We start from the raw sequence: 144,179 nt of genomic DNA, 5'->3' as shown, positions 1-144,179 counted from the left end.
ACACTAAACCTATCCTTATCCGTATCACTAAAACTAACACTAGCAGAAACCCTAATCCTAATCCTAACACTAACCCTAACCCTATTACTAACTCTAATCCTAATCCTAAACCTAACACTAACCCTAAGCATAACTGTTTACACTAACCCTAATTCTAAAACTAACCCTAATCCTAAACCTAAAAATAAACCTAACTCTAACACTAATAATAAGCCTAACAGTAACCCTGTCTCTAAACCAAAACCTAACCTTAAATCTGAAACAAACAATAAACCTACGCTAACTCTAACAATACACCTAAACCTAATGCTAACCCTAACAATAAACCTAGACCTAACTCTAACCCTAACACTAACCCTAACACAAACACTAACCACAACCTTAACCATTACCCTAAAGTAATCCTAACCCTAACTAAACCTAATCTGAACCATTACTCTATCACTAATACTAAACCTAACAATAATCCTAAACCTAACAATAATCCTAAACATAACACTAATGATAATCCTAATCCTAACCCTTACTGTAACACTAAATGAAAAAGTAAGTGCTGCAGTCTGGCTGGGCACAATCAGGAGCCACTTGTCAAAAGAAACTAACTTTATTTTTAGAACCACACATGCCAAACAAAACAGCCTCTCAGGAAAAACCCTCAGAGCCTCAAATGCCATCACCGGCTTTCCACAAGCCTCTCTCTCCCACACAAGCTTCTCTCCACCTCCCACAATCCTCCTGCTCTTGAGGCCGATTGGCTGGGTCACGTGGGCGGAGCCAAAAAAGTCCCCCAATGAGCAGCTCCGTGGTCTGAAAGGGCAGGGAAACAGCCCAATGAGCATCACCACAGAGGAGCCAATCAGCTATATGTTGCTGGGGCCGCTGTGAGCCAATCATCAGCCAGCAGCTGGAAGTTTGCTGGCATCTGGAAGTTTGCTGGGGCCCCTTCGGCTGTGGCTCTCAACAGTAAGCCTAACCCAAACGTAACACTAAATCAAACCCTAACCCTATCATGAAACTAACCCTAATCTGAACTGAAATCATAACTCTAATCCTGACCCTAACACAAATCTTAACTCTAACCCTAGCCATACCCTGACCCTAACCCTAACTAACCCTAAACTTAATCCAAAACCTAACATTAACCCCAATCCTAACCCTAACACTAACACTAATACTAAACCTAAACCAAAAGCTAACACTTTCACTTACCTTAACATAACCCTAATTCTAACCCTAACACTAACCTAACACTATTTCTAACCCTAAAATTTACCAGAACCCTAAACCTAATCCTAACATTAACACTATCCCTAACCATACCCCTAACAGTGACCCTAACCCTAATGCTAACACTAACTCTAGCCCTAATCCTAAACTTTACCCTAAACCTATCCCAAACCCTAACCAAAAACACAACCCTAACCGTAACAGTAACCCTAACCGTAACCCTAACATTAACCCTAATCCTAAACTTCACCCCATTCCTAATACTAAACCTAACCTTAAGAGAAACACTCATGGAAACCAATACACTAACCCTAACCTAACCCTAACCCTAAACCTAAACTAAACCATACTTTAACCCTAACACTAAACATGAAACTAACCTTAACCTAAATCTAACAAAATACTAACAATAAACTTTACTATAAACCTAAAACTAAATCTAATCCAAACAAAAACCTTAACACTGACACTAACACAAACCTAATTGTACCCCAACACTAACCCTAAACTGAATCCTAAACGTAACCAGAACTATAACCCTAAACCAAACCCTCTCCCTAACACAAACCCTACCACTAACCCTAACCCTAACCTTAACCATAACCCTGATACTAAACCCTAAAACTAACACTAAAACTAACTCTATCTGTAACCTTAATCTTAACCTTAATACATAGCCTAGCACTAACCTTAATCCTATCCCTAACACAAACTCTAAAGCTAACACTAATACTAACACTAAACTGAACATTAATCCTAATCCCAATCCTAACCCTATCACTAACTCTAATCCTAAATATAAGCCTAACACTAACCTTCAAACTATCTGTAACCCTAACACTATCTGTAACCCTAAACATAACACAAACCAAAACATTAAATCTATCCCAACCCTATCTAACCCTAAACCTAACCCTAACAATAACCCTAATGCTAAACCTAATGCTAAACCTAATTCTGTGCCTAACCCTAACACTTACATTAACCCTAACCCTAAACATAATACGAACTCTAACTTGTACCCTACCAAAAAACCTAACACTAAGCCCAAAACTAACCCTAAACTAACTATAAAACTAACCCTAGCACTAACCCTACCTAAACCCTAACACTAAACATAACCTTAAACATAACCTTAACCCTAAACATAAACCTTACCCTAACCCTAACCCTAAACCAAGCACTAACCATAACCCTAACACTAACCCTAACCGTAACACCAAACCTAAACCTAACCCTAAACCTAACACTAACCCTAATCCTAATCCTATCTTTTACCTTAACACTATCCCTAACCCTACACCTAACACTAACCCTGACCCTAAATTCAACCCTAAACCTAACTTTAACATGAACCCTAAACCTTATCTTACCACTCACCCTAACCCTAACCCAAATTCTAACCCTAACTCTAAAACTAAATTTAACAATAATCCTAAACAGTTCCCTAATACTAACCCTAAGTACTACCCTAAACCTAAGCCTAATCTTAACTCTAACACTAACCATAACCATAACCTTAACTTTAACCCTAAATCTAACCCTAAACCTAACCCTAACCCTAAACTTAACCCTAACCCAAACTCTAATACTAACCTAAACCTCACCCTATCTCTAACCCTAATCCTAACACTAAAACTAAACATAACACTAACCCTAATCAAAAGCATTAATCCTAATCCTGAAACTGATCCTAACCCTAAACTAAACATAACAGTAAACCTAAACATATCCCTAACATAAACCTGAACAATAAACTTAACCATAACTTTAACATGAACCCTAACTCTAACCCTAAACTTAACTCTAATCTGAATCCTAACTGTAACCATAACCATAACCCTAAACCTAACCCTCAACACAAATCTTAACACTAACAATAACAATAAACCTATCCCTAACACTACCTGTATCCATAACCATAACCCTAACTGTCACACTTAACCTAAACCTAACACTCACTCTAACCCTAACCCTAACATTAACCCTATCATTATCCTTAACCCTATCCCTAACACCAACACTAACCCTAACACAAATAGTAAGCCTAACCCAAACACTGATTCTAAACCCAACATTAACCCTTTAACTAACACTAACTTTAAACATAAACTTAAACCTATCACTAACCCTAACCTTAACCTAATATTAACACTAACCCTAACCCTAACCCTAACCTAAAAGTAACAGTAACCCTAACCATAAAACTAAATGTAAACTTAACACTAACCCTAAAACTAACTCCCATCCTAACACTAACCCTATCCCTAAACCTAACCCTAACACTAACCCTAAAATTAACATTAACCCTAACCATAATATTAACCCTGAAACTCAGCTTAACACTAACCCTACATCTATCCCTAACCCTAACACTATTGATTACCATAACCCTAACTTTAACACAAACACTAAAACTAAACCTAACCCTAAACCAACCCTAACCCTAAACCTAAGACTCACCCTAACTCTAACCCTAAAATGAGCCCTAACCATAACTCTAACTCTAAACCTAACACTAACACTAATCCTAAAACTAACACTAACCCTAACCATAATATTTACCCAAACACTAAACATAACCCTAATCTGAATTCTAACCTTACCTCTAATACTAACCATTACCATAACACAAACCCTAACACTAAGCCTAAAATACTCATAATTAACCCTCAACCTAACCCTATCCCAAACCCTAAAAATAAAACTAAACTTAAACCTAAACCAAACCCTAAACCTCAACTTCAACTTAACTTTAACCATAACCCATGAACTAACCCTAACTCTAATCCTAACCCTAACACTAACCTAAAATTAACCCTAACACTAACAATAACAGTAACCATAAAACTTACCCTAACCCTAACAATAACACTAATTCTAAACCTTACCCTAACTGAAACTCTAACACTCACCCTTACTCTAAACCTAATCCTAAACCTAACCTTAACCATAACCATAATCCTAATCTTAACACAAACCCTAACCCAAACCATAATGTTAAACTAACCCAAACATAACCCTAACCCTTAACTAACCCTAAACCTAACCTAACACTAAACCTAACCCTAAATTTATTCATAACACTAAATGTAACCCTAACCCTAACACTAATCCTAAACCTATCCCTAAACCTAACACTATACCTAAACCTTACCATAATCCTAACACTAACCCTAACACTAAAACTAAACCTAACACTAAACCTAACCCTAACACTAATCCTAACACTAACCTAATCCTAACACTAACTGTAAGCATAATCCTAACCCTAAACCAATCACTAAACCTAAACGTAACCCTAACAGGAAACCAAACCAAGTCCCTGACCCTAATTCTCTCACTGACCTAACCCTAATTCTAACCCTACATTAACTCTAACCCTAAGACTAATACTAGCCATAAAACTAAACATAACCCTAACACTAACATTAATAGTAAACTTAACACTAACATTGTCACTAAACCTAACCCTAAACCTAAACCTAATACCAACCCTAACCCTAACCCTAACCCTACCCTAACCCTAACCCTAACACTAACATTAAACCTAACCCTAACACTAAATGAAACACTAGCTCTAACCCTAACCATAACAGTAACCCAAACCCTAGTCCTAATATTAAACTCACCCTAATCTTCACTGAAACACTAAACCTAACCCTGATCATAACAGCAACCCTAACCCTAACCCTAACACCTACCCTAACCTTAAACCTAACCCTAACTCTAAAACTAAAACTAAGCATAACCTGAAACCTAACCCTAATTCTAACCTTACCCTAACAATAAAACTAACCCAACAATAACCCTATCACCAAACTTAAACCTAACCCTAACCCTAACCATAACAGCAAACATTAACCTAACATTAACCTAACACTAACCCTAAACCTAAAACCATCTCTAAACTTAACAGTATCCCTAACTCTAACACTAACCATATTCTAAATGTAAACATTACCTTACCACGAACCCTAAACCTGTCCCTTCCAAAAACCCTAAACGTAATCCAAATTCTAACCCTAAACCTAACACTAAACCTAAAGCTAACCCTAACAATTACCCTAATACTAACCCAAATACCAACTCTAACCCTAATCCAAACTGTAAACCCAACCCTAAATCTAACCATTACAAAAACCCTAACCCTAATCTTATCACTAAAACTAACCCTAATCGTAACTCTAACTTTAACCCTAACACTAACCCTATCCATAACCTTAAACCTAACACTAACCCTTACCATAACCCTAACCCTCAACTTAATCCCAATCTGAATGCCTATATTAAACCTAAACCTCAGTCTATGTGTAAACCTAACCCTGAAGCTAACACTAGACCTAACACTAACCCTAACCAAAATATTAAATTTAAGCCTAACCCTAACAGTAACAGTAACCCTAACCCTAAACCTAAACCTAACACTAACACTAAACTTATCCCTAACACTAACCCTAAACCTAACACTAACCATACCACTAACACAAACTCTAATAATAACCCTAAACCTAATAGTAACCATAAACCTAACCCTAAGCCTAACACCCTAAACCTAATCCTAAGTTTAACACAAAACCTAATTCTAACCATAGCCCTAACACTAACAATAACGCTAACAATAACCCTAACTCTAACCCTAAACTTTCATAATCCTAAACCTAACCCTAACCCTAACCCTAGTCGTAACACTAAGACTAACTCTAACACTAACACTAACCCTAAAACCATAACCTTAAATCTAACTCTAAATCTAACCCTAACATAAACACTAACCCTAACACTAAACCTAACTTAAACTTAATCCTAACACTATACCTAACCCTATCCTGAGTCCTAACCATAACCATAACCACAACCCTAAACCTCATCCTAACACCAACTGCAACACTAACCGTAACATCAACCCTAAATTTAACCTTAATCCTAAACCTAACCCTAATACTAACACTAAAACTAACTCTATCTGTAACCATAACCCTAACCCTAATAATTACCTTAACCCTAATTTTAACCCTAACCCTAACACGAACCCTAACCCTAACTCTAACACTAACCCTAACAATAACATTAACACTATGTCTAACACTACCATGAATCCTGACACAAATCTTAACCCTAAGCTGAACAGTAATTCTAACTGCAACATTAACTCTATATTTAACAATAACAATAAACATAAACTTAAACGTATCATTAACTCTAACCTTAACCCCAACCCTAAATTTAATCTTAAACCTAAACCTAACACTAACCATAAACCTAACCCTGAAACTAACATTAACTCTATCCATAACTGTATCGCTAAACCTAACAGTTAACCTAACCCTAACCCTAACAGAAACCCTAACCCTAACACTAACCTTAACCCTATCCCGAATACTACCACTACCACTAACACAAATCTTAACCCTAACCCAAACACTAACCCTAACCACAACCCTAAACCTATCATTAACACAAACACAAAACATAACCTTAAACATATCACTAACCATAAACCTAACCCCAACTTTAACCCTATCACCAACACTAACTTTATACATAACCCAACCATTCACTAACACTAACCCTAACCGTAACCTGAACACTAACACTAACCCTACTCCTAACCTAACCTAACAGTATCACTGATTTTAACCCTAAATCTAAACTTAAACTTAACACTAACATTAACACTAACACTTATCCTAACACTAACCATATTTCTAACCCTACTAACACTAACCCTAAACCTAATCCTATCCCTACATGTAATACTAACCCTAAACCTAAGCATAACATTAACTCTAAACCTATCTTTCACCCTAACACTATCCGTAACCCTAACACTAATCCTATCCCAAACACTAAAATTAACCTTAACCCTAACTCTAAAACTATCACTCACCTTAATCCTATTTCTAACACTAAATCAAACTTAAACCTATGCCTAACCCTAAACCTATCCCTTACCCTAACCCTAAAACTAACCTGAGCACTTACCCAAATATTAACGCTAACACTAACCCTCACACTAAACCTAACACTAACCATAGAAATTACCCTAAACCTAAACCTAACACTGACTCTAGCTCTAACCCTAACCCTACACCTAACTGTAATCCTAACCCTACACCTAACAATAATCCTAACCCTAACCCTAACCCTAACACAAACAATAACCCAAACCATAACTATAAACCTAACCCAACACTAACCCTATCCCTTACCTAACCCTAACACTAACCCTAACACTAAACATAAAACTGAAGCTAAAACTAAACCTAAACATAACTCTACCCACAACCCTAAGCCTGACACAAACCCTAACACTAAAACTAACCCTAACCCTAACCCTAACCGTAACACTCACCATAAGCCTAACCATAACATGAATTCTAACCGTAACACTAACACTTACTTTAACCCTATCCCTAACCATAACAATAAACCTAAACCTAACCCTTTCCATAACTCTAAACCTACCATAAAAGTAACACTATTTTAACCCAAACTCTAACCCTAACACTAACATTAACCCTAACCCTTAACCTAAATGTAATCTGAACTGTAACCCTCAGCTTAATACTAACCCTAACCCTAACACAAACCTTAACACTAAGAGTAAAAGAAACCCTATCCTCTTCCTATCACTAACCCTAAATCTAACCGTATCCCAATACCTAACACTAAACCTAACCTTTAACCTAAACTTAACCCTAAACCTAAACCGTACCCACACCCGAACCCTAACCCTAAAACTAACAATAATTTTTCCCTAACCCTAACCCTAAACTTAATCTTAATGCTAACCCTAACACAAATGCTAAACCTAATCCAAATGCTAAACCTAACACTAACCCTAACCCTAACTCTACCCTCAACCATAACCCTATCCCTAACCCAAACCATAACAAAACCCTAACCAGTATCATAACCCTAAACCTAACAAAACCCTAATAATATCCCTTACATATACCTAACACTAATATTAACCATTAAACTTAAGCTAAAACTAACCCAAACCCTAACACTAAACCTAATTATAAATCTAACCCTAACCATAACACTAAACATAACTATAACCCTAACCCTACACTAACTCTAAACATATCCCTAACCATAACACTATACCTAACCCTAACCATAACTCTAACATTAACACTAACTTTAACAGTAAATCTAACCCTAAAACTAACCCTAACTTTAAACCTAACATGAACCCTAACCCAACCCAAAATGTAACCGTAAACCTAACCCTATTATTAACACTAACCTATCCACTTTAAACCTAATTCAAATCCTAACCCTAACACTAATCCTAACCCTAACCCTAACATAAAACCTAAACCAAACCCTAACCTTAATCCTTTCACTATCCTAACCCTAACTATAAACCTACACTAACCCTAACCCTAACGATAACACTAAACCTAACCATAAATCTAACACTAACACTAATCCTAAATCTAACACTAAACTTTTCACTAATCCTTAAGCTAACACTAAACCTAACATTAACCTTAACCCTAACTCTAACTCTAAACCTAACACTAAACCTAACACTAACGCTAACCCAAAGCTAACCCTAACTGTAACCCTAAACCTGACATTAAACCTAACACTAACCCTCACCTAACACTAAACCTAATACTAAACATAAACCTAACCCTAACCCTAAACCTAACCCTAAGATAGACACTTTACCAAAACAATAATACTAACCCTAAACTAAACCTAAACCTAATCCTTTCCTAATCTTAAACCTAACATTAACCCTAATCCAAACCCTAACTTTATCACTAAAACACTAACACTAAGCCTAAAACTAAACCTACCCCTAACCCTAACACTAATGTTAACTGAAATCTAAGCAAAACACGAACCCAAACCCCTAATCTCAAACCAAAACTCTAACTCTGATCCTCACCTAACAGAAACCCTAACACAAACCCTACCAATAACCCTAACCCTATTCCTAACTCTAAAACTAAACCTAAGCCTAACCAAAACCCTAAATCTAATCCTAACCATTACCCTAACACTAACACTAACCCTAACACTAACCCTATCACTAACACTAAACCTAACCCTAACTCTAACCATTACACTAAACCTAAACCTAACCCTATATCTAATCTTAACACTATTCCTAAAACTAACCCTAACACTAAACTTAACACTAACCCTAACCCTAAACATAAACCTAACACTAACACAAACACAGACCCTAACCCTTCCACAACCCTAAAGCAAACCAAATTCTAACCCTTATTATAACACTAAACCTAAGTCTAAACTTAACCATTTCCCTATTACTATCCCAAACACAAACCTTAACCCAAATCCAAACCGTAACCGTTATCTTAACACTAACCCTTACACAAATCCTAACCCTAATTTTAACCCTAACACTAACCCAAACTCTAACCCTAACTGTAACCATTACACTAACAGTAACCGTAAGCATAAAGCTAACACTAACCCTAATCCTAACCCTAACCCTAACCCTAAACCTCCCCCTAAACCTAACATTAACCTGAAAGCTAATACTAACACTAAAACTCATCCTAGCCCTAACCCTAACCCTAACACTAACAATAAACCTAACCCAAGAATTAATCCTAACCCTAACCGTAAAACTAAGCATAACACTAACCCTAAACATATCCCTAACACAAAACATAAACCTTACCCTAAATGTAACTTTAACACAAACACTAACGCTAACACTAATCCTAAAACTGAACTTAACCCTATCCCTACCCCTAACATTAACCCTAAACCTTCTGCCAACCCTAACACTAAACCTAACCCTAAACCTAACCCAAACACTAACCCTATCCCTAATCCTATACCTAAAATTAACATTATTCCTAAATCTAACCCTAAACCTATCTCTAACATTAACACAATCCCTAACCCAAACCCTAAACCTAACTCTAACACTAACTCTGACCCTAATCCTAACTGTAAACATGAACCTATCCATAAACAAAACACAAAACCTAACCCTAACCCTAACACTAACCCTTATCGAAACCCTAAACCTAACATTAATCGAACACTGACACAAACTCTAATGCTCACCATAAACCTAACACTAATCTAAACTTAACCCTAACGCTAAAACTAACCTTAACCTAAATATAATGATAACTCTAACAATAAACTTAACCCTAAACATAAAACTAAATCTAAACCTAACACAAACCTTAAGCCTTACCCTAACACAAACCGAAACCTAACTCTAAACCTAACCATAACCTGAATCCTAACCATATGCATAACCCTAACCCTAACACTTACCCTAACACAAACCTTAACACTAACCATAAAACTAACCCTTACTCTATCTGTCCTTATGCCTAACATTAACACTAATCCTAAACCTAACCCTAACACAAACACTAAGTCTCACACAAGCCCTAATCGTAGTGCAAACGCAAACATTCCAATCCTAACCATGACATGAACCCTGGACCCAACCATAATCCTAGTCCTAATTCTAACCTTAATCCTAGCCCTAGCATTAGCTCTAAACCTATCCATACCCTAAAGATAAGCCTAACCCAAATGCTAACCCAAGGCCTAACACAACACTATTGCTAAAACTAACCCTATTCAGTATTCTAAACCTAACCTGAACCTTAAACCTAACCCTATCAATTACCCAAATCTGAACCCTAAACCTATCCCTAATGCTAATTCAAGCCTTATATCTAAATCTTAACCTAAACTAAACCCTACTTAAACCCTGACCGTAATAATACACCTAGTTTTAAACCTGACCCTTAATCTAAACCTAACCCTTACACTAGACCTAGCCATAACCTAACCCTAAAACTAATCACAACCATAAACCCAGACTTTACATTAGCCCCAGCCCTAATCCTAGCCCAATCCCAAACAGAAACACTAGTCCTCATCTTTGGCCTATACCTAACCTTAATCTTAACCCAAACACTAACTCTAACCCTATCTCTAATTTTAATTCTTGCTCTGGACCTGAATTTAGGTATAACCCCATTTTTCCCCTAAACCTATCACTAACCCTAACCCTACCACTAGCCATATCTCTAGCCCTAACCATAGGCCTAACCCTAAAACTAACCTGAGCAGTAATCCTATCCCGAATTTAGCCCTAACCCAAACTCTACCCCTAACCTTGGCCTAAGACTAACTCTTCCAATAGACCTATTTCTGGTTCTAATCCTATCCATTACAATAAACCTAACAGAAGCCCTAACCTTAACCCTAACCCTAATGCTAACCATAATCAAAACCCTAAGTCTGTCACTAACCCTAAACCTAACTCTAACCCTTAACCTAACACTAACACTAATCCTAACCCTAACCCTAACACTAAGCTAACCCTATTCTTAACTGAAACCCTAACCCTAACCCTGTCCCTGACACTAAACCTAACCCTAATCATAAACGTATCCCAAGACCTAACTATAAACCTAAACCTCTCCATAGCCCTAATCCTAGTGGAAATATTAAGCCTTACACTAGACATAGCCATAACCTAACCCTAAAATTAGCCCTAATTGTAACCCTACTTTTACATTAGCCATAGCCCTAAAGCTAACAAAAAACCTAGCCTAGCTCTAACCCTAGCTTTAACAATAACACTAAACTTAACCCTAGCCCTAACCATAACCATAACCCTAGCCCTAACACTAGCACTAACTCAATCACTTAGCCTAAGCCAAACTCTAATCCTAAAGCTACCCTAGTTCTAAAACAAATTCTTAGCATTACACAAAACCTAATTTTATTATTATACCCAACCCTAATCCTCAATCTAGCTCTATCACTATCCCAAACTCTAACCCTAACCGTGACTCTTATTCTGACCCTAACACTAATCATAGGTCTACACCTGACCCTAACCCTAAACTGACCCATAATATTGGCACTACCTGTAACCCTATAACTAAACCTAACCCTAACACTAAACCTTACCCTAACACTAGACCTAGACCTACACTTAATCCTTTATCTAGTGATAACTCTAGGTCTAGCCCTAAACAAAATCTTATTCCTAGCCCTAATAATAACCCTTAACCTAACAGAAAAACTAACCCTACCCCTAGACCAAAACCTAGTCCTAATGCTGACCCTAACAATAAACCTAATCCTAAACTGAACACTGACACTTACCCTAACAAAAACCCTAGCTTTAAACCTTAACAACAACAACAACAACAAAACTAAGACTAGACTCAGCCATATTACTAACCCTGAAACTAGCCATCACCATAGGCAAAAACCTACCTATAACTCTATCCATTACCCTAACCCTAACACTAATGCTAACCCCATCCCTAACCCTCACACTGACTCTAACCATAATCCTCCTCCTAGTACAAACACTAGCTCAATTTCTAACCCTTAATCTTAACCTAACTCTAACATGAACCCATGGCCTAAACCTAAACCTAACCTTAACCCTAGCCCTAATCCCAACCTTGACCCTATCCCTAACCATAGCTCTAAGCCTACATATTATCCTAACTCTAACCCTAACCTTAAAGATAACCTTAGCCCAAACCATAGCTATAACCCTACACATTAACCTAACCCTAACCCTAACCCTGATGATAATCTTAGCCCTTACCCTAAATCTACCCTAAACATAACCCTAGACATAACTATAAATCTAACCCTTGCCATAGAGCTAACCCTTGCTCAAACCCTAACCATTACCCTGAACCTAGCCCTAAGCTTATCCCTAATCCTAAACTTAAACCAAAACATAAGCCTAACCCTAAACCTAACACATCATCAAACCCTATCCAATACCCTAAACTTGATGATAACACTAGCCATAATCTTAATACTAACCTTGACCCTAACCATAACTATAACCTAGATATAACCATAAGCCTAACCCTTGTCCTAGTGCTAACCCAAGCTAAAACTCTAAACCATATCCTAAACCTAAACCTAAGCCTTACCCAGGTCTAATCCTAATGCTAGCCCTAATACAAACCATAAACCTAGCCCTAACCATATCCATTATCCTAAGAACAACCATAACCCTGAGGTTAACCCTAGGTCTAACCCTAACCCTTTTGCTTACTCTAACTCTTTCAATTAACCTAGACCTAACATAAATGCTAAACCTAAACCTACCATTACCCTAACCACACCCTAATGGTAATTAAAACTCTAAACCTGAACCCTAACCTAAACCAAACCAGAAACCTACTTCTAGCCCTAATAATACCCCAGCTTTAAACTTGACCTTTATCTTAAACAGAACCCTTACACTACACCTAGCCATAAATCTAACCCTCAATTTATCCCTAACATAAGTCTATACCTGATAATAGCCGTAGCCCTAATTCTTGCTATAACCCTAAAACAAACCCTAGCCCTCATCCTAGCCATAAATCCAGCCTTATTACTAAACCAAGCCATAACCCTATCACTAACCGAATTCTTTCCTTTGACCTAGACCTAAAACTAGCTTTAACCCCATCCCTTACCCTAACCTAACCCCATCCCTAAACCTAAACCTAAGCCTGAAACTAGGCCTAACACTAATAAAATGCTAGGCCTAATTTTAGCCCTAATTTAGCCCTAAACCTAACCTAACCCTGGCCCTAAGACTAACACTAACTCTCGCCTAAGTCCTATTTCTATGACCTACCCTATCCCTTACTATAATCCTATCACTTGCCTTTATATAAGCCCTAACCCTAGCTCTAGCTGTAATCTTATATCAAAACCTAAATCTAAATCTAACCCAAACCCTAAGCTAAAAATCTCACTAACACCAACCATAACACTAATGTTAATCCTAAAACTATCACTACCCTAGCCCTACAAAAAAACTGAGCCATAACCCTAAGCCTAAACCTTAACATAAAATGAAACCCTAAGCCTACACCTAACCCTAAACCTAGCTATATTTGAGTCCTACCCCTAAACTTAAAAAAATCCTGACCCTGACTCTGACCCTAACACTAAATCTAGCTCTAAACATTGCTCAAAACCTAAACATAAACCTAATCCTTGATGTACCCCTAAACCTAACCCTAAAAATAGTTCCAATCATAACCCTAGTTCTTACATTGCCTGTAGCCCTAAACGTAACCCTAACCTAACCCAAAACCTATCAGTAATCAGAGCCCTAACACTACATTAACCCTAACCATAAACCTAATTCTAGCCCTATCCCTTACCCTAAACCTAACGCTAACACTAACTCTTGAAAAAATGAAGAAATGTAACCCTAAACCTAGCCTTAATCCTAAACAAAACCTAGCCCTAACCTGACCTGTAACCCTGTCCATTACCCTAATCCTAATCCTAACCCTAATGCTAACCCTAGGATAACTTTAAACCTTTTCCTAATCCTAAAATTATACATTACCCTAAACCTAACATGAACCCTAAACCTAACCCTATCCATAAACATAATCCTAACCCTAATAATCGTAATCCTAAAACTATCATTACCATAACCCTAGACCTGACATTAGCCCTAGCCGTAATGAAGCCCTAACCCTAAAACAAGCTCTATCCCTAATCCTAGCCCTAATCTTAGCCTTAATCCTAAACCTAACCCAAACCATAAATCTAACCCTAATTTTAACCCTCACCCTAGTTCTAAAGCTAGCTATAACATCATACCTAATTCTAACCATAAACATAAACCTAGCCATAAACCTAGGCTCAGCCTTAATAGTAACCCTAGCTCTAATCCTACCCCTAATTAAGCCCTAATTCTAACCCTAAATCTAACCCTAACACTAAAACTAACTCTAACTCTCACTCTAGACCTATACGTAGTTCTAACCCAATCCCTTATCATAACTCAAACCCTAGGCCTAACCCTAGCCCTAAACTTCACTTAAACCCTAAGCCTAGATCTAACCCTAACTCTAAATATAACCCTAAGACTAAGTCTAAACCACACCCAAACACTAGCTCTAACCCTAACACTAATTTGAAAACTAGCCCTAACCCTAACCCTAGCTCTAAAGACAAACCAAGCCATAGCACTGACCCTAAACCTTAACATAAACCAAAACCTAACCCTACACCTAGCCCTAACCCTAGCCCTAATTCAAGTCCTAACTCTAACCCTAGAACTAATACTAACCTTGACTCTGACCTTAACACTAACCCTAGCTCTACACATCACTCTATCCCTAAACCTAATCCTAATACTAGACCTCAACCTAAACCTAACTCTAAAACTAGCCCTAATCATAATCCAGTTCTGAAATTAGCCATAGCTCTAAACCTAACACAAAACCTAGCCCTAATCCAAAGCCTAACCCTAGCTTTAACCCTAACCCTAACCCTGGCCCTAATCTTAGCCCTATCCCTAGTCCTAATCCAAGATCTAAACCTATTTCTTACACTTAGTCAAACCCTCACTCTATTAATACCCTAGTCCTAACCCTAATTCTATATCTACCCCAAACCCTATCTCTATTGCTAGTCCTAAACCTAGCCCTCATTCTAGCTCTAAACTTAACTCAAACCCTCAATGTATCACTGACACTTATTCTGACCCTAACACTGAATCTAGGTTTAAACCTGACCCTAACTCTTATCCGAAACCTAACACTAAACCTACCAATAAACCTAACACTAAACCTAACACTAACATTAGTCCTCATCATAAACTTAATCTTAAATATAGCCATAACTCCAGCCTTAGCCTTAAAAATAACCCTTAACCTAAACCAAACACTAACCCTTCCCCTATACCTAAGCCTAATCCTCATTCTGAACCTAACCATAAACCTAATCCTAACCTGAACCCTGATAGTTACCCTAACAAAAACCATAACTTTAACCTTATCCTAACCCAAAAACTAATTCTAACACTAGATAAGCTCTAAATTTAGCCATAACCATAAGTCTAGCTCTTACATTATCCATATACCAAAAACTAACCCTATACCTCACACAAAACTTAGCCTTAATTAAAGCCCTAAACGGAACCCTAAGCATAACGCTAACTCTAAACCTAGCCCTAACCTTAACCTTAAACTTCTTTCTAGCCCTGATCCTAGCTCAAACCCAAAACCTTACCCTAAACGTAACCCTATTTGAAACCCTAAACCTCAACCTTACTCTAGCCCTAATCCTAACTGTAACCACAGCCCAAACTCTCGCTCTAACTCTATTCATTACACAAATCATAACCCTAAAACTAAAGCTTACCCTAGCCCTAAACCTAATTCTAACTTTTCTCTAGCTCAAACTCTAACCCTAACCTTCACCATAGGCCTAAATCTAGGTCAATTTCTAATGCTTACACTTAACCTAAAACTAACACTAACACAAGGCCTAATGCTAACCCTAACCCCAGCCCTAATCCTAACCTTAACACTAGCCTAACCCTAGTTCAAACCTTACCCAATACCCTAACACTAAACTTAACCCTAATGATAACACTAGACCTATTGCTAAACCTATCCTAACTCTAAAGATAAACCTAACCCTAGAACTAACAGTGAACCTAACTGTAACCCTAAATATAAGCTAGCTCAAACCCTAAGCCTAATCCTAAACCTTAACCTAAATCTAACCTACACCTAAAACTATCTTTAACCTGACATATATATATATATATATATATATATATATATATATATATATATATATATATATATATACATTACCATAATTCTAATGATAACCCTAGCCCTAATCATTACACTAACCATGACCATAACCCCAGACCAAACCCTAAATTAATCTTAGCCATTGCAAAATCTTAGCTCAAACCCTAAAATATACACCAAACTAAACCTAAGTGTAACCCTCGTACTAACCCTGAACCTAAACATAATTCTAGCCCTAATCCTTACAATAACCATAGCCCTAACCCTAGGTCTAAATCTATAAATTACCCTAACAATAAACAAACCCAATGCTAACCTAGGCCTAACTATAAACCTATCATAAACCCTAACCCTATCCATTACCTTAAACATAACCTGAACCCTAAACCTAACACTATCCATTACCCTAACCCTAATTCTAACCTTAATGCTAATTTAAGCCTTAAACCTAAACCTTAACCTAACCCAAAACTGAAGCCTGACTCTGACCCTAATATCACCCCAGCTCTTAATGTGACCCTTTCCCTAAACATAACACTTTAATTTGACCTAGCCATAAACCTGACCTTAAAAATATCACTAACTAGAAACCTAGAGCTGATATTAGTCCTAGCCCTAATTCTTTCCCTAAACCTAACACAAAACCTAGCCCTAATTCTATCCTTAAATCTAGCCTTAACCCTAAACCTAACCATAACCCTAGCCCCAACCCTAAGGCTAATCATAAAACTAGCCGTAACTCTAAACATAGCACTAAAACAAAACCGAGCAACAGGCCTAACACTAACCTTAATTTAAATCAATACCTAGCACTACACCTAGATCTAACCCATCTCTAATTCAAGTGCTAATCATAACCCTAAAAATAACCCTGAACCTGACTTATATCCTAACACTCATCCTAGCTCTAAACACCACACTAAACTTAAACTGAATTCTAACAGTAAACCTAGCCCTAATTCAAGTCCTAACTCTAACCCTAAAACTAACGCTGACCTGACTGATATCCTAACACTGACCTTAGTTATAAATATCACCCTAATCTTCAATCTAACACTAACACTCTACCTACCCCTACTCCTAACCATAATTGTAACCCTAGTTCTTATATTAGCCATTGCCCTAACCCTAGCCTTAAACCTCACAAAAAACTAGCCCTAATCTGACCCCTAAACATAGCTTTAATCCTAACCATAAACCTAACGCTAGCCCTAACCCTATGCCTTACCCTGAGCAAAACTTTAACCCTAATGGTAACCCCAGACCTATCCCTAATCAATAGGGATAGGTCTAACCCTATTAATAGTTCTAAAACTAAATCTCATTCTAGCTCTAATGCTATCCCAAACCTTAAACCTAACCATGCCTATAACATAAACCCTAGGTCTAAACCTGACCCTAACCCTAAACCAAACCTTAACACTATCCCTAATTGTAAACTTAAACCTAAACCTAACCCTACCACTACCTCTGGACCTAAACCTAATCCTAAATCTAGCCTTAACTCCAGATCTAGACCTAAACAAAATCCCAGCCCTAGCCCTAACAAAAACCTTTACTTAACCCAAACACTAACTCTACCCCTAACACAAACCTACTCCTAATTCTGGCTTTAAACCTAACTTTAACCCAAACACTGACCTTGGTTTTAACAGTAAACTTACCTCTAAACCTGAAACTAACCAAAACCTAATGTAATTCTAGACCCAGCTATAACCCTAACCCTAAAACTAGCTATAATCTTGACCCTAGATCTTACATTACACATATCCCTAACCTTAAGGCATAAACCTAATCTAAACATAGGACCAATTTTAGGCCTAAACATAGCCCTAAGCATAATCCTAATCCTAACCCTAGACCTCACCTTTGTCCTAGTATAACTCAAAGCCTAACCATTACCCTAAACAAAAGCCTAGACCTATCCCTAAATCTCACCCTAATCCTAGCCCAAATCCTAAACTTAATATAGCCCTAAACCTAGCTCTAAACCTACAATTACCCTAGTTTTAAACCTAAATTTACTGATATTCCTAGCCCGAACCCTAATGTTATTGCTAACCCTTACCCAAAAAGTAACCATAGACATAACCCTAAAATTATCGCAGCATAGCTCTAACTCTAGATCAAACCATATACCTAACCATAAACCTAAATATAACCATAGATCTAATCCTAACACAATCACTAATTTTAACACTAAATCAAATCTAAACCTAATGTAACCCTACCCATTACCTTAACTCTAACCCTAATGTTAATGAAAACCCTAGCCTTAATTCTAACCCTAACCCTAAACCTACTGTAATCCTATCCCTAGCCCTAACCATAGTTCAAAACCTAAATATTATGCTAAACATAACCCTAAACCTAACCCTAACCCTAGTTCTAACACTAACTCTAACCCTAACTCAAGGCATATTTCTAACCATAACTCTAGTTCTAACCTGGAGCTCTAACCCTATCAATTACCCTAAACATAACCCTTACCCGAATGCTAACCCTAAGCCTAACCCTAATCTTATCACTAATGCTAACAGTATCAATTACCCTAAACCAAACCTGAACCTTAAAACAAACCATAAATATACCCCTAACCCAAACCCTAATGCTAATTTGAGCCATAAACCTGAATACTTACCTAAGCCAAATCCTAATCCTAATAATTCCCCGAGCTTTAAACCTGACCCCTTACCCTAAAGCTAACCCTTACACTAGACATAGCCTAAGCCTTACCATAAACCTATTTTTAACCATAACCCTAAACAGGATATAAACCCTAGACATGATATAAGCCCCAGCACTAATCCTAGCCCTGAATCTGATACAAACACTAGCCCTCATCCTAGCCCTAAACCTAGCCATAATCATAACCCTAACCCCAACCCTATCCCTAACCCTAACTCTAACTCTCACCCTACTTCTAAACCTAGATACAACGCCATTCTTTATCCTAAACTTAAACCTAACCCTATTTCTATCACTAGGCCTAAGCTGAACACTAACCCAGCCCTAATCCTAGCCCTAATTTAACTCTATCCAAAACCCTAACTCTAATTTTAGCCCTATCCCTTACTCTAACTTTCACACTAGCCCTATCCCTTGTTCTAAACCTAACCTTTACCATAACTCTAACCCTGGCCCTAACCCTTGCCCTATCATTAATCCTATTCTAATCCTAGATATAACCTAACTATAAATGTAACCCTAATTCTAAGTCTAAGTCTAACACTAACACTAATACTAGCCTAACCCTAATACTAATTGTAAAACTAGCCCAAACTCTAACCCTAGGACACAAACAAACTCAGCAATAGACTTAACTCTAAAACTTAACTTAAACCAAACCCTAAACTACTACAAAAACTAATCCTAGCCCTAATCGAGTCCTAATCCTAACCTTAAAACTTACCCTGACCCTGACTCATATCCTAACAGTCACCCTAGCTCTAAACATGATGCTAACCTTAAACCAAACACCAACAGTAAACCTAGCCCTAATTCGAGTCCTATCTCAAACCCTAAAACTAACCCTGACCATTACTCCTATCCTAAAAATAACTCTAGCTCTAAATATCACCCTAACCTTAAATCTAACACGAACACTAGAAATACTGCTAACCCTAATCCTAAAGCTAACCCTAATTATAACCTTGTTTTTTAAATTACCTGATGCAGTAACCCTAGCCCTAACAGTAACACAAAAATAGCCCTAATCCAAGCCCTACACTTAGCTTTAACTCTAACCCTATCCCTAACAATACCCCTAACACTAGCTCTAACCCCATCCCTAACCCTAAGCAAAACCCTAACCCTAATGGTAATGCTATACCTATCCTTAATGCTCAGCCTAACCAAAACTCTCACCATAATAATAGTCCTAACCCTAGCCCTCATTATAGCTCTAACCCTATCCCAAACCTTAACCCTAACTCTGACCCTTATTCTGAACATAACACTAAACTAGGTCTAAATCTGACCCTAACACTAGACCAAATAATAACACTAGTCCTACCAGTAACCTTATAACGAAACCAGACCCTATCACTAGCCCTAGACATAAAACTAATCCTAAATCTAGACTTAACTCTAGCTCTAGGCCTGAAAAATAAATAGCCTTACCCTAACATAACCCTTAAATCATTGCAATAACTAACCCTAACCATAGAAATAAACCTAGTCCCAACTGTGGCTTTAACCTTAACTCTAACTCTAACCTGAACACTGACACTGCCTTTAACACTAAACCTATCTCTAAACCTAACTCTAACCAAAAACCTAAACCTAACACTAGACATAGCTATAACCCTAATCCAAAAACTAGCCCTAATCATAACTCTAGCCCTTACATTACCCATAGCCCTAACTCTATGCCTTATCATAACACAAAACCAAGAGCAAATTCTGGGCCTAAATCTAGCCTTAAGCATTACCCCAACACTAACCCTAGCCCTAACTGTAACCTTAAACCTAATCCTTGTCTTAGGCTTAAACCTTATTCAGTCTAACACTTATCATAAATATAAATTTAGAACTATACCTTCCTCTAAACCTTAACCCTAGCCTTGACCCTGAACTTAACCCTATCACTAAACCTAGCTCTAAACCTACACCTTACCCAATCCTACACCTAACTTTATTGATAACCCTAGTCTTAACCCTAACCATAACCCTAACCCTAAAGTGAAGAGTAACAGTAGTCCTACACCTAAATCTAACACTCACTATAGCCCTAACCCTAGCTCAGAACCTAATCTGTACCATGAAAGTAAATAAAACCATAGCCTTAACATTAACACTAAAACTAAATCTAACCCTAACCCTAAACCTAAACCTAGGTCTAATCATATCCATTACACTAACACTTATACGAACCCTAAATACCCTAACACTAAACCTACCATAATCCTGTCCCTAGACCAAAGGCTGAACCTAATCCTCAACCAAACCCTACCCTACCACTAACTAAAACCCTAGCCCTTACCCTAAACATAACAATAGCTCAAAATCTAACCCCAATCCTAGCCCTAATCCTAAGTGTATCCATAGTCCAAACCCTAGCTCTAACTTTATCCATTACCCTAACCATAACCCTAAACCTAATGCTAAACCTAGACCTAACCCTAACTCTAACAATAACTCCATAGCTAGCCCCGATTCTAACCTGAAGCCTCAACCTAGCCCTAACAATTACTCAATCCTTTACCCTTACCCTAACTGTAAAAATTAAAAAAAAAATGATAAGCCTAACCCTAACCTTAATCCGAGTCCTAATCCTAAACTTAAAACTAGATTTCACCTTAGTTCTAACCCCATGCATTACCCTAACCCTAACCATAAACATCACGATAATTCTAGCCCTAACCCTAAACCTAGTCTAACAATAACTGTAAACCTAGCTCTAGACCCAATCATAAACCTAATCTTTGCTGTAGTCTTAATTCTAGCTCAAATTTTAACAATTATGCTAAACTTAACACTAACCCTAGTCCTAAACCAAAACCTAACTCTAACCCTAACCCAACATCTTAACCTGTAAATTACATTAACCCAAATGGTAACCCTAATCCTAACCCTAGACCTAATCCTAAACCTAACCCTATCCTTAGCACTAACCCGAGCTCAAACCCTAACCCATACCCTAACTTAACCCTATCCTTAACCCTAAATCTGACCCTAACTCTAGCCCTAATCCTAAACATAACTCTAGCTCTAACCCAGCTCTAACCCTATCAATTAACCTAATGATAACCATAAACCTAATGCTAACCCTAGGACTAAACCTAACCCTATCCATTACCCTAAATCTAACCTGAGCCCTAAACCTAACCTGTATCCTAAACATAATCTTATCCATTACCCCAAACCTAACTCAAACCTAATGCTAATTTGAGCCATAACCCTAAACCTCAACCTAACCCAAACCCAAAACCTGATTCTGACTATTATAATACCCCTAGCTCTCAACTTGAACCTCACACTAAACCTAACTCTGAAACTAGACCTAGCCATAAATCTTACCTGAAAACTATTTCTAAACATAACCCTAGACCTGATATTAGCATAGCCCTAATACTTCCAATAACCCTAACACAAACACTAGCCATCATCCTAGCCCTAAACCTAGACGTGATCCTAACCTGAAACATAACTCTAGCCCTATCCCTAATTTTATCTCTCACTCTAGTTCTGAACCTTACTATAGCCCATCCCTTCCCCCAATTCTAACCCTAACTCTAACTCTAGACTTAACCCTTACACTAATCCTAGACCTGATCCCAGCCCTAATTTAACTCTAAGCCTACAACTAGAACTAAAACTAACAGTAACTCTCGCCCTAGCCCTATTCCTAGAACTAACCATATCCCTTACTGTAACTCTAACACTAGCCCAAACATTAGCCCTATCTCTACCCCTGGCCTAACCCTAGAACTACAATAACTCTAAGTCCAACTCTAACCCTAAGCCTAAACCTAACACTAAAACTAGCTCTAACACTAACACTAATCCTAAAACTAGCCATAATCTAGTTTAAGCCTTAAAACAAAATTGAGCCATAGCCCTAAACCTAACCCTTTACATAAACCAAAACCTAATCCTACACTTAGACCTAAACTTAGCCCTAATTCCAGTCCTAACCTAACCCTAAAACTAACCTTGAGCCTGACTCTTACCTTACACTAACCCTAGCTCTAACATCACCCCAAAAGTATACCTAAACCTAAAACTAGTACTAGCCCTAAATGTAACCTTAAAAGTAGCCCTAACATTAGCCATAGTTCTTACATTAGCCATAGCCTAACCTAAACAAAAATCAATCCCTAAACTGAGCCCTAAAACTCATTTTAATCCTAACCTTAACCCTAGCCCTAACCATTATCCTAAACCTAAACCTAACCCTAAATCTGGCCCCAACCCTAAAATTAACAATAGACTTAATCCTAACCATAATCCTATACCTAACTCTAGCTCTAACCCTATCCATTACCCTAAACATAGCCCTAACCCCAATGATAACCCTAGCCTTAAATTTAACCTAATCCTAAACCTAGACCTGAAATTAACCCAATCTGTCAACCTAGCCCTAACCATAGCTCAAACCCTAACAATTACCAAAAACCTAACCATTACACTAACCCTAGACTTAACACTAACCCTAACCCTAGCCCTAATCCTAACCACATAACTAGACCTTAACATATCCATTACCCTAAACATAAGCCTAACCCAAACATAGCTCTAAACATAGCTCTAACCCACTCATTACCCTAACCCTAATTATAAAGATCATTATAACACTAATCCTAATACTAAACCTACTCTAAACCTAACTGTAAACTTAACCCTAGTCCTAAACGTAAACCTACAATAACCCTAACTGTAAATATAACCCTAGACCTAACTGTAAACCTAACCCTTGCCATAGTCCTAATCCTAGCTCAAACCCTAAGAGTTATGCTAAAACTAACACTAACCTTAATCCTAAACATAAATCTGACCCTATCCATTTAGGTCAAACCCTAAACCTATCGCTAACACTAACTTTATCTTTATCTAAACCTAACCTGAACATTAAACCTAATCCTATCAATTACTCTAACCCTTATTCTATCCCTAACCAAAAGCTAATTCGAGCCATAAAACAAAACAAAATCTTACCCAAACTCGGAGCAAGACACTGACTCTAAAACATACCTAGTTTTAAACTGACCCTTACACTGAACATAGACCTTAAACTAGACATAGGCATAAACTAACCCTAAAATTATCCCTAACCATAATCCTAGACCTTACATTAGCATGATACATAATTCTTGCCTTAAACCTAAAACAAACACGAGCCCTTATCCTAGTTCTAAACCTAGCCTTAATCTTAACCTGAATCCTAACCCTACCCTAAACCCTAATTTCAACCGACACCCTAGTTCTGAACTTAGGTATAACCACATCCTTTCCCCTATCCCTAACCCTAACACTAACACTATCACTAACACTAACCCTAGCCCTAACCCAGGCCTAATCCTAACACTAACCATATTTCTAATCCTATCCCTAATTTATTGCTAACTGTAACCCTAACTCTAACCCTAGCCCTAAGACTAACCCGAACTCTAACCCTAGACCTATTCCTAGAACCAAATATATCTGTAGCCTTACCCTAACACTTGCCCTAATCTTAGCCCTAACCCTAGCCATAGTCCTAAACCTAGAACTAACACCTAAATATAAATCTGACCCTAACTCTATACCTAAACCTCACCTAACACTAGCATTAACTCTAATTCTAATTTGAAAAGTAGCCCTAACCCTAGCCATATCCCACAAACAAAATTGAGTATAGCCCTAATACTAACCCTTAACATAAACCAAATCCTAATGCTACACCTAGTCCTAATCCTAATCCTACAACTAATAATGACCCTGATTCTGACCCTAAAACTAACCCTAATCTTAACATCACCCTAACCCTAAACCTAATCCAAACACTAGACCTAGCCCTAATCCTAACCCTAAAACTATCTCTAACCATAAAGCTAGTACTTACATTAGCCATAGCCCTAACTCTAACACAAAACCTAGCACTAATCTGAGGCTCAATCCTAGCTTTAACCCTAACACTTACCCTAACAGTAACCCAAACCCTAGCTCTAAACCTATATTTTACCCTAAGCCAAAATCTCATCCTAATTCTACCCTAGTTCTAACCCTAATCCTCAGCTTACCCCAAACCCTAACTATATTACTAGTACTAACCCTAGCCCTCATTCTATCTCTAACCCTAATCAAAAGCGTAAGCCTAACCCTTACCCTTATTCTGACAGTAACACTAACTCTACCAGTAAACCTATACCATAACACTAAACCAATCCCTAACACTAGCCGTACCAGTAAAACTATACCTAAAGCTAACCATAACACTAGCCCTAGACCTAAACTTAATCCTAAATATAGCCATAATTCTAGCCCTAGTCCTAAACAAAAACCTAACCCTAGCCCTAAAACAACCATTAACCTAACGCAAAGACTAACCCTAGGCCTAGACCTAACCCTAGTTCTAATTCTAGCCCTAACCATAAACCCAATGCTAGCCCAAACACTGATGCTTACCCTAACACAAGCCCTATATCTAAAACTTATCCTAACCCAAAACTTAAACATAACACAAGACATATCTATAACACTAAACCAGAAAACTAGCCATAACCATAAACCTAGCTCTTACATTACCTATATCCCTAACACTAGCCATAAACCTCAAACAAAACCTTGTCCTAATACAAGACCTAAACCTGGACCTAAGCATAGCCTTAACCCTAACACTAGCAAAAACCCTAAACCTAATTCTTGACCTAGCCCTAACCTAGTTCAATCTCTAAACCTTACTTTAAACATAGCCCTAGCTCTAAAACTAACCCTAACCCTATCCCTATTCATAAGTGTAACCATCGCCCAAATACTAGCTCTAACGTTATCCATCACCTTAAACATAACCAAAACCCTAATGTTAACCCTAACCCTAATGTTAAACTTAGCCCTAGCCCTAACCCTAACTGTAGCCCTGATTCTAATCCTAACACTCGCCATAGCCCTAACTTTAGCTCAAACCATAAAACTTACCCTAAGCAGAACCTTAACACTAACCCTAGGAGTAACCCAAAACCTATGCCTAATCCTAACCTTAACCTAAGCCCTAACACTAACACTAAACCTATTCATTTAATTAGCCTAAACCAAATGTTAACCTTAGGTCTAACTCTAACCCTATCACTAACACTAACCCTATACATTACTCTAAACCTTACTAAAATGTAAACCTAAATCTATCCATTACTCTAACTCCAACTCTAGCCCTAATGCTAATTTGAGCCCTAACCTTATACCTTAACCCAAACCAAATCTAACCCATATTCTGACCCTAATAATAACCTAGCTCTATAACTGACCCCTACACTAAACCTAACCTTTAAAATAGACCTAGCCATAAACCTATCCCTAATAATATTCCAAACCATAACTCTAGACTTGACATTATCCCTAGGCCTAACCCTAACCCTAACCCTAACACAAACCCTAGCCCTCATCCTAGCCCTAAATCTAGACTTAATCCTAACCTGAGCACTCACCATAGTCCTATCCCTAAATATAACCATGGCCCTAGCACTGAAGTTGGCTGTATAACCCCATTCCTTCCCCTAAAACTAACCCTAACTCTAGCCGTAAACATAGACCTAACCCTAACACTAATCATAGCACTAATCATATCCCTATTTGAACCCTACATTTACCATAAACCTAATTTTATAACTAAAACTAACACTAAGTCACACCCTAGCCCTGTATCTATTTGTAACCCTATTCAATAACATAAACTCACAATAGCCCTAACCTGAGCCCTAACCCTAGCAATAGCCCTAACCTTAGATATAACCATAACTCTAAATATAACCTTAATCTTAAGCCTAAACCTCATTCTAAAACTAGTTCTAACAACATTGCTAATCCTAAAACCAGCTCTTATCCAATTCCTAGCCCTAAAACTAAACCGAGCCATTGCTCTAACCCTAAACATTAAACTAAACAAAACCCTATACCATAACTAGCCATAACCCGAGCTCTAATTTGAGTCCTAGGCCTAAAACTAACCTTCACCCTGACTCATATCCAAGCACAAACCCTAGCTCTAAATGCGGCCCTAACCTTAAAACTAATGCTAACACTAGACCTAGCCAAAACCCTAACCCTAAAACTAACCCTAATAGTAACCCTCGTTCTTACATTGGCCTTAGGCAAACCATAGCCCTAACTTTAACACAAAATTATGCCTAATCCGAGCCCTAACACAAGATTTAACCCTAACCCTAACCCTAAAACTAGCCCTAAACCTAACCCTAATCCTAGCCCTAACCCTAGCTGTCTACCTGTAATCATATCCATTACCTAAGCCAAACCCTATTCATAATGCTAACTCTAGTCCTAATCCTAATCCTTAGCCAAACCCAAACTATAACCCTATTACTATTCCTAACACTAGCCCTCTGGATCTAACCCTAACACAAATCCTCACCCTACCTGACCATAAATTTATTATAGGTCTAAACCTGACCCTAAACCAAAACTGAAACCTGAAATTAGCCCTACCAGTGAACTTATACCAAAACCTAAATCTAACACTAGCCCCAGACCTATACCTAATCCTAAATCTAGCTATTACTCTAGCCTTTGACCTAAACAAAAACTTAGTGCTAACTCTTAAAATAACCCTTAACCTAAACCAAAAACTAAACCTACCACTAGACCTAACCCTAGTCCTATTTTGGATTTCACTCTAACCCTAACTTTAACTTGAACACTGGCCCTTACACTAACATTAAACCTAGCTCTAAATCTGACCCTAAACAAAAATCTAAACCTGACACTACAGCTAGCAGTAACACTAATATTAAAACTAGCTCTAATTAGAACCCTAGATCTTACATTACACATAGCACTAACCCAAGACGAAAACCTAACACAAAACTTAAATAACCCTAACCATAATCGAGGCCTAAACCTACCCTAAGGATAACCCTCACCCTAACCCTAATCCTATTCTTAACCCTAACCCTAACACTCACCTTAGTCTTAACCCTAGTTCAAAGTATAACCCTTAGCCTAAACATAGCCATAGTACTATCTCTAACCATAACCATAACCATAGCCCTAATCTAACCTTAATGTTAGACTTAACACTAGCTCTAATCCTAGCCATTAGCCTAAATCTAACCATAACCCTAATGATAACACTATCCCTAACCCTAACTAAAACCCTAACACAAATCATAAACCTAACCCTAGATCTAAACTTAAACCTAAATCTTGCCCTAGACCTAAAGAAAAACCTTGTCCTAGCCCTAATAATAACCCTTAGTCTAAAGCCAAAAATTATCCCTTCCCTTAGTCTTGACCCTAGTCCTAATTCTGGCTTTCCAATTAACCATAACCCTAAACTGAACACTGTCCCTGACACTAACACTAACCCTAGTTCTAAACATCACCCTAAACCTAAACCTAAACCTAAAACTATACTTAGCTCTAATATTAACCCTAAAACTAGCCCTAATAATACCTAACCTATTGCAAAACCTATCCCTAACCCAAGCCCTACCCTAGCTAAAGCTAACCATAATCCTAACCTTAGCCCTAACTCTAAACCTAGGCCTAACACTAAACATTATCAACACTAGCCCTATCACTAGCTCTAACCCTATCCATTACCCTAAGGATAACCCTAAGCTTCTGCTAACACTAGGCCAAACCCTAATCCTATCTTTAACCGAATCCTATACATTACTCTACACCTAACGTGAACTCTAAACCTAGAATTATCCTTAACCTACCCCTAACCATAATGATAACTCAAGCCTTAACCCTAAACCTTAATCTAATAAAAACCCTAACCCTGACTCTGACCCTAATAATACTCAAAGCTCTAAACCTTACCCTAAAAAGAAACCTGACCCTTACAATAGACCTCACTTTAAACCTAACCCTTAAACTCTCCCTAAATGTAACCCTAGACCTGACATTAGCCCTAGCTCTAATCCTAGTCCTAATCCTGACACAAACCTTTGCCCACATTCTAGGCATAACCTCAGGTTAATCGTAACCCTATCCCTAAATCTAATCCTTACCTAGTCCTAAAAGTAGCTAACCCTAATACTAACCCTAATACTAACCCTAACACTAACCCTAGCCCTAAATCTAGGTCTTACCCTAACACTAACCCTAGTCTTAATCCCAGCCCTAATTTAGTCCTATCCCTGACCCAATCCTAACTCTAGCCATAAGACTAACTCAAACTCTCGCCCTAAATCTTGCCCTATACCTTATACATAGTTCTAATTTTATCCCTTATCATCACCCTATACCTAGCGCTAAACTTAGCCCTAATCATAGGCCTATCCATATCCCTAGATGAAAGCCTAGATCGAAACCTAAGTCTAAATCTAACCCTAAACCTAAGCCTAAACCTCATAGCAACACTAGCCCTAATCCTAAAACTAGCTCTAACTCTAACCCTAGCCCTAAAATAATACCGAATCATTACCCTACCCCAACACCTAGCCCTAATCCTCTCTCTAATTCTAGTCCTAAACCTAACCTGAAAACTAATCTGGATTCTGACTCTGACTTTAATATTAAACCTAGCTCTAAACATTATCATAACCGTAAATTAAACCCTAACACTAGACATAGCCCTATTCCTGACCCTATCAGTAGCTCTAAACATAATTCTACTTTTTATGTTAGCCATAGCCTTAAACCTAGCCCTAAACTAACCCAAAACCTAGCCTTAATCTGAGTCCTAAACCAAGTTATTTAATATTTATTTTTAATTTTTCGGTGAACACAACATCTTTATTTTACTGTTATGTGGTTCTGACGATCAAATCCATCACCCTGCTCATGCCAGATGAGCATGCTACATCTTTAGGCACATCCCCAGCTGCTAAACCTACCTTTAACCCTAAACATAAATTTAACCCTAACCCCAAACAGTCATAATCCTATATGTAACCCTACCCCTACTCTTAGGTCTACCCTATTTTTACCCTAATGATGACCCTTATGCTAACCCAAGGCCTAACCATAACCCTATCCATTACACTAAACCACACCTAAACCCTAAACCTAACCCTTTCATTACCTTAACCCAAAACCCTCATGATAATTCAAGACTTAAACCTAAACCTGAACCTAACCCAAATCCTCAACTTTATCCTGACCCTAATAATAACTCTAGCTCTAAAACTGACCCTTATTATAAACCTAACCCCTACATAGGACCAAGCCATAAACCTAACACTAAATCTGTCCCTAACTGCAACCCTAGACCTGGCATTAGGCCTAGCCCTATTACTAGCCCCAACCCTATCACAAACATTAGCTCTCATCCTAGCCCTAAACTTAGCTTTAATCCCAACCCTAAACATAACCCTAGCCCTAACCCTAATACTAACCCTTTCCCTAGCCCTCAACTAGTTATAACCCAATGCCTTACCCTAAATGTAATCCTAACTCTAACCCTAACACAAGGCCTGAACCTAACACTAACACTAGCCCTAATTTAGCCCTATCCCTAACCCTAACCCTAACCCTAACACTATCCCTAAGACTAACTCTAACTCTCATACTAGCCCTATCACTAGTTCTAACCCTATCCCTTTCCATATTCCTAAATCTAACCCAAACCTTAGTCCTAACCCTTGCTCTATCCTTAGCACTATCCCTAAACATAGATCAAAACCTAACTCTAAATCTAACCCTAACCTGAAACCTAAGCCTAACCAAATATAAATACATTTATATTTAGACTCTGTGTCTACAGATGTTGGCTTCAATTATATTTAGAACACAGTCATTAGTTTCATAAAAGGCACACCATTTCTGGTGGTGTATAGAGAACTGAGGGACAGGGGTAGGATGCTATGTTAAGGGAGAAAGGAGTGAGGGTATGTTATTAATGTAACTTAGCAACACTGGAGGAGAACTCTACTGAATACACAGTGGAATTTAAGGAAGAAATTATAAATTCAGACTCCTTATCTGTATTCATAAAAATTACCCTATGTATCAATATTAAAAGTTAGGAGGCTGAAAGTGGGATAGAGAGAGAAAGAAAAAAGAAGAAAAAATAACAATAAATAAAAGAAAGAGGTCGAGAAAGAAAATAAGATCAAATAAAGAGGTGGTGAGGTGGGGCCTATGCAATTCCTGTATATTATAAAATTCTAGTGATTCAGTTCTTAAAGTCCAATTTCATGAAAAGTTCTTGGTTTTATATATGTTGAGGTTGTGAGGACCAGAGGGGAAAGAGTAGAGGATAATGAATAAGAAGGGCAAGAAAAGTAAAAAAAAGAAAAACAAAAGTCTCTCAGAACTCTGTTTTCTTTTCTTGCCGTAGGTGGAGTTGTCTATTCCTAGCTTTAGTCTCTGTGCTCAGGGTGGTGGAAGTAGCCAGGGTGAGAGGACTTGAGCTTCTACTTGGAGCCTCCCTACTCTTAGTCTCTGAAATGGAAACCAGGTTCCTGTAGAGTTACTATTCCGCATTGATAGCTACACCCCCCAAAACCTTAAGAGAAAAATCTTGAATTATCACAGCTGGAGGTAGGGGAGTTGGAAACCGGGTACCTGATAAGCTGCAGAACCAAGCTGGTATTCACTCCCACTGATAGATGGGAAGAAAGTTATTGCAAGAAGGATTCCATCCATTACCCATGTATGGTTTTTGTTGAGGTGGGTGGTTTTGGAGTGACCTTGTGCTGTGTCCAGAGCTCAGTCTGGTGACCCGCAAGCAATGCCTCTGGGTTCTGGGCTGCCTTCCATCTGTGCAGAAAGTGCCTGTGTGGCTGATATGGCTGTCTATGCCCAGAGAAACTGCACAGCCGAGCCTTCCATCTTCACTGAGAGCACAAATGTGGCCCTAGTTTTCTTCAAATTTCTATAGTACTTGGCAGCATTCATCTTTTACTTAGTTTTACTATGCTCCACAGTTTTGGGCCTTGTTGGTTCAATGGTTTTCTGTCAGCAACAGTTTGTATTTTAAGGTTTCCCTTCATTGTGGCTTATTGATATGAATGAAAATTGAGCTGGAAATCAAACAGGGTTGGCAGGAGGTGCTTGAAACTTTACACAATCAGTTCTCAGCGGGCACTGTCTGGTTTCTTTCTTTTGAAAGTAGGCCAAAGATGAAGCATGCAAAAGAAACTGTCAAAGAGCCCTTAAAGAGACAACAGAAAAATATTTATGTACTGAAATAAGTCTCCCAACAATTTGATCAGATTTCATTAATACTACACAGTATTCTTCTTTAGCTTTCTCACTAGGCTCCCTTAGGTTGGCACTTCTAGGATGAATGATTCTCTAAGAACTTAAGGGTTAGTGTTATGGTTAGTGTTAGGGCTAGCTTTAGAGACTGTGTTAGGGTTAGAGATTGTTTTGTTCACATTTCTTTGATACTGGGAAGATTTATCTTTTACCGAGCCTTAGTATGTGCCCCAGTTTGGGGCCTTATCAGTTCAATGGTTTGCTATTGGGAATAGTTTGTTTTTAATGTCTCACTTCATTTTGACCTATATGGGTAAATGAGAATGGAGTTGAAAATCAGAGGGTTGGTGCTAGCTGGTTGAAATTTCACATACTCAATAAATGGGGAGTCTCTGGTTTCTTCCTTGTAAATGTATCACTAAGCTGAAGCATGCAAAACAAGTTTATCCAAGAGCATTTTAGGAGAAAAGAGGGCAATATGCATGTACTGAAATACCTCCCCCAATTATTTGGTCAGATTTCTTTGATACTGCGCAGGATTCATATGTAATCTTACCCCACTATTCTCCCCGAGTTTAAAACTTGTATGATCAAAGGTTCTCTTATCAGGTTAGGCTTAGGGTTATGGTTAGATTTAGGGTTATAACTAGTGTTAGGGTTAGAGTTAGTTTTTTTTTTAACATTTTGGATACTGGGCAGGATTTATCTTTTTTTCTATTCTCAGTATGCTCCCCAAGTTTGGGACTCCTAGTAAAAGGGTTTGCTCTCAAGAGTAGTTTTAAGTTTCATATTTCACTTCATTTGCCATATAGGGGTGAATGGAAAAGGAGCTGGACTCAAACAGGGTTTGTGCTAGCTGCTTGAAACTTCACACACTCAATCAGTTCTCAGGGCACATTCTCTTATTTGTTTCTTGGGGTAGTAGCCCAAAGCTAAGGACTAATTCTTTTCCTACTCTTAGTAGGATCCCCAAGTTTGGGTTTTCAGGGTTTCCAGTTCACTGTCAGGAACAGTTGTGATTTTTATGTTTCACTTTATTAAGGCCTATAGAGGTGAATGAAAATGGAGCTGGAAATCAAACAGAATTAGTACTATCTGCTTGAAACTTCACACACTCAATCAGCTCTCTGTGGGCACTCCCTGGCCGTTCCTTGTGAAAGTACCTTAAGCTGAAGCATGAAAAACAATTTATCCATGAACACTTTATGAAAAAACAGGGAAATATGAATGTACTAAAATACCTCCCCTAATTTGTAATCAAATTTCTTGATTCTGAACAGGATTCATCTGTTAAGTTGTGATGCTAGGCTCCCCAAGTTTGGGACTTCTATAATAATAGGTACTCTAAATAGGTTAGAATTAGGTTAGGGTTGGGTTATATCTAGTGTTAGAATTAGAGTGAGTTTTGTTCAAACTCATTTAATACTTGGCATAATTCGTCTTTTAAATAGCCTTACTATTTTCCCCAGGTTTGGGCTTCATCCCTTCAATGGTTTGCTGTCAGGAACAGTTTGTATTTTAAGGTTTCCTTCATTTTGACCTACATGGATAATTTGAAATTGAACTTGAAATAACTTGAAATCAAATAGGGTTGGTGGTTGCTGCTTAAATCTGCACAAACTCAATCACTTCTATGTGGCACTCTGGTTTATTCCTTGTGAAAGTTTCCAAAAGATGAAGCATGCAAAAGCATCTTTTTCTGAAAGTACTGTTGGAGACGTCAGGGGAATATACATATACTGAACTACCTCTCCAAATTATTTGGTTCAATTTCTTTGATACTGCACAAGATTCATCTGTTAGCTTTCCCAACTAGGCTCCCTTAATTTGGGCCTTCTATGATAAAAGATTCTCTAAACAGATTAGGGTTAGTTTTATGGTTAGTGCAAGGGCTAGGCTTAAACCTAGTGTTAGGGTTAGAGTCAATTTGTTCATGTATCTTTGACACAGGGCAGGATTCATCTTTTACCTAGCCCCACAACGTTTCCTGGTTTGGGCATTTTCAGTCCAATGGTTCACTGTCAGAAACACTTTGTATTTTAAGGTTTCACTTTATTTTGAACTATTTTGTTGAAGAGAAATGGAGCAAGAAATCAAACAGGGTTGGTGCTAGATGCTTGAAACTGCACACACTCAATCAGTTCTCTGTGGGCACTCTCTGGTTTGTTCCTTGTGAATGTTGCCCTCAGCTGAAACATGTAAAGCAACTTTATCCGTGAGCACTTTTGGAGAAATCAAGGAAATATGATTGTACTGAAACACTTCCCCCAATTATTTGCTCAGATTTCTTTGATACTGTGCAGGATTCATCTGTTAGCTTTCCCCATTAGGTTCTCTTAGTTTGGGACTTCTATGATAAAAGGTTCTCTAAAGAGACTAGGGTGAGATTTAGGATTAGGATTAAGGATAGATCTAGTGTTAGGTTTACATTAGTTTGTTCAAATTTCTTTGATACTAGGCAGGATTTATTTTTACCTAGCCTTACTAGGCTCCCCAGGAATGGGACTTCAATGTTCACTGGTTTGCTATCAGTATTTCAGTTTTTATTTTGAGGTTTCACTTCATTTTGACCTATATGGTTAAATGGAAATGGAGCTGGAAATCAAACAGGGTGTTTGCTAGCTGCTTGAAACTTCACACTCTCAATCAGTTCTCTGTGAGGACGCTCTGGTTTTATCCTTGTGAAAGTATCCCAAAGAAGAAGCATGCAAAAACAACACTATGCAAGAGCATTTTAAGAGAAAACAGGAATATATGCATTACTGAACTACCTCCCCCAATTATTTGATACTGGGAAGGATTCATCTCTTAACTTGCACCACTAGGCTCCTCAACTTTGAGACTTCTATGATCAAAGGTTCTCTAAACATGTTAGGTTAGAGTTAGGTCTAGTGTTAGTGTTAGAGTTTGTCTTTTTCAAATTTCATTGATACTGGGCAGGATACATTTTTACCTAGTCTTTATATGTTCCCCAGTTTTCAGCCTTCTCGGTTCAATTCTTTGCACAGGAACACTTTGTATTTTATGGAATCACTTCATTTTGTCCTACATGGGTAAATGGCCATGGAACTGGAAATCAAACAAGGTTGGTGCTAACTTCTTGAAACTTCACACACTCAATCAGTCCTCTGTGGGCACTCTCTGGTTTGTTCCTTGTGAAATTAGGAATAAGCTGAAGCATGCAATACAAATTTATCTGAGAACACTTTAGGAGAAAACAGGGAAATATGCATGTATTGTAATACCTCCCCAAATTGTTTTTTCAGATTTTTTGAAACTGCCCAAGATTCATCTCTAAGCTTGCCCCACTAGACTCCCCAATTTTGAAACTTCTATGTTCAAAGGATACTAAACAGATTAGCTTTAAGGTTAGACTTCGTGATAGGACAAGGTTTAGACCTGGTGTGGTGTTAGGGTTAGAGGTATTTTTTTTTTTAATTTCTATGATACTGGTCAGGATTCACATTTTTCCTATTTTTATTATTCCCCAATGTTTGGGCCTCTTATGTAAAAGGGTTTTTCTCTCAGGAACAGTTTCAATTTTTATGTTTCTCCTCTTTTTGCCCTATAGGGGTGAATGGAAATGAAGCTCGAAATCAAACAGTGTTTGTGCTAGCTGCTTGAAACTTCACACACTCAATCAGTTCTCAGTGAGCATTCTCTGGTTTGTTTCCTGTGAAGTATCCCTAACCTGAAGTAGAAAGAAACAACTTTATCTCTGAATGCTTTAGGAGCAAGCAAAATACACATGTACTGTGAGAACTTTGAATTTTTTTTTATCAGAATACATTGATACTGTACAGGATTCATCTTTGACCAACCTTAATAGGCTTCCCAAGTTTGAGCCTTCAAGGTTCAATGGTTCAGTGTCAGGAACAGTTTGAATTTTTAGTTTTCACTACATTATGGCCTATAGGTGTGAATGGAAATGAAGCTGAAAATCAAACAGTGTGAGTGCTAGCTGCATGAAACTTCACACACTCAATCACTTCACTGTGGGCATGCTCTGGTTTGTTCCTTGTGAAATAACCTTAAGCTGAAGCATGTGAAAACAATTTATCCAAGAGCACTTTAGGAGAAAACAGGGGAAATAGGCATATACTGAAACACCATCCCCAATTATTGGTCAGAATTTTTGATACTGGCAGGATTCATCTGTTACCTTGCCCTAATAGGCACCCCAAAATTTTGACTTTTATGATCAAGCTCTATAAACAGGAAAGGTTTAGTTTTAGGATTAGGTTTAGGGCTATTGTTAGAACTAATTTTGAGTTAGAGGTAGTTTTGTTCAAATTTCTTTGATACTGGTCAGAATTCATCTTTTACCTAGCATTACCATGGTTCCTAGGTTGGGCCTTCTCAGTTCAAGGTTCATTGTTAGGAACAGTTTGTGTTTTAAGGTTTCACTTTATCTTGACTTCTATGGGTTAGGGTTCAGGTTAGAGCTATAGCTTTGTTTATTCTTAGGGCCAGGGCTCTGGTTAGGGCTAGATTTTGAATTAGTGTTATGGTTATGGCTAGTGTTAAGTTGAGGTTTAGGCTTTGAGTTAGGGTTATATTTAGAGTTAGTTTTAGATTCAGGGTTAGAATAAGAGCTAGGGTTAGTGTTACTCTAATGGATAGGTTTAGAACTAGAAAAATGGATAGGATGAGAGTTAAATATAGGTTTAGGACTAGGCTTAGGTTTAGGGTTAGTGATAAGCTAAATTATGGCTAGGATTACGGCTAGGTCAGTGTTAGTGTTAGGCCTAGGGGTAGGGCTATTTTTAGAATTAGCGTTGGGATTAGAATTAAGTATAGGGGAATGGGTGGGGTTATAACTAGCTTTAGGGCTAGGGTGAGGGTTAGAATTAGGATAAGGACTAGTGTTAGTGTTTAGGTTAGGATGAAGGCTAGGTTAGGGCTATGGTTTCTGCTAGTTCAGGGCTAGAACTAGGGCTAGGGCTAATGTCAAATCTAGCATTATGATTAAGGATACTTTTAGGTTTAGGTTATGGTTAGGTCTAGTGTCAGAGCTATGTTTAATGTGAGGGTCAGGTTTAGAGTTAGGGGCATTATTAGGGCCATGATCATGGTTAGCATTTTGTTTAGGTCAAAGTTTAGGGTTAGGGCTTGAATTAGTGTTAGGTTTAGGCTTACAGTTAGGGTAATGGATAGGCTTAGTTTTAGGATTCAGCTAAGGTTTAGGGTAATGGATGGGTTAGGTTTAGCAATAGTGTTAAGGTTAGCATTAGGTTATTATTATGTTTAGTATAATGGATAGATTTAGAGCCCATGTTAGGGATAGGTTATGGTTTGGATTAAGTCTAAAATTAGAGTTAGGTTTATGGATATGGCTAAGTTTTGTTTATGGTAAGTTTTAGGTTTAGGGCTAGTGTTATGATTAGGTTAGGGTAAGGGTTAGTGTTTGAGCTAGGGTAATGGCTACGGTGAGGTTTAGGTTTATGTTTAGGTATAGGGGTATGGTTATGGTTAGAGTTCTGTTTAGGTTCAGGTTATGGCTAGAGATTTCATTACAGTTAGGGTTAAGTTTAGTGTAATGGATAATGATAGATTTAGGGTTAGAGTTAGGGTTAGGGTATGGATTCATGCTAGTTTTAGGATTAGATTTAGTGTAAGGCTTAATGTTTCAGCTAGATTTAGGGTGATGGTGAGGTTTAGGTTTATGTTTAGGTCTTGGGATTCATTTATGGTTAGGGTTAGGATTAAGGTTAGTGTTAGGGACAGTTTTAAAATTAGCGTTAGGGTAATTGACAGAATTAGAACTAAAGTTCAAGCTAGGATTAAGGTTAGGATAAGATCTATGGTTAGGGTTATAGTTTAGGATAGGGCTAGTGTAATGCTTAGGTGAGAGTTTGACTTTGAGGTACGGTTAGGTATAAGGCAAGGGTTAGTGTTAGGAGTAGAGTTAGGGTTAGGGTTATACTTAGGTCTAAGGGCTAGGACTATGACTAAGTTTTGTGTTAGGTTTATGGATAGGGTTAGGACTATGGTTAGGGTTAGGGCTACTGTTAGGTTTAAGACTAGAGTTCAAATAGAGATAGGGATAGGGTTAAATTCAGGGCTATAGTATTAGGACTAGGTTTTGGGTTAGGGTCAGGTTTACAGATAGGTTATGTTAGGGTCAGGGTCAGTGTTCTGAATAGGAATAGGATTAGGGTTCAATCCACAATTAGGACTAGTCATAAGTCTATGGGTAGGGTAAGTTTTTAGTTTTGGTGAAGTGTTATTTTTAGGGCTAGAGCTAGGACTTTGTTCAGGTCTAGCACTAGAATTATAGTTATTTTTAGGATTAGTTTTTGGTCTAGATCTATGTTAGGATATGTATAGGTGTAGGCTTACTTGTAGGGCTAGTGTTAGGGTATGGGTTTAGGGTTAGGGTCAGGTTTAGACCTAGGGTTGCTGAATAAGGGTCATGGATAGGGTTAGAACTAGAATGAGGGCTAGGGTTAGGACTAGTAATACTGTTAGTTTTTAAGTTAGGCTAAGGATTAGGGTGAGGACTAGGGTTAGCATTTGGTTTAGGGTTTGGTTATGGTAAAGGATAGGGTGAGAGCTAGGTTAGGGCTCGGGTTAGGGTTAGGGTTAGGGCTAGTGTTAGGGTTATGGTTAGTGTTTCAGCTAAGGTTAGGTCTAGAATTAGCGTTAGGATTTGTGTTAGGGTTAAGGCTAGGGTTATGAAAACGACTAATATAGGAACTAGGGTTAAAATTTGGGCTAGTTTTAGGTTTAGGGTTAAGGCTGGATCTGGTGTTAGGGTAAATTTAAAGTTAGGGTGATGTTTAGAGCTAGGATTAGTGTTAGGATCAATGTTGGGTCAGGGTTGTATTTAGAGTTAGGGTTAGGGCTAGGTTTAGGTTTATGGTTTGGTTTAGGTTAAGGGTTAGTGTTAGGGATATGGCTTGTTTTTGCTTTAAGTCTAGGGTGTGGGTAAGGTAAGTTATAGAATTAGCATTATTGTTAAGGATAGCATTATATTTTGGCTTAGTATTATGGTTATGGTTAATTTTAGAGTTAGGTTTAAATTTAGAGTTGGGTTTAGATTCAGGGTTGGCTAGGGCTAAGAATAGAACTAGGGATAGGGCTAGGGCAAGAGTTAGAGTTAGGCTTAAGGCTAGGTTTAGGGTTAGAATAGCACTGGATTAGGTTTAGTGCTAGGCTTAGTGTTAGGGTTAGGCCTAGGGTTAGCACAGTGGTTATGTTTAGGTTTAAGATTGTGGTTAGGTTTAGGGTTATGGTTAGATTTAGGGTAAGGGATGGGATTATAGCTATGTTTAGGGCTAGGGCGAGGGTTATAATAAGGATTAAACATCGGGTTATGGTTCGGGTTAGAATTAAGTCTAGGTTTAGGGCTAGGATCAGTGCTATGGCTAATTTCAGGTCCAGCTTTACAGTTAAAGATAGTTTAGGGTTAGATTAAATGTTAGGTTTAGGGTTAGGATCAGGTTTAGAGCTAAGAGTACTGTTTGGGCCAGGGTCGTGATTAGTGTTTGGGTTAGGTTAAGGTTTAAATGTAGGGATGAAATTAGCATAGGTTTAGCATTAGGGTAATGATATAGTTAGGTTTAGGTTTCAAGTTAGGTTTAGTGTAATGGATAGGGTTAGGAATAGGGATATGATAAGGTTTAGACCTAAGGTTAAAATTAGGGTTAGGATTATGGTTAGGTTAACGGATAGGGTTAGAGCTAGGGTTAGAGCTAAAGTTGTGGTTATTATTAGTGCTAGGTTTACAGTTTCCATTAGGGTTAGGGTTAAAGCTCAGTTTAGGGTTCATATTAGGCTAGGTTTTTCTTTAAGTTAGGGCTAGGGTTAGGGTTATAGCTAATGTAAGTACTAGGGTTACAATTAGGGTCTGTTTTAGGGTTACGGTTAGGGTTAGGGCTAGGTCTAGTGTTATGTTTAGGGTTATGTTTAGGTTGATGTTTAAAGCTACAGTTAGTGTTACCCTCAGAATAATGGTTAGGGTTAGTTTATAGGTTCTACTTAAAACCAGAATTATGGCTAGGTTTAGGGCAAGGCTTAGGGTTAGAATTTGGTTTAGGTTAAGGGATAGGGTTAGGGCTATGGCTCGGTTTTGTTTTAGGGCTAGGGCTAGAGTTAGTGCTAGTTTTGGGAGTAGAGCTACAGTTAGTTTAGGGTTAGTGTTAGGTTTAGTCTTATGCTTTGTATTTAGGGTTAGATTTAGAGCTACGTTTACATCTAGGGTTAGGACTAGGGCTAAGAAAGTGGCTATGGTTAGGCCTAGGGTTAGGGCTAGGTTTAGAGTTCCAGTAAAGGATAGGTTTAGAACTAGTTTTAATTAGGGAAAGAGACTTAGTTTTAGGGCTGGGGTTAGGGTTAGGGATAGGGTTAAGTTAAGTATAAGATTAGGGATAGGGTTTGTTTTATGTTAGGCCTAGGTTTAAAGTCAGGGTTATAATTAAGGCTATGTTTAGTGCTAATATGGGCAGCTGGGTTTGTGTTCGGGTTAGGGCTACAATTTTATATAGGGCTAATGGCAGGTCTAGGGTTATGGTAATGGATAGTTTTAGGGTTAAGTTTTGGCTAGGTCTAATATAAGGATTAGGTTTATGGTAAGGGTTAGTTTAGAGCTAGTGGAATTATTAGGTTCAGGGTCATAGTTAGGGTTTCTTTTAGGTTTGAATTTAGGGGTAGGGCTCAAATTAGCATTAGAGTTATGGTTATGGAAATGATAGTGTTTAGAATTAGGGTTCAAGTTAGGTTTAGGGTAATTTATATAGGGTTGGGTTAGTGATAGGTTTAGGGTTAGGCCTAGGGTTAGCATTAGGGAAAGGATTATGTTTAGGTTTAGACTTAAAATTAGGGTGAGGTTTATGGTTAGTATTAGGTCTTGAGGTAGAGTTAGGCCTAGAATTAGCATTAGGATTTGTGTTATGATTAGGGTAATGATTACAGTTAGAGATAAGGTTATAGCCAGACTTATGGTTAGGATTAGGTCTTTAGTTAGTGTTAAGGTATAGGTTAGAACTAGGGTTAGGGTTAGTATTATTTTTAGAGTATGAGTTAGGTTTTGAGCTATGATTTGGTTTAGAGCAAGTGTTAGGTTCAGGGTTATGTTTAGGGATAAGAATATGGTAGGTTTATTGTTACGGTGAGGGTTAGGGGAATGGTTATAATTAAGTTTAGGTTTAAGGTTAGGGTAATAAATATGGTTCGATGTAGTTTTTGAGTTAAGGACAGGGCTAGATTTAAGTTTCGGGTTAGGGTTAGTTCTATTATAAGGGTTAGGGTTTGATTTATGGTTACAGCATAGCGAGTATTAGTTTAGGGGTATGTCTAGGATTAGCTTTCTTTTTAGGGTTAAGATTATGGTTAGGGTTAAGGCTAGGTTTCCAATTAGGGTTATGGTTAGGGTTAGGGTAATGGGTAAGTTTAGAGCTAGGGCTAGGACTTGTGTTAAATTTAGAATTAGGACTAGGTTTAGGGTTAGATTCAGGGATAGTTCTCGATTATGTTTAGAGTAATGGTTAGATTTTGAGCTAGGGTTAGGACTAGGGCGAGGGTTATTTTTGAGTTAGGGCTAGAGTTAGGATTAGGGTTATGATTAGGGCTAGATTAAGGCCTAGAATTATCTCTAGTTTTTTTTTTTTTTTTTTTTTTTTTTGGTTTAGGCCTAGGGTTAAAGCTGAGGGTAATATAAGAGCTAGGATTATGATTGGGGTTAGTTTTAAGGTTAGGGTTATGCCAAGGTCTAGTTTTAGGTTTAGATTATCAGTTAAGGTTAGGTTTAGAATTATGTTTACTATTAAAGGAAGAGTCAGTGTTTGGGTTAGAGTTCAAGTTAGGGTTACAGCCAGAATTAAGAGTAGGTTTAGGTCTAGCAGTAGGGTTAGTGCTTGTGTTAAGATAAGGGTTATTGTTAGGCCTAGGATTAGGTATTTTTAGGTCTAGGGCTAGAGATGAGGCTAGATTTATGATTAGGTTTAGGTACAGTGCTAGTGTTAGGTTTTAGTCTAGTGTTAGGGTCAGGTTTAGAACTAGGGTTTGTTTTAGGGTCAGGATAAGGGTCAGGGTTAGCGTTCGGTTTGGGATAGGATTAGATCTAGAATGAAGACTAAGGTCAGGACTATTAATAAGGTTTGGATTTTGGTTAGCCTCAGGAATAGGCATAGGTTTAGGGCTACCATTATGCTTAAGATTATTCATAGGGTAAGGGATAGCCTTAGTGCTAGGGTTAGGGCTAAATTTAGGGTTAGGGCTAAATCTAGGTTTAGGGCTCAGATTAGGGCTAGTTTTGGGTTAGGATTAGGGCTAATGATAGGGCAATGGCTAATGTAAGAACTATGGTTACAATGAGGGTTAGTTTTAGTGTTCGAGTTAGGGGTAGGTTTAGTGTTGTGGTTATGTTTATGGTTAGGATAATATTTAGAATTAGGGTTAGTGTTAGGATATGAGTCAGGGTAAGGTTTAGGGTTAGACTCAAATTAAGAATAGGTTTACTTTTAGGTTTTAGTTTAAGATTAGGAGGTTGTTTAGAGCTAGGGTGAGTGTTATAAAATGAGTCAGAGTCAGGCTTAGAATTACATTAAGGCTTAGGATTCAAATTAAGGCTATGGTTAGGTTTTGGTGTAGTGTTAGGGTTTGGTTTAAGTTAAGATTTATAGTTAGGGCTATTTTTCAGTTTGTTTTACTTCTAGGGTTAGCACTAGTTTTATAATGAGCATTAGGTTTAGGGCTAGTTTTAGTTTTAGGTTTAAGCTTGGGGTTAGGGTAAGATTTCGACTTAAGTTTAGATTAATGTTTAAGACTAGGACTAAGGATATGGAAAGGATTAGGGTAGGGTTATGGTTATGGTAATGGATAGGCTTAGAACTAGTGAGAGGGATAGTGTGAGAGTTAGAGTTAGTCTTAGGGCTAGGGTGAGGGTTAGGTTTAGGTATAAGTTAGTGGTATGGCCAGTGTTAGTCTTTGCTCTAGATTGAGGGTCAGTTTTAGACAAAGGGTTTATGTTAGGGTCAGAATAAGGGTCAGGGTTAGTGTAAGGGTTTGGAATAGGATTAGATCTAGAATGAGGGCTAGGGTCAAGACTATTAATAGGGTTTGGATTTTGGTTAGCCTAAGAATTAGGAATACGTCTATGTTTGCCAGTAGGGTTAAGGTTTCACTTAAAATAAGGGAGAGGGAGGGAGAGAGAGAGAGAGACAGAGCGCTAGGTTTAGGGCTAGAGTTATTGTAGGGTTAGGGTTAAAGTTAGATTTAAGTTTCTGATTAGGGCTAGTTTTGTGTTAGGGTTAGCACTAGGGTTAGGGCAATTGCTAATATAAGAACTAGGGTTACAATTAGGGTTAGTTTTAGGGTTAGGGTTAAGAGTAGGGGTAGTTTTAGTGTAAGGGTTAAGTTTAAGTTTAGGGTGATATTTAGAGATAGGGTTAGTTTTAGGATATGAGTCAGGGTCAGGGTTAGTGTTAGGACTCAATTAATGGCTAAGGTTACTGTTAAGTTTTGGTTTGAGTTTAGGATGGTGTTTCAAGCTAGAGTGAGTTTAGCATATGAGTCAGTTTCAGGTATACTTTTAATTTTAGGTTTAGGACTCAAATTAATGTATGGTTAGGTCTAGGTGTAGTGTTAGCGTTTGGTTTAAGTTAGGTTTAGGTTTAGTGCTATTGCTTGGTTTTGTTTTAATGATAGTTGTAGGGTTAAAGCTAGTTTTATGATTAGTGTTAGGATTAGGTTTAGTGTTACTGTGACTTTTAGGCTTAGGACTAATGATTGGACAAGGGTAAAGGCTAGGGTTAGGGTTATGGTAAGGGCAAGTGTTAGAAATAGTGATAGGGCTAGTGTGATAATTGTTTTTAGTCTTCTGGCTAAGGTTAGGGTTAGGGTTTGGGATAGGGCTAAATTAGGGCTATGATTAGGTCTATGGTTATTGTTCAGTTTAAGTATAGAATTAGGGTTAGATTTAGGATTCATTTTAGGGTAAGCTTGGTTAGTTTTAGAGGTAGGGTGATGTTTAGAATAAGGGTTAGGAATAGGGTTATGATTAAGGCTAGGTTTAGGGCTAGGATGAGGGCTAGTGTTTGTTTTAGGGTTAGGGCTAAGATTAGGATTATGGATTATTTCAAGTATAGAATTATTTTTAAAGATAATTTTAGGGTTATGATTATGGGTATGTCTAGTGTTAGGTTTAGGTTTAGAGTTAGGGTCAGGTTTAGGGATGGGGTATTATTAAGGTCTAGTTTAGGGTTTCGAATAGGTTAAGGCTTAAAATTAGGGATTGAATTAGCATTAGGGTAAGGGCTTAGAATTAGGGTTCATGTTAGGTTTAGGAAAACGGATAGGGATAGGATTAGAGATAGGGTTAGATTTAGGCCTAGGGTTAGCATTAGAATAAGGGTTATTGATATTTTAATGTATATGATAAGGGCTAGGGTTATGGTTATGATTAGGGCTATGGCTAGTGTTAGGTTTAGGATTAGGGTTAAATCTTGGGTTAGGGCTCGGATCAGGGCTAGGATTTGGGGTGAGTTAATGCTAGGGTTAGTATTTTGGCTAATGTAAGTACAAGGGTTACAATTAGGACTAATTCTAGGGTTAAGATTAGGCTTAGATTTATTGTTAGGATTGGGGTGATATTTACAGTTAAGATTAGTGTTAACGTCAGAGTCAGTGTCAGGGTGAGTTTTAGGGTTCGGCTTATAACTCAAATTAGGGCTATGGTTAGAGGTAGGTGTATGGTTAATATTTGGGTTAGTTTAAGGATTAGGGATAGAGCTTTTGGCTCGGTTTTTTTTTTGGGGGGTGCTAGGGCTATAATTAGGGCTAGTTTTAGGATTAGTGTTAGTGTTAGGGCTAGTGTTAGGGTTAGGCTTAGGCTTTGGGTCAGTGTTAGATTTAGAGATAAATTATGATCTAACGTTAGTGCTTGGGCTATGGATAGGGCAAGGGGTATGCCTAAATTTAGGGCTAGTGTTAGGGTTAGGTTAAGTGAAAGGGTAGAATTAGTGATAGGGCTAGTGTTAGAGTTAGATTTATTCTTAGGTCTAGGGTTATGATTAGGTTTAAAGATAAGGTGAATATAGGGCTAAGATTAGGGCTAGGGTTAGTATTAAGTTTAGAGCTAGGGTTAGGGTTAGGGTTAGGATTAATCTAGGGTTAGGGCTAGAATTAGGGATAGGTCTAATGTCAGGTGAGGGGTTACAGTTGAGGAGAGGACAGTTTTATTATTAGGCTAATGCCTAGGTCTAGTTTAAGGGTTAGGTTTAGGGTTAAGTGTCAAGTTTTGAGCTAGGGGAATTATTAGGGTCCGGATCAGGTTAGAGTTTGGTTGAGGTTAGGGTTTAGATTTAGGGGTCAAATAAACTTTAGGCTCAGGTTTGGGTAATGATAGCTTTGTTTAAGGTTCAGGTTAGGTTTTTTGTGATTAATAGGGTTAGGTTTAGTGATAGGGTTTGTTTTCGGCCTAGGGTTAGAATTAGGGGAAAGGTAATGGTTAGAATAATGGATATGTTTAGAGCTGGGTTATGGTCAGAAATAGATCTTGAGTTATGGTTAGGGTAGGGTAATAACTAGGGTTAGTTTTAGAGTTATGTTTAGGAAAAGGGTTAGGTTTTGATCTAGGGTTATGGCTAGGGGGAGGTTTAGGTTTACAGTTAGGTCTAGGGATAAGATTAGAGTGTGGTTAGAGTTAGGATTGGATTAGGGCTAGCATAATCATTAGGGGTAGGTTTAGGGTTTGAGTAATGGATATGGTTAGATATAGGCATAGTGTTATGGTTAGAGTTAGATTGAGGTTTAGATTTAGGGTTAGGGCTAAGGTTATGTTTAGGTTTATGGTAAGGGTTAGGGTTTGTGCAAGAGTTAGGTGTGTGGCAAGTGTGAGGTTTAGGGTTAGATCTAATGTTAGTTTTCTGGTTAGGTTTAGGGTTAGGTTTAGGCCTAGGGTTTCAAATAGGTTTAGGGTTAGTTTTAGGGTAGTGGGTAGGTTTAGAGGTAGGTTTAGGGCTACGGTTAATTTTAGGATTAGGACTAGTGTTAGAGGTATATTTAGGGATAGGTGTAGCTTTATATGTAAGATAAAGGTTAGGATTTGAGATAGGGTTAGGACTAATCAAGTGTAAGTTTAGTGTTAGGATTAGGGTTATGCTAAGTTCTAGCATTAGCTCTAGGTTTTTTGTTAGGTTTAGGTCTAGGGTTAGGGCTGTTGGTAATGTAAGAGCTAAGGTTATGATTAGGGCTAGTTGTAGGGTTAGGGTTATGGCTAGGTCTACTATTAGTTTTAGATTTTTGGTTAGGTTCAGGTTGAGAGGTAGGCTACTCTTCAAGGCAGGCTCAATGTTTGGGTTAGAATTAGAGTTAGGGTTACAGCCAGAATTAGAAATATGTTTAGGTCTAGGGGTAGAGTTAGTGTTTGCATTAGGTTAAGGGTTACTTTAAGGGCTAGGGATAGGTTTAGTTTTAGTCTAGGGCTAGAGTTAAGGCTAGATTTAGGATTTGGTTTAGGTCTAGGTCTAGTGTTATGGTTTGATCTAGGTTTAGGGCCAGGTTTAGACATAGGGTTAGTATTAGGGTTAAAATAATGGTCAGGTTAACTTTAGAGTTTGAAATAGGGTTAGAGCTACAGTGAGGGTATGGTTATGACTGTTAATAGGGTTAGGACTTTGGTTAGCTTAAGGATCATGGAAAGGTCTAGTGTGAGAGTTTTGCTTTAGGTAAGGGATAGGTTTAGAGCTAGGGTTAGGGCTAGAGTTAGATTTATGATCAGGGTTAAATCTAGGTTTAGGGCTCAGATTACAGCTAATTTTGTGTTAGGGTTTGGGCTAGTGTTATGGCAATGGATAATGTAAGATCTAGGGTTACAATTAGGGTTAGGAGTAGGGGTAGGTCTAGTGTTAGTGTTATGTGTAATGTTAGTGTGATATTTATAGCTAGGTTAGTATTAGGATATGATTCAGAGACAGTGTTAGATTTAGGGTTAGGGTTAGGACTCAAATAAGGGCTAGGATTACTGTTAGGGTTCAGTTTAAGGTGAGGGCAGTCTTTAAAGCTAGGGTGAACTTTAGGATATGAGTCAGCATCAGGGTTAGTTTTAAGGTTAGGATTATGACTCAAATTATGACTAGAGTTACTCATAGGTTTTGGTTTAAGTTTAGGGTGGTTTTTAGACCTAGGATGCGTGTTAAGATATGATTTGGGGTCAGTGTAAGTTTAAGGTTATGGTTAGGACTTGAATTAGGGCTAGGGTTAGGTCTAGGTGTATATTAGGTTTTGGTTTAAGTTAATGTTTAAGGTTTGGACTATTGCTCATTTTTTTGAGAAAGAGAGAGAGAGAGAAAGAAGAGAGATAATGAGAGAGAGAGAAGAGAGAGAATTTTAAAATATTTTTTATTTATATATTTTTTATTTTTTGGTGGACACAACATATTTTTTTCTTTAATTATATTTTATTGTTGCTGAGGATTGAACCCAGCACCCTGCTCATGCCAGGCTTATGCGCTACCACATGAGCCACATCCTCAGCCTCTATTGCTCATTTTTGTTTTAGTCCTAGGTTTAGGGTTAGGGCAAGTTATATTATTGGCGTCAGAGTTAGGGCTAGTGTTTGTGTTAGGCTTAGGCTTAGGTTTAGGTTAAGACTTGGAGTTAGGGTTAGATGTAGGGTTAGGGCTAGGTCTAAGGATAGGGCAAGGATTATGGCTAGGTTTAGGATTATAGTAAATGATAGGGATAGAAATAGGGATAAGGCTAGGGCAAGAGTTATAGTTAGTTTTAGGTCTAGGGTTATAGTTAATTTTAGAGATAGGGCTAAATCAGGTAAAGAATTAGAACTATGGTTAATGTTCAGCTTAGGCTTAGCATTAGAGCTAGGTTTAGGGTTAAGTTTAGGGTAAGGGAGGTGTTATAGCAAGGTTTAGAGGTAGACTGAGGATTAGAATTAGGAATAGGGGTAGGGTTAAGGTTTGGGTTATGATTAAGGCTAGGTTTAGGGCTAGGATGAGGGCTAGGGTTTGTTGTAGGATTAGGTCTGGAATTAGGGCTAGGGATAATGTCAGGTCTAGTGTTACACTTAGGAGTAGATTTAGGATTAGGTCTATGTCTTACTCTGGTATAAGTGTTAAGTTTATGTAAGGGTCAGTTTTAGAGCTAGGGGTACTTTTGGTTCACAGTCAGGGTTATGGTTTGTATTAGGTTAAGATTTAGGGATAGGGCTCAAATGAGAATTAGGGTTAGAGTTAGCTTTTGGTTAATGAATAGGGTTAGATTAGAGTTCAGGGTAGCTTTAGGGTAATGCAGAGATTTAGGGTTTGTGATAAGGTTAGGGTTAGGCATAGGGTTAGCATTAGGAATACAGTTATCATAAGAGTAATGTATAGGGTTAGGGTTAGGGTTATGTGTAGGGATAAGGATAGGGTTATGTTTAGTCCAAAGGTTAGGCTTTGAGCTATGCTTAGGTATAAGTTGAGGATTAGGCTTAGGGTTAGGGCTAGGTTTAGGGTTAGGGTTATTCTTATGATAGCTTTAGGCCTTGGATTAAAGCTAGGTTTTTTTTTTTAGGTTTAGGTGTAGGGTTAGTGCTGTGGGTAATGTATGATCTAGGGTTCTAATTAGTGCTAGTTTTATTGTTAGGATTATGGCTACGTCTAGTGTTAGGTTTAGATTTTGGTTTAGAGTCAGTTTTAGAGCTAGGCTTCGAATTGGTGTCAAGGTCATTGTTCAGATTAAAATTAGGGTGAAAGCCAGAATCAGAAGTAGGGTTAGGTTTAGGGCTAGTGTTATTGTTAGGTTTAGGTTAAGGGTTAATTTTAGGCTTAGGACTAAGTTTTTTGTTTAGGTCTAGGGCTACAGTAATCACTAGATTTAGGATTAGGTTTAGGTCTAGGGGTAGTGTTAGGGTTAGGTTTAGGTAAAAATTTACTGGTAGGGCTAGTTTCAGGGTTCAGTTTAGGGTTAGGGTCAGGTTTAGACATATAATTAGTATTATGGTTAGAATAAGGGTAAAGTTAAGGGTTAGGTTTTGGGTAGGTTTATAGCTAGAATGAGGCCTAGGCTTTGGACTGGCAATGGGGTTAGGGTTTGATTTAGGCTAAGGATTATGATTAGGACTATGGTTACCAACATGAATAGGGTTTGGCTTAGGATAAGGGATAGTGTTAGAGCTAGGCTTACAGCTAGGGTTTGGGTTAAGTTTAAGGCTAGGGTTAGGGCTAAATATAGGGTTAAATCTAGTTTTAGGGCTTACATTAGGGCTATTTTGTTTTGGTTTTAAGACTAGGGTTAGGATATGGCTGATGTGAGAACTAGGGTTACTATTAGGGTTTGTTTTAGGGTTAGGGTTTGGGCTAGGAATGGTGTTAGCATTTGCTTTTTGGTTAGGATCATATATAGAGCTACAGTTAGTGTTTGGATATGAGTCAGTGTAGGCTTAGTTTTAGTCCTAGGACTCGAATTTGAGCTGGGGTTATGGCTAGTTGTAGGGTTAAGTTTTGGTTTAGGTTAGGGTTAGTTTTAGGGTAATGGTGCAGTTTTGTTTTACGGCTAGATCTAGTGTTAGGGTTAGTTTTATGATTAGCAATAATGTTCAGCTAGTGGTAGGGTGAATTTAGGCTTAAGGTTAGGGTTACATTTAGAGTTTATAACCATAATTTAGAGTTATGGTTAGGTCTAGGTTTAGGGCTAAGTTTAGGGCTAATATTACAGTAATGGACAGGTTTAGAAATAGAAATAGGGCTAGGTTGAGAGTTAGAGTTATTCTTAGGGCTAGTGTTAGGGATTCACTTAAAGTTAAGGCAAAATTAGGGCTTGATTAGCGTTAAATTTAGTGTTAGACTTAGCCCCATGATTAGGGCTAGAATTAGGGTTAATGTTAGTGTTAGGGTTATGGTTTGTTTTAGGGAAAGGAATGAGATTATGGCTAGGTTCAGGGCTAGGGTTAAAATTAGGTATAGTAATATAGTGGGTGTTTGGGTTATGATTAAGGCTAGGTTTAGGGCTTGAATGAGTGCTAGGTTTTGTGTTAGGGTTAGAGCTACAATAAGAGCTAGGGCTAATGTCTAGGGTTATGGTTTTAACTTTAGTTTTAGGGCTAGGTCTAATGAAAAGTTTGGTTTAGGGTAAAGGTCAGGTGTATTATTATGGTCAGAATCCAGTTTAGGGTTTGGTTTAAGATAAGGTTTAGGGTTAGGGCTCAAATTAGCATTAGGGTTAGGGTTAAAGTAATGGATAGTGTTAGGTTTAGGGTTCAGGTTAGGTTTAGAGTGATAGGGTTAGTGTAAGTGATAGGATTAGGTTTGGGCCTAAGGCTAGCATTTGGGTTTTGTTTATGTTTAGGGTGAAGGACAGGGTTAGTGCTAGTGTTAGGGCTTGTGTTAACGTTAGGATTTTGGCTAGGTTTTGAGATAGGCCTAAGGTTAGTGTTAGTGTTAGGTTTAGCAGAAGTGTTAGTGTTTGAGCTAGTGTTAGGTCTAGGGTGAGGGTAAGAGTTAGAATCAGGGCTATGGTTGGGGTTATCATTATGGTTATGGCTTGGGTTAGCATTAGGGTTAGGGTTATGTTTAAGGTAATGGATAGAGTTTGTGCTAAGATTTGTGCTATGTTTACAGTTAGGATTAGGGATAAGTTTAGGTTAGGTTGAGAATTAGGTCTATTGTTATATTTAGGGTAAGGATTAGTGTTTGAGCAGGGTTCGGGCCAGGGCCAGTGTTAGGGTTAAGGTTAGTACTAGGGATAGTGTTAGGATTATGCTTAGGTCCAGGTTTAAGGCCAGTATTAGGTCTAGGTTGTGTGTGAGGTTTAGGGCTAGTGTTAGGTGTATGAGCATTGTAAGAGCTAGGGTTATGGTTATGGGTAGATTTAGGGTGTGTTTTAGACACACCCTAAATCTACCCATAGATAGTTAGGGTTAGTTTTTCAGTTAGGATAAGTTTTAGAGCTAGGGTTTGTGTTAGGGTAAATGTCTAGGTTTAAGTCTAGTGTTACAGTTAGGGATAGATTTAGGGTTATGTTTATGGTTAGGTCCTACTCTAAGGGTTAGATTTAGGGTAATGGTCAAGTTTAGATTTTGATGTATTATTAAGGTCAGGGTATGGCTTATGGTTCAGTTTAGGTTAAGGTTTAGGTTAGGGCTTTAATTAACATAAGGGTTAGAGATAGGGTTAGGACAATGAATAGGCTTAGGATTAGGGTACAGGTTAGTTTTAGGGTAATAGGGTTTGGGTTAGAGATATGGCTTGGTTTTGTTTTATGGCTTTGGACAGAGCTGGGGCAAGTTTTAGGATTAGCATTATGGTTAGGGGTAGTGTTAGGGCTTGGCTTGGCTTATAATTACAGTTAAATTTAGAGTTAGTTTTTGATTTAGTGTTAGGTTTAGATCTAGATTTATAATAGGGCTAATGATAGAATTAGTGCTATGGCAAGAGTTATATTTAGTCTTAGGGCTAGGGTTAGAGTTAGGATAGGATTAAATTAGGGCTGCTATTAGTGCTAGACTTAGTGTTAGTATTAGGCCTAGTTTTAGGGCAGGGGTTAGTGTTAAGTTTAGGGTTATGATTAGATTTATGGTAAGGGATGGGTTTATAGGTATGTTTAGGGCTAGGGTGAGGGTTAGAATTAGAGTTAGGGCTCAGGTTGTGATTTGGGTTACGATTAAGGCTAGGTGTAGGTATAGGATTATGGTTAGGGCTAATTTCACTTCAAGGGTTATGGTTAAATATAGTTTAAGTTTAGTTTTATGGCTAGGCCTTGTGTAAGTGTTAGATTTAGGGTTAGGGTCAGGTTTAGAGCTAAGGGTATTATTAGAGTCATGGTCATGATTAGTGTTTTGGATAGGTTAAGGTTAAAATTAGGACTTGAATTAGCATTAAGTTTAGCATCAGCATAATGATAGGGTTAGGTTTAGGTTTCAGGGTAGATTTAGGGCAATGGATAGGGTGAAGATTAAGGATAGGGTTAGGTTTAGGCCTAGGGTTAGCATTAGGGTAAGGGTTATGGTTAGGGTAATGGATAGGGTTAGAGCTAGGGTTACAGCTAGGGATATGAGTACAATTAATGATAGGTTTATAGTTAGTTTTAGTGTTAAAGCTAGGGTTAGGGCTCGGAATAGGGCTAGGATTTGGTTTAATTTAGGGCTAGGGTTAGGGTTATGGCTAATGTAAGTACTGGGGTTATGATTAGGGATATTTTTTTATTAGGGGTTAGAACAAGGTCTAGTGTTAGGATAGGGTTAGGGTTAGGGTGATGTTTAGACCTAGGTTTAGTGTTAAGGTCAGAGTCAGAGGTGAGGGTAAGTTTTAGGGTTCAGATTAAGACTCAAATTATTGCTAAGGTTAGGGCTAAGTGTAGGATTAGGTATTTGTATATGTTAAAAATTAGGGTTAGGTCTATGGCTCGGTTTTGTTTTAGAGCTAAGGCTAGTGTTAGGTCTAGTTTTAGGATTAGACTTAGGGTTAGGGCTAGGGTAAGGTTTAGGCTTAGGCTTGTTGTTAGAGTTAGATTTAGAGTTAGGGTTAGATCTAGGGTTATGGCCAGGGATATGAATAGGGCTAGGGTTAGACCTAAGGTTCAGGCTAGGATTAGGTTTCCAGTAAAGTATAAGGTTAAAAATAGAGTTAGGGCTAGGTTGAGAGTTACAGTTAGTCTTTGGGCTAGGGTTAGGGTTAGGGTTAGGGATAGGACCATATTAGGGCTAAGATTGGGCTATGGTTAGTGTTAGGGTTAGGCCTAGGGTTAGGGATGGGATTATAATTAAGGCTATGTTTAGGGCTAGGATAAGGACTAGCATTTGTGCTGTGGTTAGGGCTAGGATTATGGCTAAGGCTAAATTTAGATCCAGGGTTATGGTTAGGGATATTGTTAAGGTTAGGTTTATGGCTAAGTCTAGTGTAAGGGTTAGGTATAGTGTAATAGTCAGGTTTAGAGCTAGGGGAATTATTAATATCAGGGCCAGTGTTGGGCTTTGCTTTAAGTTTGAGTTTAGGGTTAATGCTCAAATTAGCATTAGGGTTTACATTAGGGTAATGATAAGGTTAAGTTTAGGGTTCAGGTTAGGTTTAGGGTAATTGACAGTTTGGGGGATAGCAATAGGGTTAGGGTAAGGCCTAGGGTTACATTAGTATAAGGGTAATGTTTAGGGTAATGAATTCAGTTAGAGTTAAGGTTATTGCTAGGGTTATGGTTAGGATTAAGTCTTGAGTTGGGGTTAGGGTAAGGGTTAGAACTATGGTTAGGTTTAGGGTTATGTTTAGCATAAGGGTTAGGTTCTTAGATAATGTTAGGGCTAGGCTGGAAGTTAGCTTCAGGGTTGGGTCTAGGGTTAGGATTACCATAAGTTTTGGGTGAGAGTTAGGGTTGGAGTTAGACCTAAGATTAGTGGTAGGGTCAGTAATAGGGTCAGGGATAGGGTTAGAATTTGGGATAGGATTAGAGCTAAAATGAGAGCTGGGATAGGTCTATTAATACAGTTAGGGTTTTGGTTAGCCTAAAGATTAGGGATAGGTCTAGGTTACCCATAGGTTTAGGGTTTTTCACAGGGTAAGGGATTGGGTTAGAGCTAGGTTTGGGGCTATTGGTAGGGTTAGAGTTAGGGTTTAATCTAGGTTTAGGGCTAGAGTTTGTGTTAGGTTTAGGGATAGGATTAGGGCCATGGCTAATGTAAGAACTAGGTTTAAAATTAGGTTAGTTTTAGTGTTATGGTTAGGTTTGGTGTTACAGTTAAGTTTAAGTTTAGGGTGATATTTATAGCTAGGGTTTGTGTTAAGATAATAGTCAGGTGAGGGTTCATTTTAGGGTTAGGGATAGGACTCAAATGATTGTTATGGTTATTCTTAGCATTTGGTTTATGTTGAGGGTGGTGTTTAGAGGTAGGTTGAGAGTTCGGATATGAGTCAGGTTCAGTGTAAGTTTTGAAGTTGGTGTTAGAACTCAAATTAGGGCTAGGGATACCTCTAGGTTTAGTGTAAGGGTTTGGTTTAAGTTAATGTTTAGGGTTAGGGCTATTGCTTGGTTTTGGTTTAGTCCTAGGGTTAGGTTTAGGGATAGTGTAAGTATTAAGCTTAGGCTTAGAGTTAGGGTTAGATTTTTAGTTAAGGTTAAATCTAGGGTTAGGGCTGGGACTAAGGATAGGGCAAGGGTTAGGGCTATGGAGATGGTTATGGTAAGGGATTTGGTTAGAACTAGGGATAGGTATAGGGCGAGTGTTACAGAGAATCTTAGGGTAGGTTCATTTTAGGGTTAAAATAGAGCTGAATTAGCGCTAGGTTTAGGGCACGGGTATTTTTTGGCTTAAGCCTAGAGTTATGGTTAAGGTTAGGGTTAAGCTTAGGGTAAGAGATTGCATTATAGCTAGGTATAGAGGTAGGGTGAGGGTTACAATTTGGGTTGGGGTAGTTTTAGGGTTAGGGTTATGATTAAAGCTAGGTTTAGGGCTAGGATGAGGGCTAGGGTTTGTTTTAGTTTTAGGACTAGGATTAGGGCTAGGGCTAATTTAAGGTCCAGAATTATGGTAAAAGATATTTTAAGGGTTAGGATTATGGCTATGTCTAGGGCAAGGGTTAGGTGTAGGTTTATGTCAAAGTTTAGATCTAGGGGTTTTATTAGTGTCAAGGTCAGGTTTAGGGTTTGGGATACATTAAGGTTTAAAGTTAGGACTTGAATTAGTGCTAATGTTAGTGTAAGGGTAATGCTAGGTTTAGGTTTAGGTTCAAGCTAGGTTCAGGGTAATAGATTGGGTTAAGTTTAGGGATAGGTTTAGATTCATGCCTATGGTAAGCATTAGGTTTATGGTTTGGGTTATGGTAATCAATAGAATTAGAGATTGTTTTAGGGCTAGTTTTATGGTTACAAATAGAGCTAGGGTTAAAGCTACGATTAGTGCTAGCTTTTTGGTTAAATTAGGTATAGGGTTAGGGTTAGGGCTAATACAAATACTAGGGTGATTCTTAGGGCTAGTTGTAGGGTTTTAGGGTTAGGGTTAGTTTATTATAATTATGGTTATTCTTATGTTTAGGGTTAGTGTTAGGGTTAGCATTAACTTTAGTGTTAGGTTTAAGGTTAGGTTTAGGGTTAGGATTCTTGATAGGGCTATGGTAGGGGGAGGGTTAGTGTTAAGATATAGATTAGGGTTAGTATTAAGCTTAGGTTTAGGGTTAAGTTTAGGGTAAGGTAATGTTTAGGGGTAGGTTTAAGTTACGGTTAGGGTTATGTTTTAAATTCTGTTTTCTGTTAGGGTTAGGGTTACTTTAGGATTAGAGTAAGAGTTAGGGTTAGTGTTATGGTTACGGTTAGGTTTAGTGTTAGGTTTTTGGTAAGGTTTAGGGTTACTTTTAGAGTTAGAGTAAGTGATATTTTTAGGTTTAAAGTTAGGGTTTGTGTTTTGTTAGTCTTAGGTTTAGCATCAGGGCCAGGGTTAGGGATATGTTAGGGATAGTGTTAGGCTTTGATTTAAAATTTGTTTTGTGTTAGGGATAGAGTTAGGTTTCTGGTTAGTTTAAGGTTAGTTCAGGTTAGAGTTACATTTAGGGTGAGGTTTAGGTTTAGTTTTAGTGTTAGAATTATGGTTGGGTTTAGAGTTAAAATTATGGTTATGGTTAAAGTTAGTTTAGGTGTAAGGTTAGGGTTAGATTTAGTGTTAGGTTTAAAATAAGGTGACAGTCCATCCTGCCTCTCGTGCCTCTGGGTTCTCTGCTCCCTTGGAACCTCCTTTCTCCATATCTGGATCCACAGTTCCCTGCACAGTGATTGTTTGAATGTTACACTGGCTGGTCCCCTGAGTTGGATGGAAACATTTCTGGCCCCACCCAGAGGTCAGGGGAAACCACCCTGGCCTGCCCAAGCCTGCACTTGCTCAGAACATTGCTGGGTCCACTTCTCATGCTGCTCTTCTGGGGAAGGGGCCCCCCCATTTGCATTTGAGGAAAACAACCTCTGAAATTGGGGGTGTGGTCAGCATTTCTCAGGGAGCAGGAGAGTTAGGCATTGAACCCAGGTCAGCTGCTTGGCATTCTCCCCAACTCTGGCCCCAAAGACAGTTATGAACAGCACACCCTTACTCTAGCCATAGCCAGATCCTCTTCCCTGTGGTCTGCAGCCTCCCCTCTTCTCCTATGGAGGAGAAACTGGGCCCCAGGTTCTCCATCTGTAACTAGGTGCAGAGCTCCTTGCTGACCCTGATGCTTGAGGACATTTACCTCTGGCTACTTGACCCTTGCTTAGCCCCCAGGGACACAGGGGACTGCTGGGCCCATGGGCTCCTGTCCAGCCAGCAGTGTTGAGGAGGAGTGGTCAGGGCAGCCCCGACCCAGTGGCTGCCCACCAGTTCCTGCTTCAGACATGACCAAGAGCCTTGGCAGGGTCCTCTTCAAGTTCCACCCCTCCCCATGAGGGCCAGGTGTACCCATATGTGACAGCCTGCCCAGAGCCCTGTCCCTTGACTCCATCCCTAAACCTAAGTATAACACTAACCCTAACACTAACACTAACCCTAACTATAACCATAACCTGTAAATCTAAACCTAAACCTAACTTTCAGCCTAACCCTTACCCTAACACGAACCATAACTCTATACCTAAACCTAACCTAACTAGAACCTTAAAACTAACCCCAAAAAAAAACTAATCCTAACCTATACCCAAACACTAACCCAAACTCTAACCATTACACTAACCTAACACTAACACTAACCCTAACCCTACTTCTAACCCTCACCCTAAACAAAATGCTAAGACTAACCTTAATCTTAATCTTAACATGAACCCTAATCCTAACCCAAACCCGAATGTAGCCCAAACATTAATCTTCATCATAACACTAACCCTAACCCTAACACTAATACAAAACATAAACCAAACCCTAACAATAAAATAACCCTTACAGTAACCCTAACCCCAACACTAATCCTAAACCTAAATCTAACCCTAACCCTAACACTAACCCTAAAACTTAACCTAACCCTAACCCTAAACCAAACACTAACGCTAAACATAATCCTAACACTAACCTTAAACTTAACTCTAAACCTTACCCAAACACAAGTACTAACCATAACCCTAACACTAACCCTAACTCTAATTCTAACCGTAACCCTAAACTAACCTTAACACTACCCCTAACCCTAACCATAAAACTTACCCTAAACCTCACCATAACCCAAACCCTGACCCTAACACGAATCTACCCATTATTTTAATCTTAAAACTAGTCCTAATCCTAACCCTAACCATAAAACAAACCCTAAAGCTAAACCTAAGCCTAACCCAAAACCCTAACACTAACTCTAACACTAACACTAACAGTAGCACTAAACCTATCCATAAACCTAACCCAAACCCTAACCCTAAACCTGAACCTAACTCAAACCCTAATCCTAAATTTTATCAAATCCCTACCTATAACCCTAACCATAAACCCTACAGAAACCCTACTGATACACCTTACAGTAACCTAAACCCTAATCCTAAAATTAACTCTAACCTTAATACTAACACTACCACAAACTCTAACAGTAAACCTATACCTAAACATAACCCTAACCCAAAACCTAATCCTAACAACCCCTAACACTAATACTAATCATAACTTAGCCCTAACCCTAATCTTAAACCTAAACCTAGCAATAACAATATCTGTAAACCTAACATTAAACCTAAAGCTCTACCTATGCCTAATCCTAATCCTAACACTAACTCTAAACCTAAGTACAACCCTAAGCTTAACACTAACACTGACCCTAATCATAACCCTAACCATAACCCTAAATCTAACGCATACCCTAACTTTAAACCTAACGTGATCCCTAACCCTAAGCCTAACCCTAACTTAAGACTAAACCTAAACTTAACCCTAACATTAACCCTAATTCTAACCCTTACTCAAACCCTAACAATAACCTTAACCCTGCCCTATTCCTAACCTAACACTAATCCCATCCCTAACGCTAATCATAACCATAACCATAACCCTAAACATGATCCTAAACTTAACCCTAACAATAACACTAACACTAACCCTATCCCTAATCATAACAATAACACTAACCTTAAACCTAACCCTAACACTAACTCAAAAATTAACAATAAACATAACACTAAATTTAACCCTAACCCTAACCCTATTCTAAATAAAAAAAAAAAAACTTACAATAATCCTAACCTTAACCATAACACTAAACCTGACGTAACCCTAATCCTGACCCTAACCATAACCCTAAAACAATCCTTAACACAAAACATAACCCTAAAAATAACCTAACACTAACCTTATTTTAACTAACACTAACCCTAACACTAACACTAATCCTAAATGTAACATAACAATAACCATAACAGTAACACTAACTCTAACCACAATTCTAACCCTAACCCTAAACTTAACACTTACCATAACCCTAACCCTAACCCTAACACAAAATCTAATCCTATACATAACACTAATCCTTACACTAACCCTAATCATTAACCTACCCTAATGCTTACCTAACCCTAACCCTCACTCTAACGCTAACACTAACCCTCAAACTAAGTTTAACCATAACACTGACCTTAACTCCAACCGTAACCCTAACTCAAACTAACCCTAACGTTAACCATAACTGAACACTAAACAAAACCCTAAACCTAAATCAAACCCTAACACTAAACCTAACCCCAATCCTAACACTAACCATAAACCCTACAATAACCCTATCACGAAACCTAACTGTAAGACTAACACTACACCTAACACTAACAGTATCCCTGACCCTTAATTTATCCCTAACACTAACACTAACCTTAACACTTACCCTAACACTATGCCTATACTAATTATAACTTTAAAACTAATGCTAACCGTAACACTTGCTTCACTCTAACCCTCTTTCTAATCATAAACAAAACCGTAATTTTAACTCTAACCCTAGCACAAAACTTAAAACTAACCCTTACCCTAAAACAAACTATAATTCTTACCCTAACACTATACTTAACACTAACCCTAACCCAAACCCTAACCCGATTCTAAAACTAACCCTACCATAACCAAAACCCTAACCCTAACCCTAAACCCCAAACTAACCTTAACCATAAACATAACCCTAATCTTAACACTAAACCTAACAATAACCTTAACATAAACCTTAACATTAATTCTAAACCTAAAGCTAAAATTCACCCTAATCCTATCCCTAACCCTAACACTATCCCTAACACTAACCCTAACACTAACACTGAACCTAATTCTAAATCTAACCCTACCCCTAACCCTCACCCTTACACTTACCATAACAGAAACCTTAAACATAACCCTAACATTAATCCTTACCTTTACCCCAACACAATCCCTCACCTACAAGTAATTCTAAAAGTAACCCTAAACCAAACCCGAAGTCTCACTCTACCATAAACCTAACCATAACCCTAAATCTTACCCTAACACAAACCTTAACCTTCACACAAATACTAATCCTCAACTAACCCTAACACAAACTGTAACTCTAAACCTGAACCTAAACCTACCCAAATCCTAACCCTAACCCCAGATCTAATGGTAAGCATTACCCTAACCTAACCCTAAAACGAACACCAACCCTAACATTAATTGTAACAGTAACCCTAAACCTGACCTTAGCCCTAACCCTAAACCTATCCCTAACCATAAAACTCTCCTTATTCATAACCCTATCACTACCACTGAAGCAAAAACAAAAATAACTCTAACCCTAACACTTAAACTAATCCTAATCCTAACCTTTACACTAAACCTAAAACTAACCCTAATCCTAACACTAACCCTAACCAAACACTAACCCTATCACTAACCCTAACCCTAACTCTAACCATAAACCAAACACTAACCCTATCCTTAACCCTTACTTTAACCCTAACACTAACACTAACCCTAACCATAATGCTAACACTATACCTAAACTACCTGTAATTCTAAAACTAACTCTAATCCTATCCTTATGTCTCACTTTCACCCTCTTTCTAATCATAAAAAACCCTAACTTTAACACTAACTTAATCAAAAACCTAAAGCAAATCCTTACCTTAATACAAAATACAATTCTTACCCAAACACTAAGCTTAACACTAACCCTAACTGAAACCCTAACCCTAATTCTAAAACTAACCCTAACCATACCTCAAACCCTAACTCTAACGCCAAAACTAAGCTTAACCATAAACCTAACCCTAACTACAATATGAAACTTAACCATAAGACTAACCCTAACCATAACACTGTCCCTAAACCTAATTCGAAACCAAAACCTATCCCTAACCCTAGAATTATTCCTAACCCTAACACTAACACTAACATTAACGCTAATCCCCATGGTAAACCTAACCCTACTGCTAACCCTCAGAGTAAACATTCCCCTAACACAAACTATAAACCTAAACCTATTCCTAACACTAATCCTAACGCCAACCCTAACACTAAACCTAACCTACAATAATCCTAAAACGAACCATAAACCTAAACCTAAGTCTCACTCTAACCCAAATCCTAACCATAACCTTAACCATAATCCTATGCCTCACTGTAACCCTCTTTCTAATCATAACCAAAACCCTAATTTTAACTCTAACCCTAACACAAAACCTAAAACTACCCCTTACCCTAATACAAACCATAATTTTTACCGTAACACTAAACTTAAAACTAACCCTAACCCAAACACTAACACTAACCCAAAAACTAACCTTAATCATATACCTAACCCTAATCCTAACACTAAACCTACCCATAACAATAACCCTAAGTGTAACAATAACCCTAACACTAATTCAAACCCTAACCTAAAATTAACCCTAAACCTAAGCCTAACACTAACAATATCCCTAACCCTAATATTAACACTAACTGAATGTAACTCTTAACTTAAGCTTACCCCTAAACCTAACCCTAACCCTTGCCATAACATAAACTCTAACCCTAACACTAATCCTATCCCTAATCCTAACACCAACCCTAACATACAAGTAACCCTAAATTTAACCCTAAACCTAAACCTAAACCTAAGTCTCACTCTACACCTAATCCTAACCCTAACCCTAACACTTACCCTATCCCTAACCCTAAAACAAACCCTAAACCTAATCCTTAACCTAACACAAACCATATCCCTCACACAAACACAATCCTACAACTAAATTTAACCCTAAACTGATGTCTAAAACTAAACCTAACACTAACCTGAACCATAACACTAACCATAAACCTAAAACTAACACTAAACATAACCCTAATCCTAAGCCTAAAATGAACCCTAAAGCTAACCCTAATCCTAAATGTAACACTAACATTATCCCTAACCGTAGCCCTAACCCTAAACCTATCACTATACCTAACACTCTCCCTAACCCTAACACTAAACTAAACCCTTACAATAACCTTAAACCTAACCATAACCATAACACTAACACTAACCCTAAACCTAACACTCTCACAAACTGTAATCCTACCATGAACAGTAACCCTAAACTTCACCATAAACTTAACCTTAACCCTAATATTTACTCTAACCTTAACTCTAATACTAAGCCTCAACCTAGCTCTAACACTAACCCAAACACAAATCCTAAAACTAATCCTAATTCTAACTGTAACACTAAACCTAATCCTAACCATAAACCTACAACTAACTTTAAATCTAACCCTAACCAAAACTCTAATACGAAGCATAAACCGAACCCTAACCATAAAACTAACACTACCCACACTGTAACCCTAACCCTAACAAAACCCTAATGTTAATGCTAACTCTAACATGAACACTAATTAAACCATAATCCTATCCCTACCCTAAATTTAATGCTAATCCTTACCTAACCCTAACCCTAACACTAACCCTAACTCTAACCCTGAACCTAAACCTAACACTAACCATAACCCATCCCTAACCTATAAATAACTGTAACCCTAACCCTAAACCTAACACTAATCCTAACACTAACCGTAAACATAATCCTAACCCTAAGTCTAACTTTAATCTAATCATAACCCTAATGATAACCTTAAACCTAACCTTATCACAAACACTAACATAACCCTAACAGTAACCCTAAAAGTAACACTAACCCAACCCTAATTCTAACTCTAAAACTAACCCTCAACCTAACCTGAACCCTAACCCTAAACCTACCCTATCACAGACTCTAACCCTAACCCTAACAATAACCCTAACCCTAAACCTACCCTATCACAGACTCTAAACCTAACCCTAACAATAACCCTAACCCTATTACTAACTCTAATCCTAACCATAACCCTAATCTTAACTGTAAACCTAACACTAACCCAAACCTTTACCATTACACAAAACCTAATACTAATGTAACACTAACCCTAAACCTAAACATAACCCTATGCCTAACACTAAACCTAACCTAACCCTAAGCCTAATCCTAACCCTAGCACTAAACCTAACCCTAATTCTAACCATAACCCTAACATCAACTTTAAAGCTTACTGTAACTCTAACCGTAACCCAAACACTAACCTTAAAGCTAACCATAACCATAAACCTAACACTAACCATAACATTAAACCTAAACCTAGTCATAACACAAACACAAAAATAACCCTAACCCTAAAATTAATGCTAACACTAAACCTAAACCTAAACTTAACTCTATTCCTAATGTTAACCATAACAGTAACCCTAAATCTAACACTAACGCTAACCATAACATTAAACCTAATAGTAACTCTCACCCTAAAAATAACCCTAAAACCTATCCTAACCCTAACAACAACCCTAAGCCTAAACATAACCCTAAATTCTAAACTACTCCTAACACTAACCTTAACCCTAACACTAACCCTAAACCTATCCTTAAACCTAATAGTAATCCAAATCGTAACCCTTAACCTAACACAAACCCTAAATCATTCCATAACAGTAACCCTAACCCTAAACCTAGCACTAACACTAAAACTAATTTTAAAACTAACACAAACAATATCACTAATCCTAACACTAACTGTTACCCTAGACTTTAACCTAACCCTAATCCTACCTGTAATCCTAACCCTAACACTAACCATAACACAAATCCTAACTGAACTCTAAACCTAAATTTGTCCCTAATCATAACCGTAACCATAACACTAACACTAACCCTGACTTTAACCATTACCTAACCCTAAACCTAAAGCTAACTCTAACCCTAAACCTAACACTAAACTTAAACCTAACTATTACCTAATTCAAACTCCAATGCTAACCCTAACCTTAACCCTAACACTAATATTAATCCAATTTGAAACTCTAACCATAAACTTAATCTTAACAGTAACTCTAACACTAACCGTAACACTAAAGCTAATCCTAACCCAAACACTAACCCGAACACTAACCCTAACCCTAAACCTTACCCTAATACTAAGCCTAAACCTAACCTTAACACTGACACTAAACCTCACCATAAACCTAGCCCTAACCTTAATGTTAAATCTAACCCTAACCCTAACACTAACCATAAACCTAACTGTAACCCTCACCCAAGCAAGAATCCTAACCCAAACCCTAATCCTAACTTAACACTAACCCTAAACTTAACTGTAAACCTAAACCTTACCCTAACACTAACCCCAAACCTAACCTTAACATGAACCCTTCCATAACACTAACTGTAACCCTAACACTAACCCACATCCTAACAGTAACCCTAATAAAAACTCTAACTTTAACTCTAATAATAACACAAACCCTAACCCTAACCCTACCCTAATACTTGCCTATCCGTCACACTAACACTAACCCTAACACTAAACCTGACAGTAACTTTAACTCTAAACCTAACGCAAATTCTAACTTCAACCATAAATCTATAACTAACACTAACCCTAACCCTAAGCCCAAACCTAACACTAACACTAAACCTAATTTTACTTTAACTGTAACACTAACATTACCCCTAACATAACACTAACACTAACCTTAATCCTAAAGCTAAACTTAACCCTAACACTAAAACAAAACCTAATCAAACAGAAACCCTAACCCTAAAACTAACACTAACCCTAACACTAAACCTAAACCTAACCCTAATTCTAAAACTAACACTAAAGCTAACATGAACTTTAACTCTAAATATAACCTATCACAAACACTAACCCTAAACCTAAGGCTAAACCTAACACTAATTATAACCCTAACCCAAACCCTAACCCTAAATGTAACCCTAAACCTAATCATACCCCTAACACTAATCCTTACCCTAATCTTAACCCTAACAATAAACCTCACCCTAACCTTAACCATAAACCTTACCCTAACCCTAACCCTAACATGAATACTAGCCCTAACACTAACCCTAACCATAACCCTATTCCTATTTCTAACCTTAATGTAACCCTAACCCTAATTCTAACACAAACCGTAACTTAACACTAAACCTAAATCTGTCCTAACCCTAACCCTAACCAAAAAACTAACTCTAACCCTGACCCTAACCCTAGCCCTAACACTCACCTAATCCTAACCCTGCACCTAACACTAACCCTAACACTAACTCTTAACCTAAATATAACCCCAAACTAAACACTAATGCTAACCTTAACCCTAACTCTAACACTAACCCTAACCCTTGCACTACCCCTAGTCCTACCACTAACCCTTTCCCTTACACTAAGCCAAATCCTCATCCTAATGCTAGCCTAGTCCTAACCATAATTCTTAGCCTTCCCCAAACCCTCACTCTATTACTAGTCCTAAACGTACCCTCATTCTAGCTCTTATCCTACCTTAAACCTGACCCTTATTCTGACTCTAACACTTACCCTAGATCTAAACTTGGCCCTATCCCTAAACCGAACCCTAACACTCCCTCTACCAGTAAACCTATACCTAAACCTAACAGTAACAGTAGCACTAGACAAACTAATTTTAAATAGAGTCATAAATCTAGCCCTAGCCCTAAACAAAAACCTAGCCCTAGCTCTAACAATAACCTTTAACCTAACATAAAGACTGAAACTCTCACTAGACCAAACACTAGTCCTAATTTTGGCTCTAAACCTAAAACAAAATTTAACCCCACAATGACCCTTAATCTAATAGAAACCTTAGCTCTAAACCTTATTGTAAACCAAAACCTAACCCTAATACTAGTCTTATCAATTACCCTTACCCCAAACTAGCCATAACCATATCCCTCGCTCTTACGTTACCAAAGCCCTAATGTTATCCCTGAACATCACACAAAACCTAGCCCTTATATTAGCCCTAAACCTGGCCCTAATCAAAACCCTAACCATAACCTTAGAACTAACCTTAATGCTAACCCTCACCCTAGCCCTAACCCTAGCTCAAATTCTAATCCTTAGCCTAATGATAACCCTACCCTAAACCTAAAACTAGCATTGACTAAAAACCTACTCTCGCTCTAGCCCTATCCCTAACTCAAATGCCTACATTTACCCTAACACTAACCCTAAAGTTAACCCTAGGTCTAACCCTAACCCTAACCCTAATCCTAACCTTAACCCTAGCACTAACCTTAGCTCTAACCCTATCCATTTCCCTACAAAAATTGCCTAACCCAAATGCTAACATTAGGCCTAACCGTAACCCTATCATTAACACTAATTCTATCCATTACTCTAAACCTAATTGGAACCGTAAACCTAATTCTATCCATTACCCTAAACCCAACGCACTGGTAATTCAAACGTTAACCATAAATCTTAACCTAAACCAAACCCTACCCGGACCTTGACCCTAATAATACACCCAGCTCTAAATTGACCTTTACCCTACACCTAAACCTTACAAAAGACATAGCCATAACCTAACACTAAAACTAATATTAATCATAAACCTAGACTTGACATGAGCTGTAGCCCTAATCCTAGCCATAGCCCTAACACAAACCCTCAGCCTAGCCTTAAACCTAGTCGTAATCCTAACCCAAACCTTATCCTTAATCCTAACCATAATTCTAATTTGGTTTAGGTTAAGTGTTAGGGTTAGTGCTATGGCTCTTTATATTTTAGGGCTAAGGATAGAGTTAAGGGTAGTTTTACAATTATTGTTGTTGTTATTGCTAGTGATAGGGTGAGTCTATACTTAAGGGTAAATTTAGATTTATGGTTAATTCTAGGGTAAGGGCTATGGGTACACTTAGGGCTAAGGTTAGGTCTAGTGTTTGGGTTATGGTAAGGGATAGGGTTAGAATTAGGAATAGAGCTAGGGAGATAGTTAGAGTTAGTCTTAAGGCTAGGGTTAGGGTTAAGTTTAGGCTAAATTTGGGCTAGGATTATGTCTAGGATTGGTGTTAGTCTTAGGTCTAGGGTTAGGGCTATATTTAGGATTAGGTTTAGGTTTACGTTAAGGGGAAGGGATGGGTTTAAAGCTAGGTTTAGGGCTAGGGCAAAGATTAGAATTAGGTTTAGGTCTAGGGTTAGGTTTGTGTTAGAATTAAAGCTAGATTTGGTGTTAGGATGAGGGCTAGGGTTTGTGTTAGGTTTATGGCAAGTTTTAATGATAGGGCTAGTGTCAGGTTGAGCATTATGGCTAGGGATAGTTATAGGGTTTGGTTCATGGCTAGGTCAAATGTTAGGTTAAGGTAAGGCCCAGGTTAAGAGTAAGTTGTATTTTTAGGGTCAGGGTCAGGTTTTGGGTTTTGTTAGGTTAATTATTAGGGTTAGGGCTCAAATTAGCATTAGGGTTAGAATAAGGTTAGGATTTTGGATAGTTTAGGTTTAGGATTCAGGTTAAGATTAGGGTAATTAGTACGGTTAGGGTGAGTGATATGGTTAGAGTTAGGCCTAGGGTTAGTATTTGGGTTAGCGTTATTTTTAAGGCACTGAATAGCATTAGAGCTAGAATTAGGGCTAGGGTGTTGGATAGAATTAGGGCTAGAGTTAGGTAGGGTTAGGGTTATGATAGGGCTAGGGTTAGGGTTTGTGTTAGATTTAGGTTTCAGGTTAAGTTTTGAGCTAGGGTTAGTGCTAGGGGGAGGGTTAGGTTTAGGATTATGTTGTTGAGAGCCACAGCTGAAGGGGCCCCAGCAAACTTCCAGCTGGCAGCAAACTTCCAGCTGCTGGCTGATGATTGGCTCACAGCGGCCCCAGCAACATCTAGCTGATTGGCTCCTCTGTGGTGATGCTCATTGGGCTGTTTCCCTGCCCTTTCAGACCACTGAGCTGCTCATTGGGGGACTTTTTTGGCTCCGCCCATGTGACCCAGCCAATCGGCCTCAAGAGCAGGAGGATTGTGGGAGGTGGAGAGAAGCTTGAGTGGAGAGAGAGGCTTGTGGAAAGCCGGTGGTGGCAGTTGAGGCTCTGAGGGTTTTTCCTGAGAGGCTATTTTGTTTGGCGTGTGTGGTTCTAAAAATAAAGTTAGTTTCTTTTGACAAGTGGCTCCTGATTGTGCCCAGCCAGACTGCGGCATTCGGTGGCCCATACGGGGAGTGACTGATGGTAAATGAACTGCTCGCCCCTGAGGGCAGGGCGAGAGGATGGGTAGCCATTTTAAGATTCTTCTTTTGTTATTTTGTTTCACTTTTGCTTTAAGTTGCCTGTCCCTGGAAGTGTGTAAGATGGAAGAAAAACCGCTCACATCTGAGGAACAGATAGGGAGAAAGGATGGATGGACATTTCAGGAGGCTATTATAATGATTTTGTGTTTTTCCAATTTTGTTTCACTCAGTTTCAGTTTTGTTAGGCGTTGTCTTGTTGGGTTGTATTATAGTAGAAATACGGGATCAAAAATTAGTAAAAAACAAACTGAAAGAGTGTTAAGTAAATTGTTAGAGGAAGGAGGCATCTCAGTAAAATCAAGAACAATCAGGGCATACGTTGATACAATACAAAAATGTAGCCCATGGCTTTTTAAGGAGGAGTTGTTAAATATATCAAAATGGAAACACCATGGTGAAGATTTAAAAAGAATAGAAAAGAAAAGCCCAGGGACTCTGCCAGTTGGCACATTGCCATTGTGGACTTTCATATCTTGTTTGCTTAGTCCAAAGCCTTCAGTTCAGACAATGGTAGAGGAAGAAGAAGACATAATGATTCAAGTAAAAGAGAAGGTCTCTCAAGTTAGTCAGACAGAGGAAAAGATTCAAGTAAAAGAGAAGGCCTCTCAAGCTAGTCAGACAGAGAAAGAAAGTGTAAAACAGAAAAAGCCATCAGGGGGAAAGTTACAACAGGAGACTGCTACTAACACCTTTCTATCACCAGAGGGCATAAGTGTCCAACTAACAAGGCCACCTCCATATGCTGGGAGGTCCCCAACCCTCGCAGTTGATAGTTGGGATCCTGAGACAAGATCTCAAATATTAACATGCCCTGTATTTGAGGCAGGAGGGCAGCGATTTTACCAAGTTTTAAATTTCAAAACAGTGAAGCAGCTAAAAGAGGCTGTAGCAACCTATGGTCCTCAAGCACCCTTCACTGTAAGCATGGTCAAATCCATTAACAACTTGAACATGACACCAGCAGATTGGGCTAATATGTGTAAAGCTGTGCTAAATGGAGGACAATACCTGTTATGGAAGGTTGCCAATGAGGAATTTTGCAAGGAGATGGCTAGGTGAAATGCAGCAGCTGGTTATCCTCAGAGAAATCTAGATATGTTGTTAGGAAAGGGACCTTATGAGGATCAGCAGCAACAAATTGCATATGATCGTGGCGTATACACACAAATTGCTGCAGATGCAATTAAGGCATGGAAGACTTTACAAGGACATGGAGGTTTACAAGGTCAATTATCTAAGGTAATACAAGGAGCTAATGAACCTTATGCTGAATTTGTAGATGGGCTTATTCAAACAGCTCCAGAGTTTTTGGGAATACAGAACAAGCAATGCCATTACTAAAACACCTGCCTTATGAGCAAGCAAATCGTTGGTGCAGAGATATCATTAGACCATGGAAACATAAAGATTTAAACACATATATTAAATTATGTAGAGACATTAATGAACAAGAGCAAATCGTGGAAGCTGCAGTAAAACAGGCTTTAGATGCCAGAAACATTAATGAACAAGGGCAATTGTGGCAGCTGCAGTAAAAGAGGCTTTAGATGCCAGGCCAAGAACATGCTACAATTGTGAACAAACAGGACATTTTAAAAGGAATTGCCCCATTGGAGGAGGGTTTAACAAAACTAGGTATCAAAGGAGTAGAATACCAGGTATTTGCCCACGATGCCATAGAGGGAGACATTGGGCTAATGAATGCTCTTCTAAAACCATCATAGAAGGTACTCCATTATCAAAAAATGAACAAGGACCAGGTGTTTATCCACGATATCGTGGAGAAAGGCATCGGACTCCATTGCCAAAAAAATGGACAGGGGGGCCCAATGCTTCGGGGCCCAAAACCACAAATATACAGAGCACTGGAGGAACCCAGCAACCCCATCAGGGTAGTGCCCAGGACACATTGTCCATCAGATCTCTCATCAGACAAACCAGAGTGAGCACAGGGTTGGACATGTGCGCCTCCACCAGAGCAGTACTAACTCCAGAGATGGGAGTTCAAATCATTCCCACAGGGGTGAAAGGACCTCTTCCCAAAGGAACAGTAGGCTTATTATTGGGATGCAGCTCTTCTACTCTAAAAGGACTTATGATAAGTCCTGGGGTAATTGATCCCGATTATGGAGGTGAAATAAAAATTATAGCCAGTTCTCCAAAGGGTATATCAGTAATTTCACCAGGAGATACAATAGCACAGTTACTAATAATACCCAGCCTACATGATAAATTTTCCAGTCGTACTGTAGAAAGAGGTTCCAAGGGATTAGGCTCCACAGGTGTAGATTGGGCTATGCTTTCCTTAAATTCAGATTCTCGCCCCATGCTAAAATTAAATATTCAAGGACATGAATTTAATGGGCTACTGGATACAGGTGCAGACCCTAGCATCATCTCTCATGAAGAATGGCCAAAACATTGGCCATTACAACAAGCCACTCAAATGCTTCGAGGCCTAGGAGTGGCGACTAATCCCCAAAGAAGTGCAATGGTATTAGATTGGAAGGATCCTGAAGGATGTGAAGGAACTATACAGCCATATGTATTGGATCATCTTCCCGTAAATTTATGGGGACGAGATGTCCTAGATCAATTAGGTTTGACATTAACAAATAACATCAACCAAAATGCACCCACTATTATGACTAGACAAGGTTTTAGGAAAGGAAAAAGATTAGAAAAACAAGAACAAGGTATAGCAGCACCAATACAAAAAGATCAAGGAACAGACAGACATGGGTTGGATTTTCAGAAAGGGCCACTGAGACAATAAAAATTACTTGGAAATCAGAAAGACCAGTATGGGTTCCTCAGTGGCCCCTGACTAAAGAAAAGATACAAGCAGCCCATGACCTGGTCAAACAACAATTAGCGGAAGGACATATACAACCTTCTGTATCTCCCCATAATACTCCCATTTTTGTCATCAAAAAGAAATCTGGTAAATGGAGATTATTGCAAGATTTAAGAGCCATTAATAATGAGATGGTTATTATGGGACCTGCTCAATCAGGGATTCCTCAGTTGTCTGCTTTGCCAAAAACCTGGTATGTCTTAGTTATAGATATTAAAGATTGTTTTGTTTTTCAATTCCAATTCATCCTGAGGATAGTCCAAGTTTTGCATTTACTATCCCTGCACTGAATCATGAAGGTCCTGATCAGAGATATGAATGGAAAGTACTCCCTCAAGGGATGGCTAACAGCCCAACTATGTGTCAAATTTATGTTAACAAAGTAATCCAGCCACTTAGAAATCAGAATCCTGAACTACAAATATTTCACTATATGGATGAGGTATTATTAGCACACAAAGATAAAAACACATTGCTAGAATGTTATGCCACACTTACAAACTTATTAAAAAATTATAATCTAGAGATAGCAATAAAGTACAATTAAATTTTTCAATTAATTATTTAGGAGTTCTATTATCCTCAACCATGGTCCGTCCACCAAAAATTCAAGTACGAGTAGATCAACTAAAATCACTTAATGACTTTCAAAAGTTATTAAGAGACATAAATTGGATAAGGCCTTATTTAGGTATACCAACAGGAGAGTTGGGACCTTTATTTGATATCCTAAAAGGTCCATCAGATCCAAATTCACCCCGAATGTTAACGCCTGAAGCAAGAAAGGCATTAAAAATCATTGAAACATATATGGAAAATATGCATTTGGATAGAAATGATATAAGTTTGCCTTTATTATTTATTGTACTACCAACAAAAAATATTCCTACAGGAGTATTTTGGCAAGAAGGTCCATTATTATGGATACATTTATCTTATTCTCCTAACACTATTCTTACTAGGTATCCTGAGGCTGTAGGACAATTAATACTCAAAGGAATAAAAGCAGCAAAGGGAGTGTTTGGAATTTCTCCCCATAAAATTATTACTCCATATACTATGAATCAAATTGATGAGTTAGCTAATGAGTTAAATACTTGGGCAATAATCATGTGCAAATCTAATATTTCATTTGATAACCACTTACTATCTAATCCTTTATTGTCTTTTTGGTCATTGAATCCTGTAATTTTTCCAAAAATGACAAGAAAAACACCTATCATGAATGCTCCAAATATATTCACTGATTGGTCAAATAATGGTACAGCAGCAGTAGTTACCCCTGATCAAACTTTTACATTTTTAGTACCCAAACAATCAGCTCAAAAGGTAGAGCTTAATGCAGTTTTACAAGCTTTTGTGATGTTTAAAGATTCTGTATTTAATTTATTTTCTGATAGTCAGTATGTAGTTAATGCTATAGTATCTCTTGAAGATGCTGGTAGGATTTCCCCTTCTTCTACTGTTTTCTCTTTGCTTTCCACTATACAAAGTATAATCTGGGACAGAAAAGATCCATTCCTAATAGGACATATCAGGGCACATACAGGATTGCCTGGAGCCCTTAGTTTGGGCAATGATTTAGCAGATAAAACTACACATGACATACGTATTTTTCTACACTAGAAGAAGCTATAAATTTTCATAAAAAGTTCCATGTCAATGCTAATACTTTACAAAAGCACTTTAAAATAACTAAGGAACAAGCTAAACAAATAATAAAACAATGTCAAAATTGTGTGACCTTTTTACCACAAGTTAATCTTGGAGTCAATCCTAGAGGATTGATACTTAACCATATTTGGCAGATGGACGTCACACACTTGCCAGAATTTGGAAAATTAAAATATTTGCATGTTACAATTGATACTTCTTCTGGATTTTTGATGGGCTCCCTTCATGCCGGAGAAAAAACTAAAGATGTTATAGCTCATTGCTTACAAAATTTTGCCACTGTGGGTGTTCCAAAACAGTTAAAAACAGATAATGCCCCTGGTTATACTTCTACCTCTTTTAAACAATTTTGCTCAACATTTGGCATTACTCATATAACAGGAATCCCATACAATCCACAGGGACAAGGCATAGTTGAAATAGCTCATCAAACTATTAAAATATACTTATTAAAGCAAAAAGAAGGAATTGGGAAGGGGAATATATTCCCCAAAGATAAACTTAAAATAACCCTTTTTACTCTAAACTTTTTAAATTTGGATTCATCAGGACTTAGTGCTGTGGAAAGGCATATGTGTCCAAAAAATGTTCATAAGCCCAAGGTACTTTGGAACGATATTCTAAGAGGACAATGGAAAGGTCCTGACCCAGTAATTGTCTGGAGTCGGGGGTCTGTTTGTGTGTTTCCACAGGGAGAACAGCAGCCGATTTGGATTCCAGAAAGATTAACTAAAGCGATTTCTACAGACCAAAAAGAAGATGATTTGGCTCAAATCCATAACAACTGATATCCAAAACTCCAGTTTGGCTATTCTTACATCTGCAACAGAACCAGGATGCTTTTTTCAATATCTATTTTATTATTGCCCTTTGCCATATCATGAAGTTCTATTTTGTTTTTTGAGCTCATACAGACCTAGGTTAATGTTTTGCTGATCAGTTCTATTTTTTTTGAGTATAGAGTTTTTAATCATTGCAATGGAGATTTCACCTGTAAAAAGTTATAAGGCCTTTACTATAATGTTATGTGTTGTATGTATTATATTATGTGTGCACACTTGTGTTTTGTGTTATATGTTTGAATGTACATATGTCCATATATCATATATGATGAGCACTCATGATAAAATGGATCCAAATATTTTTTTCACGTGATTTATATGGTTTAATTTAAATTGGGTAAACAACTGTTGAGGATTGTTTTAATATGTAAACAAAAAAGAAGGTTAACAGATCTGTTTGTTTACTTTCACCTTTCCTTTTCATTATATTTAATAATTCTCTTAAAGATAATGTAAATTGTTAAGAAAATTGTTTTCTTTTAGTGCCTTCTGTAATGTTACATAATTTTTTCTTTAGCCATTATTGCCAGAATTCCTATCTTCATCCCAGTGCTGGTGAAGACAATGTAAATTGTTACGAATTTTTTTTTCTTTTAGTGCCTTCTGTAATGTTACATAATTTTTTCTTTAGCCATTATTGCCAGAATTCCTATCTTCATCCCAGTGCTGGTGAAGTCAAAGATAAAACCAATCTACAGCTTCTACAATAGCCATCACTGAACTGCTTGCAGAACTTGCCTGGACACATTGTGAGCTCATCTGTATGCATTGTGAATTATCTGTTGGTGCATCGACTTGTGGTAGTGTTGGGGTATTTTTGCTGATGATGTCACCGGTGGTACAATTTTTCAAAGGAGCCCTCAATTGGCTTAATGTCATGGCATTTTGCATCCTCCTCTACTAGTGATGGACTAAAATTTGGGGGCCAACAGAGGTGAGGCAAAGAACCTCACCCCCCCACTGGTGCAAAGGCCTATCCACAAGTATAGCTGTATGCTGGACCGGTAGTCAGTGACGGGTATGATCCAATTGCAGTGGTACCAACCTAAGACAGGAGGCTGACGCCTAGAGGTCAGTTCATCTGATGACGGGTAAGGACCATATGTTGAATTGCACTGCCTAACAGACCCGGTCACTAAGCCACATGCTTGTTGTTTAAACAGAGAGGGGGAGATGTTGAGAGCCAAAGCCGAAGGGGCCCCAGCAAACTTCCAGCTGCCAGCAAACTTCCAGTTGCCGGCTGATGATTGGCTCACAGCAGCCCCAGCAACATCTAGCTGATTGGCTCCTCTGCGGTGATGCTCATTGGGCTGTTTCCCTGCCCTTTCAGACCACGGAGCTGCTCATTGGGGGACTTTTTTGGCTCCACCCACTTGACCCAGCCAATCGGCCTCAAGAGCAGGAGGATTGTGGGAGGTGGAGAGAAGCTTGAGTGGGAGAGAGAGGCTTGTGGAAATCCGGTGGTGGCAGTTGAGGCTCTGAGGGTTTTTCCTGAGAGGCTGTTTTGTTTGGCGTGTGTGGTTCTAAAAATAAAGTTAGTTTCTTTTGACAAGTGGCTCCTGATTGTGCCCAGCCAGACTGCGGCATTATGTCTTGGGTTAAATTTATGGATAAGCTTAGGGTTAGTGTTAGTGTTAGGGCTAAATGTATCTTGAAAGTTAGGTTAATGGATAGGGTTAGATATCATGTTAGGGTTAGGGGTAGTTTTAGGTTTAGGGTTAGAGTTAGGGTTAGGGCTAAGATTATCATTAGAGTTAGGGTAATGAATAGAGTTAGATGTCAGGTTATGTTTAGGGGTAGTTTTAGGTTTAGGGTTAATGTAAGGTTTGGGCTAACTAAGGGTTAGAGTTTTATCTAGGGTTAAGGCTACAATGAGGGTTATGTTAGGCTTAGGTGTAGGATTAGGTTTACAATTAGGATTAGAGCTAGGGTTATCATTACTTTTAGGGTTCGGTTTAGGGTAATGGATAATTTTAGAGATACTATTAGGGCTATTGTTAACATTATGATTAGGGCTAGGATTAGAATTAGGTTTAGGTATAGGGTTAGGGTTATGTTTAAGGTTCAGTATTGGGTTTTATCTAGGGTTAGGTCTAAGGCTAGGGTCAGGGTTAGCATGAGGGTTGGGCTTAGGGTAAGGGATATGGTTAGGTTAGGGTTAGGATTATGCTTTGGGCTAGATTTAGGCCTGGAATTAGGGTTAGGTTTTGTGTTAGGTTTAGAGCTTGTTTTACTGCTATGGTCATGTAAGGGTTAAGGTTACAATTATGGCTAGTTCTAGTGTTAGGTTTAGGTTTCAGTTAGGGTCAGTTTTATAGCTAGGGTTAGTGTTAGTGTCAGGGTCTGTGTTTGGATTAGGGTTTGGGTTAGAGAAAGGGTCAGAATTAGGATTGGTTAATTCTAGAGTTAACATTAGGGTTTGGCTTCGGTTAAGGGTTATCGTTAAAGGTAGGGCTAGATTTTATTTTTTTTAGGTCTTGGTTAATGATATGTCTAGATTTAGGATTATGTTTAATCTAGGGATAGTGTTAGGGTTAGGTTTAGATATAGGGTTATGGTTAGGGCTAGTGTTAGTGTTTGGTTTAGGTTCAGGGTCAGAATAAGGGTCAGGGTTAGGGTTAGGATTTGGGTTTGGGTTATGATCATAACAAGAATGAGGGCTGGGTTAGAACTAGTAATAGGGTTTGGTTTTGGTTAGACTAAAAATTAGCATTAGCACTATGGTTAGCATTAGGATTGGGGTTTGGCTAGGGTAAAGATAAGGTTAGAACTAGGGTTAGAGCTAGGATTTGGGTTAGTGTTAGGGCTAGTGTTAGGGTTAGTGTTAGGGTAAAAGCTAGGGTGAAGTACCAGAATTGGGCTAAGTTTTGTTAGCATTAGGTTTAAGGTTTCTGCTAATGTATGATCTAGGGTTATGATTAGAACTCGTTTTAGAATTATGGTTAGGACCAGGTCTAGTGTTAGGTTAAGATTTAAGTTTAGGGTGATGTTTAGAGGTAGGGTTATGTTAATTTCAGAGACAGGTTTATGGGTAGATTTAGGGTTAAGATTAGAACTTTATTTATGGCTAGACTTAGGGTTAGATATAAGGTTTGGATTTGGTTTAGGTAAATGTTTAGAGTTAGTGTTATGGCTCCGTTTTTTTTTTTTTTTTTGTTGTTTGTTTGTTTGTTTGTTTTTGGGGGGCTAACCTATGGTTAGAGCTAAGTTTAGGATTTGCATTAGAGTTAGGACTAGTGTTAGGGTTAGGTTTAGTTGTAGAATTAGGGTTAGATTTAGAGTTACATTTAGATCTAGGATTAGGGCAAGGTGTAGGGTTAGGGATAGGGTTATTCTAGGCTATGGCTAAGAATAAGGTTTCAGTAAGTGATAGGGTTAGATTTAGGACTAGGGCTAGGGCGAATGTTATAGTTAGTTTTAAAGCTAGGATTAGGGTTAGGTTTAGGATTAGGGCTAGAATTAGTGTTAGGGTTAGTCCTAAGGTTAAGGTTACTGCTAGGTATTTGCTAGGATTAGGGTTTGGGTTAGGTTTATGGTAATCAATGGGGTTATTACTAGGTTTAGGGCTATGGAAAAGATTAGAATTAGGATTATGGTTATGATTAATGCTAGGTTTTGGGCTAGGATGAGAGCTAGTGTTCATGTTAGGGTTAGGAATAGGATTAGGTCTAGGGCTAATGCCAGGTCTAGAGTTACGGTTAGAGATAGGTTTCCATTTATGTTTTCGGTTAGGTCGAGTGTAAGCGTTAGACTTAGGGTAAGGGTCCAGTTTACAGCTATGTGTATTATGAGGGTCAGTGTTTAGCTTAAGGTTTGGTTTAGGATAAGGTTTAAGTTTAGGGCTCCAATTAGAGTTAGAGTTAGGGTTAGGGTAATGAATAGGTTTAGGATTAGGGTTCAGGTTAGTTTTAGGGCAATGGATACGTTTAGGGATTGTGACAATGTTAAGGTTAAGGCTAGGGTTAGCATTAGTGTTAGGATTATAGTTAGGGTAATTAATAGAATTAGAGCTAGGCTTAGGGCTAGGGTTATCATTAGGATTAGGGCTAGGGTTAGGATAGGGTTTGGGATAGGGCTAGGGTTAGGTTAATGGTAAAATTTAGGCTTTGAGCAATGTTTAGGTCTAAAGCAAGGCTTAGAATCAGGGTTAGAGCTAGGGTTAGGTTTAGGGTTACACTTAGAGCTATGTTCAGGGATAGGATTATGGCTAGGTTTTTTGTTAGTTTAGGCCTAGGTTTAGGGCCATGGGCAATGTAAGATCTAGGGGTATGATTAGGGCTAGTTTTAGGGTTAGGTTTATGGCTAGGTATAGTCTTATGATTAAGATTTTTGGGTAAGGGTGAGCTTTGGAGCTAGGATTATGTTAGGATCAGGGCCAGTGTTAGGTTAGAGTTAGTGTTGGGGTTAGTGCCAGAATTAAAACTAGGGTTAGGTCTAGGTGTAAGGATAGTATTTGGGTTAGGTTAAAGGTTATTGTTAGGGCTAGGACTAGGTTGTTGTTCAGGTGTAGGGCTAGAGATATGGCTAGATTTAGGATTAGATTTAGGTCTAGGGCTAGTGTTAGGTTTAGGTTTAAATATAAGATTAGCAGTTTATGTTTAAGTATAGAAATAGGAATCAGTTTCTCTTTAGGTTCAGGTTTAGACCTATGGTTAGTGTCAGGGTCAGAATAAGTGTCAGGGTTAGGGTTTTGGTTTGGGTTAGGGTTAGAGCTAGAATGAAGGTTAGAGTTAGGATTAGTAATAGGGTTAGTGTTTGTGTTAGGCTATGGATTAGGGTTAGGACTAGGTTAGCATTAGTTTTAAGGTTTAGCTTAAGGTAATGGATAGGGTAAGGACTAGGATTAGAGCTAGGGTTAAGGTATGGGGTAGGGCTAGTTTTAGGGTTAGGGTTAAAAATAGGGTTAGCACTCATATTATTGCTAGGTTTGGGGTTACATTGGGTTACTGTTTGACCTACAACTAATGTTTGAACCAGGGTTATTATTAGGGCTTCTTTTTGGGTAAGTGTTATAGCTAGGTCAAGTGTTAGGGTTAGGGTTATCATTAGAGTGATGTTTCAAGCTAGGGTTAGTGTTAGGGTCAGGGTCAGTTTTTGGGTAATAGTTAGGGTTAGGGTTAAACCCATAATTTTCACTAGAGTTAGGTCTAGGAGTAGGGTTAGTGTTTGTATTAGGTTAAGGTTTACATTATGGGTAGGGCTAGGATTTTGTTTATGTCAAGGGCTAAAGGTATTGGCTAGATTTAGAATTAGGTTTAGGTCTAGGAATAGTGTTAGGGTTAGGTTTAGGAATAGGTTTATTTATAGTGCTAGTTTTAGGTTTCAGTATAGGGTTAGGGTCAGGTTTAGACCTACAGTACCATTAGGGTCAGAGTAAGTGTAGGTTTGAGTTATGGTTAGAGCAAGAATGAGGGCTAGTGTTAGCATGAATAATAGGGTTAGGGTTTCGGTTAGGCTAAGAATTAGGGTTAGGCCTAGGGTTAGCATTACGGTTAGAGTTAGCTTAGGGTATGGAATAGGATCAGAGCTATGGTTAGGTCTATGTTTAGCATTAGGGTTAGGGCTAGTGTTAGGTTTAGGTTTAGGCTTAAAGCTATGTTAGGTCTTGCATTAAGGATAGGTTTTGGTTAGAGTTAGGGTAAGGTTTAGAGTTATGGCCAGTGTATGGGCCTAGTTATAGGATTAGGGTTAGGGCTAGGTCTAGTGGTAGGATTAGGTATAATATTAGGATTTAGTATAGAGCTAAGGTTAGTGTTCGGGTCAAATTCAAGGTAAGAGTAGTTTCAGGGTTATTGTTTAGACTCGAATTAGGGCTAGGGTTAGGGCAAGGTGTAGGATTATGGTTTGGTTTAGATTAAGTTTTAAAGTTAGTGCTATGGCTCGGTTTTGTTTTAGGGCTAGAGTTATATTTATGGCTGGTTTTAGGCTTAGCATTAGGTTTAGGGTCAGTGTTAGGTTTAGGTTTAGGCTTAGGGTTAAAGTTAGATTTAGATTTATGATTAAATCTAGGGTTAGGTTTAGGGCTAAGTATAGGGCTATTGTTAGGTATTGGTATACAGCTAGGATTAGGGTTATGGTAAGGGATAGTGTTAGTTCTGGGAATAGGGCTAGAGTGATAGTGAGAGTCTTACGGCTAAGCTTAGTGTTTGGTTAGGTACAGGGCTTTATTAAAGGCAGGAATAGGGCTAGTTTTATGATTATGTTTAGGCCTAGGTTTTTTTTTAGGCTTAGTGTTAGGGTTGAAGCTTGGTTGTAAGCAATGGGGTTAGATCTAGACATGGGGATAGGTGAATTGTAGAATTAGGGTTTGGGCTAGGGTTTCATTCGAGTTATGATTAAGGATAGTTTTAGGAATATGATGAGGACTAGGGTTTGTGTTAGGGTTAGAGCCAGGATTAGTGTTAGGGCAAATGTCAGATCTAGGGTTACGGTTAGGGGTAATTTTAGGGTTAGTTTTATACCTATGTTTAGTGTAAGTGTTAGGTTTAGGGGAAGAATCAAGTTTAGAGCTAGGGGTATTATTAGGTTCAGGGTTAGGTTTAGGGTTTTGTTTAGGTTAGGGTTTAGGGTTAGGGCTCAAATTAGCATTAGGTTTTGTGTTAGGGTAATGCTAGTGTTTGGTTTAGGGTTCAGGTTAGATTTAGCACAATGAATATGGTTAGGGTTAGGGATAGGGTTAGATTTAGGCCTAAGGTTAGCATTATAATTAGGGTTATGTTAGGGTTAGAGCTAAATTTAAGACTATGGTAATGTATAGGATTAGGGCTAGGGTTAGGGTTAGGTTTATGCATTTGGTTTGTGTTAAGGTTAGGGCTACAATTACGGATAGGGCAAATGCAGCTCTAGGGTTATGGTTAGGGTTAGGTTTTGGGTTAGGTTTATGGCAAGGTCTAGTATAAAGGTTAGATTTAGGGGTAGGGTCAAGTTTAGAGCTAGGTATATTATCATGGAAAGGGTCAGATTTAGGGTTTGGGTTAGGTTATGGTTTAGGTTTGGGGCTCGAGTTAGGGTTATGGTAATGATAGGGTTAGGTTTAGGTTTCAGGTTAGGTTTAGGTTAATAAAGTAGTTTAGAGTTAGGAATAAGTATAGTGTGAGGCCTAGGGTTAACATGAGAGATTTGGTTATGGTTATGGTAACGGATAGGGTTAGAGCAAGTGATAGGGTTAGGGTAATTTTTAGAATTCTGGCTCATCTTAGGGTAAGGTTTGGGGCTAGGTTCTGGGTTAGGATTAGGGTTAGGGTTGAAGCTAGGGTTTAGGCTTTGATTAGGGCTTGATTTGGGGTTTGTTTAGGGCTAGGATTAGAGATATGTCTAATGTATGAACTAGTGTTACAATTAGTGCTTGTTTGGGGGTTATGGTTATGGTTAGGGCTAGGTCTAGTGTTATGGTAAGGTTTAGGGTTAGGGTGATGTTTAGAGCAAGGGTTATGTTTAAGGTCACTGTCAGAGTGAGAGTTAGTTTCAGGGTTAGGGTTAGAATTCAAATTATGGCTAAAGTTAGTACTAGGTGTATGGTTAGGCTTTGATTTAGGTTAAGGGTTAGGAATATAGGTTGGTTTTATTAGGGCTTGGGCTATGGTTATGGCTAGATTATGGATTAGCTTTAGGGTTAGGGGTAGTGTAAGGTTGAAGTTTAGGCTTAGAGTTAGGATTAGATTTAGAGTTATGATTAGATCTAGGGTTAGGGCCAGGGCTAGGGCTAGGGCAAGGGTTAGGGTTATGGTAACATATATGATTAGAACTAGAGATACAACTAGGGTGAGAATTAGAGTTAGTCTTAGTAGTAGTCTTAGGGTTAGTGCTAGGGTTAGGGCTAAATTAGGGCAAGGATTAGGGCTGGGGTTAGTGTTGGGGTTACACAAAGGGGTTTGGCTAGAGATAGGGTTAGCATTGGTGTTAAGGTTAAGTTTAGTGTAATGGGTGGGGTTATAACTATCTTTAGGTATAGGGTGAGGTTTAGAATTAGGATTAGGCCTAGGGTTATGGTTAGGTTTACGACTAAGGCTAGGTTTAGGGCTAGGTTAAGGGCTAGGGTTTCTGTTACGGTATGGCTAAGACCAGGTCTAGGGTTAATGTTAAGGATAGTTTTAGGGTTAGGTTATGGCTAGGTCTAGTTTAAGAGTTAGGTTTCGGTTAAAGGTCAGCTTTAGGGCTAGTGTTATTATTTTGTTATTATATTTTGTTAAAGGTCAGCTTTAGGGCTAGTGTTATTATTTTTGTCAGTTTCAGGGTCAGGGTTAGCATTCGGTTTAGCTAAAGTTTTAGGATTAGGGCTCAAATTAGCATTATATTTAGGTTTAGGGTTAGCATAATGGATAAGATTTAGTTTAGGTTTCAGTTAAGGTTTAGGGTAATGGATGGGTTAGGATTAGTGATTGGCCTAGGGTTATGTTTAGTTTAGTGGATAGGTTTAAAGATGGGGTTAGGGCTTGGTTATTGTTTGGATTAAGTCAAGGATTAGGGCTAAGTTTAGGGATAGGGCTAGGGTGTGATTTAGGGTAAGTTTTAGGGTCTGGCTTAATGTTAGGTTTAGTGCTAGGATTATGGTTAGTTTAGGTTAAGGGTTAGTGTTTAGCTAGGGTGAGGGCTAGAGTGAAAGTTAGGTTTATGTTTAGGTCTAGGTTTACATTTATGGTTAGAGTTTGTTTTAGTGTTATGAATAGAGTTTTAATTAGGGGTAGGTTAAGGATTCAGGTATTGGATATGTTTAGAGCTAAATTTCAGGCTACTTTTAACATTAGGATTAGGGTTAAGTTTAGGGCTAGATTTTAGGGTAAAACTAAGATTAAATTTAGTGTAAACTTTAGGCTTTGAGCTAGGGTTAAATCTAAGGTGAGGCTTATGTTAGGACTAGGTTTAGGGCTAGGGTTAAGATGAGGGTTATGCTTAGAGCTAAGTTTAGGCCTAGGTTTAGGGCTAGGTTTTGTGTTAGGTTTAGGACAATGCATAATGTATGAACTAGGGTTATGTTTAGGGCTTATTTTAGGGTTAGGGTATGGCTAAGTCTAGTGTTGGGTCTAGGTTTTGGGTTAATGTCAGATTTAAAGCTAAATTCAGTGTTAGAATCAGCGTCAGTTTTGGGGATAGGGTTAGGGTTAGGGTTAGAGCTATAATTAGCACTAGGTTTAGGTCTCAGGGTAGGGTAATGTTTCTTTTCAGTTAAGGGTTATTTTTAGGACTAGTGTTAGGTTTTGTTTAGGTATAGGGAAATAGTTATAGCTATATTTAGGATTAGCTTTGGGTGTAGGTCTAGTGTTAGGCTTAAGTATAGGTATAGGTTTACCTGTAAAGCTAGTGTTAGGATTTGGTTTAGGATTAGGGTCAGGTTTAGATCTAGGGTTACTGTTAGGGTCAGATAAGGGTCACAGTTATGCTTAGAGGTAGAATGAGGGCTAGGGTTAATACCAGTATTATGGTTAGAGCTTAATTTAGGCTAAGGATTAGGATTAGAACTACGGTTAGCATTTGGGTTAATGTTTGGCTTAGTGTAAGAAATAGGGTTAGAATTAGGCTTAGGGCCAATGTTAGGATAGGGTTAGGACTGGTATTAGGGTTAAAGCTACGGGTAGGTCTCGGATTAGGGGTAGAATTTGTGTTAGGATTAGGGATATGGTTAAGGTGATGATTAATGTATGAATTAGGGTTTTGATTAAGGCTAGTTTTAGGTTTAGGTTAAGGCTAGAAATAGTGTTAGGGCTAATTTAAGGATAGGGTGATTTTTACAGCTATGATTAGTGTTAGGGTCATTGTCAGTGTCAGGGTTAGTTTTACAGTTAGTTTCAGGGCTAGTTTTAGGGTTAGGGTTTAACTCAGGATAAGGGTTATGATTAGGGCTATGTCTTGGTTTTGATTTATGGTTAGGGCTAGGGATAGGGCAAGTTTTAGAATTAGCATTAAGGTTAGGGGTAGTGTTAGGGTATGTTATAGTTATTTATCTTATTGTTATAGTTGTATTTAGAGTTAGGTTAGATTTAGACTTAGGCTTAGATCTATGGTTAGGATTAAGGCTAAGGATAGAACTAGGGCTAGGGCTAGGGCAAGAGTTAGAGTTAGTCTTATGGCTAGGTTTAGGGTTAGGATAGGATTAAATAAAGGCTAGGATTAGCGCTAGGCTATGTGTTAGGCCTAGGTTTAGGGTGAGGGTTAGGGTTAAGTTTAGGGTTATTGTTAGTTTTTAGTTACAGATGAGGTTATACATAGATTTAGGGCTAGAGCGAATAATAGAGTTAGTGTTAAGGCTCACATTATGGTTTGGGTTAGGATTAAGCCTAGGTTTAGGGCTAGGATTATGGCTAGGACTAATTTCAAGTCTAGTGTTACAGTTAAAAATAGTTGCAGTGTTAGTTTCATGGCTACATCTAGTGTAAGGGTTAAGTTTAGGGTTAGGGTCAGGTTTAGAGCTAAGGGTGGTATTAGGGTCAGGGTCATGATTAGTGTTTTGGATAGGTTAATGCTTAATGTTAGGGTTTGCATTAGCATTGGAGTTAGGATTAGAGTAAAGATAGTGTTAAATTTAAGTTTCAGTTAAGGTTTAGGGTAATGGATAGGGTTAGCATTAGGGATACAGTTATTTTTATACCCAGGTTTAGCATAAGGGATAGGGTTATGGTTAGGGTAATGTATAGGGTTAGAGATTGTGGTACAGGTAGGACATTGTTATGATTACTGATAGGGTTAGGCTTAGAGTTAGGGTTAGGGTTAAATCTAAGGATTTTGTGTTAAGGTTAGGGCTAGGATTGGGTAACAGCTAATGTAAAAACTAGGGTTACCATTAGGGTTAGTTTTAGGGTTAGGGTTAGGGGTAGGTTGAGTTGTAGGGTTAGGTTTAAGGTTAGATTAATATTTATAGCTACGGTTCTTGTTAGGATAGGAGTCAGGGTCAGGGTTAGTTTTATGGTTAGGGTTAAGACTCGAATTGAGTTCATTGTTAATATTAGTGTTTCAGTTTGATTTTAGGGTGAGTGATAGGATATGAGTCAGGGACAGCATTAGTTTTAAGGAGAGGCTTAGGACTCGAATTAGGGCTAGGTTTAGGTCTAGGTGTATTGTTAGTGTTTGGTTTAAGTTAAAGGTTTAGGGTTAGGGCTATTTTTCAGTTGTGGTTCACAGTTAGAATTAGGGTTAAGGCTAGTTTTACAATTACCATTAGGGTTAGGGCTAGTGTTAGAGTTAGGCTTAAGGTTAGATTTAGTGTTAGGGTCAAGGCTGGGACTAACTTTAGGGCAAGTGCCAGGGCTAGTTTTAGGTTTGCAGTAGCGGATAGGGATAGAACTAGGAACAGGGCTAGGGCAAGAGTTAGAGTTAGTCTTAGGGCTAGGATTTTGATAGGGTTAGAGATAGAGCCAAAGTAGGGCTAGGATTAGGGCTTGGTTTTGTGTTTAGCTTAAGCCTAGGGTTAGGGTTAGGGTTAGGTTTAAACTTAGGGTAAGGAATGACATTATAGCTAGGTTTAAAGGTAGGGTGAGGGTTAGAATTAGGGTTAGGTGTAGGGCCTAGCTGGACTTAAGGTTATGATTAAAGTTAGGTTTAGAGCTTGGATGAGGGCTAGGTTTCTTTTTAGGGTTAGGTCTTGGATTAGGGCTAGTGCTAATTTCAGGTCCAGAACTATGGTTAAAAATAGTTTTAGGATTAGGTTTATGGCTACATGTAGGCTAAGGGTTAGGTGTTGGGTTATGGTCAAGTTTGGAGCTAGGAGTATTATTCGGGTCAATGTCTGGGTTAGGGTTTGGGAAAGGTTAATGTTTCAAATTTGGGGTTGAATTAGTTTTATAATTAGGGTTAGGGTAATGATAGGGTTAGGTTTAGGATTCAGGTTAGGTTTAGGGTAATGGAAGTTTTAGGATTTGGGATAGTGTTAGGTTTATGACTAGGGTTACCATTATGGTTACTGTTATGGTTATGGTAATGGATAGAGTTGGAGATCAGTTTAAGGCCAGAGTTATTGTTACAATTAGGGATAGTGTTAGGGTTAGGTTAGGTTTAAAGCTAGGGATAGGGCTTGGATTAGGGCTAGGTTTTGGGTTATGTTAGGGCTAGGCTTAGGGTTACAACTAATGTAAATACTAGGTTTACAATTAGGGCAAGTTTTAGGGGTTTAGTGCTAGGTTTATTGTTAGTGTTATGTTTAGGTTTAGGGTTATGTTTAGAGCCAAAAGTTTTAGGGTCCGTATCAGGTTCAGGGTTAGTTTTAGGGTTCAGTTTTCAACTCAAATTAGGGCTAGGTTTAGGTCTAAGTGTAAGGTTGGTTTTGGTATAGGTTAATGGTTAGTGTTAAAGCTATGCCTCGATAGTTTTTTAGGGATAGGTCTATTGTTAGGGCTCATTTTAGGATTAGTATTATGGTTTGAGCTAGTGTTAGGGGTAGGCTTAGGCTTCAGTTTAGGGCTGGATTTAGAGTTATGTTTAGCCTAAGGTTAGTGCTAGTGATAAGGATAGGGCAAGGGTTAGTACTAGGGTTAGGATTATGGTAAGGGACAGGGTTGACAAGTGATAAGGCTAGTGTGAGAGTTAGAGATAGTCTTAGGGCTAGGGTTAGTGTTAGGTTTATGGATATGGCTAAAATAGGGCTAGGGTTATGTTAGAGCTATAATTTGGGCTAGTTTTAGGATTAGGCTTAGGCATTGAGTTAGGGTTAGATTTAGAGTTAGGTTTCGATATAGGGTTAGTGCTAGGGCTAAGAATAAGTCAAAGGATACCATTAGGGGTAGGGTTAGAGTTAGGGTTTAGTTTACGCTAAGGATATGTTTATGACTAGGTTTAGGAAAATGCAAAGGTTTGTATTAGGGTTAGAACTTGGGTTAGGTTTAGGGTTATTATTAAAGCTGTTTTAGGGATACGATGAGGACTAGGATTTGTTTTAGGGTTAGGGATAGTATTAGGGCTTTGGCTAATGTCAGGTCTAGGGTTGTAGTTAGGGATAGATTTAGTGTTAGGTTTATGGCTTGGTCTAGTGTAAAGATTAGGTTTTGTTAGGGTCAGTTTCAGATCTAGGATTATTTTTCTAATCAGGGTCAGGATTACGGTTTGGGTTAAGTTAGTGTTTAGGTGCAGGAATAAAATTAGTGTTAGATTTACGGTTAGGGTAATGACAGTATTAGGTTAGGGTTTAGGTTTGGTTTAGTGTAATATATAGGGTTAGAGTTAGGCCTAGTTTTATCAAAAGGGTAAGGATTATTGTTTGGGTAATGGATAGGGTTAGCCCTAAGGTTAGGGCTAGGGTTATGTATAGGATTAAAGCTAGTGTTTGGGTTAGAGTTAGGTTTATGTTTAGGGTTAAAGCTAGGTTTAGGACTCGGATTAATGCTGGGTTTTGGGTTAGTTTAGGACTAGAGTTAAGGCTACCACTAATGTATGAAATAGGTTTATGATTACAGCCAGTTATAGAGTTCGAATTAGGTCTCGGTCTAGTTTTAAGGTTAGGTTTATGGTTATGATGATGTTTAGAGCCAGAGTTAGTGTTAGGGTCAGAGCCAGGGTCAGGGTTAGTTTTGGGGTTAGGGATAGAGTATAATTAGGGATAGGGTTAGCGCTAGGTGTAGGGTTATGGTTTGGTTTAGGAGATAAGGATTAAATTTAGGGCTATGTTTTGTTTTTGTTTGAGTGCTTGAGGTAGGGTTATGGCTAGTTTTAAGATTAGTCTTATGGTAAGGACTAGTGTGAGATTTAGGCTTAGGTTATCGATTATGGATAAGAATAGAGTTATGTTTAGATTTAGTCTTAGGGTTAGTGTTAAATTTAGAGTTAGGTTTAGATCTAGGTTTTGAAATAGGCTAAGTATAGGGCTAGGGTAGGGCTATGTTTAAGGCTAGATGTAAGGTGATGGTAAGGGATAGGGTTAGAACTAGGTATAAGGCTAGTGTGAGAATTAGACTTAGTCTTAGGGCTAGGGTTAGGTTTAGCGACAGGGCTAAATTAGGGGTTGGATTAGGGCTAGGGTTAGTATTAGGGTTAGGCCTAGAATGGGGCTAGGGATAGTGTTAGGTTTAGGGTTAAGGTTAGGTTTAGGCTAAGGGATGGGAATATATTAGTTTTAGGACTAGGGTGCGATTTATGGTTAAGGTTAGGGCTAACGTTAGGGTTAGGATTATGATTAAGGTGAGGTTCATGGCTAGGATGTGGGCTAACTTTTGTATTAGGGTTAGGGCTAGTATTAGAGCTAGGGCTACCATCAGGTCTAGCATACGTTTAGGGATAGTTTTAGGGTTAGGTTTATGGCTAGGTGTATTGTAAAGTTTAGGTTTCTTGTTAGGGTCAGGTTTAGAGCTATGGGTATTATTAGAGTCAGAGTCAAGGTTAGGGTTTGGGTTAGTTTAAGGTTTAGGTTTAGGGCTCAAATTAGTCATATTTAGGTATCGGGTAATGACACAGTTATGTTTAGGGTTCAGATTAGGCATAGGTTAATGGATAGGGTTAAGGCTAGTGCTAAAATTATGGTCCCACCTGGTTTAGCATAAGGATTATAGTTATTTATGGTAATAAATTGGGTTAGAGCTTGGGTTAGGGCTAGGGTTATGGTTAGGATTATGTTTAGGCTTAGGCTTAGGGTTATAGGTAGGGCTAGGGTTATTGTTAGTGTTATCTTTAGCGTTAAAGCTAAGGTAGGGCTTGGATTAGAGCTAGGCTTTGCAATAGGCTAGGGCCATGGCTAATGTAAGAATTTAATGTAATGGTTAAGACTATATGGTTAATGTTAGGCTAAGTGTAATTTTATGGTTAGTTTTAGTGTTAGGGTGAAGTTTAGAGCTAGGGTTTGTGTGAGTGTCAGGGACAATATTCGGGTAGGGTAAAGGTTAGGCTTGAAGCCAGAATTAGGACTAGGGTTAGGTCTAGAGGTAGGGTTAGAGTTTTGGTTAGGTTAAGGGTTACTGTTAAGCCTTGATCTAGTTTGTCTTTAGGTCTAGTGCTATAGTTATGGCTAGATTTAGGATTAGTTTTAGGTCTAGTCCTAGTGTTAAGGTTAGGTTTAGGTATAAGCTTACCAGTAGGGCTAGTGTTAGGGTTTGGTTTCAGGTTAGGTTTAGATTTAGACCTAAGATTAGTGTTAGGGTCAGAATAATGGTGAGGGATAGGGTTAGAGTTTAGGTTAAGGTTTGATCTAGAATGAAGATTAGGGTTAGGACTAGTTATAGTGTTAGATTTTGGTTAGGCTAAGAATTAGTGTTAAGAATATTTAGCATTAGGGTTAGTGTTTGGCTTAGGGTAGGAGATAGGGTTAGAGCTAGTGTTAGGACTAGGGTAGAGTTAGGTTTAGGGTTAAATCTCATGTTAGGGCTTGGATTAGGGCTGGTTTTTATTAGGGCTAGTGTTATAGTTATGGCTATTTTAAGAAATATTACAATTAGGGTTAGTTTTAGGTTTAAGTTTAGGGCTAGGCCTAGTGTTAGGGTTAGGTTTAAGGTTAGGGTGATATTTACAGCTAGCTTTAGTGTTTGGATATTAGTCAGAGTTATGTTTAGGTTTAGGGTTAGGGTTGGGTTTCAAATTAGGGATAGGGTTAGGGTTGGTGTAGGGTTAAGTTTTGGTCTAGGGTAAGAGTTAGTATTAGATTTATAGGTCCATTTTGTTTCAGGGCTAGGGCTTGGGTTAGGGCTAATTTTATGATTAGCATTAGGGTTAAAGCTAGTTTCAGGGTTAGGCTGAGGCATCAGTTTAGGGTTAATTTTAGAGATAGGTTTCAATCTAGTAAGTGCTAGGGCTAAGATAGTGCAAGGGTTATGACTAGGGTTAGGGCTTGGGTTAGGGTTATGGTAAGGGATACGTTTAGATTTAGGGATAGGTCATGCATGAGAATTATAGTGATTCTTAATCTAGGGTTTTTGTTAGCGTTAGGAATAGGGCTATATTAGGTCTAGGATTAGGGCGAGGTTTAATGTTAGGGTTAGGCCATGTGTTAGGGTTATGATTAGGGCTAGGGCTAGGGTTAGGTTTAGGGTAAGGTTTGGGGTTTAATCTATGGTTAGGGCTGGGGGTGTGTTAGATTTAGTGTTAGGTCTAGTTTAGGGTTATGGTTATGGTTAGGGATATGGATTGGGTTAGGGCCAGGGTTTTTATTAGGGTTAGGGTTAGTTTTACAGTAATATATTAGATTAAATGTAAGATTAGGTTTAGGGTTAAGTATAGGTTATTGTTAAATTTAGGTTTAGGGATAGGTTTAGTTTTGATTCATTGTAAGATTTAGGGTTAAGTATATGGAAAGGGTTAGGTTAAAGGTTAGGTTGAGGTTTAGGTTTAAGATAAGGGTTAGGGTTAGTATTAGAGTTAGAGTTAGGGTTGGGTTTAGGGTTATTGAAGGGTTAGGTTAGTGATTGTGATAAGGTTAGTGTTAAGGTTATTGTTAGGGTTATGGTTAAGATTAGAGTTAGATTTAGGGTTAGGCTTAGGGTTACAGTTAATGTTAGGATTAGTGTTAGGTTTAAGGTTAGGGTTAGGGTTAGGGTTAGTTATAGGTTTAGGAATGGGGTTAGTGTTAGTGTTAGTGTTAGGTTCAGTGTTAAAGTTAGTTTTAGTCTTAAGGTTAGATTTAGGTAAATGTTCAGTTAAAAGTTAGGTTAGGGTTAGGGTTAGGGTTTGGTTATGGTGTTTGTAGGGTTTGGATTAGTGTTAAGGTTTGTTTTAGGGTTAGGTTTAGTGTGTTGTTTAGTATTATGTTTAATACTATTAGGGTAAGGTTAAGGGTTTGTGTTAGAGTTACTTCTAGGGTTTGTTTTAGGGTTATGTGTAAGTTTATGGTTAGTATTAGGGTTAGTGTTACAGTTAGAATTATGGTTGGGTTTAAGATTAGTGTTTGTATTAGTGTTAGAGTTAGGCTGAGACTTAGTGTTAGCATTATAATTAGAGTAAGTTTTAGGGTTAGGGTTATGTTTAGGGTGAGGTTTAGGGTTGGTGTTAGTGTTAGTCTTAGGGTTTGTTAGAGTGTTAGTGTTAGGGTTAGTGTTAGAGTTAGCGTTAGGATTAGGTTTAAGGTTATTTTAAGGGTTAGATTTAGGGTTATTGTTAGGGTTAGGGTAGGTGTTAGGATTAGAAGTAAGTTTCAATATAGTTTTAGGTTTAGGGCTTGGTTTAGAGTTAGGGTGAGTGTTTGTGTTAGGGTTTAGGGTTAGTTTTAGCGTTGGGGTTAGGGTTATGGTTAAGTTTAGGTTTAGTGTAAGGATTAAGGTTAGGATAAGTGTTAGGTTTAGGATTCGTATTATTGTTAGTGAAAGGGTTAGTGTTAGGGTTAGGGTTATGTTTAGGATTAGCTTTAATGTTAGTGTTAGGATTAGGGTTAGGGAGAGTGTTAGGGTTAGGGATAGGTTGAGGGTGAGGACTAAGTTTAGGGTTAGTGTTAGTATTAGATTTAGAGTTAGAGTTTGTTTTAGGGTTCATTTTAGGCTTATGTTTAACGTTATGTTTAGGGTTAGTTTTGAAGATAGGCTTAGTGTTAGGGTTGGGTTAAGGTTAGGGTTAGTTTTAGAGTTCAGGTTAGGGTTAGGTTTTGTCTTAGGATTGTATATGTGTGAGGGATATGGTTTGTGTTAGAGTAAGGTTTAGGGTTAGGGTTTGTGTTTGGTTTAGGGATAGGGTAACGGTTATGGTTAGGGTTAAGATTAGAAGTAGAGTGGGGCTTAGGGTTAGGTTTAGTGTTACGTTTAGGTTTAGTTTTAGGGTTATTTGTAGGTTAGGGTTAGTGTCAAGTTTAAGATTAGGATTAGTGTTATGGTTAGGTATTGTGTTAGGTAAGAGTTAGGGTGAGGGTGAGGGGTAGGGTTAGGTTTAGAGTGAGGTTTAATTTTAGTATTAGTGTAGGGTTATGTTAAGGTATAGTGTTAGGGTTAGGGATAGTTTTAGGGTTACTTTTAGGTTTAGGGATAGAATTAGGGTTAGGGTTAGTGTTACAATTAGGGTTAGGGTTATGGTTAGGTTTAGTGTTTGGTTAAGGTTAAGTTTATGGTTATGGTTAGTTTTGGGGTTTGCTTTAGGTTAGGGATCACATTAGGGTTAAGAGTAGTTTTAGAATTAGGGTAGGTGTTAAAGTTATTGTTAGGGCAAGAATTATGTTTTGTGTTAGGGTAAGGGTTAGGTATAGGTTTTGTGTTAAGGTTAGAGTTAAAATTAGTGTTTTGGTTATGATTAAATAAAGGGTTAGAGTGAGGTGTAGGGTTAGGTTTAGTTTTTTATTACAGGTAGTTTTGATATAGTGTTAGGGTTAGTGTTAGGGTTAAGGTAAGAGTTAGGGATAGGGTTAGGGTTAGATTTTGGATTAGGCATAAGGTTAGGGTTAGTGATAGGGTTAATCATTCGGATTATGGTTAGTGTTAAGATTAGGGTTAGGGTTTGTGTTAGTGTTAGGTTTAGGGCTAGGCTTAGGGTTAGTGTAAGAGTTAGGGTTAGTTTTGTTTTAGGGTTAGTGTTAGGGTTATGGTTAGGTTTAGGGTTAGATTTAGTGTTAGTTTTAGGGTTAGGTTTAGGGAAAGTGTTGGGATTAGAAATAGGTTTAGGTTTTGGGCTAGGGTTAAGGTTAGGGATAGTATTACAATTTAGGGTTTGGGTTAGGGATATGGTACATTTTAGAGTTAGGGTTAGGGTTATGTTTAGGGTTCGTTCTAGGGTTATTGTTAAGTTTACATTTGGGTTAGGGTTACCATTAGCTTTTGAGTTATTGTTAGGGTTAGTGGTAATTTTAGGATTAGTGTTCGTGTGCAGGATATGGTTTCTGTTAGGGGAGGGGTTAGGTTTAAGGTTTGTGATAGGGTTAGGGATAGGGTTAGGTTTATTGTTATGATTAGGATTCGGGTTAGAGTGAAGTTTGGTTTAGGTTTATGGTTAGTTTCAGGGTTACTTGTAGGTTAGAGTTCATGTTAGGGTTAGGGTTAGGATTAGTGTTAGGGTTAGGTTTAGGTTTAGGTTTTGTATTAGGGTAAGGTTTAGAGCAGGGTTAGGGGAAGGTTTAGGTTTATGGTTAGGTTCAGTGTTAGTGTTAGAGATAGTGTTAGGGTTAGGATTAGGAATAGTGTAAGGGTTATGGATAGGTTTAGGTTTACTTTTAGGTTTAGGGTTAGAATTAGGGTTAGGGATAGTGTTATTTTTATGGTTAGACTTATGGTTAAGGTTGTGTTAGAATTAGCAGTAGGTTTATGGTTAAGATTAGTTTTGGGGTTAAGGTTAGTGTTAGGGTTTGAGTTAGGGTTAGAGTAATTTTTAGAATTACGGTTTGGGTTTTGGTTAAGTTTAGTGTTAAGCTTAGCATTCGGGTAAGAATTATCATTTGTGTTAAGGTAAGGGTTTGGTTTAGGTTTTGTGTTAGGTTAGAGTTAAAATTAGGATTTTTGTTATGATTAGAAAAAGGGATAGAGTGAGGCATAGGGTTAGGGTTAGTATTAGAGTTATGGGTAGTTTAGGCATAGTGATAGTATAAGGGTTAGGGTTATTATTAGGGTTAGGGTTAAAGTAAGGCTTAGAGATAGGGTTAGTGGTGGGTTTAGGGTTAGGCTTAGGGTTAGGGTTAGTGATAGGATTAGGGTTAAGTTTAGATTTAGAGTTAGTGTTAGGTTTAAGGTTAGGTTTATGGTTAGTGTAAGGGTTAGGGTCAGGATTAGTTTCACGGTTAGTGTTAGGATTAAGGTTAGGTTTAGTGTTAGCTTTAGTATTAGTTTTAGGGTTAGAGTAGGGAGAGTGTTAGTGTTGCGAATAGGTTTAGTGTTAGGGCTAAGGTTAGGACTAGGGTTAGTGCTACGGTTAGTGTTAGGATTAGGTTTCATTTTAGGGTTAAGGTTAGGGTTATGTTTAGGGTTAGTTCTAGGTTAGGGTTAGCATAAGGGTTCAGGTTATGATTAGATTTAGTTTTAGAGTTAGGGTTATTGCTAAGGTTAGGGTTAGGGTTAGTATTAGGAGTAGTGTTCATGTGAAGGATATGGTTAGTGTTAGGGTAAGTGTTAGGGTTATGTTTAGAATTAGGTTTAGAGTGAGGCTTACATTTAAGTTTAGGGTTAGCTTTAGGGTTACTTGTAGGTTAGGGTTAATGTTAGGGTATGTGTTAAATTATTGTTAGGTTTAGGTTTAGGGTTTGTGTTAGGGTAAGGTTTAGGGTGAGGGTTATGGGTAATGTTAGGTTTAGGGTTAGGTTCAGTGTTAGGGTTATGGTTAGGGTTAGGAATAGTGTTAGGGTTAGGAATAGGTTTAGAGTTACTTTTAGATTTAGGGTTAGAATTAGGGTTATGGATAGTGTTACATTTGGAGTTAGGCTATGGTTAGGGTTAGTGTTAGAATTAGGGTTAGGTTTATGGTTAAGGTTAGGCTTATGGTTAGGGTTAGTGTTAGGGTTAGGGTTCGAGTAAGGATTAGAGTTAGTTTTAAAATTAGGGTTAGTGTTAAACTTAGTGTTAGGGTAAGAATTATGGTTTGTTTTAGGGTAAGGGTTAGGTTTAGGTCTTGTGTTAGGTTCAGATTTAAAATTAGGGTTTATGATTAGAAAGAGGGTTAGAATGAGGCATAGGTTAGAGTTAGGATTACTTTTACAGTTATGTTTAATTTAGGTATACTGTTAGCAATCAGGTTACAGTTAGTGTTATTGTTAGGGTTAAAGTAAGTGTTAGGAATAGGGTTAGTGTTAGGTTGAGGCTTAGGCTTAGGGTTAGGGTTTGTGATAGTGTTGTGGTAAGAGTTAGTGATAAGGTTAGGGTTAGTGTTAGTTTTAGAGTTAATATTAGTTTTAGGTTTAAGTTTAAGTTTAGTGTAAGAGGATTAGGATTTGTTTCAGGGTTAGTGTTAGAGTTAGGGTTAGTTTTAGTGTTAGCTTTAGTGTTAGTGTTATGGTAGGGTTAGGGAGAGTGTTATGGTTAGAAATAGGTTTAGGGTTAGGGCTAACGTTAGGGTTAGGTTTAGTGTTACTGTTAGAGTTAGGGGTTGGGCTCATTTTAGGGTTAGGTTTAGGGTTAAGTTTAGGGTTAGTTCTAGGGTTAGGATTAGGGTTATGGTTCAGGTTAAGTTTAGGTTTAGTTTTAGAGTTAGGGTTAGGGTAGTTTTAGGATTAGTTTTCTTGTGAGGGATATGGTTTGTGTTAGGATAAGGATAGGGTTATGGTTAGGATTTTGGTTATAGTGAAGCTTGCTGTTAGGTTTAGTTTTAGTTTAACTGTTACTTGTAGGATAGAGTTAGTGTTAGGTTAAAGGTTAGGATTAGTGTTTGGGTTAGGGTATTTGTTAGGGTAAGGTTTTGGGTGAGGGTTAGGGGTAGGGTTACATTTAGGGTTAGGTTCATTGTTAGTGTTAGAGTTAGGTTTAGGGATAGTTTTAGGGTTAGGCATAGCATTAGGGTTACTTTTAGATTTAGCATTAAAATTAGGTTTAGTGTTACTGTTAGTGTTAGGATAGGGTTAGGGTTAATGTTAGGGTTAGTGTTATGTGTATGGTTAAGCTTATTTTTGGATTATGGTTAGTATTAGGGTTCGGGTTTGGGTTAGGATTAGTTTTAGAAATGGGGTTACGGTTTGGGTTGGAATTATTGTTAAGGTTAGTGTTAGGGTAAGAATTATGGTTTGTGTTAGGTAAGGGTTAGGTTTAGGTTTTGTGTTATGGTTAGTGTTAAAATCAGCATTTTATGATTAGAAAGAAGGTTTGAGTGAGTCGTAGGTGTAGGGTTAGGGTCAGTTTTAGGGTTACAAATTTTTTTTTTATGTATAGTGATAGCCTTAGTGTTAGGGTTAGTATTAGTTTCAGGGTTAAATTAAGGGTTAGGGATAGGGTTAGTTTTAGGTTGAAAGTTAGCCTTAGGGTTAGGGTTAGTGATAGGGTTATTGTTGGGGTTAGGGTTAGTGTTAAGATTAGGGTTAGAATTAGTGTTAGAGTTAGTGTTAGGTTTATGGTTAAGTTTAGTTTTAGTGTAAGAGTTAAGGTTAGGATTAGTTTCAGAGTAAGTGTTAGGGTTAGGACTAGTTTTAGTATTAGCTTTAGAGTTAGTGTTAGGGTAGGGTTACGGAGAGAGTTAGGATTAGGGATAGGTTAGGGGTTAGGTCTAAGGTTAGGGTTAGGGTTAGTGTTAGTGTTAAGGTTAAAGGAAATGTTAGGGGTTGGGTTAGTTTTTGGGTTAGTGTTAGGGTTAGGTTTAGGGTAAGGTTTATGTTTAGTTTTGGGTTCTGGGTTAATTTACGATTAGAGTTATTGTTAAGTTTAGGTTTAGGGTTTGTGTTAGTGTTAGTGTTAGGGTAATGGTAAGGATTAAGCATAGTTTTAGTTTTAGGGTTAGTGTTAGTGTTAGGTGTAGGGTTAGATTTTGGGTTAGTTTAAGTGTTAGGGTTAGCATTATGTTTAGGTTATGGTTAGTGTTAGAGTTAGGGTTAGGTTTTGTATTTGGGTTAGTGTTATGGTTAGTGTTAGTTTTGGGTTTATATTTAGTGTTATGTTTAGGGTTAGGGTTAGTATTAGGATTCAGGTTAGAATTAGGGTTATTTTTAGGGTAAGGGTTAGTATTAGGTTTAGTATTTGTGTTATGTTTATTGCTAGTTTTAGAGTAGGTGTAGGTTTAAATTTAGTATTAGGGATTATGTTAGGGTTCAGATTATGGTTTTTGTTAGGGTTAGAGTTGTGTTATGGTTAGGTTCAGGGTTAGTTTTAGAATTAGGTGTGTGTTTAATCTTAGTTTGATTGTTATTCTAAGGATTTGGGTTATGGTTTGTGTTAGGGTTATGGACAGGGTTAGAGATTGTGTTAGGTTTAGGATTAGAGTTAGGGTTAGTTTTAGTGATAGACTTAGGGTTAGGGTAGGGTTTGTTTTAGTGTTATGTTCAGGGTTAGGGATTGTGTTAGGGTTAGGGTTAGAGTTAGGGTTATGGTTATGGTTATGGTTAAGATTAGTGTTAGGTTTATGATTTGCATTAGGTTTAGTGTTAAATTTAGTGTTAAGGTTAGGGTTAGACTTTGTGATAGAGTTAGGTTTGGGGTTAGGATCATTGTTAGTGTTAGTGTTAGTGTCAATGTTTGTTTTAGAGATAGGATTCAGTTTAGTGTTAAGGCTACAGTTAGAATTTGGTTTAGGTTAGGGTTAGAGTTGTGGTGTGGGTTACTGTTTATATTAGGGTTGGGGCTATGCTTAGGTTTAGGGCGACTGTTAGGGTTAGGGTTAGGTGTAGGGTTACAGTTAGTTTTAGGGTTAGTGTTAGTTTTAGTCATTGGTTTAGTATTAGGATTCATTTTATGTTTAGGGGTAGGTTTAGTGTTAGGCCTATGGTTAGGTTTAGGGTTAGTGTTTGGGTAAGAGATAGGGTTAGGTTCAGGGTTTGGGTTAGTGGTAGTTTTAGAGTTAGGTTTGGGGTTAGGGTTTTATTTTAGTGTTAGGTTTAGGGTTTTCTTTTGTTTTAGGGTTAGAATTAGTTTTAGTGTTTAGGGTTAGGTTTAGATTTATGGTAATGATTAGGGTTAGAGTTATGTTTAGGATTAGGTTTAGTGTTACTTTTAGGGTTATGGGTAGTGTTAGGGTTAGTTTTAGGGTAAGGGTTTTAGTTAGAGTTAGGATTAGGGTTAGGTTTATGTTTAGGGATAATGTTAGTGTTAGGGTTAGGGTTAGTGATAGGTTTATGGTTGTGGTTAGGGTTAGTGTTTTTGTTATGGAAAGGGTTATTGTTCTGGTTTAGTTTAGGGTTAGGGATAGGGTTAGGATTAGGGTTAGTGTTTCGGTAAGAGTTACGGATAGGTTTAGAGTTTGGGTTAGAGGTATGTTTAGGGTTAGGTTTGGTTTTAGGGTTTTGTTTAGTGTTAGGTTAGGGTATTTGTTTGGTTTAGTTTTAGGGTTAGTTTTAGTGTTAAGGTTAGGTTTAGATTTACCATAATGTTTAGGGTTAGAGTTAACTTTAGAGTTAGGTTCAGGGTTAGTTTAGTGTTACTGGTAGTGTTAGGGTTAGTTTTATTGTAAGGGTTTTTGTTAGTGTTAGGGTCAGTGTTAGGTTTAGTTTTAGGTTTAATGTTAGGGTTAGGGTTAGTGAGAGAGTTAAGATTGTGGTTAGGGTTAGTGTTAGCTTTATGGTAAGGTTTACTGTTATGGTTAGGTTTAGGGTTAGGGTTAGGTAAGAGTTAAGGTTACAGTTAGTGTTCATGTTAGCGTTAAGATTAGGGTTGTGGTTAGTGTTTGGATTAGGGTTAATGTTAGGGTTAGGGTTAGTATTAGGGTTAGGTTTAGGGTTAGGATTGGTGTTAGGTTTAGTGTTAATTTAATCATTAGAGTTATGGTTAGGATTAGGGTTAGGTTTAGGATTAGTGTTAGTGTTAGGTTTTGTGTTAGATTTAGTGTTAGGGATAGTGTTAGCATCAGAGTTAGAGTTAGTTTTAGTGTTAGTGTTAGGGTTATGGTTAACTTTAATGCTAGATTTAGGGTGAGTTTTCATGTTAGGGTTAATGTTAGTGTTAGGGTTTGGGTTAGGGTTAGGTAAGGGTTAGGGTTAGGGTTACGTTTGGGTCAGGGTTATTGTTTAGGGTATGATTTGTGTTAGGATTAGGGTTAGATTTAGTGTTTTTGTTAGGGTTATATTAGTATTATGGTTAGGGTTAGGTTCAATATTATTGTAAGTGTTACTGTTAGGGTTAGTGTTTGATTTAGGGTTAGGGATCATGTTACGTTTAGTGTTAGGTTTAGAGTAAGGGTTAGAGTTAAGGTTAGGGTTATGGTTAGGAATAGTGTTAGAGTTATTGGCAAGTTTATGGTTAGTGTCAGGGTTAGTGATAGGGTTATTGTTAGTGTTAGGGTTAGGGTTCATGTTATGTTTAGTTTTAGAGTTAGGGTTATAGTTAGGTCTACTCATAGTGATATGGTTATGGTTAAGTTTAGTTTAAGGTTAGGGTTAGGATTAGTGTTAGTTTTAGTGTTAGGATTTGGTGGTGGATTAGGGTTAGGGTTTGTATTAGAGTAAGTGTTAGGTTTAGGGTTAGGTTTAGGGTTAGTTTTAGGGTTAGGGTTAGGGTGATGGTTAGTTTTAGAATTAGATATAGGCTTATGGTTAGTGTTAGGGTCATTGTTAGGGTTCAGTTTATGGTGTTTGTTAGGATTACATTCAGGGTTAGGGATTGTGTTATGGTTAGGGTTAGAGTTAGGGTAAGGATTAGGGTTAGGGTTATAGTTAGGGATACAATTAGTGTTAGGGTTAGTGTTAGGTTTATGTTTAGGTTTTTCTTAGGATTACGGTTAGTGTTAGGTTGAGGGTTAGCCTTCGTAGGTTAGGTTTAGGGTTAGGGTTAGTGTTAGGTTTAGTTTTAGGGTTTCCTTAGGATTAGGGTTTGTGTTAGTGTTAGGTTTAGGTTTAGGGTTTAGGTAAGTGTTAGTGTTAGGTTTAGGGTTATACGTACTTTAATTTATGGTTAGGTTTAGGGTTAGGGTTATAATTAGTGTTAGTGTTAGTGTTGGTGTTTCAGTTATTAGTGTTAGGGTTTAGGGTTAACTTTAGGGTTATGGTTATAATTAGTGTTAGTGTGATGGTTGGTGTTTCGGTCATTTGTGTTAGGGTTTAGGTTAGTTTCAAGGTTACGAGGTGGGTTATGGTTTATTTTAGGCTTAGGATTAGGCTTAGGTTTAGTGTTACTGTTAGGGTTTCATATAAAGCTATGTTTACGGTTAGGGTTATGGTTAGTATTAGGTTTAATGATAGGTTAGGGTTAATTTTACCATTAGGGTTTGTGTTAGTTTTAGGTTTATGTTTAGGTTTAGGTACGCGTTAGAGTATGGTTTAGGGTTAGGTTTAGGTAACCCTTCGTGATAAGTTTAGTGTTGTGATTAGGGTTAGGGTTTGTGTCACTATTCATGTTTGAGATAGGGTTATGTTTAGAGTAGTGCTATGGTTAGTATGAGGGTTAGGTTAGGTTCAGTCTTATGAGGTGGGTTGTATTTACGTTAGGATTAGGATTAGGCTTAGGTTTATGGCTACATTTAAGGATAGGTTTACAGTTATGTTTAGGGTTAGTATTATGTTTAGTGTTAGGTTAAGTGTTTGGATTCTTTGTATGGTTAGTTTTAGGCCTAGTGTTATGGCTATGGTTAGGTATAGGGTTAGTATTAGGGTAAGGGTTAGGATTAGGTTTAGGGGTTGTTTAGTTTTACGTTTAGGGTTACGGATGGAGTTAGGTTTAGATTTAGTGTTAGGGTTAGGGTTGTGGTACATGTTAGGGTTAGTGTTATGGATAACTTTTGTGTTAAATTTAGGGTTAGGGTTAGAGTTATGGTTAAAACTAGGCTTATAGTTAGGTTTAGTGTTAGTTTAAGTTTTTGGGTAGGATTATGGTTATTTTTAGGGTTAGGGTTTTAGATGGGGTTAGGATTAGTGTTAGGGTTTGGGTTAAATTTACGTTTAAGTTTCGTGTTAGGCTTAGGATTAATGAGAGGATTAGGGTTAGAGTTAGTGTTTGTATTAGTGTTAATGTTAGGGTTAGGATTAGTGTTAGTGTTACTGTTAGGAATGGGTTTACGTTTAGGGCTAGTGTTAGTGTTAGGTTTAGGGTTTGGTTTAGGGTTTGAGTTAGGATTAATTTTAGGGTTAGTGTTATGGTTAGTTCTATGTTTACAATTAGAGATCATGTTAGAGTTAGGGTTAGAGATTGGGTTGGTGTTAGGTATAGATTTAGGGTTAGGGATTATGATAGCATTAGTATTAGGGGTAGTGTTACATTTGGTGTTTCGGTTATGGTAAGAGTACATGATAGAGTTAGGGTTAGGGTTAGTCTTAGTTTTAGGATAAGGATTAGTGTTAGTCATAGGTTTAGGGTTAGAATTAGAGTAAGTATTATGGTTAGGGTTAATTGTAGGGTTGTGTTAGTTTTATGGTTAGGGTTAGGTTTAATGATAGGGTTAAAGATAGGATTAAGTTTAGCATTAGGTTTAGTGTTAGGATAGGGTTAGGGTTCAGGTTAGGTTAACATTATGGTTATTGATAGAGTTAAGGTTATTTTTATGGGGTGGGTTAGTGATAGGTATAGAGTTAGGGCTAGGGTTAAATTTAGTGTTAGGTTTAGGGTTAGGTTAAGATTGAGGGCTACTTTTAAGGTTATGATTATAATTAGTGCTTGTGTAAAATTAGGGTTAGGGTTAGTGTTAGGGTTATGTTTAAGGTTAGTTGTATGGTTAGGGTTAGTGTTTGTTTTAGGATTATCATTAAGGTTATGTTTAGGGTTACAGTTATGGTTAGATTAGGGTAGGTTAGGGTTAGGTTTAGAGTTAAAATTAGTGTTAGGGTGAAGGTTAGTTTTCATGTTAGGTTTAGGGTTATTGTTAATGTTAGGCTTAGGTTTAGAGTTTCCTTAGTATTAGGGTTTGCGTTAGTGTTAGGTTTTGGTTTAGGGTTAATGTTAGTGTTTAGTTTGGGTTATACTTATATTTTAGGCTTAGTGAGAGTTTTAGGGTTAGGATTAGTGTTAGGTTTTCTTTTAGGGATAGGGTGAGTGTTATGTTTAGTGTTAGTGTAAGGGTTATTGTTTGGAGTAGGATTAGGGTTAGTGTGAGTGTTTGGGTTAAATTAGGGTTAGGATTAGTTTTAAGGTTAGGGTTAGGTTTTCTGTTAGGATTAAGAATAGGGTTAATTTTAAGTTTAGGGTTAGTGTTAGGTTTAGGGATAGTCTTTCGGTGAGGGTTAGGCTTTTTGATATGGTTAGGTATATGGTTTGTGTTAGGGTTATTGTTATGGTTAGTTTTAGGGTTAGGGTTAGGATTAGGGTTAGAATAAGGTAAAGTTTAGCATTAGGGTTAGCTTAGGGTTATACTTATGGTTTGGTTAGGGTTAGTATTCGGGTTAGGGTTAGGTTTAGGTTTAGAGTTAGGCTTAGGGTTAGTGATAGAGTGAGCATTATGTTTTTTTTTTTTTTGTTAGGGATATGTTTAGGTTTATGGTTAAGGTTATGGTTACAGTTAGTGTTAGGGTTCAAGTTAGTGTTAGGATTAGGTTTATATTAGGGTTATGGTAGTGTTAGGGTTATGCCTTTGGTTTATGTTAGGGTTAGGTTAAGGGTTAGTGTTAGGTTTATGTTTATGATTAGGGTTAGGTTAGGGATAGTGGTAGGGTTAAATGTAGGTTTAATATTATTGTTTGTGTTAGTGTTTATAGTTAGGTTTAGGCTTTATGTTAGGTTTAGCGTAAGGGTTAGTGTTTGGTTTAAAATTACGGTTAGGGTGAGGGTTAGGGTTAGGGCTGAGTTTAGGGTATTGGTAGATTTAGGGTTAGAGTTTGTGTTAGGATTAGTTAGTGTTAAATTTATAATTAGTGTTAGGTATACAGTTAGGTTTAGGTATAGTGTTATATTTATGGATAGGTTAAGGTTTAATTTTAGGGTTAGTGTTAGAGTTAAGTTTAGTGTTATATTTAGGGTTAGAGTTAGGGTTAGGACAGTGTTATGGTTAGGGTTAGTTTTAATTTTATTATTAGTCTTACTGTTAGGGTTCGGGTTAGGTAAGGGATAGGGTTAGGTTTGGGTTAGGTTTAGGTTTATGGTTTCGGTTAGGGTTTGTGTTACTGTTAGTGTTAGGTTTAGGGTTAGGGTTAGGTGTAGGGTTAGGGTTAGGTTATGGGTTAGTGTTAGGGGTAGCATTAGGGTTGGGTTTAAAATTAGTATTAGGGTTAGTGTTAGCTTTAGGGTTAGGGTAAGATTAGGTTTAGGGTTATGGTTAGTGCTCTGTTTAGGGTTAGGGTTACAATAAGTTTCAGCGTTAGGTTTATGTTTAAGGTTAAGTTTAGTGTTAGGGTTTGGATTAGAATTAGGGTTAGGGTTACTGTTAGTGTTAGGATATGGTTAGTTTTAGGCTTAGTGAAAGGTTTTGTGTTAGGGTTAGGATTATGCTGAGTGCTATGGTTATGGTTAGGTTTCGGTTTAGTGTTAGGGTTAGTTTTAGTGTTTGGGTTTGGATTAGGTTTAGAGTTATGGATAGAGTTAGGTTTACGGTTAGATTTATCTTTGGTTTTATGGTTAGTGTTAGGGTTAGTGTTAGATTTAGTTAAGGGTTAGTGTTAGGGTTGGGTTAGGTTTAGATTAAGGGTATGTGTTATGGTTTGTGTTAGGTTTAGGTTTTAAAGTTAGGGTTAGGATTACATTTGGATGTAGGGTTAGGTTTAGAATTAGGCTTAGTGTTAGTGTTAGAGATACGGTTAGGTTTAGAATTAGTTTTAGGGTGAGCACTAGGGTGAGCATTAGGGTTAGGTTTAGGGTAAGTTCTAAGGTTAGTGTTAGGGTTAGTGTTAGTATTAGTGTTAGTGTTAGGATTAGGGTTAGGGTAAGTTTTAAGTTTAGGGTTAGGCTTAGGACTAAGGTTGGGTTTAGTGTTTGGGTTAGGGTTAGGGTGAGTGTTAGGATTAAATTTAGGGATAGGGTTAGTTCTGGTGTTTAGGATATGGTTAGTTTAAGGGTTATGGATAGTGTTAGGGTGAAGGGTAGGTTTAGAGTTAGTGTTAGGGTTAGGTTTAGGGTTGGTATTATATTTAGGGTTAGGTTTAATATTACATTTAGAAACAGGGTTAGGTTTAGAGTTAGTGTTAGGGTTAGGTTTAGGGTTGGTATTATATTTAGGGTTAGGTTTAATATTACATTTAGAAACAGGGTTAGGTTTAGAGTTAGTGTTAGCATTAGGATTAGGATTATGGTTAGTGTTAGGATAAGTGTTAGTGTTAAAGTTATTGTTAAGTTTAAGTTTATGTTTAGGGTTAGGGTTCGTGTTACTGTAAGGTTAGGTTAGGGTGAAGGTTAGTGAATGATTTAGGGTTATGTTTAGGGTTAGTGTTATTGATACAGTTAGGGTTGTAGTTAGGGTTAGGGTTAGGGTCCAGGTTAGGATTAGGATTTGTGTTATGGTTAGTGGTAGTGTTAGAAGTAGGGTTAAGTTTAGTGTTAGGGTTAGTGTTAGGGTTAATTTTAGGGTTAGGGTTAAGGTTAAGTTTAGGGTAACTGTTAGGGTTTAGGATTTCAAAAACAGTTTTAGTGTTAGTGTTAGGGTTAGGGTAAGTATTAGGGTTAGGTTTAGGGTTAAGGTTAAATTTAGGGTTAGTGTTAGGGTTAGTGTTATGGTTTGTGTTAGCATAAGGGTTAGGGTTAGGGTTAGGGTTATGGTTAGGATTCAGGATAGGTTTATGTTTAGGTTTATGATTAGGTTTTAGTTAGGGTTAGGGTGAGGGTTAACATTTGTGTTAGGGTTAGATTTAGAGTTAGATTTAGGGTATTGTTTATTGTTAGGGTAATCATTAGTTTTAGAATAAGTTTAGTTTTAGGATTAGTGTTATGATTAGGGTTAGTGTAAGGTTTAGGTTATGTTTCGGGTTGGGATTAGGTTTGTTTTAGGGTTATAATTAACGTTAGTGTTTGTGTTATGGTTAGGGTTAGGGTTAGTGTTAGGGTTATGTTTATGTTTAGGGTTAGTAAAAGTGTTAGGATTAGTTTTAGGGTTAGGGATAGTTTGTTTTTGTTAGGTTTAGCGATAGAATTAGTGTTACAGTTAGGATTAGGATTAGACTTAGTGTTAATATTAGTGTTAGGGTTAGTGTTAGAAATAAGGTTAGTGTTAGGGTTGGGGATAGTCTTAGTTCATGTTAGGGATAGGTTTATGGTTAGGTTTAGTGTTAGTGATAGGGTTAGGGTTAGTGTTATGGCTAGGGTTATGGTTAGCTTCACGGTTAGTGAAAGTGTTAGATTTAGGGTTAGTATTAGAGTTAGGGTTTGGGTTAGTTTTAGGGTTAGTTTTAGTGTTAGGGTTAGGCTTAGGTTTAGTGTTAAAGTTAGGATTAGGTTTATGGTTAGTGTTAGGGTTAAGGTTAAGTTTATGGTTAGTGTTAGGTTCAGGGTTAAGTTTAGTGTTCCTGTTAGTTTTATGGTTACTGTTAGTTTTAGGGTTAGTGGTAGGCATATGTTTGGGGTTAAAGTTAGGTTTAGAGTTAGGGTTAGGTTTAGGGTTATTGTTACTGTTAGGGTTATGCTTAAGTTTAATATTTGAATTAGGGTTATTGTTAGGTTAAGTAGTACTTTCAGGTGTAGGGTTAGTGAGAGCCTGAGGTTTAGGGTTAGTATTAGATTTCTGATTGAGTTTAGGTTGAGGGTTACGGTTTGAGTTAGGGTTAGGGTTAATGTTAGGTTTAGGGTTAGGGTAAATGTTAGTGTTAGGTTAAAGTTATGGTTAAGATTATTGTTAGTTTTAGTGTTAAGCTTACGGTTTTGGTTTGTGTAAGGGTTAGGGGTATGTTTAGGGTTACACTTTTGGTTATGATGAGGTTTCGTGTTTGACTAAATGTTAGGGTAATTTTTAGGGTTATCGTTAGGTTTAGTGTTAGGTTTAGGGTTATAATTTGGCTTAGGTTTAGGGTTATTGGTAGGGTTATGTAATCAGTTTGTGCTAAGATTATGTTTACATTTAGGTTATGGTTAGTGTTAGATTTAGTGTTAGTGTTATGGTTAGGGATGTTATTAAAATCAGGGATAGTTTTAGGGTTTGGGTTAGTTTTAGGTTAGTGTGAGGTTTAGGTTTAGTGTTACAGTAAGGATTAGGGTTAGGTTTAAGTTTTGTGATAGTGTTAGTGTTAGAGTTAGTTTTAGTATTATGGTTACAGTTATGGTTAGGGTTAAGGTTCTGGTTAGTTTTAGGTTTAGTTTTAGAGTTAGTGTTAGAGTTAGCTTTAGTGTTTGAATTAGAGTTATAGTATGTGTTAGGGTCAGGGTTAGGTTCATGGTTTTAGTTAAGATTAGGGTTAGTTTAGTGTTAGGATTAGGGTTTGTGTAAGAGTTACCCTTGGGGTTAGGGTTAGTGTTTCATTTAGGGTTAGGGTCAGGTTTAATGTTAGTGTTATTTTTAGGGTTATGGTTAGTATTAGGTTCAGGTTTAGGGTTAGGTTTAGTGACCTGGTTAGTGTTAGGGTTAGGATTCATGTTAGTGTTAGGGTTATGGTTAGTTTTAGTGTTAGGGTTAGTCTGATTGTCAGGATTAGTTTAGGGTAAGGATAGGGTTAGGTTAGTGAGAAAATTAGTTTAGGGTTTGAGTTAGGTTTCCTGTTAGGGTTATGTTTAGGGCTAGTGTTAGTTTTAGGGTTAGGATTAGGTTTACAGTTTGTGTTTTGGTTAAGATTAGTGTTAGGGTTGGTGTTAGTGTTAGGATTAGTGTTATTTATTGGGTTAGGCTACGGTTACGGTTATGTTTAGGGTTAGTGTTAGGTTAAGTTTTATTGTTAGAGTTAGTTTTAGGGTTATGGTTAGGTTTAGATATACGGTTACATTTAGGGATAGGTTTAGGGTTAGTGTAGGGTTAAGGTTCCATTTAGTGTTATGGTTATTGTTATGGTTAGGTTAGGAATAGTTAGTGGAAGCTTTAGCATTAGGTTTAGTGTTAGTAAGGGTTAGGGTTAGGTAAGGGTTAGGTTCAGGCTTAGGTTAGGTTTAGGGTTATGGTTTGTGTTATGGTTTGGGTTAGGTTTTGTGTTAGGATTAGCATTAGTGTTAGGGTTAAAGTTAGGTTTAGGGTTAGGGTTAGATTTAGGGTTAGTATTAGAGTTAAAGTTAGGGTAAGCTTTAGAATTAGTGTTAGAGTAAGGATTAGGTTTATGATTAGGTTAATTTTGGGGTTACTGTTATGGTTAGGGTTAGTTTTATGGTAAGTGTTATGGTTAGGATTAGGTTTAGGTTTAGTGCTCTGGTTAGGGTTAGGGTAACATTGAGTGTTAGGGTTAGGTTTCAGTTTAAAGTTAGGTTTAGTGTTAGGGTTCGGGATAGGTTAATTGTAAGGGTTTGGGATAGGTGAGTGTGAGGGTTAGTGTTAAGGTTAATTTGGGTTTAGTTTTAGGATTAGTTTTATGGGTTTTTAGGGTAAGATTAGTATTACAGTTAGGTGTACAGTTTGGATTAGGGTTAGGTTTAGTGTTAGGGTAAGTGGTACGGTTAGGGTTAGTGTTAGTTAGGGTTAGTGTTAGAGTGATGGTAAGGTATAGTTTGGGGGTTAGTGTTAGGATTAGGGATAGTGTTGGGATTAGTGTTAGGATTAAGTTTAGGGTTTGTGTTAGAGTTAGGGTGAGTGTTAAGGTTAGGGTTAGGGCTATATTTAGGGTTAGTGATAAGCTGAGTTTCAGGGTTAATGTTATTGTTAGGGTTAGTGTTAGTTTTAGGATTAGTGTTAGGGTGAGGTTTAGGGATAGTTTTAGTATTAGGATGAGGGTTAGTATTAGGGTTATTGTTAAATTTATGTTTAGTTTCATGGTTAGGCTTATTGTTACTTTTAGGTTAGGGTTAGGGTTAGTTTTAGTATCAGTGTTAGGGTTAGGGTTAGTTATAAGTTTAGGGTTATGTTTAAAGTTAGTGTTAGTGATAGGTTTATGGTTTGGGCCAGGGCAGTGTTTGGGTTAGCGTTATGATTAGTGTTATGGTTAGTGTTGCTGTTAAGGATAGGTTTAATGATAGTGTTAGGGTTAATGTTAGGTTTAGGGTTAAGTTTAGGGTTAGGGTTAGGGTTAGGGTGAGGTCTAGGTTTAGAGTACCTGTGAGGGTTAGGGTTACAGTTATGGATAGAGGTAGTGATAGGAATGGGTTTATTATTGTTAGTGTTAAGGTATATGTTAGGGTGAGGTTTAGGTTTAGGGTTATGGTTACGTTTAAGGTTAGGCAGCTTATAGTTACGTTTAGGGTTAGAGTTAGGGTTCATATTAAAGTGATGGTTAAAATTAGGGTTAGGGTTTGTGTTAGGGATATGTTTAGGGTTAGACTTATGTTAGTTTAAGGTTAGGGTTAGGGTAATTTTTAGGATTAATGATTTATTTATGGTTAGTCTTAGGTTTAGTTTTAGTGTTAGGTTTAGGGTTAGTATTAGTGTTTGGGTTAGGGTTAGGTTTAGTGTTAGGGTTAGAGTTAGGTTAGGGTTAGACTTAGGTTAGAGTTAGGGTTAGTGTTAGGTTTAGGGTTAGGGTTAAAGTTATGGTTAAGTTTAGGGTTTGTGTGTTAGTTAAGATTAGGTTCATGTTTTTGTAAGGATTAGGGTTACAGGAAATCTTACAGTTAGAGTGAGGGTTAGGATTGGCGTTAGGGTTAGTATTCGGGTTATGGTAATGTTTAAGGTTAAAATTAGTGTTAGCATTAGAGTTACAGCTAGGGAGAGTGTTAAGGTTTGTGTTAGGTTCAGTATTAGGGTTAGGATTACGGTTACTGATAGAGTTAGTGTTAGTATTAGGGTTACGTTTAGGGTTAGATTTAGGATTATGGTTAAGGTTAGGGTTAGGGTTAGTATTAGGGTTTGTGATAGGGTGAGGTTTAGGTTTAGGGTTATGATTACAGTTATGGTTAGAATTTGGATTATGTTTAGTGTAGGGGTACATTTAGGTTTGGGTTAGTGTTAGTGTTGTGTTATGGTTTGTGTTAGAGTTAGATTTAGGGTTACGTTTAGGGTTAACTTTATTGTTAGTATTATTGTTAGATTTAGGTTATGGTTAGTTTTAGGGTTAGTCTTACGGTACAGGTTAGGATAAGGTTTAGGTTAGGTTTAGTGTTAGGGTTAAGTTAGGATTAGGGTTGTGGTAAGCATGAGGATTTGTATTAGGGTGAAGTTTAGGGTTAGGGTGAGTGTTAATGTTAGTGTTAGGGTAGTGTTAGGGTGAGGTTTAGTTTTTGTGTTAGGGTTTGGGATAGATATAGGGTAAAGTTTAGGATTAGGGTTAGAGTTAGTGTTAGCATTAGGATTAGGGCTAGTGTTAGTATTAGTTTTAAGGTTAGTGTTAATGTTAGAAATAGGTTTATGGTTTGGGTTAGGGTGAGATTTAGTGTTAGGGTTAGGATTAGAGTTAATTTTACGGTTAGTGGAAGTTTTAGCATTAGGTTTAGTGTTAGTGTTTTTGTTAGTTTTAGGGTTAGGGTAAGGGTTAGTGTTAGGATTAGGATTAGGTTTAGGTTTATTTAGTTTTATGGTTTGGGTTAGGGTTAATGTTAGGGTTAAGGTTAAGGTTTGTGTTAGGTTCAGGTTTAGGGTTAGGATTTCAGGTCTCATTTGGGTTAATTTAGTGTTAGTGTTATGGTTTGTGTTACTGTTATGGTTCGGGTTAGGCTTAGTGTTTTATTTAGGGTTAAGGTTAGAGTTAGGATTAGGATTAGTGTTAGTGATAGGTATTAGGTTAGGGTTAGGTTTAGAGTTAGTGATAGAGTAATGGTTAGAATCAGGATTAGTATTAGGGTCATGGTTATGTTTAGGGTTAGGTTAGCATTAGGATTATTCTAGTTTGAGTGTTATAATTGTGGTTAGGGTTTGTGCTAGGTTAGGGTTAGGATTAGAGTTACGGTTATGGTTAAAGTTAGGGTTTGTGTTCATGTTAGGGTGAGTGTTAGGTTGAGGGTTAGGGTTAGGTGTAGTGTTAGTTTTAAGGGTAGGTTTATGGTTATTTAGTTTAGGGGTAGGATTTGGGTTAGAGACAGGGTTAGTGTTAAGTTTAGGATTAGTGTTAGAGTTAGGATTATTTTTAGGTTTAGGGTTAGGGTTAGTTGTAGGGTTAGGGTTAGTGTAGATTTAGTGTTGGGGTTAGGTTAGTGATAGGGTTAGGTTCAAAGTTCTGATTGGGTTTTGTGTTAGGTTTATTTTTAGGGTTAGTGTTATGGTTAGGGTTAGGATACAGTTTAGGTTTAGTGTTACAGTTACGGTTAAGTTTAGATTTAGTGTTAGTAACAGGGTTAGTGTTAGGTTTAGTGTTAGGATTAGTGTTACCTTTCCTAGTAGTGTCAGTTTTAGTGATATGGATAAGGTTAGATTTAGGGTTGGTGTTAGTGTTAGGGTTACAGTTAGTGTTAGGTATAGTTGTAGGTTTACAGATAAGTTTAGATTTAGTGTCAGGATTAGGGTTACAGTTAGTGTTACAGTTAGGATTAGGGTTAGTTTTGTTTTAGGATTAGTGTTAGTTTTAGCTTTAGTTTTATGGTTAGTGTTAGGGTTAGAGTTAGAATTTGGTAATGTTAGAGTTAGGGTTTGGTTTGGTTTAGGGTTATGGTTTGTGTTAGGGTTTGTATTAGGCTTAGAGTTATGGGTAAGGTTATGGTTAGTTGTAGGGTTAGGGTTACAGTTAGTGTTAGTGTTAATAGTAGGGTTAGGTTTAGATTAAGTGTTAGGGTCAGCATTAGGTTTAGGTTTAGGTTCAGGGTTAGGGTAAATTTTGGGTTTAGTTTTATATTTAGGGTTAGTTTTAGGGTTAGTGTTAATGTTAGTGATAGAGTTAGGGTTAGGTTTTATTAGGGATAGGGTTAGGGTAAGGTTTACGGTTAGAATTAGGTTGTTTTAATTTTAGTTTTAGTGTTAATATATGGGTTAGGATTAGGGTTAGGGTTAGTGTTAAGTTTTGTTTTAGGGTATTGTTAGTATTAGTGTTAGGGTTACAGTTCCGATTACAGTTAGGTTTAGGTTTAGGGTTAGTGTTAGTGTTAGGGTTAGTGATAAAATTAGAGTTATTTTTAGCATTGGTATTATGTTTAGAGTAATGGTAAGAGGTAGGTTTATGGTTAATTTTAGGGTTAGAAATAGGGTTAGTGTTAGAATGAGGCTTAGTGTTCATGTTAGGGTTAGGTTTAAGGTGAATTTTATGGTTAGGTTTCGGGTTAGGGTAAGCTTAAGTACTTGAGTTAAAATTAATGTTAGTGTTATAGATAGTGTTAGGGTTAGCAATAGGTTTAGGTTTAGTGTTAGGCTTAGGGTTAGGGTTACTGTTGCCATTAGGGTTATGGTTAGGTTTAGCGTCAGGTTTAGGGTTACAGTTAGTGATAGGTTTCTATTTAGGGTTAGTGTTTGTGATAGGGTTAGGTTTGGGCTGAGGTTTAGTGTTAGGTTCGGGTTAGGATTCATGTTAGGGTTAGTGATACTGTTAGGGATACGGTTAAGGGTAGTGTTAGGATTATTGTTAGGGTTAGGGTTTGTGTTAGTGATATGGTTAGGGTTAGGATGAGTAATAGGTAAGTTTTAGGGTTATGGTTATGATTACAAATTGAGTTAGTGTTAGGGTTAGGTTTAGAATTAGTGTTAGGATTACGGTTATTGTTATGGTTAGTGTTAGGGTTAGTATTAGGGTTTATGTTACGGTGAAGTTTAAGGTTAGTTTTGGTCTTCAGTTATGGTTACGATTCATGAAAGGGTGAAGTTCAGGGTTAGGGTTAGGTTTTTGGTTGAGGTTAGGAATCAGGTTAGGATTATGGTTAGGATTATTTTTGGGTTAGGATTAGGGTTAAAGTTTGTTTTAGGGTTAAATTTAGGGTTAGGTTTTGGTTTAGGGTTATTGTTAGTGTTCTCCTTAGATTTAGGGTTAAGGTTAGTTTTAGAGTTTGTGTTAGGTATAAGGTTAGTGAAAGGTTTAGGTTAGGGTTTGGGTTAGGTTGGGTTAAGGTATGGTTAGATTTAGGGTTTGTGTTAGGGTTAGGGTTAATGTTAGGGCTAGTGTTACTGTTAGGGTTATGGTAAGGGTTAGGGTTTGTGTTAGGGTTAGGGTTTAGGTTAGTGTTATGGTTAGGGATAGGGTTAGCATTATGGTTAGGATTAGGGTTAGAGTTAGTGTTAGCATTAGTGTTAGGATTAGTGTTAGGGTTATGATTATTGTTTGTGGTAGGTTTTGGGTTAGTGTTAATGTTAGCATTAGAGTTAGGGTTAATGTTAGCATTATTTTTAGGGTTAGGGTTTATGATAGTGTTAGGTTTAGGTTTAGGATTAGAATTAAGGTTAGAATAAGCATTAGGTTTTGTTAGGGTTAATGTTAGGGATAGCATTATAGTTAAGTTTATGTTTAGTGTTAGGGTTAGTGTTAGTGTTAGGTTTTGGTTTGGGTTAGTGTTAGGTTGAGGGTTAGGGTTAGTGTTATTTTTAGGGTTAGTGTTATATTAGGTTTATGTTTAGTGTTAGGGTTAGTATTAGTGTTAGGTTTTGGTTTGGGTTATTGTTAGGTTGAGGGTTAGGGTTAGTGTTATTTTTAGGGTTAGTGTTATATTAGGTTTATGTTTAGTGTTAGGGTTAGTATTAGGGTTAGGGTTAGAGTTAGGTTTAGTGATCTGGTTAGGGTTATTATTAGGGTTAGGATTAGTATTAAGGTTAGGGTTAGAGTTATTTGGTTAGGGTTAAGGTTAAGGTTATGGCTTGGGTTATGGTTAGAGATAGTGTTATGACTAGCATTAGAATTAAGTTTAGCCTTAATGTTAGGGTTAGCATTAGGGTTATGGCAACTATTAGGTTGATTGTTAGTGTTAGGTTTAGTGTTAGGGTTAGGGGTTGAAATAAGCTTAGGGTAAAATTTAGCTTTAGTGTTAGGGTTAAGGTTAGTGTTAGTTTTAGAGTTAGGTTATATTTAGAGTTACAATTAGATTTAGGTTTAGGTTTAAGTTTAGATTTAGGGTTAGTGTTAAATTTAGTGTTAGAGTTAATGTTATGGTGAGGTTTAGGGTTAGGGTTAGGGTTAGGGTTAATGTTGGGTTTTGGATTAGAGTTAGAGTTAGTTTTAGGGTTAGGGTGAGGTTTGTGTTGAGTTTAGTTTCAAGGTCAGTTTAAAATTTGGTTTATGGGTAGGATTAAGATTAGTGTTAGGGTTAGTGTCAGTGTTAATTTTTGAATTAGAGTTAGTGTCAGGTTTAGGTTTAGAGTTACGGTAGTGTTTAGTGTTAGGTTTAGTGTTAGGTGGAAGGTTAGGGTTAGGGTTAGTGTTCGTATTAGAGTTAAGCATAGGTTTTGAGTTTTTGTTAGGGTTAGAGTTTGGGTTATAATTAGTGTTATATTTAGGTTTAGGTTTCATTTTATGTTAGGGTTAGCATGAGGGTTAGGTTTAGGATTAGGATGAGGTTTAATGTTAGTGTTTGGTTTAGGGGTAGGGTTAGTGTTAAGGATAATGTTAGGGTTAGGGATAGTTTTAGAATTAGTGTTAGTGTTAGGGTTAGGGTTAGTGTTAGCGTTAGGGTGACGGTCACCTTTAGGTTTGGTTTTAGTGTTAGGGTTAGTGTTAGGCTACTATTAGGGATAGGGTTAGTGTTAGGTTTAGTGTTGGGGTTTGGTTTAGGGTTAGTTGTAGTTTAAGAGAGGATTTGAGTTAGGGTTAGGTTAAGTGTTAGCTTTAGTGTTAAGGTTTGTGGTAAGGTTAGATTTAGGGTTAGGTTTATGACAGGGTTAGGGTTAGGAAAAGTGTTAGGTATATGAATAATGTTAGGGTTAGTTTTAGGGTTAGTGTTCAGGTTAGGTTTAGTGTTAGCGTTATGGATAGGTTTAGAGTTAGGGTTAGTGTTAGGGTTAGGTTTAGAGTGAGGGTTATTGTTAAAATTAGTGAAAGGATTGTAATTGGGGTTAGGTTTAGTGTTAGGTTTAGATTTAGGGTTAATGTAGGTTTACCATTAGTGTTAGGGTTAGTGTTAAGTTTACTGTATGGTTTAGATTTAGGGTTTGTGTTAGGATAGGGTAAGGGTTAGGGGTAGTATTAGGGTATAGTTAGGCTTTAGTTTAGGATTGCGGTTAGGTTTGCGGTTAGTTTTAGTTTAAGGTTTAGGGTTAGGGTTAGTGTTAAAGTTAGGTTTACGAATAGGATTAATGTTAATTTTAGGGATAGTGTTAGTGTTAGGTTTAGAGTTAATTTTAGGGATAGGGTTAGTGTTAGGTTTAAAGTTAGGATTTGGTTTAGTATTAGGGTTAGGTTTAGGGTTAGGGTTAGGTTTTTTGTTAGGCTTAGGGTAATGGTTAGAGTAAGCATTTGTGTTAGGGCTAGGGTTAGGTAAGGTTAAGGTTTACAGTTAAAACTATGGGTAGGATTAGGTTATGGTTAGTTTTAGGGTTATAGTTAGGGTTAGTGTTTGTGTTAGGTTTTGGGTTAGTGTTAATATTCGGTTTATGGTTAGGGTTAAGTTTAGGGTTCGATTTAGTGATATGGTTTATGTTAGTGTTTTTGTCAGGTTTGTGGTTAAAGTTACGGTTGGGATTATGGTTAGGATTAGATTTAGGTCTGGGGTTAGGGTTAAGGTTAGTGTTAGGGTTAGCATTGTGGTTAGACTTAGAGTTAATGTTAAGGTTACCATTAGTGTTAAGTTTAGTGTTCGGGTTAGTTTTAGGGTTAGGTTTAGGTTGCGGGTTAGCATTAGAGTTAGGATTAGTTTTATGTTTAGGGTTAGTGTTTGTGTTAGGTTTAGTGTTAGAGGAAGGCTTAGGGTTTGTGTTATTTTTAGGGTTAGATTTATGGTGAGGGTTGAAATTAGGATTTGGTTAGGGTTAGGGTGAATGTTAGGGTTAATTTTAGATTTTGTGTTAGTGTTAATGTTAGGTTTAGTGTTAGGTTAGGTTTACTGGTAGGATTAGGACTATGGTTAGGGTTAGTGTTAGAGTTAGTATTGGTTTTCAGGTTAGTTTTAGTGTTAGGGTTACAGTTAGGTCTGTATTAGGGTTAGTGTTAGGGTTAGGTTTTGTGTTAGTTTTAGGGTTAGGGTGATTGTTAGGTTTAGGATTAAGGTAAAGTTGAGGGCTATTGTTATATTTAGGTTTATGGATAAGGATAGGGTTAGAGTTTGGGTTAGGTTTAGTGTTAGTGTTAGGGTTAAGTACAGTGTTAGGGTTATGAGTAGTTTAGTGTTATTGTTAGGGTTAGAGTTAGTATTATTATTATGGTTAGGGTTAGAGTTAGGTTTAGTGTCAGTATTAGGGTTGGGTTTTGTGTTAGGGCTAGTGTTAGTGAAAGTGTTATGGTAATGGTAAGGTTTAGGGTTAGTGTTAGGTTTAGGGTCAGGGTCATAATTATTTTTATGGTTAGTTTTTTTGTTAGGGTTTGTGTTAGGGTTAGGATTAGTGTTAGTGTTAATATTAGGTTTATGGTTAGGTATAAGTTTATTGTTATGTTTAGCATAAGGTTTAGTGTTAGTGTTAGGGTTAGTGTTCCGTTTATGGGAAGGTTTAGGGTTAATGTTAGTGTTGTGTTAGGGTTAGTATTAGTGTTACGGTTAGTGTTAGCATTATGTTTAAGGTAAGTGTTAAGTTTAGGGTTAAGGATAGGGGAACTGTAAGGGTAAGTGTTTGGGTTCATGATAGTTTTAGGGTTAGTGTAAGGAATAGGGTTGGGGTTAGTTTTAGATTTAGGTGTAAGTTTAAGGTTAGTGTTAGTGTTAGAGTTAGGGTTAGTGGTAGAATTAAGTTTAGGGTTATGTTTAGATTTAGCTTTAGTGTTAGAATTAGGTTTACATTTCCTGTTAAGGTTAGGGATAGGGTTAGGGTTTGGTAGGGTTAGTGTTTGGTTTAGCATTAGGGTTAGTGTTAGGATTAGAATTAGGATTAGTCTTAGGTAAGTATGAGAGTTAGGGTTAGGTTAGGGTCAGTGTTATGGATTAGGTGAGGGTTTCTGTTAAGTTTAGGTTTAGGGTTAGTGTTAGTCTTAATGTTAAGATTAGTGTTAGGTTAAGGATTAGTGTTTGATTTAGAGTTAGGTTTTGTTTTAGGGTTAGTTTTAGTGGTATTCATAGTGTTTGGGCTCGTGTTAAGGTTAGGGTTATGGTTATTGTTAAGTTTAGTGTTATCTTTATGGTTAATTTTAGGTTTAGGTAAGGTTAGCATTAGGGTTATGTTAGGGTTATCATTATGGTTTCATTTAGGGTTACATTTAGGTTTACAGTTATTGTTAGGGTTACTCTTTTGGTTAATTTTAGGGTTAGATTTAGCACTTTGATTTGGGTTATGTTTAGTGTTAGGGTTAGGGTTAGGTTTAGGGTTACTCTCAGTGTTAGGGTTAGGGTTACTGTTAGTGTTAGATTTCGGGTTAAGTTTAGGTTTTGTGTTAGGGTTATAGTTAGGGATATAGTTAGGTTAAGTGTTAGAGTTAGAGTTAGTGTTATTGTTATGATTAGTTTTGGGGTTAGGGTTTAGGTAAGACTCAGGGTTTGGGTTGGGTATAGGGTTAGGGAATATGGTTTTTGTTAGAGTTAGGGTTAGGATTGGGTTTTGTATTAGAGTTAGAGTTAGGTTAGGGTTAGCATTAAGATTAGGATTCATGTTACAGTTAGGGTTATGTTTAAGATTAGGGTTAGTTTTAGGGTTACAAGTAGAGTTAGTGTTTGTTCTAGGGTTAGGATTAGGGTCAGGATAGGGTTGGGGTTAGAATTATGCTTATTGTTTGGGTTAGGGTAGGGTTAGAGTTAGGATTAGATTTAGGATAAAGGTTAGGGTTAGGGTTAGATTAGTGTTAGGGCTATGTTTATGGTCCATGTTAGAGTTAGTGTTAGTGTTAGTGTTAAGTTTAGGTTTTATTTTAGGGTTAGGGTTATGATTAGTGTTAGGATTACAGTTAGGTTGAGCATTAGTGGTAGGGTTGGTTTATTATAAGGTTTAGTGTTAGTGTTGGGGTTCGAATTAGGAACACTGTTTGCTTTAAAATTAGGGTTATGGTGAGATTAGTGTTATGGTTATTGTTAGGGTTAGGTTTACGTTTAGGGTTTGCATTAAGGTTAGTGTTAGTGTTAGAATTTGTGTTAGAGTTAGTGTTTTTGTTAGTGATATGGTTAGGGTTAGGTTTAGCAATAGGGTTCCGTTTAGATTCAGAGTTAGATTTAGTGTTAGTGTCAGGTATAGTTTAAGGATTAGGATTAATGATAAAGTTAAAGTTGTGGTTAGGGTTAGGGTAAGGGTTAGTGTTACGGTGATGATTAGGAAAAGGGTTAAGATTAGGATTCCTGGTAGTTTTAGTTTTAGGTTTAGTGTTACAGTTGGGACAAATTTAGGGTTAATGATAGAGTAAGGGTTACGTTTAGGGTTAGTTTTAGGTTAGGCTTAGTTTTAGGGTTAGGTCATGGTTAGATTTATGGATAGAGTTACTGTTGTGTTATGGTTAGGGTTAGTGTTGGGTTTAGTGTTACGGTTAGAGTTAAAGTTAGTGTAAGAATTAGGTTTAGGTTTAGGTTTAGGTTTAGGAGAAATTTTAGGATTAGGTTTATGGTTATGGTTAGAATCATTGTTAGTGTAGAATTAGGGTTAGTGTTTGTGTTAGAGATAGGGTTAGGGTTAGTTGTAGAACTAGGTTTAGGGTTTGTGTTAGGGTTACCATTATGGTTTTGTTTAGAGTTACAGATATGGTTTGGATTAGGGTTAGGTTTAGAGTTAGTTCTAGGGTAGTTTTGTTTTAAGGTTAGGGTTACTGTTAGTGTTACGGTTAAGGTTAAGTTTAGGTTTAGGTTTAGTGTTAGTGTTAGGGTTAGGGTTAGAGTTAGGGTTAGGTTAAGGTTAGGGTTATGGTTAGGGTATGTGTTAGAGTTAGGGTTAGGTTAGGGTTATATTTAGGGTTAGGGTTAGGATTAGGCTTTGAGTTAGTGTTAGTTTAGGGTTTGGGTTAGGGACAGGATTATTGTTAGGGTTAGGGTTAGTATTTGTGTTAGCATAAGTGTTCGGATTAGGGTTATAGTTAGGTTTAGGGTGATTGTTAGTGTCAGCTTTAGGGTTAGTGTTAGGTCTAGGGTTAGGGTCAGTGTAAGATTTAGGCTTAGGGTTACAATTAGGGTTATTGTTATGGTTAGGATTAGGGTTAGTGTTATGGTTAGGGTTAGGTCTAGTGTTAGGGTCAGTGTAAGGTTTAGGCTTAGGGTTAGAATTAGGGTTATTGTTAGGGTTAGGATTAGGGTTAGTGTTATGGTTAGGGTTAGGGTTAGGGTAGAGTTAGTGTTAATGTTGGGGTTAGAGTTAGTGATAAAGTTAGGTTTAGGGTTAGGTTTAGTTTTAGTTTATCATTATGGTTAGTGTTAGGTTAGGGTCCGTTTTATGGTTAGGGTTGGTGTTTGTGTTTCGGTTAGGATTAGTCTAAGTGGTATTACTACGGTTAGGATTAGAATTAGTTTTAGTTTTTGTGTTAGGGTTAGGTTTAGGTTTAGGTTTAGGTTTAGGGTTATGGTTAGAATTAATGTTATTTTAAATTTAGGGTTAGTTTTAGTGTTAGGATTAGGGTTAGTGTTTGTTTTAGGGTTACTGATAGGGTTGTATATAGGTTTACTATTACAGTTAGGATAGGGTTAGGGATAGGGATAGGTTTAGGGTAGGATAGGGTTAGGGTTATTGTTAAAGTTATATTTTTTGTTAGGATTAGGGTTAGGCTTAGGTTTAGTGTTACTGTTAGGATTACTGTTAGTGTTAATTTAGGTTTAAGGTTAGGGTTAGTGTTTTGGTTAGGTTTAGGGTTAGTGTTAGATTTAAGTTTAGTGTTTGGGTTAGTGTTAGGTTTAAGGTAAGGGTTAGCATTAGTGTTTGGTTTAGGATTATAATGAGGTTTAATATTAGTGTTAGGGTTAGGTTTAGTGTTAGGGTTAGGGTTAGGTACAGGGTATAGTGATGGTTAGGATTAGGTTTACTCTTAAGGTTAGGATTGCATTTAAATTTAGGGCTAGGGTTAAATTTAGGGTTAGTGTTATTGTTATGGTTAGGGTTAGACTTAGGTTTAGGGTTTATGTTAGGTTTAGGGATAGGGTTAGGTTTATGATTAATGTTAGAGTTAGGGTTAAGTTTTGGGTGATGTTTAGGCTTACTGGTGTGGTTAGAATTAGGGCTCATGTTAGGATTGGGGTTATAGTTAGTGTTGGGTTAGTGCTAGTGTTAGGATGTGTTTTTTGTTAGGTAAGCATTAGCCTTAGGGTTAGGTAAAATTAGGTTTATGATTTGGGTTAGGGTGGTTGTTAGGTTTAGGATTTAAATTAGGGTTAGTGTTTGGTTGAGGCTTAGAATTACGTTTTGTGTTAGGGTTATGGTTACTTTTATGGTGAGGTTTATGGTTATGGATAATGTTAAGTTTCAAGTTAGGGTTAGGGATAGGATTATGTTAGGGTTAGGGTTAGGGATTGAGTTAGGTTTAGGGTTCGGGTTAGGGTTAGGTTAGGGTTAGTGTTAGGGTTAGGATTAGCCTTAGGATGTTGGTTCATCTTAGGGTAATAGTTAGGGTTAGTGTAATTGCTAGGATTAGGTTAACATTAGAATTATTGTTAGTGTTAAGTTTAGGATATGTTTAGGGTTACGGATTTCGTTAGGATTAGAAATAAGTATGAGTTAGTGTTAGGGTTAGAGATCTGGTTAGGGTTATGGTTAGTGTTAGGGTTAGGGATACAGTTAAGTTTAGGGTTATGGTTAAGTTTAGTCTTAGGGTATGGTTAGGATTTGGGTAAGTTTTAGGTTTAGGATAATTTGAAGGTTGAGATTAGAATTTGATTTAGGATTAGGGTTATGGTTAATGTTAGCGTTAGGATTATGGTTAGGATTACGTTAGTGTTAGGGTTAGTGTTAGTGTTAAATTTTGAGTTAGATTTTTGGTTAGGGTTAATGTTAGGGTAGGGATAGAATTAGGGTTAGTTTTTAGTGTTAGGATTAGGTTTAAGTTTATGGTTGGTGTTAGGATTAAGGTAAGCATTAGGATTAGAAGTAGGTTTAGTGTTAGGTTTAGAATTAAAATTCTTGTTAAGGTTAGGGTTAGAGTGAGTGTTTGGGTTAAGGTTAGGGTGAGGACTAGGGTTAGTGTTTGTTTTAGGGTTAGGGTTAGGGTTAATTATACTGTTAGAATTATGGACAGGTTTAGAATTAGTGTAATTATTAAAGTTAGGTTAAGGATTAGTGTTATTGTTAGGGTTAGGGTTAAGATTAGTGATAGAGTTAGGTTTAGGGTTAACCATAGTATTAAGGAAAGGGTTAGGGTTAGTGTTACTGTTAGGGTTATGCTTAGTGTCTGAGTTAGGATTTGGGTTAGAGTTGTTGTTAGGGTTAAGGTTACAGTTATGATTAGGTTTGGGTTAGGGTTAGTGTTAGTTTTAGGATTAGGTTTTGGGTTAAGATTAGTATTAGAATTTACTTAAGGATAGGGTTAGGGTTAGTTTTAGGGTTAGGGTTAGGGTTATGTTTAGGGTTACTGTTAGGTTTATGGAAGGGTTAGGATTAGGGTTAGGTTTAATGTTAGTGTTCAAATTAGGGTTTGTGTTAGGATTCGGGTTTGGGTGAGTGTTATTGTTAGGGTTAGGGTTAGTGTTATGGTTAGGGTTAGAGTTAGGATTATTTTTAGTGTTAGTGTTATGGTTGGGATAATTGTTAGGGTACGGGTTATGATTAGGCTTAGTGTTAGTGTTAGTGTAAGGGTTAGTGTTAGGGTTTGGTTTGGTTTAGGTTAGTGTTATGGATACGGATAATATTTGGGTTATATTTAGAGTTAGAATTAGGATTAGGCTTAGTGTTTGAATTATGATTAATTTTAGAGTTAGAATTAATGTTTGTGTTAGGGTTAGAGTTAGAGTTAGAATGAGTGTTATTGTTAGGGTTAAGGTTATGCTTAGGGTTAGGGTTAGTGTTAGGTTTGGGGTTATTTTTAGGGTTAGAATTAGTGATAGGGTTATGTTTGGGACTAGGTTTATTGTTAGGGTTATGGTTAGGTTTAGGGTTACTGTTACAGTTGATGTTAATGTTAGGGTTAGGGTTAGGGTTAGTGTTATGGTTAATGTTAGGGTTAGGGTTAGACTTAGGGTTTGTGTTAATGTTAGGGTTATAATTTGGATTATGGTTAGTGTTAGGATTAGGGTTAGGGTTTGGTTTCGGGTTGCATTGAGGGAGAGGTTTCGTGCTACTTTTAATTTTAGTGTTAGGGTTAGCGTTAATTTAAGGTTTGTGTTAGGGTTAAGTTTCATATTAGAATTAGTGTTAGGGTTAGATTTAGTGTTTGTGTTAGGGTTATAGTTACAGTGAGTGCTAGGGTTAGGGTTATGTTTTGGGTGATGGATAGGGTTAGGGTTAGGTTTATTGTTAGTGTTTGTGTTAGGCTTAGGGATAGAGTTTATTATAGTGTTAGGGTAGGGAAAGGTTTACAGTTACTTTTAGGTTTAAGGTTAAGTTTAGGGTTAGTCTTATAATTAGTGTTAGGGATAGGGTTAAGATTAGTGATTGTTTAGATTTGAGGTTAATTTAAAGTAAGGGTTGAGGTTAGGGTTAGGATTAGATTTAGTTTTGTGGTTACACTTAATGTTAAGTTTAGTGTTAGTGTTAGAATAAATGTAAGGGTTGCATTAGGGTTAGCATTAGTCTTAATGTTATAGTATGTGTTAGGCTTTGGGTTAGGGTGAGTGTTACTGTTAGTGTTAGGTTTGTGTTAGGATTAGGATTAGTGTTAAATATACTGTTAGGGTTAAGGATAGATTTAGAGTTAGCGTTAGAGTTAAGGTTAGGTTTAGGGAGCTGGTTATATTTAGGGTTAGGTTTATGGTTATTGTTGGCGTTAGGGTAATGGTTAGGGTTAGTGTTAGGGTAAGTGTTAGGTTTAGGGTTAGTGTTAGGTTTAGTATTAGGTTAGTGTAAGGGTTAATGTTAGTTAGGGTTAGGGTTATGGCTATGTTTAGGGCTATGGTAATGGTTAGGGTAAATATTTGTTTTAGGGTTAGAGTTAGAATTAAGTTTAGAGTTAGGGCTATGGTTAGGGTTAGGTTTATATTCAGAGTTCTAACTTGGGTTAGGTTTATTTTTAGGAGTATGATAAGGTTTACAGTTAAATTTAATGTTAGTTTTAGGGTTAGGGGTAGAGTTAGTTTTAGTATTAGAGTTAGGGTTAGGGTTATGGTTAGGATTAGTGTTAGTGATAGTTTTGGGGATATGGTTAGGTTTAGAATTCATAATATAATTAGGTTTGAGGTTAGGTTACTGTTAGGTTTAGGGTTAGTGTTAAAGTTTGTGTTAGTGTTTGGGTGAAGGTTAGTGTTAGTTTTAGGATTAGATTAGACTTAGAGTTGGTGTTAAAGTTAGGGTTATGGTTAGAATTAGTGTTGTCTTAGTGTTAGGGTTATTGGTAGGTTCAGCATTGGCTCTAGGGTTAGGGTTATTGTTAGGTTTAGGGATAGGGATAGGATTAGTTTTAGGGTTAGGTTTTGGGTTAAGTTTAAGGTTTGTGTAATGGTTAAGTTAAAGGTTAGGATTAGGGTTAGGGTTCTCATAGGGTTAAAATAGTGTTTGTGTTAGTGTTAGGGATATGGTGAGTGTTAGGTTTATGGTGAAAAACAGAATTAGTGTTAGGTTTAGTGTTAGTATTTGTGTTAAGGTTAGGGTTAGGGCTTATTATAGTGTTTGGGTTAGGGATAGGTTTAGAGTTAGTGTTAGGCTTAGGGTTAGTGTTATTTTTAGTGGTAGGGTTACAGTTAAGGTTAGTGATATGGTTAGGTTTATGGTTAAGATTAGTGTTAGGTTTAAGATGAGTGTTAGGGTTAGGTTTGAGTTTGAGTTAGGATTTGGGTTAAGGTTATTTTGAAGGATAGTGTTACATTTAGGAATAGGATGGTGTTAGGGTTAATGTTATTGTTAAATTTTATCTTAGGTTTAGGGATAGGATTAAGTTTAGATTTAGGTTTAGGGTTAAGGTTGGAATTAGGGTTAGATTTATGGTTAGGATTAGTTTTAGTGTCAGGGTTAAGGTAAAAGTTAGGATAAGTGCTAGGATTAGTGTTAGGGTTAGAGTTAGTGTTATGGTTAGTATTAGTGTTAGGGTTAGGTTTAGGGTGAGTATTGGGGTTAGTTTTAGGGTGAAGTTTATGTTTGTGTAAGTATTTGTGTTAAGGTTACTGTTAGGTTTAATTAGAATGTTACGGTTTGGGATAGGTTTAGAGTTAGTATTAGGGTTAGGGTTAGGGTTATTGTTAGGGTAAGGGTTATATTTAGGGTTAAGGTTAGGTTTAGTTTTAGAGTTAGATTTAGGGTTAGTGTCAGGGTTAAGATTAGGTTTTGGTTTAGTATTATGGTTAGGGTTAAGTTTAGTGTTAGGTTTAGGGTTAGGGTTTGTTTTATGTTTATATTGAGGGTTATGGTGAGGGTTATGGTTAGAATTATGGTTAGTGTTAGTGTTAAAAATAGTGTTTGGGTAAGGGTTACTTTTGGGTTTAGGCTTAGGTTAGGGTTAAGGTTAAGGAGAGAGTTAAAGTAAGGATGAGTTTTAAAGTTATGCTATGGTTAGGATTATGATTAGGATCATGATTAAGATAAAGATTAGTTTTAGGGTTAGGATTGATTAGGGTTAAGGTTAGTGTTTCGGTACTGTTGCGTTTACGAGTACGTTTAGCGTTACGGATATAATTAGGTTTAGTTTAGGTTTAGTGTTAGGGTTAGGGTTATGGTTAATGTTAGGTTAAGGGTTATATTTAGGGTTAGGTTTACAGATAGCTTTAAAATTAGTATTAGGATTATAGTTAGCGTTTGTGATAGGGTTAAGTTTAGGTGTAGGTTTTTGTTAGGGTAAGGTTTAGGGTTAGAGTTAAGGTTATGGATAAAATTAGGGTTTTATTTAGGGTTAGAATTAGTATTACGTTCCATGTTAAGATTACAGTAAGGTTTAGATTTAGAGTTAGTGTTAGGTTTTAGGGGTAGGGTTTGGGTTAGTGTTAGTGTTAGGGTTAGGGTTATTGTTAGGCTTAAGATTAGGGTTAGGGTAGTGTTACTGTTAGGGTTAAAATTAAGTTAGTGTTAGGGTTAGGGTTAGACTAGTGTACATGTTAGGGTTAGGGTTAGGTTTTGGATTAGGATTATTATTAGGGTTTGGGTTAGAATTAGGTTTAGGGTTAGTTTAAGGGTGAGAGTTAGTGTTAGTGTTAGCGTTACCATTAGGTTTAGTGTTAGTGTTAGGGTTAGGGTTAGTGTTAGGGTTAAGAATAGGCTTCCTGTTAGGGTGAGTATTAGGGTTATGTTAGATTCAGTGTGTTAGGGTTAGGGTTAGGGTTAGCAATAGTTTACTTAGAGATAGGTTGAGGTTTAGGATTAGGGTTAGAGTTAGTATTAGGGTAAGGGTAGGGCTAGTGTATGGTTAGGGTTATTATTAGGATTAGGTTTAATGTTAGGGTTAATATTAATTTTAGGGATTATTTTTAGGGTTAACTTTAGGGTTAGGTTGTGAATGGTTAGGGTTATGGTTATGAATACAGTTAGTGTTAGGTTTAGGGTTAGTGTTATGATTATTTTTAGGGTTAGGTTGAGAGTTAGCATTAGGGTTAGCATTAGGGTTTTCGTTAATGGTTAGTGCTAGGGTTAGCATTAAGGGTATGGTTAGGGTTAGTGTTAGGGTTAGTGTTAGGTTTATGTTAGTGTTAGGCTTAGGGTTATGGTTAGGGTTAGGTTTATGGTTAGGGTTATTGTTATGTTTGGATTTAGTTTTAGGGTTAGTGTTCAGGTTAGGGTAATGTTTAGGTTTTGGGTAAGGGTTACAGTTAGGTTTAATGTCATGTTTAGTGTTAAGATTAGTGTTAGTGTTAGTGTTAGGCTTAGGGTTTGCATTAAGTATAGGGTTAGTGTTAGGGATAGTGTTAGGATTTTCATTTTGTTGAGGTTTAGTTTTAGGGCTATGTTTACAATAACAATTAGAGTTAGATTTAAGCTTAGTTTTGGGGGTAGTTTTAGGGTTTGTGTTATGTTTAGGTTTTGTGTTAGGATTATGGTTAGGTTTAGGATTAGTGTTAGTGTTAAGATTAGGGGTAGGGTTAGAAATAGTGTTAGGTTTAGGAATAGCTTTAGGTTTAATGTTAGGGTTAGGGTAAGAATTAGGTTTAGGTTTAGGATTAGGGTTAGTGATAGTGTTATGGTTTGTTTAGTGTTAGTGTTGGTTTTAGGTTTAGGGTTAGGTTATTTTAGGTTTACGGTTAGGTTTACAGTGTTAGGGTTAGATTTAGGGTAATTTTTAGGGTTAGGTGAATTGTTTGGTTTAGTGTTAGTGTTAGGTTAATAGTTAGGGTTAGGGTTAGGGTTAGAATTAGCTTTAGTGTTAGGGTTATTGATAGGGTTAGGGTTAGTGTTAGGATTATTTTTAAAGTTAGGATCAAGGTTAGGTTTAGGATTACAATTACAAATATGTTTAGGTTTAGTTTAAATTTAGGTTTATAGTTAGCATAAGTATTAAGGTTACTTTTATGGTTAGGGTTAGAATTATGGTTAGAGTTATAATTAGGTTTAGGTTTAGGGTTAGTGTTAGGATTAGGGTTAGAGTTACTGTTAGTTTTAGGGATAGGGTTAGGGTTAGTGATAGGATAAGAGTTCGAGGTAGGGTTAGTATTACGATTAGTGTTTGGGATAGTGTTAGGTTTAGTTTTAGAGTTAGTGTTAGGGTTACAGTTATGGTTAGGTAAGGGTTAGGTTTAGGGTTGGGTTAGGTTTAAGGTTATGTTTTGGTTTAGGGTTTGTGTTAGGGTTAAAGTTAGTTTTGGATTAGGGTTAGGGTTACAATTAGGTTTAGGGTTAGGGTTAGGGTTAGTGTTAGGATTAGGGTTAGGTTTAGGTTTAGAATTAGTGTTAGGATTAGTGTTAGGGTATAGTTTTGGTGTTAGTGTTACGGTAATTTTTAGGGTTAGTGTTAAGTTTAGGTTAGAGTTAGGGTTACTGTTAGCTATTGCAGAAGCTGTAGATTGGTTTTATCTTTGTCTTCACTGGCACTAGGATGAAGATAGGAATTCTGGCAATAATGGCTAAAGCAAAAGTTATGTAACATTCCAGCAGGCATTAAATAAAACAATTTTCTGAAAAATTTACATTATCCTGAAGAGAATTATTAAACATAATGAAAAGGAAAGGTGAAAATAAACAAACAAATCTGTTTACCTCCTTTTTATTCACGTATTAAAAGAATCCTCAACAGCTGTTTACCCAATTTAAATTAAACCATTTAAGTCATGTGAATAAAAAATATATTTGGATCCATTTTTCATGAGGGCTCATCATATATTATATATGGAAATATGTACATACAAACATACTTCACAGAGCACAAGTGTGCACATATAATATAATACATACAACACATAACATAATAGTAAAGGCCTCATAACATTTTACAGATTAAATCTCCATTGCAATGATTAAAAATGCTATAGTCAAAAAATAGAACTGATCAGCATAACATTAACATAGGTCTGTATGAGCTCAAAAAACAAAATAGAACTTCATGATGTGGGAAAGGGCAATAATAAAATAGATATTGAAAAAAAGCATCTTGGTTGTGTCACAAATATAAGGATAGCCAATCTGGAGTTCTGGATATCAGCTGTTATGGATTTGAGCCAAATCATCTTCTATTTGGTCTGTAGAAATTGCTTTAACTAATCTCTCTGTAATCCAAATTGACTGCTCTTCTCCCTATGGAAACACAAAAATAGGCCCCAGACTCCAGACAATCAATGGGTCAGGACGTTAGTTAATCTCTCTGGAATCCAAATCAGCTGCTGTTCTCCCTGTGGAAACACATAAACAGACCCCTACTCCAAACAATTACTGGGTCATGAACTTTCCATTGTCCTGTTAGAATATTCTTCCAAAGTACCTTGGGATTATGTACATTTTTTGGACACATATGCCTTTCTGCAGCACTAAGCCCTGATGATTCCAAATTTAAAACGTTTAGAGTAAAAAAGGTTATCTCAAGTTTATCTTTAGGGAATATATACCCCTTCCCAATTCCTTCTTTTTGCTTTAATAAGTACATTTTAATAGTTTGATGAGCTCTAACAACTATTTCTTGTCCCGGTGGATTGTATGAGATTCCTGGAATATGAGTAATGCAAAATGATGAGCAAAATTGTGTAAAAGAAGTAGAAGTATAACCAGGGGCATTATTTGTTTTTAACTGTTTTGAGACATGCAGAGTGGCAAAATTTTGTAAGCAATGAGCTATAATATCTTTAGTTTTTCTCTAGCATGAAGGGAAACCATCAAAAATCTGGAAGAAGTATAAACTGTAACATGCAAACATTATAATTTTCCAGATTCTGGCAAGTGTGTGACATCCATCTGCCAAATATGGTTAGGTATCAGTCCTCTAGTATTGACCCCAACATTATCTTATGGTAAAAAGTTCACACATTTTGACATTGTTTTGTTATTTATCTAGCTTTTTTCTTAAGTATTTTAAAATGCATTTGTAAAGTATTAGGATAGACATGAAACTTTTTATGAAAACTTGTAGCTTCTCTAGTGTAGAGAAAATATGTATGTCATGTGTAGTTTTATCTGCTAAATTATTGCCCAAACTAAGGGCTCCAGGCAATCCTGTATGTGCCCTGATATGTCCTATAAAGAATGGATATTTTCTGTCCCAGTTTAGACTTTGTATAGTGGAAAGAAAATAGAAAACAGTAGAGGAAGGGGAAATCCTACCAACATCTTCAAGGGATACTAAAGCATTAACTATATACTGACTATCAGAAAATAAATTAAATACAGAATCTTTAAACATCACAAAAGCTTGTAATACTGCATTGAGCTCTACCTTTTGAGCTGATTGTTTAGGTACTAAAAATGTAAAAATTTGAATAGGTGTAACTATTGCTGCGGTACCATTATTTGACCCATAAGTGAATATATTTGGAGCATCCATGATGAATGTTTCTCTTGTCACTTTTGAAAAATTACAGAATTCAATGACCTAAAAGACAATAAAGGATTAGACTTGGGAGAACAAGATAAATGTATCCATAATAATGGACCTTTTTGCCAAAATACTCTTGTAGGAATATTTTTTGTTGGTAGTACAATAAATAATAAATGAAAACATCAATTCTATCCAAATACATATTTTCCACATATGTTTAAATGATTTTAATGCCTTTCTTACTTCAAGCATTAACATTCAGGTTGAATTTGGATCTGATGGACATTTTAGGATATCAAATAAATGTTCCAATTCTTCTGTTGATATGTCTAGATAACGCCTTATCTAATTTATGTCTCCTAATAACTTTTGAAAGTCGTTAAGTGATTTGAGTTGATCTACTCATATTTGAATTTTTGGTGCAAATTTTGGTGGACCATGGTGGAGGATAAGAGAACTCCTAAACAATTAATTGGAAAATTTAATTGTATTTTACCTATTGCTATCTCTAGATTATAATTTTTAATAAGTTTGTAAGTGTGTCATAACATTCCAGCAATGTGTTTGTATCTTTGTGTGCTAATAAGACATCATCCATATAGTGAAATATTTGTAGTTCAGGATTTTGATTTCTAAGTGGCTGTATTACTTTGTTAACATAAATTTGACACATAGTTGCGCTGACAGCCATTCCTTGAGGGAGTACTTTCCATTCATATCTCTGATCAGGACCTTCATGATTCAGTGCAGGGATAATACATGCAAAACGTGGACTATCCTCAGGATGAAATGGAATTAAAAGAAATCGTTAGTATCTATAAGTAAAACATACCAGGTTTTTGGCAAAGCAGTCATTTGAGAAATCCCCAATTGAGCAGGGCCCATAATAGCCATCTCATTATAAATGGTTCTTAAATCTTACAATAATCTCCATTTACCAGATTTCTTTTTGATGACAAAAATGGGAGTATTATGAGGAGATACAGAAGGTTGTTTAAGTCCTTCTGCTAATTGTTGTTTGACCAGGTGATTGGCTGCTTATATGTTTTCTTTATTCAAGGGCCAATGAGGAATGCATACTGGTCTTTCTGATTTCTAAGTAATCTTTATTGTCTCAGTGACCCCTCCTGAAAATCCAATCCATGTCTGTCTGTTCCTTGATCTATTTGTATTAGTGTTGCTATACCTTGTTCTTGTTCTTCTAAACTTTTTCCTTTCCTAAAACCTTGTCTAGCCATAATAGTGGACACATTTGAATTGATGTTACTTGTTTATGTTAGTCCTAATTAATCTAGGAAATCTCATCCCCATAAATTTATGGGAAGATGATCCAATACATATGGCTGTATAGTTCCTTCACATCCTTCAGGATCCTTCCAATCTAATTCCATTGCACTTCTATGAGGATTAGTCACCACTCCTAGACCTTGAAGCTTTTGAGTGGCTTGTTCTAACGACCAATGTTTTGGCCATTCTTGATAAGAGATGATGCTAAGGTCTGCACCTGTATCCAGTAGCCCATTCAATTCATGTCCTTGAACATTTAGTTTTAGCATGGGGTGAGAATCTAAATTTAAGGAAAGCATATCCCAATCTACACCTGTGGTGCCTAATCCCTTGGATCCTCTTTCTATAGTACAACTGGAAAATTTATCATGTAGGCTGGGTATTATTAGTAATTGTTTTTATTCTATCTCCTGGTGAAATTACTGATATACTCTTAGGAAAACTGGCTATAATTTTTATTTCATCTTCATAATTGGGATCAATTATCCAAGGAATTATCATAAGTCTTTTTAGAGCAGAAGAACTGCGTCCCAATAGTAAGCCTACTGTTCTTTTGGGAAGAGGTCGTTTTACCCCTATGGAATATTTGAACTCCCATCTCTGGAGTTAGTACTGTTCTAGCAGAGGCACAGATGCATAATCCTGTGCTTCCTCTGGTTTGTCTAGTGACGAATTTAATTGACAATGTGTCCTGGGCACTACCCTGATGGGGATGCTGGGTTCCTCCAGTGCCCCATACATTTGTGGTCTTGGGCCCCAGAGCATTGGGCCACCCATCCATTTTTTGGCAATGGAGCCCGATGCTTTTCTCCATGATATCATGGACAGACACCTGGTCCTTTTTTGTTTTTTGATAATGGAGTACCCTCTATGGATATTTGAGAATGGCATTAATTAGCCCAATATCTCCCTCTATGGCATTGTGGGCAAATACCCAGTATTCTACTTTTTTGATACCTCGTTTTGTTAAACCCTCCTCCTATGGGGAAATTCCTTTTAAAATGTCCTGTTTTTTCCCAATTGTAGCATGTTTTTGGCCTGATATCTAAAACCTGTTGTACTTCAGCTGCCAAGACTTACCCTTGTTCATTAATGTCTCTACATAATTTAATATATGTGTTTAAATCTTCATGTTTCCATGGTCTAATGACCTCTCTGCAGCAACAATTTGCTTGCTCATAAGCCAGATATTTTCTTAATGACATTGCTTATTCTGTATTCCCCAAAACTCTGGTAGCTCTTTGAATAAGCCTATCTACAAATTCAGCATGAGGTTCATTAGCTCCTTGTATTACCTTAGATAACTGACCTTGTAAACCTCCATGTCCTTGTAAAGTCTTCCATGCCTAACCACATCTGCAACAATTTGTGAGTATATGGCAGGATCATATGCAACTTGTTTCTGCTGATCCTCATAAGGTCCCTTTCCTAACAACATATCTAAACTTCTCTGAGGATAACCAGCTGCTGCATTTCGCCTAGCCATCTCCTTGCAAAATTCCTCATTGGCAACCCTCCATAACAGGTATTGGCCTACATTTAGCACAGCTTTACACATACTAGTCCAATATACTGGCATCATTTTCAAGTTGGTAATAGATTCGACCATGCTTACAGTGAAGGGTGCTTGAGGACCATGAGTTGTTATAGCCTCTTTTAGCTGCTTCACTCTTTTGAAATCTAAAGCATGGTGAATTTGCTGCCCTCCTGCCTGCTCGAATACAGGGCATGCTAATATTTGAGGTCCTGTCTCAGGATCCCATCTATCAACTATGGGGGTTGGGGACCTCCCAGCATATTGAGGTGGCACTCTTTGTTGGACACTTATGCCCTCTGGTGATAGAAAGGTGTTAGTAGCAGTCTCCTGTTGTAACTTTTCCCCTGATGTCTTTTTCTGCTCTAAACTTTCTTCCTCTGTCTGACTCGCTCGAGAGACCTTATCTTTTAGTTGAATTTTTTCTCTGTCTAACTTGAAAGACCTTCTCTTTTACTTGAATATATATGTCTTCTCCCTCCTCTACCATTTTCTGAACTGAATGCTTTGAACTAAGCAACCAAGATACCAACACCCACAATGGCAGTGTGCCAACTTGCAGAGTTCCAGAGTTTTTCTTTTCCTTTTCCCTTAAATCTTCACCATGTTGGTTCCATTGTGATATATTTAACAACTCCTCCTTAAAAAGCCATGGGTTACATTTTTGTATTCTATCAATGTATGCCCTGACTGTTCTTGATTTTACTGAGATGCCTCCTTCCTCTAACAATTCACTTAACACTATTTCTGGTTTTTTTTACTAATTTTATATCTCATATATCTACTATAATAAAACCCAAAAAGATGAAGCCAAACAAAACAGAAACACAATAAAACAAAAATGGAACAACAAAAATCCTTTTGACAGCCTTTTTATCCTCCTGAAGTATCCATTCGTTTTTCTCCCTATCTGTTCCTCAGATGCAAATAGTTTTTCCTCAGATATGAGCAGTTTTTCTTCTGTCTCGCTCATCTCTAGGGACAGGCAACTTAAAACAAAAGCAAAACAAAACAAAAGAAGAATCTTAAAATGGCTACCCATTCTCTTGTCCTGCCCACAAGGGCGATCAGTTTACCTTATCACTTACCCTCAGTCATTCTCCATAGGGGCCAACAAATGCCACAGACTGGCTTGGCACAATTCATGAGCCACTTATCAAGCAGAAACAAACTTTATTTTTATAACACACACGCCACACCACACGAGCTCTTCAGGAATTCCCTCAGAGCCCAACTGCCACCACCGACTTCCCACAAGCCTCTCAACCATCCCACTCCTCCTGCTCTTCAGGCCAATTAGCTGGTTCATGTGTGGGGAGCCAAAAGAGTCCCCTAATGAGCAGCTCCATGGTCTGAAAGGGCAGGGAAAAAGCACAATGATCATCACCACAGAGGAGCCAATCAACTGGCAGCTGGAAGTTTGCTGAGGCCACTGTGAGCCAATCATCAGCTGGCAGCTGGAAGTTTCCTGGGGCCCCTTTGGCTGTGGCTCTCAACAGTATTAGGGTTAGGGTAAAGGTTAGTGTTATGGTTAGGGTTATTATTAGGGTTAGGTTTAGTGTTAGGGTTAGTATTAAACTTAGGGTTAGAGTTAGGTTTAGGATTAGAGTTAGGGTTATGGTAAGAGTTAGGTTTAGTGTAAGGTTTAGGATTATTTTTGTGTTAGGGTTAAAGTTAGGGTAAGTCTTAGGTTTGTTTTAAGTTTAGGATTAGAATTAGGGTTATCATTAGAATTAAGATTAGTGTTAGTTTTAGGGTTTTGATAGGGTTAGGGTTAGGGTTATGGTTAGGGTTAGGTTTGCTCTTAGGGTTATTGTTATGGTTAAGGTTAGAGTTAGGTTTAGTGTTTGGTTAAAGTAAGGTTTAGGGTTAGGTTAAAGATTAGGGTTAGGATAGGGTTAGGGTTAAGGTTAGGGTTAGTGATAGGGTTAGGGTTTGTGTTAGGGTTAGGTTTAAGGTAAGTGTTATGTTAGGTTTATGGTAGGATTAGGGTTAGTGTTAGGGTTAGGGTTTGCATTAGGGTGAAGGTTAGGTTTAGGGTTAGTGTTAGCTTTAGGGATTTTGTTAGGGTTAGCATTATGTTTAGTATTAGTGATAGGGTTAGGGTTATTTTTAGTATTAGGGTTACGGTTAGGGTTACGGTTAATGTTCATGTTAGATTTAGGTTTAGAGTTAGTGTTAGAGTTAGGGTTAGGGTTATGTCTAGCAATAGTGTTAGGGTTAGGGAGAGGTTTAGTGTTAATTTTAGGATTAGGGTTAGGGTTAATATTATGTGTAGATCTAGGGTTAGTGTTAGAGTTAGTGCCAGGGTTAGTGTTAGGGTTAGATTTAGTGTTAGAGTTAGGTTTATTTAAACGATTAAAATTAGAGTTAGTATTAGGGTTAGTCATTGGATTAGTGTTAGTGTTATGTTTAGGGTTATGTTTAGGTTATTGTTTTGTCTTAGGGTTATTGTTATGGATAACAGTAGAGCTATGGTTAGTGTTCGAGTTAGGGTTAGTTTAGAGCTTAGTGTAAGGTTTTTGTTTCATTTAGTTTTACAGACAGGGTTAGAGTTAGTGTTAGCATTAGGGATTGTGTTAAGGTTAGATTTAGGATTAAGGTTAGTGTTAGGGTTTTTTGAGGTTGAGAGATATTTTCAGAGTTAGACTTAGAGTTAGCATAAGGTGTAGCTTTAGGATTAGTGTTAAGGTTAGTGTTGGGTTTAGGTTTAGTGTTAGATTTAGTTTCAGAGTTTGAGTTGGGGTTTGTTTTAGGCTTAGGGTTAGGGTTAGGATTAGTGTTAGTGTTAAAGTTGTTCTTAGAGTTATTGTAAAGGTTAGTGCCATGGTTAAATTTAGGGATAGGATTAGAATTAAAGTTAGTGTTAGGATTAGAATTAAAGTTAGTGTTAGTTTTAAGGTTAGTGTAAGTGTTAAGGTTAGTGTTAGGTTTCAGTATAGGTTTAGTGTTAGATTTAGGGTTAGGGTTAGTGTTAGGGTTAGGGTTAAGGTTCATCTTAGAGTTAGGGTTAGAGATAAAGTTAGGATTAGTATTAGGGTTAAGGTTAGGGTTAGTTTTAGGGTTAGGGTTAGGTTTAGAGTTAGGTAGAGTGTTTTGTTTAGGAATATGTTTATGGTTTGTGTTAGGGTTAGATTTGGTTTAGAGTTAGTGTTATGGTTATGTTTAAGGTTAGTGTTAGGTTTAGTGTTAGGTAAGGGGTTAGGGTTAGGGTTAGTGTTAGAATTAAAGTTAGGTTTTAAGTTAGGGTTAGTGTTTGGTTTAGAGTTAGGGCTAGGGTTAAGTTTTGGATTAGGTTTTGGGTTAGAGTTAGTGTTAGTGTTAAACTTTGCATTAGAGTTAGTGTTAGGTTGAGGGTTAGGGTAGGTTTATGGTTACAGTTAGTGTTAGGATAAGGGTTAGGGATAAGTTTAGGTTTAGTGTTCCGATTAGGGTGAGGGTTTTATTTACATTTAGGGTTAGTGTTAGGGTTAGGGTTCATGTTATGGTTAGGTTTAGTGTGATAGTGTTAGGGTTAGGTTTAGGTTTGGTGTTAGTGTTTGGGTTAGAGTTATGGTTAGAGTTATGGTTATGGTTAGGGTTAGGTATAGAGTTATTGTTAGTTTTAGGGTTATGGGTAGTGTTAACTTAAGTGTTAAGGTTAAGTTTAGGGTTAGGTTTAGTGTTGGTTTACGGTTAGAATTAGTGTTAGTTTTAAAGTTAAGTTTGGATTTAAGTTTAGGGTTAGGGTTACATTTAGTGTTAATGTTAGGGTTAGGTTTTTTTTGTTTGTTTGTTTGCTTGTTTGTTTTTTTTAGAGTCAGAGTTAGGATTTAAGTTAAGGTTAGGGTTAGAGTTACTGTTAGGGTTACAGATAGCATTAGGGTTAAATTTATGATTATGGTTAGAGTTAGGTTTTGTGTTAGTGTTAGATATAAAATTAGGGTTAGTGTTAGGGTTAGTGTCATGTTAGGTTTAAGGGTAGGATTAATGTTATGTTTAGAGTAAGTTTTAGTGTTAGGCTTTGTATTATGATTAGTGTTATTGTTAGTTTGAGGGTTAGGATATGGGTTAGGTTAGGTTTAGTGTTAGGGTTAGGGTTAGGTGTTAGGGTTATGGTTAGGTTTAAAATTATGGTAACTTTTAGTGTTATATATAGTGTTATGGATAACTATAGGGTTAGTGTTAGGGATAGCATTAGCTTTAGGTTTAGGGTTAGAGTTATGGTTAGCATTAGATTTAGGGTTAGGATTAGTTTAAAATTTAGTGTTACAGTTATGGTTAGTATTAGTGTTAGGTTTATGATTAGGGTTAGGTTTTGTGTTAGCATTAGGGTTATTGTTAGGTTTAGGGTTAGGATTATTGTTTGGGTTAGGGTAAGGTTCAGGGTTACGTATGATTTAGGGTTAGGTTTACTGTTAGATTTAGGGTAACGGTTAGGGTTAGTGTTAGGGTTAGACTTTGCATTAGAGTTAGGGTTAGGGTTAGTGATAGGGTTAGTGTTAGGATTAGGTTTAGTAGTAGGTTTAGGGTTACAGATAGGGTTAGGTTTAGGGTTAGGATTAGTGTTAAGGTTAGTGTTAGATTTAGAGCTTGGTTTAGGTTTTTTGTTTGGTTTAGGGTTAGGGTTTGTGTTTGGGTTAGAGTTAGGATTAGTGTTAGTGTTAGGGTTATGGTTTATTATTAGTGTTAGGATTAGTGTTAATGTTAGGTTTTCATTGGGGTTTGTGTTAGGGTTGCATTAGTGTTAGGGTTAGTGTTAGATTTAAAGATAGGGTAAGTGTTAGTGTTAGTTTAGAGTTAGAGTTAGGGTTATAGTTAGGTTTGGGGCTATTTTTAAAGTTAGAGTTAGGATTATGATTAGTGTTAGGGTTGTTGTTACGGTTAGGGTTAGGGTTAGGGATAGGGTTAGGGATAGGTTTAGGGTTAGGATTAAGGTTATGTTCAGCTTTAGTGTTAGTGTAAGTTTATAGGTTAGTATTTAGGTTATGATTAGCTTTAGGGTTAGTGTAAGTGTAATGATTAGGTTTAAGTTTAGTGTTAGTTTAAGATTTATTGTTAGGTTTAGGTTTAGGGTTAGTGTTAGGGTTAGTGTTAAGGTTAGTGTTAGGATTAGGGTTAGGATTTGAGTTAGGTTTAGGGTTAAGTTAAGAGATTGTGTTAGGTTTAGGATTAGATTTAGTGTTAGGGTATGTAAAGGTTTAGGTTTAGATTTAGGGTTATGGTTAGATTTAGGGTTAGTTTAATTGTTACGGTTAGGATTGGGGTTAGACTTTCTTTTAGGTTTATGTTTAGGTTTCCGGGTTGTGATAGGATTAGGTTTAGGGTTAGGGTTAGGGTAATGAATAAGATTAAGTTTACATTTAGTGTTAGAATTAGGGTTAGGTTTAGAGTTATGTTCAGGGATAGGGTTAGCGATAGTGTTAGGATTGGTTTTAGGGTTTGTGTTAGTATTTGTGATATAGTTAACTTTATACTTAGTGTTATGTAAGAGGGTTAGGATTAGGTTAGGTTTAGGGTTATGGTTTGTGTTAGGGTTTGTGTTAGGGTTAGGGTTAGAGTTAAAATTAGGGTTAGGGTTAGTGTTAGTTTGGGGTTAGGATTATTGGTAGGTTTAGAGTTACATTGAAAGTTAGTGTTAGGGTTAGGGTTCTAGGTTAGTATTAGTGTATAATTTAGGGTTAGATTTAGGTTAAGGGTTAGGGTTATGGTTAGAGTTAGTGTTAGGGTTAGGTTTAGGGTTAAGATTAGTTTTAGGGTTAGGGTTAGGGTTTGTGTTAGTTTTAGAGTTAGGTTTACGGTGAGGGAAAAGTTTAGGGTTAGTTTTAGGTTTGGGTTTAGGGTTAGAGATAGGTTGAGGATTAGTGTTAGGATTCAGGTTAATGCTAGGATTAGGTTTAGGGTTAGTTTTAGAGTTAGGGTTAGTGTTAATATTAGGGTTAGTGTTAGAGTTAGGATTAGGGATAGTGTTTGTGTTAAGGTTAGGTTTAGTGTTAGGTTTTCTTATGGTTCGGTTTAGTGTTAGGGTTATTGTTAGGTTTTGGTTTCTGGTTAGGTTAAGTGCTCATGTTAGGGTAAATTTTAAGTGTTTGGTAAGGGTTAGGGTTAGGTTTAGTGTTAGTGTTAGGTTTAGTGTTATGATTAGGGGTAAGTTTAGGGTTTGGTTCACGTTTAGGGTTAGCATTAGTGTTAGGGTTAATTTTAGGTTTATATTAGGGTTAGAATTAGTGTTAGGATCAAGATTACATTTAAAATTAGGGTTGGTTTTAGGGTTTTTGATAGGGCTAGGATTTCAATTAGGGTTAGGATTTGCTTTAGGGTTAGGGTTTGGTTTATATTTAGGTTAGGGTTAGGGTTAGGGTTTTCTTAGAATTAGATTTAGGGTAAGTGTTAGGGTTAAAAATAGGATTAGTGTTAGGATTAGTGTTAGGGTTTATCCTTAGATTCAGAGTTAGGTTTAGGGTGATGGTTAGAGTTAGGGTTAGGGTTATTTTTAGTGTTAGGTTTAGGATTAGAGATAGGGTTAGGGTTAGTATTAGGGTTTGGGTTTCGTGTAGCTTTTGTATTAATGTTATTTTAGGTGTAGGGTTACGGTTAACATTAGGTTAAATTTAGGTTTTGAGTACCGGTTAGTGTTAGGTTTAGTGTTAGAGTTTGTTTTAAAATTATGGTTGTTGTTAGGTTTAGTGTTACACATAGCATGAGGTTAAGGGTTAGGTTTAGATTTAGGATTAGTGTTAATGTTAGAGTTAGGGGTAGGATTATGTTATTGTTAGAGTTATAGTTAGGGTTAGCGATAGGTTCAGGGAAAGTTTGAGGGTTAGGGTGTTAGGATAGGGTTATTGTTAAGGTAAGTGTTAGGAATAGGGTTAAAATTAGGGTTAGGGTAAATTTTACATGTTAGTGTTAGGGTTAGATTTAGGGTGAGCTTTAGAGTTAAGTAAAAATATATGTTTAAATTTAGGGTTAGTGTAAATGTTAGTGTTGTTACTTTTTGGCTTAGGGTTATGGTTTTTATTAGGGTTAAGTGTTAGGTTTAGGTTTAGGGTTAGGTTTAGTATTATGGTTACTGTTAGGGTTAGGATTTGGGATAGTGTAAGTGTTACGGTTAGGGTTAATGTTAATGTAAGTATTAGGTTTAGGGTGAGAGTTATGCTTAGAATTAGTGTTAGGGTTAGGGTTAGGGATAGGTTTAGTGGAAGATTTAGACTTAGGATTAGGATTAGGTTTAGATTTAGGGATCGGGTTAGGTTTTGAGTTAGGTTTAGGGTAAGGGTTAGTGTTAGAGTTAGGTTTAGGATTAGAATTCTGTTTAGTGTTAGGATAAGGGTTAAGTTTAGGTTTAGGGATAGTGTTAGGGATTGGGTTAGGGTTAGAGTTCGTTTAGGGTATCTGTTAGGGTTAGGATTAGGGATAGGATTTTTGTTAGGGCTAGGTTAAGGGTTAAGTTTGGATTATGGTTTGCATTAGGGTAGGCTTCAGGTTAGGGTTAGTGTTACGATTAAGGGTATGGTTATGGTTAGTATTAGGGTTAGGGTTAGGGTTAGGGTTAGTGTTAGTGTTACGGTTAGGGTTAGGTATAGTGCTATAGTTAAATTTAGGGTTACTGTTAGGTTTACGGTTATGGTTATGGTTATGGTTAATGATATAGTTATTGTTAGATTTAGGGTTATTGTTAGGTAAGGTTTAGGGTTATTGTTAGGTACAGGTTAGGGTTAGGTGTAGGGTTAGTTTAAAATTAGGGTGATTATCAGGGTTAGGGATTGGGGTAGTGTTAGTTTTAGGATTAGAGTTAGTATTAGGTTTAAGGATAGGGTTAGTGTTACTGTTAGGATTAGGGTTAGGATTAGAGTTAGTGTTAGTGTTAGATTTAGGGTTAGGTTTAGTGTTAATGTTAAAGTCAGGGTTAGTTTTAGATTATGGTTAGGCTTATGGTAGTGTTAATTATAGGTTTAAATTTAGGAATAGTGTTAGTATTAGGTGAGGGTTAGTGTATGTGTTAGGGTACAGTTTAGGGATAAATTTATGGTTAGTTTTAGAATTAGGGTGAATTTTAGGGAAAAGGTTGGGTTAGGGTTAGGGTTACTTTAAGAGTTAGGATTATGATTAGTGTTAGGTTTTGGTTTAGGGTTAGGGTTATGGTTGGTGTTAGGTTGAGTTTTAGGATTCGAGTTTGTGTTAGCATTAGAGTTAGCATTACTTTTGGATTACTTTTAGAGTTAGTGTTGAGGTTAGGGTTAAGCTTAGTGATAGGGTTAAGAATAGGTTTAAGATAAGTGCTATGGTTTGGATTAGTGTTAGTGTTAGGGTTATGGATAAGAGTAGGCTTAGGATTAGTGTTAATGATAGTGTTAAATTCAGGGCTAGGGTTAGAGTTATGTTTAGTTTTAGCATTAGGCTTAGAGTTAGAATTAGGTTTAGGGTAAGTTATAGGGGTAGGGTTCTTGTAAATTTTAGGGTTTGTCTTAAGGTTTGTGTTAGGGATTGGGTTAGGTTTAGAGTTAGGGTTTTTGTTAGAATTAGGGTTAGGTTTAATGTTAGTGTTAGAGTTATGGTTAGGGTTAGCATTAGGGTTAGTGGTAGGGTGAGAATTAGGGTTAGGCTTAGGGTTAGGGTTAGTGTTAGGGTTTGTGTTTTAGTTAGGGTTAGGGTTAGCTTTAGTGTAAGGGTTAGGGTTAGTGTGAGTGTTAGGTTTAGGGTTAGGGATAGGTTTTAGGTTAGTGTTAGGAATAAACTTAGAGTTAATATTACGGTTAGGTTTAGGGATAAGTTTAAGTTTAATGTTACGTTTAGGGCTGGTTTAGGGTTGAGGTTAGGTTAAAGGTTAGTGTGCGGGTTAGGTAACGGTTAGATTTAAGGTTAGGTTAGGTTTAGGGTTGTGGTATGTGTTATGATTATTGTTGAGGTTAGGGGTAGTGTTAAGTTTTGTGTTATGTTTAGGGTTAGGTCATGGGTTCATGATAGAGTTATTGTTAGGGATAGTGTTAGGTTTTGTGTTAGGGTTAGGGCTAGATTTATGGTTAGGTTTAGGTTTACCTTTTTGGCTATGGTTAGAATTAGGATGAATGTTTTGCCTAGGGTTAGAGTTAGTTTTAAGGTTTGTGTTAGGGTTAGGGTTAAAGATAGTGTTAGGGATAGGGTTAGGGTTAGGGTGAGGTTTAGAGTTAGGGTTAGGGTTAAAATTAGAGTTCTGTTTAGAGTTACGGTTAGGATTAATGTTAGGTTTAGGGTTAAGTAGAGGGTTTGTTTTAGTGTTTTGGTTAGGATTAGTTTTAGGGTCAGGGTTGGTATTAGGGCTAGGGTTCGTGTTATGGTTAGGGTTAAGATTAGTGTTAGGGTTAGTTTTAGGGTTAGTGTTAAGGTTAAGGTTAGTGTTAGTGTTAGGTTTATGATTAGGGTTAGGTTTGGTGTTACCGTTAGGTTTATTGTTAGGTTTAGGGTCAGAATTATTGTTCGGTTTAAGGTAATGTTTAGGGTTAGGTAAGCTATGGGTTAGTTTTACTCTTAAGTATAGGGTTAGGGTTAGTGTTAGGGTTAGGCTTTGGCTTAGAGTTAGGTTTAGGGTTAGTGACAGAGTTAGTGTTAGTGTTTGTGTTAGATTCAGGGTTAGTACTACTGTCATGGTTAAGTTTAGGATTAGGGTTTGTTTTAGGCTTAGTTTTAGGTTAAGTGTTAGGGTTAGGGTTATGGTTAGGTTTAGTGCTGGGTTTAGGCTTAGGGTTTGTGTTAGGGTTAAGGTTAGTGGTAGTGTTAGGGTTAGGGTTAGGATTAGGTTTAGTGCTAGGATTAGTGTTAGTGTTCGGGTGTAATTTTGGTTAGTGTTAGGGTTAGTTTTAGTTTTAATGTTAGTGGTAGGGTTAGGATTAGTGTTATTTATTGTGTTAGGGTTAGGGTTAGGGTTCTGGGTTTGTCTTAGGCTAAGGGTTATGCTTAGATTCAGTGTTAGTGTTAGTTTAGGGTTACGATTAGTGTTATGATTATGATTAGTGTTAGGGTTAGGGTTAGAGTTTGTGATGGGTTCAGGAAAATTTTAGCATAAGTGTTAATATTAGGGTTAGGTTTAGGTTTACTCTAACAAATAGGGATAGGTTTCGGCTTAGTGTTAGATTTAGGGTTAGGGTTAGGGTTAGTGTTATGGTAATGATTAGGTTTTGGGTAATTTTAAGTGGGTTAATTTAAGAGTTAGGTTTAGTGTTAGGATTAGGGTTATATTTAGAGTTAGGATTAGGTTAAGGGTTAGTGTTAGGGAATGTTTTAGAATTAGGGTTAGCATAAGTGTTAGGGTTAGTTTAAGAATTAGGTTTAGGGTTATGATTATGGTTAGGTTTCGGGTGTTAGGGTTAGTGTTAGTGTTAGGAGGTGTGTTAGTGTTAGGTTTAGGTTTAGGTTTAGGGATATGGAAATGGTTAGGGTTAGAATTAGGTTTAAGTTAGGGTTAGGGTTAGTGTTGGTTAATGGGTAGTATTGTTGTGAGTGTTAGGTTTACATTTAGGTTTTGGGATAGGGTTTGTGTTAATGTTAGGATTAATTTTATGTTTATTGTAAGTGTTAGGTTAAGGGTTATGTTTAAGTTTAGCGTCAGTGACAGGCTTAGGTTTGGAGTTAGGTTTATTGTTAGGATTAGAATTAGGTTTAGGCTTAGTGTTAGGGTTAGGTTAGGGTTTAGGTTTAGGGTTAGTTTTAGTGTTAGGGTTAGTTTTAGGTTTAGGCTTAGTGTTAGGTTTAGCATTTAAGTTAAGGATAGGTTTAGGGTTAGTGTTAGAGTTAGTGTTACGGTTTTCTTAGAGTTAGTTTTAGTGTTAGAGTTAGGGTTACAGTTAGGATTAAGATGACATTTTGTTTTAGTGTTATGGTTTTTGTTAGGATTATGGTTATGGTTATGGTTAGTGTTAGCCTTAGGGTTATTTTATGTTAAGGTTTGTATTAGGGTTAGTGTTAGGGTTATGATTAGGGTTAGGGTTAGGTTTAAGATTAGTTTTAGTGTTAGGTTTTGCATTAGGATTAGTGTTAATGTTAGCATTAGTATTTGAGTTGGTGTTAGTGTTATAGTTAGGTTTAGCGTTAGGGTTAGGGTTTGTGTTTGTGTTTGTGTTAGGGTTAGGATTAGGTTTAGGCTTAGTGTTATGATTAGGGTTAGTGTTAGTGTTAGGGTAAGGATTACAGTTGACCTTAGGATTAGGGTTAGAGTTAGGGTTAGTGTTAGGTTTAGTTTTGGATTTAGGGATAGGGTAAGTGTTAGTGTTAGAGTTAGATTTAGGGATAATGTTAAAGTTAGGGGTATTTTTAAGGTTAGTGATAGAATTGTGATTTGGGTTAGGGTTTGTGTTACTGGTAAAGTTAGGGTTAGTTTTAGGTTTAGGGTTAGGATTTGTATTTGTGTTAAGGTTGGGATTCTGGTTAGGTTTATGGTTACTGTTAGGATTTGGATTAGGGTTAATGATAGGGTTAGGGTAAAGAAAGGGTAAGGATAGGGTTTCTATTTAGGGTTTGATTAGGGTTAGTGTGTTAGAGTTAGGGATAAAGATAGGGTTATAGATATTTTTAAGGTTATTGTTAGGATTATTATTAGGGATAGGGTTTGTGTTACCTTTACAGTTAGTTTTAGGTTTAGGGTTAGGGTTAGCATTAGTGTTTGGGTTAGTGTTAGATTTAGGGATAGGGTAAGTGTTAGTGTTAGTGTTAGAGGTAAAGATAGGGATAATGTTTGTGTTAGAGATGTTTTTAAGGTTAGTGTTAAGATTATGATTAGGGTTAGGGTTGGTGTTACTGTTAGGTTTAGGGTTAGGTTTAGGGTCAGTGTTAGAGTTAGTGATAGATTTAGGGATAGGGTAAGTGTTAGTTTTAGTGTTAGAACTAGAGTTAGAGATAATGTTAGGGTTAGGCATATTTTAATGTTAATGTTATGATTACGATTAGGGTTAGGGTTGGTGTTATGGCTAGGTTAGGGTTAGGGTTAGCATTAGGATTAAGGTTAGGTTTAACTTAAGGGTTAGTGTAAGGGTAAAGGTTAGGGTTAATGTTAGGGTGAGTTTAAGAGTTAGGATTAAGGTTAGGGTTAGGGTTAATGTTAGGTTTAGTGTTAAGGTTAGGGTTAGTGCAATGGTTAGGGTTTGTGTAAGGTTTAGAGTTAGGTTAAGGGATTGTGTTAGGGTTAGGTTCAGTGTTTGGATAGGGTATATGTACAGGATTATGTTTAGATTTAGGGTTATATGAAGGTTTAGTGTTAGTGTAAAGGTTAGGGTTAGGGTTAGGGTTTGTGTTAGGTTTTAAGTTAGGTTTCCGAGTGGTGTTAGAGTTAGGGTTAGTGTTAGTGATAGAGTTAGGGTTAGTATAAGTGTTAGGTTATTGTTAGGGTTAGTGTTAGGGTAAGTGTTCAAATTAGTTTTAGGGTGATGGTTAGACTTAGTTTTACAGTTTAGGTTTAGGGTTAGGTTTATGAATAGGATTAAGCTTAGTTTTAGGGTTAGGGTTAGTCTCTGTTTAAGGGTAGGGTTTAGCTTTAGGGTTAGTGATAGTACTAGGTTTGGGGTTAGGCTTTGTGTGAAGATACGGGTTAGGGTTAGTGTTAGTGTTTGATAGGTTTAGGTTTAGAATAGGGTTAGGTAAGAATTAGAGTTAATGTTAGGTTACGTTTAGGGATATGGTTTGGGTTAGGGTTTGTTTCAGGTTTATGGCTTCGGTTAGGGTTACGGTTAGTGTTAGGGTTAGGGTTAGGATTAACATTAGTGTTAGTTTTAGTGTTAGGTTTATGGTTACTGTTAGGGTTAGGGTTATTGCTAGGATTAGACTTTGGGTTAGGGTTAGGGTTACTGTCAGATTTAGAGTTTGTGTTAGGGTTAAGTTTAGAATTTGAATTAGGCTTCGGGTTAGATTTAGGGTTAGGTTTAGGCTTAGGGTTAGGAGTAGTTTAGGGTTAGGGTTAGGGTAAGGGTTTGTGTTAGGTTTAGATCTGGGGTTACTGTTAGGGTTATAGTTAAAGTTTGGATTAGGTTTAGGTTTAAGGTAAGTTTTAGGGTTAGGGTTAGAATTAGGGTTAGCATTAGGGTTAAGTTAGGGTTAGAGTTAGGATTAGGATTAGGTGGGGTTACGGTTAGGTTAGGGTTAGGGATAGGGTTATGGTTAGGGTTAGGGTTTGTGTTAGGTTTAGTGTTATTTTTATGGTTATTGTTAGGGATAGGTTTAGAGTAGGATTAGGGGTGGAGTTAGGTGAGTGTTAGGGTTATGGTTAGGTTTAGGTTTTGTGTTAGGTTTAGGGTTAGTGTTATCTTACGGTTAGGGTTACGGTTAGTGTTAGGGTTAGAGTTAGGATTAAGTTTAGGGTGTGTGTTATCATTAGGTTTTGGGTTTGGTTTAAATTTATGGTTAGGATAGGATTAGAGTTAGTTTTAGGGTTAGGGTTAGAATTACATTTAGGATTACAGTTAGGGTTAGTTTTGTTTTTTGAGTTAGAGTTAAGGTGAGTGTTACTTGAGTTTTAGGGTTAGGTTTATATTTAAGGTTTGGTTTCAGGTTCGTTTGAAATTTAGGTTTAGGGTTATGGTGATTGTTAGGGTTACGATTAGGGTTAGTGTTAGGGTTAGTGTTAGTGTTATGGTTTAGTTTAGTGTTAGTGTTAGGATTAGCATTAGGGTTTGTGTTAGGGTTAGGTTTAGTGTTATTGTTAGGAATAAGTTTGGTGTTAGAGTAAGGGTTAGTATAAGTGTTTGGGTATTTTTAGGTTTTGTGTTAGGCTTAGTGTTCAAATTAGGGTTAGGGTGATGATTAGAGTTAGTTTTACATTTAGGGTTAGGGTTAGATTTAGGTTTAGTATTAGAATTATGGTTAGTGTTAGGTAAGGTTTAGGGTTTGTATTTGTGTTAAGGTTGGGATTCTGGTTAGGTTTATGGTTACTGTTAGGATTCAGATTAGGGTTAATGATAGGGTTAGGGTAAGGATAGGGTAAGAGTTAAGGTTTTTGTTAGTTTTAGATTTAGGTTTTTGGTTAGTGTTAGTGTTAAGGTTAAGGTTAGTTTTAGGGTTAGGGTTATGGTTAGTGTTAGGTTAGGATAAGTATTGTGTTAGAGTTAGATTTAGGGTTAGTGTTAGGGTTAGTGTTAGGGTTAGAGTTAGGGTTAAGTTTAATTTTACCATTAGCGTAGGGTGAGCGGTACAGTTATGGATAGAGTAGGTTTTAGGCTTAGGAATAAGATAGAGTTAGGGTTATGATTAGGGTTACGGTTTTGGTTGGGTTTAGGGTTAGGTTAATGATTAGGGTTAGGGTTAAGGTTAGGATTAACATTAGGGTTAGGGTTAGGTTTAGGGTTAGGGTTACAGTTATCGTTAGGGATAAAATTAGTTTTAGATTTAAAGTTAGGTTTAGAGCTAGGTTTCAGGTAGGGATTGTGCTAGGATTAGGTTAAGGTTTAGGGTTACGGTTTGTGTTACGGTTAGAGTTAGGTTTAAGTTTATGCTTACAGTTAGGATTAGGGTTAGAGTAAAATTTATGGTTATGGTTTCAGATAGTGTTAGAGTCGTGATTAGGTTTAGTGTTAGGATTAGGTTTAGGGTTAGGATGAGAGGGTTAGGGTTATGTTTATTTTTATTGTTAGGGTTAGAATTTGGGTTATGTTTAGGGTTACTGTTAGTGTTAGGTTTAGTGTTAGTGTTAGGGTAGTGTTAGGATTAGGGTTGGAGTAAGGGTTGTGGTTAGTGTTAGGTTTAGGGTTATTTTTAGGGTTAAGAATGGAGT

Source organism: Marmota monax, unplaced genomic scaffold, assembly GCF_021218885.2.
Source record: "Marmota monax isolate L192 unplaced genomic scaffold, Marmota_monax_Labrador192_F-V1.1 WCK01_AAM20220418_F8-fsc00257, whole genome shotgun sequence".
Taxonomy (NCBI): Eukaryota; Metazoa; Chordata; class Mammalia; order Rodentia; family Sciuridae; genus Marmota; species Marmota monax.
The sequence above is the reverse complement of the archived record's forward strand: the minus strand, read 5'-3'. Positions refer to the sequence as shown.